General features: G+C 34.9%; 5 protein-coding genes across 5 annotated transcripts; 3 read left to right on the forward strand and 2 right to left on the reverse strand.

Moving 5' to 3' along the window:
- Nucleotides 1–3,323: 3,323 nt before the first annotated feature.
- On the reverse strand, nucleotides 3,324–51,362 carry LOC132550788 (cAMP-dependent protein kinase catalytic subunit 3-like). Its single transcript, XM_060214877.1, has 8 exons — nucleotides 51,068–51,362; nucleotides 27,966–28,134; nucleotides 26,023–26,286; nucleotides 5,445–5,564; nucleotides 4,984–5,079; nucleotides 4,628–4,685; nucleotides 4,148–4,225; nucleotides 3,324–3,869 (listed from the first exon to the last, which is right to left on the reverse strand). The coding sequence occupies exons 1-8, from the start codon at nucleotides 51,174–51,176 to the stop codon at nucleotides 3,744–3,746; spliced, it is 1,020 nt and encodes a 339-aa protein (XP_060070860.1). The 5' UTR covers nucleotides 51,177–51,362; the 3' UTR covers nucleotides 3,324–3,743.
- A 3,268-nt stretch (nucleotides 51,363–54,630) lies between these two features.
- On the forward strand, nucleotides 54,631–82,176 carry LOC132550795 (importin-5-like). The gene is made up of 27 exons (XM_060214883.1): nucleotides 54,631–54,708; nucleotides 58,450–58,530; nucleotides 58,726–58,918; nucleotides 59,594–59,696; nucleotides 60,111–60,312; nucleotides 61,420–61,545; nucleotides 61,770–61,890; nucleotides 63,059–63,146; nucleotides 63,317–63,423; nucleotides 63,760–63,884; nucleotides 64,316–64,405; nucleotides 64,872–65,045; nucleotides 65,255–65,355; nucleotides 68,627–68,744; nucleotides 69,193–69,276; nucleotides 69,958–70,090; nucleotides 70,445–70,506; nucleotides 70,677–70,833; nucleotides 72,241–72,413; nucleotides 73,417–73,528; nucleotides 73,877–73,932; nucleotides 74,384–74,506; nucleotides 74,842–74,916; nucleotides 75,934–76,078; nucleotides 76,342–76,570; nucleotides 76,970–77,111; nucleotides 78,389–82,176. Exons 1-27 carry the CDS (start codon nucleotides 54,631–54,633, stop codon nucleotides 78,479–78,481), a joined length of 3,291 nt encoding a protein of 1,096 aa, XP_060070866.1. The 3' UTR covers nucleotides 78,482–82,176.
- Nucleotides 82,177–87,143: 4,967 nt separating this feature from the next.
- LOC132550789 (monocarboxylate transporter 13-like) lies at nucleotides 87,144–101,157 on the forward strand. The gene is made up of 5 exons (XM_060214878.1): nucleotides 87,144–87,226; nucleotides 91,884–92,110; nucleotides 93,087–93,230; nucleotides 96,718–97,515; nucleotides 97,978–101,157. The coding sequence occupies exons 2-5, from the start codon at nucleotides 91,924–91,926 to the stop codon at nucleotides 98,274–98,276; spliced, it is 1,428 nt and encodes a 475-aa protein (XP_060070861.1). The 5' UTR covers nucleotides 87,144–87,226; nucleotides 91,884–91,923; the 3' UTR covers nucleotides 98,277–101,157.
- Nucleotides 101,158–104,923: 3,766 nt separating this feature from the next.
- Nucleotides 104,924–110,084, reverse strand: LOC132550783 (organic cation/carnitine transporter 2-like). Its single transcript, XM_060214871.1, has 7 exons — nucleotides 109,891–110,084; nucleotides 109,230–109,526; nucleotides 108,556–108,690; nucleotides 107,950–108,035; nucleotides 107,408–107,525; nucleotides 106,459–106,531; nucleotides 104,924–105,100 (listed from the first exon to the last, which is right to left on the reverse strand). Exons 1-7 carry the CDS (start codon nucleotides 110,082–110,084, stop codon nucleotides 104,924–104,926), a joined length of 1,080 nt encoding a protein of 359 aa, XP_060070854.1.
- A 23,964-nt stretch (nucleotides 110,085–134,048) lies between these two features.
- Nucleotides 134,049–139,846, forward strand: LOC132550794 (monocarboxylate transporter 13-like). The gene is made up of 4 exons (XM_060214882.1): nucleotides 134,049–134,235; nucleotides 135,664–135,807; nucleotides 136,215–137,000; nucleotides 139,542–139,846. Exons 1-4 carry the CDS (start codon nucleotides 134,049–134,051, stop codon nucleotides 139,844–139,846), a joined length of 1,422 nt encoding a protein of 473 aa, XP_060070865.1.
- Nucleotides 139,847–144,179: the final 4,333 nt, after the last annotated feature.

Raw genomic sequence — 144,179 nt, forward strand, 5'->3', positions numbered from 1 at the left:
GTGGCAAATGATGGTTAACATAAAGGTATATGATGACTTTTTAAAATTGATTGTTTTTAAACTTCTTTACAAATAATAATCTTGGTAAAATGTTCCTTGTAAAACACAAACTCACACATACATTTTCAGTAAAAACTTCAGTTTTAGTTTGATTAATAAATATTTCTTCCTTAAGCTGCTGATCAAGTAAACATATTTTAAAATTGTAAAAATATCTTTCTGCTTAAATCAGAATAAATATGCAATAGTTTACAGGAGATCCCAGAATGATCTAATAACCCATATCATTTTATTTATGGTCTATCAGAGTTGGATCTGTAACCTTCTTTTCTTTTATTTCTTTGATTAATCATACGAGTAATATCAATTCACATGGGAAACAGACATCAAATTTTGAGAATGACCTCTCAGACACTTTTTGAGAAATAATGACTTTGTTAAAATCAAAGAAGGCCAGTTGGATATAATTATGAAATATGAGAATTATCCATTTAGTACTTTCAAAGAAATAGTGGTAATTATTGTACTTTATAAATGGATGATATTAGAAGGTTGAATGACAGGTCACATACAGGCTAAATGAGTAAGACAACATTTTAAATGCTATATAGTATCAACTTAAAGAATTATATTAGATGTTATAAGATAATACAAGAACTAGAGAAAGACTGGAAACATACAGAAAGTGGATTGAAAATCATTATAAATATCAAACGTAAACACCAAGGTCCAATAGTTACTCTTTGTGCATTTAAATATAAATGTAAAGATATAGAAATATAGAACAGATTATATTTCATTTAATGATTCAATATAGAAAACTGATATCTGGAATTGGTCTTGAATGATTTGCCGTCAACTGTATGTAGATTTTCAAACATCTTGAAATGATTAAAGTCATTTACAGAGATGAATAGCAGAGAGCACAATACATTCCAATGGTTAAATGTAATTTGCCTATTTTTTTACTTCCCCTGTAAAACAGATATTTTGGAAAAAAATGTCTATCAATGGCTATCTCCATATTGTAATGAAAAAAAAACTGTCTAAATCCAGGACTTCTCAAAATGGCTGAAAATATAACTTATTTGTTTTATATATGAACTAGTAGAATGACAACATTTGCAAATAACAGAGTGCCAGAAAAATATTAGCGACCTGGCTTATGAAAATGCAAGCTGTACAAAACAGGAATGACTATGATTTTAGATTTTATTTGCACGTCCAGACCAACAGAATCACAATAATTTGTTGTAACAATTGAGGACAAAGAGCAGTGATCAGCTCCCCTAGTTACAGTTCATGTCATGGTTTTACAATCTATACTGGAATACAGCAGGTGATTTTTACTTCAAAACTGATGATACTTGTACTTAAGTGTACATTCAAAATATCTCTAGCCCCCTGGTCCTATCATTTAGGTCCTCTTTCTTTCATGAATTGTACAAACTATCAAGAAAGGTAATTTACTAAAAATAACATCTTACTCTTCACAGTTATTACTGAGAAGTTCCAACAGACAATGAAGGAAACATTGTATTATTCCATGTTTACAAAATGGAAACTATTGAAATGAAGCTAATTTCACACCACAAAAGAATACACTTGTTACCATGGAAACCAGGTTGTACTTTGCATACCGGTGGGTACCATGGAAACCAGGTTGTACTTTGCGTACCGGTGGGTACCATGGAAACCAGGTTGTACTTTGCGTACCGGTGGGTACCATGGAAACCAGGTTGTACTTTGCGTACCGGTGGGTACCATGGAAACCAAGATGTACACATTGGTACTATGGAAACCATAATGTAACATTTGGTACCATGGAAACAATAATGTATCTCTAAGTACCAAGGAAACCAATGTGCCCACGAGTACATAAAACCAAAGTACATGTATGCCTATGAGTAAATGGAAAACCAAAATGTGCCTATGGATACCAAGAAAATTCTAAAGTGTGAATCGATGGATGCTTGAAAAGTGATAAGCTCATGTTAAATATGGTGGTCAGACATGAACTTTGTTAGGCCTTGATATGCATTGAAATCTTAAAAACCAGGTTAAAAATGTTTTCTTAATAAATAAAAGCAATGATCATCTTCAAGAACAAAAGTCTGGGGAGGAAAATGGTGATATATACATAAAAACCATATAAAAGATTTAAAAAACAACCACATTTTAAGCTTCCGATAGAATCAACAGACATAACCTTTGTGGATTTCACTGATTCAGTACGTGCTATGGTATATAGAGGAAACGGGTATCTATACACAAAACTACACAGTTCAATTAAATAAATTAAATCTTCATTCATAAAAAATATTTTTCTGTTTGTAAAAATCTGTATTTACACTGAACATGATAATAATATAGGCATCTATTTACAACAATGTTTTTTTATGACATGTGATGATGACTGCACCAATTGTTAACGATAAGTGCATGTCATATGAGGATTGTTACAGAAACAGAATTAATATCTGTAAGGTTTGAAAGCCCCATGGTTAGAGGAATTCAACAGATTGAAAAATCTCCCTTTTTGAAGGAGTCAATTATCTGGAACATGCCCTAGCTTGGTTCAGCTATGAAAGAATTACATGACATTTTACCCATGAAACTGTTAGTAGGCATCAAAGGTGGTTAGAGTTATCTCCCATATAATCAATCTGTGCAGATTGCCTGCCAACAGAGGCTATTTGTCTAGGTCTATCTCTAATACATATATACATGTATATCTTACTTATCTATGCAAAACTAGTTTCCTTTTGTGACAGGTTTCTACCAAGAAGTTTTTATTTTCTGTGACAAGAACAACCAATCCACACTTCAACTTTTGGTTGTACCAGAATATATATATATGTATCACCATTTGATAAGTGAAGGTTATGTTTTATCCAATATTTGTTCAACTATGACAGAAAACTGCCCATTAGATCAAATATTCACCATGAATAAATCAATGTAGAGATAATTTGATAGGTAATCATTAATATGGTCTCATTATTTCAGTAATTCCTTATCTTTATTAATCTGAATTAATTAATAGATTCTATAGACAATTTTTTTACATCTTGAATTTTCTTGAAGCTCCATACAATATTGCCTTTTTCTTAAAATTTCTTTCTGATTTTTTTAATGAAGTGATATTAACAGCTTTTGATAATCAAAAATGCCAACAGGTAATTTCTTTTCTTCACTGAATAACAAAATATTTAATTTCAACACAGCTATTTATACCTCTAACTTGTGCATAAAATTTCATTGTAATACACAATCTTAAGCCTTTAAATATCTAACAATTTACTCACTCACACTGGTAATGTAAATATTTCAATGAAAATTTATCAAAGAAAATAATCAACAACTATGGACATACAGTAAAAGTTATTTTCAAAGATTCAATTTTTTATGGTTTTATGAAAAGGTTGAAGAAGAATGGATGAAATTTTCATGGAAGTTTAGGAACAAAACACAGTCTTATTTAATAATCTTATCTCCAAGGTATCTTTTTGCATCCTCGCAAATAACACTACTACAGTCTACCATCCAATAATGCATATCAAGTGGCTGCAACAGCTAGTGCTAGGCTTCAAATTCAGAAGCAGGTTGTTTTAATTATACGGCACAGATCTGAATCCTTAACTGTGTCACACTTCCAGACACGAACATCACATTCCATGTCATGTTAATTGATCCTTTGAAAAAAATGGATGATTTTCCAATTGTTTTGGACGCTGTTGTGATCAGAAGTCCTGGAAATATTTGAGTTCTCGGTCACTGACAACAGCTGCCTTCCGCCAATCATCTTCTGAGTATTCATCAAAGTTTTTTGTGTCTCCTGCATGTGACAGTTTGGGTACAATAGGAGGCTAGAAAAAAAGGAAAGGAAGGTTGATCAAAAGCTATATATTACATGTTCTAAAGCCGTCCAAATTTATTTTTTATCAGATCCAAATTTATGACAGAAAGTTACATCAGAAATAAAGACTTTTAGGAAACAGATATATAAAAGTAGGGCGTGGAGAATTAGTGAGGAGGAAAACTGAAAAATCTTTTGAAGCTTTGAATTGTGTAAATATATTTAATTTCTTCCTTAAAACGATTAGTTTGATCAACATTTCATTAAAAAAAAACCCCACAAACCTACCGTTAGTTTTCTTGCTACCACATCCTCCCATAGGATACCTTTGAACCACTTATGTCTTTTCACATCATCTGCACCATTCTGTAATAATCAACGTATGTCAGGCTAGAATCAAGTAAGAGTTATTTCCCTTACACCAATAAAAATATCCACATAGTATGTACTTTTCTGATACAGACTATATTCAAATAGCAGTTTACCAATTGCACGCCTGTCAATTATTTCTACTACATGTACTTATATAATGATATATTTTCTGTCTCTTTTGTATTTATTCTAATTGATTATGTGACCATTAATCTTCAATACATTAATCACATGTGATAGTTTTTAACAAATATATCATATAGACAAATATCCTTGAAACAGGAGCTGAAATTAATATGACAAAAATCACTCCAGCTCCGCAGTATCTGTACTCTACTGATCCACAGTGCCTGTACTCTACTGATCCATACAATCTGCTTGTAATCAGTAGATTACCTTCATATTTCCCAGCCGTTTTGTCCTGTCCTGGACAAGCAGTTTCTTAACCAGGTCCCTGAATGAATAAAAAAATATCTTTAAATTTACACCAGATTTTGTTCACACCTGTGATACTAATACCATTACCTACAGCAATGTAATCAGAAAAAAATTGGGAGAAAATTCTGTTTACAGTATGGCAATAGATTCATTTTCATCATTACGATACCAGGATTTATTCAATATGAGAGAATCTATATCCATAAGACATCATCATCGTCCATATGTTATTTATATGTATGTGTGTATCTCTATGAATATCACTGTAAAACATGAAAACAGCAGGTTTGACGTCTTTTGCATAAAAATCTTACTTTGCCACAGGATCCAGATGTCTAGGCCATTCTATCTTGCCTTCCAGAATCTTCTCATAAATGGAAAATGGGTTGTCATCAAAAAATGGTGGGAATCTGAAAAACAGTTCATATTGATCTGATGCTGAATTGTATCATTCAACTGTTCAAGGAGCCAGTCCACACTTAATCTGGACCAATCTTGGGATTTTACCAATTTCAGTGTGTGACACAGATCTAACTTGAAAGGAATATTTACTCAAATTCTTAAATACAGGAGAAAGAATATTAACTTTACGTCACCTCCCCTACCCATAATAAGATATCAACTCTGAACAATGAATTATATTGATGTACAAGGCACAGAAGAGTCAATGTCAGAGATATAGAAAAGTGCAAAATAACAAACTGTACAGAATTTATAAATATAGATAACACTGTAATCAAAAAAAAAAAAGAATCAGAGGGCCAAGCTCACTTACCCGACCAACATTTCATAAATGAGGATGCCTAGTGACCACCAATCCACAGCCTTGTTGTGACCTTTGCTCTGGATAATTTCGGGTGCAAGATATTCGGGGGTACCACACAGGGTCCACGTCCTGAAAGTACACAAACCAACAAGTGTTTAAGCAAAGTGATAAGAAAATGACTGACAAGATACTGCCTGATATGAATGAAGACATTTTCTGGTCACCAATCCATGTCAGATTTAACTAAGTCTAAATAGTATTTTATATGAGTTTACTCTAAATCTTCAGAACAGGTATTCATTGATACTATATTGTGTAATTTTCTTTACTTTCTAAACTGATTTTGGGCGAATAATCACGAAGATAAAAATCAAATCAGTTTATAAAACAATGAAAATTTAACAATAAAATCTTGTTTTTGAGATTGGATATTAGATCCTTTTCAACAACAATATCACTAGTGTCAAACATCAATGTGACCAAGATAAGTGGATGATAGCTACTGTGACTGTAAAGAAAAGAACACCATGTAGTACAAGCACCTGTTGAAGATAAAGACCCACGTTGCAAACTTATCACTTCAGTATCTACAAGCTATACAAAAAACAGAAAAGACCTTGATTGTCTGATCACTTCAATATGTCTAAACTATTTCATCAACAACACAAAAAAGACCCTGATACTGATTCTTCAATGTCTTCAAGGACACAGGAAAGACCCTGATAAGTGATGTTGACCATCAGGCATCAGGTACAAGGTGTTCTATATTCTAACTGGATTGGTCTATAATTATGGCACCATTTCCTACTGTGTTAATCTCTAAAACTGATGTCCGAATCGTTATAAAAAGGGAGACTAGTGCTAATCTTATACTAATTAAAATGTCTCAATAGGAATAAGCATCACCTTAGTACAACATCAGATTATAAATAGGTTGTAAACAAGCTCTGCTAATACATAACCATGAATGAAATCCCCAAAACAAACACTATATTTACATAGGTCTTTACATCATATCATTGATGTTTGTTAAATACAAGTTTATATTTACAGTCATCATAAAACTCGCATTAAAAATCAATGGGAATGATTTGTAGATAAACTAGTCTATACACACTATGTTGTTAAAGCTTTGATAAGTAATTTTATCCTTTTGATATGAAGCAATGTCTGATTTTGTAAAAATTTCACACTTCATTACAAGTGATATCTGTATAAGGTGAAGATATAAATGATGATTACAAAACCTCTCTATAATCTCACATTTAGTGTACACCAGAATATCCCCGAAGGAATTCAAAATAAAATATGAAAAGGCATTTACTTTCCTTGTTCTCCAATCAATACATTTCGCCATTGAAATAACTTACAAAGACTTTACAGAAAAAGTCCAGCTAGCCTTGCAGGAAATCCCACTATGTTGAAAAATGTATTGATTTACTTCATGATCAATACATACGACTGTCTTTATCCACACTGACTTAACACATACACATTGTCATGTATATCCCTTAGGTCACTAGAGAAAATGTCACACAAAAGACATTCAGACCATTAACCTGGTATCAGGATGTTATACGTGGGTCATCAAGATGATACCTTATATGAAAGTCTCTGAAGCTTTGGTTCTTCTCATAAGTACTATTGTAAGTCATCAAACCTAGAGCCTTGTCTTTGGAGCAAATCAATGGAGCTATAGATCATTTGATAGAAAGGACATCAGTGTCATGATTGTTCTTATAGCTAAGTCATTGGAGTTACAAAGCTTTTTCTATCTGTAATTCATTAGGGTCCCTAGTCCTTGCCATGTGAAAGTCATTAGAACCATGAATCGTTCCATATGCAGGAGATCGGACTAAACCCTTCGCTGTTTTTTCTCTTTGGGGGCAATGAACCAGAAAATATTAGTCATTCAGTCAAAAAACCTTTCTATGTGCAAGTTATTAAGGTCATGACCTTAATTCTTGTAAGTAAGTCTTTCAGGCCATGGACCTTCTTTAAGTCCATGACGGCTTTGTTTTTCTTAAATATTTCAGATAATTCACCCATGAAACAACAGTATCGTTAGGCAGAACAGACATGGAAAATTAATAACAGAATCATTAAAATGCCACAAAACAGTTTCATTCTGTCATCATTACATCTACCAAGCTATAAGGAGATAAGTTGGATTTGTGGGATAAAGTATACAGACAAAAAAGAAAATTGTTTAATCAAAAGGCATAAAAGACAAAAAAGTTTATAAGAAATCAGTTGAAAACTGAGGGAAATAAAAAGCTGAAAAGAACCAAAGGGCAATAACTCTTCCAATGTTTTTTCATTAAAATGTGTTTAGCAAAAAAAAAACATTTTTTGTTCTAGCTGTAAAATCCTATCTAATTTAAAGATCGAAATTGATTAAAAACTGAGAGATGAGTTTTCCAGTCAAGATTTTAATGTTATGTTATGAAACAACCAGGGGCAGTAACCTATATAAATACAGTCCAATCTGTTGTAAAACGTAACTTAATGTCAAGATTATTCTGTCTACAAAGTTTGAAATAAATCAGTTGAAATCTGGGAGCCGAGATTATATGCATATGTTTATAAAGGAAGGCTGTATGTCCACAAAACTCAATACTATGACATGTCCTGTCAAAATTTTAGACCAATGTTTAGAAATACTTAATATTTGGGATGAATCCGGAAGTATCTGAAAGACCTAAGAGTTCCAATACAATATCAGTAATACTACAAACCAGTGCTTCCTAAAACAAGTGGAGGAAACCTAGCCTACTAGCTAGAAAGCAACCCTGTTATATACAAATTGCCAATAGCAGCAAAGCTTTAAGCTAATTGACTGCTTCAATGGACTAATCAATATCCTAATTCTCCACCTTCTTCAAGGTCAGACACATTTGTCAGTCTGGGATTTCAATCAGGATTTCAGTCATGGATGTTAGAACAAGCAAAATGCAGTATTACTGCCTCGCATAATTCACAATTAATATCACAGAATACATTCAATTATATTTCACAAATTCAGTAATTAAGAACTTGTTACATTTTTCTGTGATCCATTTAAACATGCCACATTTCATTCTCATGTGATGCAGGTCGACTACAGTACAGCTGGTATTGTCACAGAAATTCCTGGATACAGTTATATCTCTATTTTCATCAACTGCTTTCTATACAGAGAACACTGCTACAAGCCAATGGCACTTATTCAGCAGCCCACACATTCTATTAGCAGCCAACAAATCTCAGATGACTTGCCTCAGAGCCTGCCTCTGAGCATAAAGCTTCTAAAATAATCTGGAAAGTCATATTTCATCATCCGAAAGCACTCTGCTTTAAAAGGAAACTTCAACCTAACCCATGAATATGACAAAGCAGGTTTGAAAATTGCCTCTTCAAGAATGAAATACATATCTTAATTATGTAACATATATCAAATATTTATATATACATGTATATTCAAACAGAAATAGCTGGTCATGTCATACAACTACTTGCCAATCACCTAGGCAACCAGGGTTTGATTCTCCAATCAAAGGTAAAATTTGGAGTCCTCCTGGCTGAGACATGATGGTTAACTAAAGTACTCCAGTTTGAATAACAACACCACTGAAGGGACTCTGGGGCAAATGTTAGTCCCCACCACCACTGAAGGGAACTTTGGGACATATGTCAGTCCCCTACCACCACTGAAGGGAACTTTGGGACATATGTCAATCCCTTACCACCACTGAAGGGAACTTTGGGACAAACGCCAGTCCCCACCACCACTGAAGGGAACTTTGGGACATATGTCAGTCCCCTACCACCACTGAAGGGAACTTTGGGACATATGTCAATCCCTTACCACCACTGAAGGGAACTTTGGGACAAATGCCAGTCCCCTACCACCACTGAAGGGAACTTTGGGACATATGTCAATCCCTTACCACCACTGAAGGGAACTTTGGGACAAACGCCAGTCCCCTACCACCACTGAAGGGAACTTTGGGACATATGTCAATCCCTTACCACCATTGAAGGGAACTTTGGGACATATGTCAATCCCTTACCACCACTGAAGGGAACTTTGGGACAAACGCCAGTCCCCTACCACCACTGAAGGGAACTTTGGGACATATGTCAATCCCTTACCACCACTGAAGGGAACTTTGGGACATATGTCAATCCCCTACCACCACTGAAGGGAACTTTGGGACATATGTTAGTACCACCACCCTACCACCACTGAAGGGAACTTTGGGACATATGTCAATCCCTTACCACCACTGAAGGGAACTTTGGGACATATGTCAATCCCCTACCACCACTGAAGGGAACTTTGGGACATAAGTCCCCTACCACCACTGAAGGGAACTTTGGGACATATGTCAATCCCTTACCACCACTGAAGGGAACTTTGGGACAAATGCCAGTCCCCTACCACCACTGAAGGGAACTTTGGGACATATGTCAATCCCTTACCACCACTGAAGGGAACTTTGGGACAAACGCCAGTCCCCTACCACCACTGAAGGGAACTTTGGGACATATGTCAATCCCTTACCACCATTGAAGGGAACTTTGGGACATATGTCAATCCCTTACCACCACTGAAGGGAACTTTGGGACAAACGCCAGTCCCCTACCACCACTGAAGGGAACTTTGGGACATATGTCAATCCCTTACCACCACTGAAGGGAACTTTGGGACATATGTCAATCCCCTACCACCACTGAAGGGAACTTTGGAACATATGTTAGTCCCCTACCACCACTGAAAGGAACTTTGGGACATATGTCAATCCCTTACCACCATTGAAGGGAACTTTGGGACATATGTCAATCCCTTACCACCACTGAAGGGAACTTTGGGACATATGTCAATCCCCTACCACCACTGAAGGGAACTTTGGGACATATGTTAGTCCCCTACCACCACTGAAGGGAACTTTGGGACATATGTCAATCCCTTACCACCACTGAAGGGAACTTTGGGACATATGTCAATCCCCTACCACCACTGAAGGGAACTTTGGGACATATGTTAGTCCCCTACCACCACTGAAGGGAACTTTGGGACAAACGTCAGTCCCCTACCAACACTGAAGGGAACTTTGGGACATATGTCAGTCCTCTACCACCACTGAAGGGAACTTTAGGACAAATGTTAGTCCCTTACCACCACTGAAGGGAACTTTGGGACATATGTCAATATCCTACCACCACTGAAGGGAACTTTGGAACAAATGTCAGTCCCCTACCACCACTGAAGGGAACTTTGGGACAAACGCCAGTCCCCTACCACCACTGAAGGGAACTTTGGGACATATGTCAATCCCTTACCACCACTGAAGGGAACTTTGGGACATATGTCAATCCCCTACCACCACTGAAGGGAACTTTGGGACATATGTTAGTCCCCTACCACCACTGAAGGGAACTTTGGGACATATGTCAATCCCTTACCACCACTGAAGGGAACTTTGGGACATATGTCAATCCCCTACCACCACTGAAGGGAACTTTGGGACATATGTTAGTCCCCTACCACCACTGAAGGGAACTTTGGGACAAACGTCAGTTTGAAGGGAACTTTGGGACATATGTCATCCTCTACCACCACTGAAGGGAACTTTAGGACAAATGTTAGTCCCTTACCACCACTGAAGGGAACTTTGGGACATATGTCAATATCCTACCACCACTGAAGGGAACTTTGGAACAAATGTCAGTCCCCTACCACCACTGAAGGGAACTTTGGGACAAACGTCAGTCCCCTACCACCACTGAAGGGAACTTTGGGGCAAACGTCAGTCCCCTACCACCACTGAAGGAACTTTGGGACATATGTCAGTTCCCTACAACCACTGAAGGGAACTTTAGGACAAATGTTAGTCCCCTACCACCACTGAAGGGAACTTTGGGACATATGTCAGTCCCCTACCACCACTGAAGGGAACTTTAGGACAAATGTTAGTCCCCTACCACCACTGAAGGGAACTTTGGGACATATGTTAGCCCCCTACCTCCACTGAAGGGAACTTTGGGACATATGTTAGCCCCCTACCTCCACTGAAGCACTGGGGTATCCAGAGGTCTATGGCACTTCCTGACATTATATGTTAGTATTCTACGCCCCAAATCAAACTCTAATGATTTCTTACTCGTATTTAAGTATGTAACAATGTACCTGAATAGAGAGATATTTGGAATGGCAACAGCAAGTTCCAATCAGTCTCAAAACTAAACATGGATAAGAAACCATTAACGAAAAAATGAAATTTTAAAAGATTATTTGTTGAAATACATTCCTTTGTAGACCCTTTTTTGATTGCTTCCAAAACTGAACATTGGGAAACTGACACATACATGTTTATGAAAAGGATTCTTCTATTTCTTTCATAAAATAGCAGCAACTTTTTCAATCAAAATCCAAGAAGCAATTTTCATCTTATTTAGGTCACAGTCATAAAATTGCATTTGCAAGGCTAGGAACGGGGAAATCTGTATATGAAGAGAATGATTTCTAGAGCTTCTTGCAGGAAACAGCAATAAGAGATTTTGAAGGAATCAGGCAAACAATGGGCCTTCAGGCATGTAACTGCCTTTATGCAAATATGTTGTTGCATACACATCATTTCCATAAAACAAATTATTCACCACACCATCTTGATTTCTTTGCAGCTTTTGCAGGTGTTCATCATGTTATTTTTCAATAGAACAATGCAGTAGAGGGAATTTTGAGACAACAACCTGTCCATTCTATCTACATTTCATCCTCAGGACTTGTCAGTGAATCTTTGCTTTCCAGGAAAATAAAATGTACACTGAAATATAGTGCGATGGTACAAGACGATGACTTTTTCTTAAACACAAGCAGAAAAGTTAAAAGGAGGTAGAATAAACAAGAATAACCAGCATGCAATTAGCACAAGTACAAGTCACAGTTTCTTTTTTACTTAATTTATTTATATACTATTCAATATACAGGAAAATAGATTGTGCACAGTACCTGTAAGCTACATAAAATAGTCTGATAGAGGGTTTAAGTCTAGTCTAAGGGTACAGAATCATTGATTCTCTCACACAAGACTTCACACACAATACAGCTTTTCTTTTTAATAGCCAATAAATAAAAAGCTGATCAGATCCATCAATATTGTGCTGTGGCTTCCAACACCAAATTAAAGGGGTAATGAGTTTATGGTTGATTTTTTATAAAAGCATTGTTAGCTTCTTTGATCCTAACTTTAACAATATGGTGTTTTTACTGCCTTATATCTGAGTTTATGGTTGATTTTTTATAAAAGCATTGTTAGCTTCTTTGATCCTAACTTTAACAATATGGTGTTTTTACCACCTTATATCTGACTTTATGATTGATTTTTTATAAAAGCATTGTTAGCTTCTTTGATCCTAACTTTAACAATATGGTGTTTTTACCACCTTATATCTGACAACATAAATTGGAAAATGTCATCAACAGCTACTATAAAATCAATAAATATCGCGGAGAATTCATTTTCGTTCGATTTGTGGGTAATCTCATTAATTATGAAACTCACTTCTTACCTTGAAGAAACAGACTGTTTTTCACTAAGTGTGATGAAAGCAAACTGCACTATATATTTTGATACTGTGTTACAAGCTGCAACAATAATACAACATCCATTACACAATGAATCAAAACAAACATTACCTGGATCCTGAACAAAATTATATAGTAATCACCAGCTGTTTGAAGATTCTTACTGGGAGGTCAAATTAGTACCAAAAATACAATCACATAATAGACAGGTCACTGCCACCTAATATTCTGTTGCTCCAAGGCCAAAGAGGTTGGTGCCACCCTAACCCATCATGTCTACAGGTGATTACTGACTCAAGTATCTATCTACAAAGACCGCCATGGTCTAAAGGCAAGGTCAACAATCTGGAACTTCCCCATAAATATCATTTTCAAACCTTTCAAAATGAATTATGATGATTTATCACAATATACTGACAGAAAGGACAGATTTTTCTCATGCCTGTCAAAAGCCATCAAATTACTTCAAAGCTTGTGTAAATGTGTAACAATAATAATTTTAACAACAAATATCTGCCAGTCTCCTTACAGCCCTATTAATCACCCTCCACAGTCATCCCTGCCTGAGCAATGGGTGCACAACATTTTGATTAATACTTCTCCCTTTCTCTTCCTCTCTTTGTAACCGCCTTTCTTACATTGGTTATATGATAAAGTTCTTGATTTTGTATCAAAGCTGTTGCACATGTGTAATATCACCCATTAAAAAATTAAAACTAACAATATAATATGCATGTACACCACAAAATTAATAAGAAATACAACTAGCCTACATGGGCCCAGCATCTGTCTCCAGGAGCATTAACAGCCCTTTTTTTTTAAAGCCCTCAGCCTCAGTTTTCTGGCTCCTGCAGTGTAACATTTGTTTATTTGTTTGCCAGCTGTAAACAACCAGGGTCATCTTGAAATGGGGTTTCCTTGATGACACTAATGGCTACCTCTCTGAATAACATGTGGAGGGCCAATCGCCTGCCATCTAGCACAATTGAAGTAAAGTATATCTTGGCCAAGGACACAACACCATCAGCTTCTGAGAAACACAAACTGCCAATAGTGAGTGATCTGCATCTAATCACATATCTTAGATCATATCTTACGGTTGCTAAGTTAACACTCAACCCTCTGAGCCATCAGATGTAACAAGACACACAGGAGCTTGTGTCCTAAATAATATTAAGTACTTTTAATATGTACAAATAATATATAATTGCAATACATCCCTTTATATCAAATACATGGTGAAATGACTGAAAATTAATGCAAGCAATCGCAATAAATAAACTAATTAGGTATAAAAAAATAATGGGCCATTCAATACTTTTGTATATGTTTGGTGTGAAACTTGTCAATCCTCTACTCTAAATAATGTCAAATAGTGACCACAAGCTGAAAAATGTTTTGTCTACAGATGCTATCTCTTAAACAAAGTGATGAACAAAGAGCGATAATTCTGTATCAGTAGCGGAGACCATATCAGCTGCTATTTCAGGGTGACTGGAGACCATATCAGCTGCTATTTCAGGGTGACTGGAGACCATATCAGCTGCTATTTCAGGGTGACCGGAGACCATATCAGCTGCTATTTCAGGGTGGCAGGAGACCATATCAGCTGCTATTTCAGGGTGGCAGGAGACCATATCAGCTAATATTTCAGGATGACCAGAGACCATATCAGCTGCTATTTCAGGATGACCGCAGACCATATCAGCTGCTATTTCAGGGTGACCGGAGACCATATCAGCTGCTATTTCAGGGTGACCGGAGACCATATCAGCTGCTATTTCAGGGTGACCGCAGACCATATCAGTTGCTATTTCCGGGTGACCGCAGACCATATCAGTTGCTATTTCAGGGTGACTGGAGACCATATCAGCTGCTATTTCCGGGTGACCGCAGACCATATCAGTTGCTATTTCAGGGTGACTGGAGACCATATCAGCTGCTATTTCATGGTGACCGCAGACCATATCAGCTGCTATTTCAGGGTGACCGGAGACCATATCAGCTGCTATTTCAGGGTGACCGCAGACCATATCAGCTGCTATTTCAGGGTGACCGGAGACCATATCAGCTGCTATTTCAGGGTGACCGGAGACCACATCAGCTGCTATTTCAGGGTGACCGCAGACCACATCATCTGCTATTTCAGGGTGACCGCAGACCACATCATCTGCTATTTCAGGGTGACCGGAGACCATATCAGCTGCTATTTCAGGGTGACCGGAGACCATATCAGCTGCTATTTCAGGGTGACCGGAGACCATATCAGCTGCTATTTCAGGGTGACTGGAGACCATATCAGCTGCTATTTCAGGGTGACCGGAGACCATATCAGCTGCTATTTCAGGGTGACCGGAGACCATATCAGCTGCTATTTCAGGGTGACCGCAGACCATATCAGCTGCTATTTCAGGGTGACCGGAGACCATATCAGCTGCTATTTCAGGGTGACTGGAGACCATATCAGCTGCTATTTCAGGGTGGCAGGAGACCATATCAGCTGCTATTTCAGGATGGCAGGAGACCATATCAGCTGCTATTTCAGGGTGACCGCAGACCATATCAGTTGCTATTTCAGGGTGACCGGAGACCATATCAGCTGCTATTTCAGGGTGACCGGAGACCATATCAGCTGCTATTTCAGGGTGACCGGAGACCATATCAGCTGCTATTTCATGGTGGCAGGAGACCATATCAGCTGCTATTTCAGGGTGACCGGAGACCATATCAGCTGCTATTTCAGGGTGACCGCAGACCATATCAGCTGCTATTTCAGGGTGACCGCAGACCATATCAGCTGCTATTTCAGGGTGGCAGGAGACCATATCAGCTGCTATTTCAGGGTGACCGCAGACCATATCATCTGCTATTTCAGGGTGACCGGAGACCATATCAGCTGCTATTTCAGGGTGACCGGAGACCATATCAGCTGCTATTTCAGGGTGACCGGAGACCATATCAGCTGCTATTTCAGGGTGACCGCAGACCATATCAGCTGCTATTTCAGGGTGACCGGAGACCATATCAGCTGCTATTTCAGGATGACCGCAGACCATATCAGCTGCTATTTCAGGGTGACCAGAGACCATATCAGCTGCTATTTCAGGATGACCGGAGACCATATCAGCTGCTATTTCAGGGTGACCGCAGACCATATCAGCTGCTATTTCAGGATGGCAGGAGACCATATCAGCTGCTATTTCAGGGTGGCAGGAGACCATATCAGCTGCTATTTCAGGGTGACTGGAGACCATATCAGCTGCTATTTCAGGGTGACTGGAGACCACATCATCTGCTATTTCAGGGTGACCAGAGACCATATCAGCTGCTATTTCAGGGTGGCAGGAGACCATATCAGCTGCTATTTCAGGGTGGCAGGAGACCATATCAGCTGCTATTTCAGGGTGGCAGGAGACCATATCAGCTGCTATTTCAGGGTGGCAGGAGACCATATCAGCTGCTATTTCAGGGTGACCGACAAAGAGTCATGCCAAATAATAACCTTTATCATGAAATTTGATATTTACTATAGAATAGAAGCCAAACCTTTAATTCTCCTGAAGTGAACTATCTCTACAGGAAACTATGAAATAATGCTATTTTGAGAGTCTTTTAATTTCAATATGAGCATGGAATTGTACAATGTTCATCAACTATGTGTGCTACTTAAACATAGTCACAAAGTGGACAAAGAAATCAGTCAAATTTCTTAGGTTGCACAACCCTTTAACAAAACATCAATACACTAATACAAACACATGTACATAGGACACTGGAGGACTGTATATTTACTTAAGATATCAAAGGTAAAACAATGTTCACAAACCCCTCGTTTCATGTGCATTATCATGATCTTCCAAATATTGAATTATTTTTATGACAACACTGTTGTAAGTTCATCAATGGCAGTATCATATCAATGTTTCTAAATCCTAATACTCCTGAAAAACAAAGACACCGTCAGATTTTAATTCTCAGAATTAATATGTAAATACTATCAATGTACACAGAAGAATTTCAGCCAGAAAAGACCGAAAACAGAGACAAATGCTTTTGGGCTATTATGTGAAAAGTCTACTAATTAACAATCCCTAGCTGACATCTGATTACAAAAAAAAACAGAAATGTTAATTGACACTTAAGAAAAAAGCAACTAAATTTAGTTTAAAATGTGAATTATTTCAATTTGCTGATTTGGAAAAAACTCACTGTATGTATGTTTTACAAAGCTAAGATAAAACCTGTTATCAGCTAGAGCAGTATTATACTGTTCATTCATGTACACTTGTAGTTTAGTTTGTCAGTTCTGGCTCAACACATTTTATAATAAAGTGAATTATATGTATGATGTTCATGTATATTTAATGTTTGAAACACGATTAAGTATTTGAACTTGAATTTTGTATATATATAAATATATATATATATATATTTTTCATATATTTATCATCAATAAAGTATGTAAAAACTTTAGCACATTTAGATAAAACTAGGCAGCCTAGTATAAGCAACAGAGTAAACCATTTCAGTTGGATTATAAATTGACACTTTAAAAGTGATTTTAAATTTATTTTTAAACAGATATTATAATATCACAATTTTAAGTTATAAATTAGAACACAGGTCAACATTAAATCATGACCTGTGTGTCAATACTCGAACTTTTACTTCATAATTAAATGATTATAATACGTTAAATATTTTTCCTAAGCAGTTGTATAGTGTTTGTATTGCAGCATATTAATGATTGTAACCATTAACACTTTTTTCATTTGTTTACAACCATACACAGGTATTGTGATTTAATCTTAATAATATTCAAGGATAATGTGAACATCAGGTCTAGTGTTAGAATTACTAACGATCACGACCTTTTAAGCTGGCAATGCGATAATCCACTGCTAATCTATCAGCCAGAGAGACTGCCAGCTACAATACTAATCCCCGTCACAGTTTATCAAAGGTTAGCCTTACATCTGTATTAATACAGGAAGTGGTAATTGCAATATATTTTATGTACACTTCCTGATATCAGTTCAATCAAATGCTGCATTGAAAAGGAGCTATGATATTCCCCTTTTGATCATTAATGCATAAATTCTAGATATGTTATTTCTTTTCATAGAAAGACAACTTGTGTGTTGTTGGAGGGTGGCAGTACCACCACATCAAATGATCGGGGTTTCTATCATATCAGAGATGTAAAGATGGAAGTCTGCCTGTAATCTGTAGAGAGTCGTTGATCTCTATCATATATTCTAGAGACTTGATATGGATTGATGTAAATTAAATTACCATTACTGCCTCACAACTACCGCAAAACAGGTTCTATTTAAATGTCTTAAATGAAGTAAAGATATCCAGTAATAACATATTTATAGATGTTAAATGAGAATTGTAACTCAGATAATTTGAGATTTGGTTTCTTAATTAATTAATTAACGAAGTAAATGTAGCAGAGCTTTAATTCTCCTTTATGTGTATATGATCAATGAAGTAATAAAGACAGTATGCCCGAGTTAATTGTCAAATTTATGAGGCAATCTGTCTGTTTATCAAGACACAAATATTGCATAAATTACACCACATACATGGAACACAAAACAAACACAAAAAAGAGTTACATCGAGAGCGTTGGTGTAAATTTAGGTGTCTAGATAATCCCTTTGGCAGATGGATACCGAATGCCCTTTCTAAGTGACAAAAAAACCATCCTAAGTTTTTGTATGGTTTTGTGTTTCTTTTCTTGCAATCATATATATGATCAGTGTCTACAGTGCAAAACATACCGAAATTGATATAAAACATTTTTGACATTTTAATCGTCTTCAAGGATTTATTGAGATTTATATTTGAGTGTATAAATATATTATTCATGTATATACAAACATGTGTTTAAGCATATATATATTTATGTGTGACCATGGTGCATAATATTTAATTAAATAATTACCTTTCTAAAAAGATGTCTTACACATGTGTATATGAGTTTATTACTCAAGGAAACAAGTTCTCATAACCTGGGATACTCATTAAGTGATTTTAATGAGCATCAATGAAATCACATCACTTAAGTATCAACTCGAATGAGACATTACTGAGGTCATGAAGGAATCATCTCATATATCTGCTTAAGTATGCCAAAAATGTTTCTAATCAGTTTTAGAAAATTCCTTAGGAACATTTAATGGGACTTAGGATTACAAAATGTATTTTTCTGAACTCACTGCTGCAGTCTTTCATCACTTTCATTCTGATTTTCTTTATTTAAACCACGACACGTAAAACTTCTCACTGTAAATAAATTCTTGAAGCCAGACAGTTTTGCATCCCATAGACTCCCTGGTAAAGATGTACCAAACCCACCTTCACAATTTAGTCCTCATGTTTATACACTAAAGCCCCTTACATAAATCATATCCAATGTAGACTTTTTGATTAGGGACAATATTTGTATACAACAAGAAAACAAACAGTGGGCATATACATTTTCTTACTCCCACCTGTTGTCTGTAATAGCCATCTCCAACAACCCACTGACCTACTTTCTCAAAAAACATATGTTAAGCTGCTTCCCATCATACTTCAAGGTTAATAGGGCTAATAAGCTGACGTCAGGCAACTCAACTAGAAAAAATAAAGCGAAAATCAGACCTGAACATCTCAATTTGTCTTCTTAAAACTCAAGCACAAGATGTCACTCTGAGTAAGCATCAAGTGTATCCTGGAGTGTCATTAAAGTTTTGAGTCTGCTATTATGTTCTGTTTTGTGTACAACATCAATCTACATCATGAAGTTTCTGGTAGATAAAATCCAATTGTTTATTGGTAAAACTTATTACATACAATGATATGATAGTGATACGAGAAACAATTGTTTCTCTTAAGCATCTCAGTGTAAATAGTATACAGCTGATGATATACAAGTCAATTACAATACAACAACAGAAACAGGACAGAGGGCTGACTTCTTAGTTACACTAGGGATGGGTTGTGAATCCGACCAAAAACAGGACAGAAAACTGCCATCTTAGTTACACTAGGGATGGGTTGTGAATCCGACCAGAAACAGGACAGAGGGCTGCTATCTTAGTTACACTGGGGATGTTTGTGAATCAGACCAGAAACAGGACAGAGGGCTGACTTCTTAGTTACACTAGGGATGGGTTGTAAATCGGACCAGAAACAGGACAGAGGACTGACTTCTTAGTTGCACTAGGGATGGGTTGTGAATCGGACCAGAAACAGGACAGAGGACTGACTTCTTAGTTACACTAGGGATGGGTTGTGAATCGGACCAGAAACAGGACAGAGGACTGACTTCTTAGTTACACTAGGGATGGGTTGTGAATCGGACCAGAAACAGGACAGAGGGCTGCCTTCTTAGTTACACTAGGGATGGGTTGTGAATCGGACCAGAAACAGGACAGAGGGATGCTATCTTAGTTACACTGGGGATGGGTTGTGAATCAGACCAGTAACAGGACAGAGGGCTGACTTCATAGTTACACTAGGGATGTTTGTGCATCGACCAGAAACAGGACAGAGGGCTGACTTCTTAGTTAAACTAGGGATGGGTTGTGAATTGGACAAGAAACAGGACAATGGGCTTCTATCTTAGTTTCACTAGGGATGGGTTGTGAATCGGACCAGAAACAGGACAGAGGACTGACTTCTTAGTTACACTAGGGATGGGTTGTGAATCCGACCAAAAACAGGACAGAGGACTGACTTCTTAGTTACACTAGGGATGGGTTGTGAATCCGACCAAAAACAGGACAGAAAACTGCCATCTTAGTTACACTAGGGATGGGTTGTGAATCCGACCAGAAACAGGACAGAGGGCTGCTATCTTAGTTACATGAGGGATGGGTTGTGAATCGGACAAGAAACAGGACAGAGGGCTGACTTTTTAGTTACACGAGGGACAGGTTGTGAATTGGACCAGAAACAGGACAGAGGATTGACTTCTTAGTTACACGAGGGATGGGTTGTGAAATGGACCAGAAACAGGACAGAGGGCTGCCTTCTTAGTTATACTAGGGATGGGTCGTGAATTGCACCAGAAACAGGACAGAGGGCTGCCTTCTTAGTTACACGAAGGATGGGTTGTGAATCAGACCAGAAACTGGACAGAGGGCTGCTATCTTAGTTACATGAGGGATGGGTTGTGAATCGGACCAGAAACAGGACAGAGGACTGACTTCTTAGTTACACTAGGGATGGGTTGTGAATCCGACCAGAAACAGGACAGAAAACTGCCATCTTAGTTACACTAGGGATGGGTTGTGAATCGGACCAGAAACAGGACAGAGTGCTGACTTCTTAGTTATACGAGGGATGGGTTGTGAATTGGACCAGAAACAGGACAGAGGGCCGATTTCTTAGTTATACGAGGGATGGGTTGTGAAATGGACCAGAAACAGGACAGAGGGCTGCCTTCTTAGTTATACTAGGGATGGGTTGTGAATTGGACCAGAAACAGGACAGAGGGCTGACTTCTTAGTTATACGAGGGATGGGTTGTGAATTGGACCAGAAACAGGACAGAGGGCTGCCTTCTTAGTTATACTAGGGATGGGTTGTGAATTGGACCAGAAACAGGACAGAGGGCTGCCTTCTTAGTTACACGAGGGATGGGGTTGTGAATCAGACCAGAAACAGGACAGAAAACTGCCTTATAGATATCCTTATATACTGATGGTGTTTTTAACCTGAATAATGCATAGGGACCTTAAATATACAAATAGGAATTGGGATGTGAATTTGACAAGAAACAGCATATTGTGTATAAAACATCCTATTATAGTACTTTATAAGGGACATATACTCAACATTCCATCATTACCCCACGTTAGTGTAAACATAGACAGAACACAATTAAAACTTTGTTACATGTATATTAACGTCACACATCAAAGAGTAGGAAAATCCTATTCTTACTCATTGTGTGAAATAAACCCTAATTTAGTGCTAAAAGGATGAATTTGGCCGATGTTTTCACCGAGTAATATAGTCATATTAATGAATTTCTTTACTGGCACACCAAATATACTACATGCATCAACGACCTAGTGGGGTGCATCTAGAGCAGAACGGTCAACTTGGTGTAAAAAAAAAACTGATGGAGATAAAAAAATTACTACCTAGCTCATGGATATGATTATGGTCTTGGATCTTTTTATAGTCCTCAATTGACCAGAAAAGTCAGCCACCTAAGGGAACAATGACCCCTGTCTCTGCATACAGTTTTCAGCCAATGAGGTTAATATCAACTACATGTTGGAATTTTTTTACAAGGAAGCGCCTGACAGCAGGAGTGTAAGAGGTGTTGTCAGATTATATGAGAATGTTGGAAGGATTATTGATTTATGGTATAAATAGTCATAGAGAGCAATATCTATCACATTACTACTGGATACTTGTACAGATATATCTCATTAATAACTGTTTGTCATGAGAGAATAATGACAATTATTTTCCCAAACGCAGGAGCTCAAACTCTAGGCAATGACTTCTAAGTTACATCTGTCCTTACTATCCTCAACTTTTACAAATATCAAGTGTGATTATTACCATTGAAGCCCCAATATACCAAACTTTTATCAAGTGATCAAAAAAGAAATTTTTTTTATCACTTAAAATTATGTCATTTCTTGAAAAAATGAAAACCACTATATTATGGTGTTATTAAAATGTCAGCATTAATTTGTCACTCAATTTCACCCTCTTCTTAACACATGCCCTCCTTTAAATGATGAAACCAAATTGACTTTTCAAATTCTCCATAAAAACATGAGACTTTCTTGTGAAAGATCAGAAAGCTTACAAAATAGCAATAAAAATAAACTGCTTGCTTGTTTTCTAGGGTATGTAGAAAAGTCATTTGATATTTACAGCAAATATTTGATAATTAAGATGTTAGGAAAACTGTTTATATTTTTGAAATTTTAACTTTAACACTTTCATATTAATTACATTCTTTTCCTGAGCTTGAAAGGTTAAGGGACACACAAACATCAACAACATACAAACAGTTTTATTTATCTGTACTGAATCAGTACCTTGACCAAAAGGGGATCATTGAGTTTGCATTGAATAGTAGTGTTAAGTCTTACCAAGAGACCTGTAACTATGATTTCATAGCTGTAGCCTGTGATGTAACCATGCATGACCCACAGGTGACCGGATCAGTGATACAATATTATATCATTATTAACAATGGTAACTTATAAATAATGCTACTTGACATTGAGGTGACCAGTTCATTATCAACCATATTGTACCATATATTAATCAGGATATAACTACAAGACCTTCCATAAGGAGAAATGGTATTAGCATGTACATGTACTAAGGTTGCGTTCACCTAAGGGGTTGAAAAAGCATGTACATGTACTAAGGTTGCGTTCACCTAAGGGGTTGAAAAAGCATGTACATGTACTAAGGTTGCTTTCACCTAAGTGGTTGAAAAGGTTGAATTGGTTGAATCTCAGCACCTGCAGACTGAGGTGTCCTGGTGTACCTGTCCAAATCTAATTCGCTGAATATCATTAGTTTTCAGAATTTCATAATTTCAGCATAAAGCTAGGTCGGTGAAAGCACATATTTCTGGAGGCATTATGCTAAAAGTATGTGTTAAATCTATGGCATCTTATATCAAGTTAATTGGTTTGTTTGACAAGAAATTTTGAGACTGTTCATTTTGAGCTTTACATACATTACTTCAAACATCCAGCACATGTGCATTCGTGTGTATCGTTGAATAATTCCAGACCACCTGAACTGTTTTAACCGGATTACATGAAAGCAGCCCAAGTCTTTGCGTATATAATATATTAACAGAAGATATTGACTGTTATTTAAAAAACCATCATTAGTAGATATCATAGACTGCTGACATTGTCAACCTCCGATAAATTTGAACTTGATTTTATTTAGAAGTTTATCAAGGACATGATTGCGATGACCAGATCTAGAGTGCAAAGGAGACGTTTGATTACAGGGTAGGATATTGTTAATTCTTACTGTATATATTTTGTGTAATCTTGTCACTATTTTGTCAAAATAGCTAAAGTGTACTATACTTCATGATTGTAAAATGAAAAAACTTTGATTCATATCGATCTTGTATGCTGTGTAGTAATCAACAAAGTGCAAATATGCTTCACACAGGTTATATCAACTCAGATGAAGATGACAGTGTGGTCATCTAAAAAGCACACATAAGTATCTTACTGGTTGTGATATACAGGTAAGCACATCTTTTCTATACATACATGTAATCATTTACTTCAGTATCAAAGGAAGATCCATAAGGGCCCACAATTTTTAGCCTCACACTTCTGGATTCAAATCTTTGTAAATCATTTACATTCAGTTGAAGTGTTTATGGTAAACACTGGCTTAGAATGAACAAAATCAGAGAAATATTGCTGAACCTTGAAATCATGCTTGTGAAAATAAATTTTTTAATTAAGTTTGAACTATCGACATTGCCTAAAATTACGACAAAGTGTTTATGAACATTCTAGTAAGGCAGGAAACTAAATGGGAAAGACAATAGACTGCTTGGAATAGATGGAAAAAATGTATCACTTATGATTATCTTTTGAAACACTTATGTGTTATCACAGGTTTCATTTTGATCTTCATCAAGTTGGATATTGCAAAAAAAAAAGAATGCTAGCAATGACATATCAACATTTGGAGAGTGGATCAAGACGTGCAGCTAGGGATCAATAATGTTATTGAAAAAAATCATATGTTCAAACTTCCTGTCTTTACAACTCGAGGCTTACAGCAGTAGCATGTTCTGATATATATTAACGAGTAACTTCTACAAGACATGTTTGCTGATGCAGAGGAAAGTGGAAAAATATCATTGGAAGTAATTATAAGTACCAGGTAGTACATGGAGGAGAGCATGGTATACACTGATGAATGTTTCTACCTTGCTACATCAGGGACGTATTCATAAATAAGATGGAGAGATTGGCTCAGGAGTCAGATGTAAGGAAAACATAGGATATATACCGTATTTATCCACAAATATGACCCCATCCACAAAATTTGCCTCCTTCATTTATTGCAATTTCATCGATTTTCATATAAGCTAAAAGTAGATCATGTGTAAGCTCTCCCCAAATTTTAATACTAAGCATCTACAATGACGGAGGGAGCTTATTTGAGGATAAATAAGGTAAGCCCCCGGGGGTGGCAAAGAGATTATTCTTACTTAAACTCATGGGGAGAACTTATTATAGAACAATGAAATAACATTATAGAGTTACTGAACAGTAATATAAATGGTGGGAATATTACCATGTTAATGGCTTCATTGCTGCACAGATTTAGAAACCACAGTGAGGAGATTTTGATAGAGACCATACAATATCTGATGTAGACAATTGTGGTATAATTGTGCTTAAGTTAGCTGACACTTGGAATAGCTTGATAATCTTCATGCTGAAGAGGTTGAAACATATAATGTCAAGTGCACTTTTATCTTACACACCTGGAGAGTATTGTAATGAATTTCCCTACAAGCTTAATATACAAAAACAATGTATATATATATACCGTAAATTGACAAACATAAGTTACACAGCATGAGAATGATTATTTTTGGCATTTATCTACAGCTTAAAGCATTCCAGCCTCATTACAACCATGTTAATTATACTCATAATCTGTTTCTAATTGTGTGAAGTCTATCAGAATTCCTGAACAAGAGATGTACAGACTCCATTCTCTCTTCCTTTGAGTTTCAATTAGAGTTCTCACAAAACAATACATTTACATGTGACAGGCTGATCATCTATATGTCCTCTTTGTCTCAAAATACATTGACCTTCACATTGACTTTAGAATGTCTTAGTCATCAAACTGTTGGACTTAGTTGCTAATGATAATTAGAGTTATCAAGGAATTCAAAACTGGCTTCATCCAAACCTTCCTATTAAATCTTAATTTAGGTAACTTACAGTGAACCAATTAAATGAACCCATCAACTTACCTATCTTCCAGCTTCTTTGCGAAACCAAAATCTGTGATTTTTAAATGTCCATCCTTATCAAGAAGTAAATTTTCTGGTTTCAAGTCTCTATATACAATTAATTTGGAGTGTAAGTAGTCTAATGCTGACACAATTTCACATGTATAGAAATTGGACTTGTCATTGTTGAAGCGGCCATGATTGCGAAGATATGAGAAGAGTTCACCTCCTGGAACGTACTCCAACAACATATAAAGGAATCGGTCATCATGATAGGCCCATGTCCTGTAAATCAGAAAAATCAGGTTTTATCATGTGTTAAGCACCTGTCAAGGTTGTTAAAACTTTCTCCTACTTAATGTACCAATGAAGATGTGATCAATTTTATGCATTTTTTGCAGTATTGTTTCCATTTCATCGAAATTTTTATAAACATGTTATTTTTATTTGGCAATAAGCCAACGCCTGGTAATAAGCTAGTGCCATGTAATAAGTGTAGGACAACACCTGTATTAGTAGTTTGTAAGGGTGGAGCATTTTAGCTGTAACAAAGGCGATGAAGCAGTAAATCCACCAAGGATTAGGTGGGTGTGGATGAACATGATAGTTTAGGTCATATGGACAAGTCATTGTAGAGATATTTTTAGCCAAAACCACACGCTTACTCATAATTATTATCTAGGAATTATCAGTAGAGTTTTGTGTGTTAATACATTAAGACTCAGCAGCCCTGCCAAATTAATTCACCATGTTGTATCCCTGTACTATCCTTCAGCAACAGATTAGCCCAGCAACTAATAATCTCTATGTTTGAATATTGTGGTAGCCTCTATAGGGTTCATTAACCACATGAGGTTTTTTATATTCACTTCAAATATATGCTGTTTGAATGGAAAAGGCATAAAAGACAAGGGTGGTCGGGTGGCGCAGTGGTAATTTTGCACTCGCCTTTCACCTAGGTATGTGGGATTTGCTGGCTGAAATAGACGTGAAAACATAACTGGTCACCAGCCAAACTAGGAAATTTACCGAGGAGTTTTGTTTCCTCCTATAGCGTAATTCTTCATGTGTTGACCATCCAGAGTCAACAAGAATGTTTAATATATTGAAATAACCTGTTTCACAATTGTTGTAAAATAAATAAAGTTTTATAAAGGAGAAGAAAGCTTTTTGATATGAATTAGTCTTTGATACAGTGTCTATGTTAAACAATAACACAACAATGCAACCTACAGTCATTACACTAGGACTCCTTATTGAACGACACTTCGATACTCCAGTGGTTACAATCACTTTCGCTCTTTGCACCCCTAGAACATGTCATAGCAAAACCAGGTGGACAAGACATAAAGACTAGTTTGATCCTTTGATGTACATCAACTGAATCTCGACTTCACTAAAAAGTTTACTGTAATGACTATGAAGTTGGTCTTACTACCTTTATAATCTTCAAAAGGAGTGTATCAGCCTGTGATTGGTCAGGTTTTTTCTCCTGGAACCTATCAAATCATTCGCTTGTGCCTTCAATTTTGCCATGATATGTTCCTGGGGTGCAAAGAGATCATAACCCCTGGTGTATCGAGGATGATTGAAAGACAGCTAAGTACAAAGAGTGAAGAATTCTAGAAGAGAGTTTGGGACATCAAAACACACCTACACTAATGTGAAATGGTAGAAAGTGAGATTCTCTGCCTTCAATTCAATCACTTTGGTAAATTTGAGATATCCTATCATTTCAATAAAGATTCAACTAATCACTTGTATTCTTTAATCGATGGTTTAACTATTTATGAAAAACTCAAAAACTATAATTTTTTACAAAACTTAATACCTTGAAGTTTATCCACATTCTACATTTCATTCAATTACTTTTATTAGTATAATACGCCAGCAAATAGATAACATGTGATGGTGTTTCGTACTTAACACGTTTTCTATCAGAAGGTTTGCTCATTCATACTTACATGTTTACGATAAATGGATGTGAGACACTGGCTAGAATTTCTTTTTCATTTTTCACGTGTTCTATTTGTTTGAGTCGTATAACCTCCGTGATCTTCATTACTTTGAGTGCATAATACTCCTTATTTTCTTTGTGTCTGCATAATACCACTCGTCCAAATGTTCCGGTCCCTGAAATATAGAAATGTTTTGATTATTGATTTTACAAATCAATGCTTCCTTGAAAATGACATTGATGTTTTAAATCATACAGCATTCCAGTAGTCACCAGTATGAGGGGGTTCATTTTTCAAATAGAAACAGTTTTACACTAAAACTGAAAAGTTGGAGAAGATTATCATCTGCAATGAAGATCGTATATTTTGTCTATCTTCAATTGAGGTGATGCACATCATCTCACAAAGAAAATGGTAAGTGACAAGGTTGTGAACTATTCTGTAAAACCATTAAATTTACGGGAGGGTTATTTTTGTTGATTATGTGAGTAAAATTTTAAAAAATCCGGTAAAATTAGAAAACATACATTTTTTATGCTATAACCATCCACAAAGTTAAGTATATATGAGAAATCGACATTTTGCAAAAACCACGAAAATATATTGTTTCAATGCAAAGGCATTTTACATATACAATGAACTTTGTCATTGTCTGATAATAGAAGCAAGAAAAATATTTTAAATAATATGTGATATAATTCTCTTTTAAGTAAAAACAATGTAACTATGACAAAAAAACAACAAAGGGCAATAAATCCTTATAATGAAAACAATGTAAAGTTCTGTGACAGGAATCAACAAAGGGCTATAACTCTAAATAAAGTAAAAACAATATAAAATTCTTTAACAAAAATCCGCAAAGGGCTATAACTCTATACAAAGTAGGCATATGACCTTATTTCAGTACACAACATATTAGACCACCCCAAAACAGGTTCAGTCACAGTCAGAGAACAAAGAAGGACCTGAAACCTGATCTTACATGACGTGCATTACTTCACATCCCAGTGGTATGATGTAGTTTTTGGCAATTGGAAGAAAAACTTAGTTGAGATAATGCATTTGTCCTAGATGGGGTACATGGTGAGCAAAGGCCCGTAACTCTGAAGACAATGACCTACAGCTTGATACATTGCCATACATTATAATGGCTCTTGGCAACTGCAGGTTAAGAATATATCATTATATGCCACTAGTGAGAGGACATAAGTGCAGGTAAAAGAATATACATCATATAGGCCAGGCTGATGGGCATGCATAAAGAAACATACAAATCACCAAAGCTACAATCCTGTCCAGTATCTGCATGGAAAGTGGATGGAACTGTTTCTCAACATGACAGAATGGGTATAAACACTAAGTTGATTATAAAGCTAAGGGCTATAGACAATCTATGGTGAAGCAGCCAGGGAGTAACCTTTTACTTGACTGTAAGAGAGCTGATAACATTGGTGTCTGACCTTCAAATGTGTAATCATGGGATACCAAACAAATTATCAGACATTATCTCCATTGACTGGGGGGATCTGTTAATTAAATCCACTACAATGGGGCCTGTTATATCAAGGAAGTGCAATAACAAAAATGACTCAAAAGACATTAAGTACAGTTTTACGCTGAAGGAATCATTATCAAACTCCTTTTTTTACATTTCCTTGCCATAATCTTATCAACACAAGTAAATTCAAACAAGACAAAAACATAGACATGAACGGCAATTTAGTTTATCTAACCTGACAAATCTTAATAATCATATCTTATTACTGATTTCAGTAAAGATTTCAGTAAGTTACAAAATAAATACAACTGCATCAAAAATCTACTAATTGCTAATTTTTACCAATAATAGTTTAAGAACGTATAAAATAACATTAAACACCTTTGTCAAAATGTCCATCTGATCTCTTTTACAATCATTGATAAATTTCATAATGAAAAAAAAACACATTTTGAATGACTTGAATGTATTATTCATGTATTCAAAGTTAAAGGGGAGAGAATTCCAGAAATTAATCAAGGCTAATATCAAACTCTAAATGGAATGGTCTGTTTACTAATTCAGCTACCTAGTCATCATTATGGTTGCCAAGATTTATCACTGCACAGTGATAATGGTCGAGGATCTCTCCCCTCCTAGTATCCCTACACTTCAATAAATCAACACGTAGAGATATCCCCTGCCAGGTATACACCTGGAACAAATAGAATTTGTAATAAGCACCATTGTAGTGGAAGAATATGCAACAATCAACAGGATCAGGTTTTGGAAGCAAGGACTTCTGAAATCTAACCAGATTCCCTAATGCACAAGAATTGATTCCTCGAAAAATGTCCTATATCCATGTTATTGTCTATAAATCTGACATTCAAAACAAAAAAAAAAAGATGATTATAAGTAGAAAAATGTTAAAACTGTCCTTTTTGTACTTATGTCTTAACTTATGTACAATATGCATGTCGAATATTCACACCTACTTAACGATATTACAGGTGAGTAATCAGATTGAGATTTAGAAGACAAAAAGAAAAAGACCTGAATGCCAGTTACTGGTGGGAGGTTCAAGGGTGATTATAAACCCTAGGGGTGAAACATAAGAAGAAATAATAGTTTCTATAAATATCCTTTACTCATAAACCTTAAATAACAAAGCTGCTAATTAGTCGTCAAAATGACAGAATTTTCTGATCTGGAATCAACAATATCTGTTAGCATCAAGTGCTGCCACAGTAAATCAGTTTGTTGAGTGTTTTAAACCCTTTATCTCTCCAATAAAATGAAGAAAAGTTCTTCATCAGCTTCAAAGATAGAATTAATGTCTCATTCATAAAAAGAACAAACTTTATGTGAGAAAATATCAACATGCTGCATATTTGTTCTGTTAGCTCGGAACCTTGTTAAGGGTCAAGTTCTTGCTGGCTATGGCACTATTAGATACACCTAATTAGCCACTGTAATACAAACTCCTGGGGGTTGTATAGAGGTATGTAATGTGATACTGGACATTGTCAAGCTGGGGACAGTCTAATGAAATACACTGACATAAATACATCTACCTTATATAGATACAGAATTGTAAAGAATTTTAAATCTAGCACACATAGTAGTTAGAATTATAATGCCTAACGAACATAAAGATTAGGCTGAGAGCTTCTAAAGAGATTTTTTTTAGGCACATTTTCAGGTGCGTTCTATACATATACATATGAAATTATATTTGTATTATAATAAGATATTTCATGAATCAGAGAGAAGACCAGTTTGGGGATCCAATGATTTACCATTGTCTCACAGCTCTACAAGGCTTTGTCAGCTTGTGTTCTCCTTTTAGTACTGCCTCACCATTACAGAATGGTAATTAAGAGATCTCTCTGGTGGCGCTCTGACAAACAACAAGATTTTGACACACACATGATGCCAAGAACTATGACAGTGCTCTTTGTGGTAGTGTTGGCTCCTTTGATCTATTTATATTGTCAGAACCGTCCCAGAATAAACATGGTGTGAAGGCATCAGTCCTAAATGTGTAGAATTATTTATGTAAACATCAACATTGTGATTCATCGCCTTCCCATTGTCCAAATATAACCCTGTCCTTCACTATTACCTCCTTCTTTCCGTATGGTAAGACAAGCTTTCTTTTTTTTCTGTGTTTCCCAAATAACCTGACCATCCCTTTCTTACTACTATAGTATCTTCTCCCAATTGATTAGGGTGCCAAGATCACTAGTTGAGGGGTGGACAAGATTTATGTTCCACAGCAAACATGGAACACATGTTCACCACATTGAGTACCAGATTAATAAGATGGAACAGAAATACACCAGTCCCCAGCTGTTGAAAGTATGATTAGCTTAAAAATCCAAAAAGTCATATTTTCAAAAACCAATTTTTTTTTACAAAATATGAAAATTTATCAGTAATCACTATTCCATATCTTTTTAAGACATTTTTCAATCCTTATGTAATATTTTCAAATTTGAATTTCAGTATCTATTGAAAATATATCCAATGAAAAATGTGTTTTAATTTGAAGTAATGCTACACTATACACTGAACAACTGAAACAAGCTATTGTTTTTAGATACCGCACACTATCTAATAAAATCAGCTCAGAAGTACCTGCATCAGATCATAGAGCCATTGTTTAAGACAGACTACAACCAGTTAAAATACTTCTATACCGGTTCTAGAAAATAAATAACGATGGTTGCAGACAATAAGAAATCAGGAGCTAACTGCTGGATCAATGACTTAAGGAACTCCACAAGATGTAATACAAAGTTGAATGATTAAAGGGAAATCCTGAATTTCTGAAAGCTTTTCTCTGATTCAAACAGAAGCAATCTTGTTTTGTGGGTTTTATAGATACTCTGGTAAGTAGATACATAATGAAATCAGGAAGAGTTTATCACAAAATTGTGCTACCAATATATAAAACCTCTGGACAATATCTATGTGATCACTACAACATCAGAATTTTTATTACAAGTTATAACAAATATTAAAAAAAAAAAGACAAAATAAAGACTGAAACATTAAAAACATACAAAAAGCATAAATATCTTTTAAAAAATCACCAAAAACTAATTGTATATGTCAGAATTCCTGCTTTAATGACATCCCAAATACTAAAAGAATCTGTGATATTGATCTATTCATTTAACTAGCAATAAAACACCTGATGAATTTTCATGACTCCGAAGAATCATAACTGGCTTCCTTGACTGGAAATATAGGTTTCCTAATACTAGGCCTGACTGTAAAAACTTATTACTGTTGATATACACTGTACATCAAATTACTATTAAAATTTACACCAATTTTATTTTAAAATAAACACCACAATCAAAAGTACATCCTGTTTCTCATAAAACAGTTCCTTAGCTTAAATGCATGGAATGTATGTATTTACAGAAGCTTAAGGCCATCCACAATTGACTTTTAAAGTGTCATCATGCTGAAATACATGCAGTCAGAACTTTGACACAGTATAAGACGTTTCAACCTACTGCATATCAATACTTTGACAGAACTTGACATTTAAACAACCACCTTGTCACATGACCTTGTCATCAGTATCCATATTGGTTTTGTTTAAAATCTCATGTCAACAGCATAAAGAATCTTGATCGGTCTCAGTTTGGGGACAGTTATATACAGTAACATCAGACATTACTGATATGACAATCAAGTCAAATCTGGGGTGATGAAATTCTTAGTAAGAAACAAAAGGAAGATTTAAGGAAAAAATGCGAGAAAAATATGAAAAAATGGTCACAATAGGTATCGTAAACTTAAATGTTCCCAAAAGAAGGCACATTTAAAAGAAATCATGTTATTTACTTCAAACTTTAACAGTTTTCCTTGTGTTAATACATTGAGCAAGTTTACAACACATAACAATCTGACACATGTTTTAAAAACAATTATTTCCTTCACTTTACAAAGACAAAATTTCAGACCTACTGTCTCAAAATACACCATCAGGATTCCTCTTTCTGAATAAATGTGATGATCAAGTATACTATAGACAATGTCTTTGTAAGCTCATGTTTTTCAAGAATAATAATTTTCAAGGAACATGATATCTTCAGAAACATTTGACTTTACTTTTCAAATATATTAATGTATTGAAACAACAGGATTACATCTACCTGTTTTTTAAACTTGCAAATATAGTATTTTATTGTAATAAATACGGTACACAGATGTTAGTAGTGGTTAAACTGAGATGACTGAGTATTGATATTCTGTTGGCAAAAGTTTCAAACAGGTGTGCTACATTTAGACATAAGTAATTAAAGACAAAGCAAAATAAATTTGAAAATAAAATTCCAGCAATTATTATTGACATCCTGTTCCAATCTCCTGTCAGAATCAGGAAACACCTTGAAATTTTAATGGTGTGTTTCACATGTGATGTTCAGAAATCATTTGGAATTGTTATGTGCAGGTTTTTGTTAATTATAGTTATATGGATCCAATTATGGGGTTTTAAAATCTTAAAATATAAACAGAATTTAATCAAAGTGAGTTTTAAAATTGTATTCTAAAATGCCATACAAAACCAGTTAGTGCAATTAAAATTTTCTAAGTTCAATGCTACACTGTTACTATCTTACATGATTACAGATATAATGCAGTTAATATCTAAATGAAATACCTGTGGATTTAAGTTACAAAAGTCCCAAAAGTTTGTAATTAATACAGAAGTGTAAGAACTTGTTTCCAACAACTGCTTTCAAGTGCTGTTACAAACCATCATCAAACTGCACAACAGTTGATGGGATTCTCCCCAGAACTGATAGAACATTTTGAATTGTGTTGCTGATCAGATCAGCCTGATTATATGAACCCACAACCTGACATTTAGACATCAAGGTAACATCCATGGTCATATCATAGTGAGCAACGGTATTGAGAGTTTTGAGAATTATTATAGTTTGAGGAAAAAATCGAACAATGTCACCTGCAACCATCACTTGGCTAACATTGGATACAAACAAATGTTGTTGAGCATTCACATTCAGTGATCAATCTAAGAGCCCCAAGCCAATAAAATTTCTGGAAATACTTAAATCTTATATTGCTGGACCTATTCATTTTAGCAATAAAGTTGAAAAGCACTCAAGAAAATAAATTGTACATTAAACACTGTCATTAAGAATCATGCTTATAACATGGTGATTTGGCATTACCTTGGAAGTAATATACCAGCCAACTTTTATTAAAATCTTATTTGAAAAGCAAACTGTGTGTTAACCAATGACGTAATATGACAAATCCTAAAATTAGTTGCCCTCCACGTTGTTGTCTGTTCAGTTGTACTGGTACACAACAATAATGTTTTATGACGATTAACATACACTGACAGAAGTACAAACAAGTGACGGACTTCTGAACCACGAATAACATCGGTTCGTATTTTAAGTGGGACCCACTTTGATTACTTTTTATTTGTTTTGATATTCCAACAAAGTGTTTCTTAATATATACTTCTTAGCTTAAGTGTGTTTTAATCTTTTCTTTGCACAACTGTCAACTGGAAATTTTCTCAGAAATTTTCTGCATCTCGTAAATTTGCCAAATGATGAGTATATTGGGGCTTTATCCTGCTATGTCTAGATAAGACTGGGAAACATATGGGTAAAAGAACACTGGGTCTTTATAAACAAGATGCTACTTATGTGAAGCTTATACTAGATAGATAGCTGAGGACAATATTTGGACAAAATCTCAAATAATGCTGTGTAATAAGTAAATGCTGAACCAAATAATGCTGTGTAACACTTTTGTGTCAGAAGGAATTTATCTAGGCTGTTTCTCTTCATTTTCTGCCTAAATGATTATAAATCAACATTCCTTACTGCATTAGAGATCCCCGTAACAATGCTTACAGTACCCAGCCACTTCAGTTAGTCGGGTATTACTCCAGGTTATTTAGCCTCTGAAAACATTCTTATACTACCATTCTGAACAAAGACCCTGGCATCAACCCAACAACTTCAGGGTACAGGACAATTTGGCGACACTGCAGGCATGAAGTCTTATAATTGTATATCTAGGCAAGACATATTAGCTGTTATAAAGCTGATCTTAGTGTTGTATTGATAAGCCCATAATACTGTACCTCCTTATTTATAATGATACAAATCAACATACTCTTCTGGAAAAGAAAAATTTTGCAGTAAGTTACTGGTGTATTTAAAGGTTCCAAATTACTAATTTCTTCATGATGAATTTCATAGATTATGCAATATCTACATCTATTTTCCAAATAGCTGTTCAGGTATTACATAAGTTAAATATTCCTGGCAGGAAGTCCCTATGATTTTTTCCCCCAGAAAAAAAAGATTTCAAATACATATTTATAGTACTTATTCTAATATGTAACAGTCAGAATAGACATATCAGGCAGATTAAGTATCAGTCTAAATATTACTTAATCATTATGTTCTTTTTATTTTGACAATAAATGAATAGCTTAAATTTCTTTTTATGTTTCAAAATTATTACATTGAAATATAAAGATAATTTATGATATAAAAGAATCTACTTGAATCATTGAGTTTGGAATCACTAAAGATAGAGCTGTTTATCATTTTCTTTTCTACTGCAATATGTACCATATTTCCCAGGCTTTAAATTGCACCTGAGTATAAGCCTAAGGGCTGGTTTTTAGCAATTTTTTTTTCAATTTGATCCACATGTAAGACACACCGGGATATAAGCCTCACCCTTTCTTATGATATGGTAACCATTATGTTGACCAAAGTTCATTGATATAAGAGACAATGGAAGGCAATTTATCAAGATTGTCAGTGAAACATTTAAGATGAGTTTGGAGATGAATGATACACTGATAATCCTTTATTTTATTGATGTGTTTCAAAAATATAAAAAAGCAATTACCACACTCATATGGCTTGGGAGCCTTTAAAGATTGTCTATGCACAGATATATGGCCTGATACTACATATACAGTATACTTAACAATATCTCTATCAAAATTCTTATAGTGCTATATTATTTCCTGTACATTACACAAAGCCATTTTTATCATAAACAAGCATTGACAGGATAACATATCCGTCCCAGGATGCAACAGGCTATTGTAAACTTCCACTATAGCTTCTGAAGCAAACACAAAAGTTAAGCAGATATCGTTGTGATTCATATTAAAATGTATGATTAATTAAATCCAGGAGCATGCTATTTTCATTTCAGTCTTAAAATCATCCTGTATAAGATTGAAAATGGTGGTTACAGACGATCTGTTTGAGTCAAAGACATATGATGTACAGGTACTTGTAAAAGACTTGGTACCAACATCTCGTATTGGTGTACTGGTAAATCACTATTTCTCATTCTTTGCGCATGTATGACATATTACAGCAACCAAAATTATCAGGGTGCAAGGTCACGCAGGTCAATAGTGCATGTAAATGGCAATTACAAAATACATAAGAGTTAGGAACCGATGTCCAGATGATACATTTTTTTTTTCATTCTGCCGATTTTTTTTTGTCCACACATAAGCTTAATGGTATATAAGCCAGTCGCCCAACCATCGAGGTAAAAAGCCACGGCTCATAACCCTGAAAATATTCTATTGAGTTCAACAATTTTATATTACAAATTTTTACTAATGAGAAAATAAGCCAAGTTCATTACACTATCAACAAAAATGGCATTGCAACAATGTTTTACAGTAGCTCAGAATGTCATGTAGATGAAATATTCAGAGATCTATATAGCTAGTTCAAGTCTCAGAGTGAGACAGCTTTATTGGCCTTTCCTATTACAACTAAGTACATATATATGATTGTTAATCTATTCTGGTGTTAATAAACTTAATAACTTAGAATGATGAATATAAAATAATGTTTTTCAGCATGAATCAATATATGCCATATTATATTCTATAGTACCGAAGAGTTAAGGACAAATATATGATCATGCACACTTATTTACTTATTTAATTGCTAAAAATAAATAACTGTATGTAGATATTTGTAAACATAGAGTACAGATCCAATACTCTGGCATTATAAATCATAAAACAATGCATTCACTCAAGTACAAATGATTCTATTGTTATACACTAAAGACCTAGTGGTGATCAGTATTATACAATATACTAAACATTTAATCGCCAGGTCGACATACCCCACTGGTTTACTTTACAAGTTTTATTGAGGTTCATGTGTACCAGAATTTATGCTATTGTGGGCGTATTTTTATCAAAACAGTATATTTTACCCAGTGCCGAACTTTAAACAGACAACTATCAGAAACCCTTATTTACAACTGACAAAACAGCTGGTATAGAATAAATAGCAAAGGGCAACAACACTAGAATTTTTTTAATTACCAAACAATACATCCTAATGATCTCCTCTGTCAAGCAGAGGTATCCTTCATTAAATTACCTGTACAGTTGAACATCAGTACTTATTGTATACATAGTATAGTGTAAAATTACCTGTACAGTTGAACATCAGTACTTATTGTATACATAGTATAGTGTAAAATTACCTGTACAGTTGAACATCAGTACTTATTGTATACATAGTATAGTGTAAAATTACCTGTACAGTTGAACATCAGTACTTATTGTATACATAGTATAGTGTAAAATTACCTGTACAGTTGAACATCAGTACTTATTGTATACATAGTATAGTGTAAAATTACCTGTACAGTTGAACATCAGTACTTATTGTATACATAGTATAGTGTAAAATTACCTGTACAATTGAACATCAGTACTTATTGTATACATAGTATAGTGTAAAATTACCTGTACAGTTGAACATCAGTACTTATTGTATACATAGTATAGTGTAAAATTACCTGTACAGTTGAACATCAGTACTTATTGTATACATAGTATAGTGTAAAATTACCTGTACAATTGAACATCAGTACTTATTGTATACATAGTATAGTGTAAAATTACCTGTACAGTTGAACATCAGTACTTATTGTATACATAGTATAGTGTAAAATTACCTGTACAATTGAACATCAGTACTTATTGTATACATAGTATAGTGTAAAATTACCTGTACAGTTGAACATCAGTACTTATTGTATACATAGTATAGTGTAAAATTACCTGTACAATTGAACATCAGTACTTATTGTATACATAGTATAGTGTAAAATTACCTGTACAGTTGAACATCAGTACTTATTGTATACATAGTATAGTGTAAAATTACCTGTACAATTGAACATCAGTACTTATTGTATACATAGTATAGTGTAAAATTACCTGTACAGTTGAACATCAGTACTTATTGTATACATAGTATAGTGTAAAATTACCTGTACAGTTGAACATCAGTACTTATTGTATACATAGTATAGTGTAAAATTACCTGTACAATTGAACATCAGTACTTATTGTATACATAGTATAGTGTAAAATTACCTGTACAGTTGAACATCAGTACTTATTGTATACATAGTATAGTGTAAAATTACCTGTACAATTGAACATCAGTACTTATTGTATACATAGTATAGTGTAAAATTACCTGTACAATTGAACATCAGTACTTATTGTATACATAGTATAGTGTAAAATTACCTGTACAATTGAACATCAGTACTTATTGTATACATAGTATAGTGTAAAATTACCTGTACAGTTGAACATCAGTACTTATTGTATACATAGTATAGTGTAAAATTACCTGTACAATTGAACATCAGTACTTATTGTATACATAGTATAGTGTAAAATTACCTGTACAGTTGAACATCAGTACTTATTGTATACATAGTATAGTGTAAAATTACCTGTACAATTGAACATCAGTACTTATTGTATACATAGTATAGTGTAAAATTACCTGTACAATTGAACATCAGTACTTATTGTATACATAGTATAGTGTAAAATTACCTGTACAATTGAACATCAGTACTTATTGTATACATAGTATAGTGTAAAATTACCTGTACAGTTGAACATCAGTACTTATTGTATACATAGTATAGTGTAATCTTGTTCTAGTGCTTTTCAACCTTAAGATATTGCACTAAATTTATAGCAATCATAGGGGATGAGTTAATTCGCTGTAGTGCTAATTTGCCAAACATTAACACACTAAAATTTGCACCACATTTAGTATAGTTTGAAACATATTTTATTGAAATGAAGGGATAGGCACAACTTATATTTATAAAGCCCTCTCCCATGAAATTTAGTATGTTTACTGTATACAATCAACAGCAACAGCGGGACCTTTTTCCATTCGTTTTTGAAAGGACAACTTTTTAATTCATTTTGGGAAGAAAACTTATCAGTCCAAAAGGAAACTGATTTATGAAATAAACTATAAATTTTAAGGAATTTGGCAACATTATGAAATAAATCCAATTGGGAATAGGGTATATGTACGGCATAGGCAGCGATAAGTTGATAGGGATAGTGGATGATTAATATTTTACACATGATCTATGACCAAAGGTTAAGGTGGGTGCTTAATATTACAGATAAAAAAATAAGCAAGGTTCAATAGGCCAACGAATAATCTCTAACTTAGAGTAGATAGGGATTATATTGTGGACAGATGTGTAGTATTATACATATATATCCGGCTTATACAACTGGATTAACATTAAGGTTTGATCTTAATGCTACCAAACTTGTCTAAAGTGTTGTGAAATATCAGAGACATGTTATATACGTCTCTGGAAATATCAAGGAAATGATACTCCTATAGACAACTCTGACAGGAATCAATCCTGGTCTGTGGCATGATAATTCACAGCTCACAAGCATGCTCCATCAGCTGTCAGTGACATTTCATATCAACACTTGAATATAATATACAGCCACAATACTGACCTGTTCCTTAAAATAACTTAATTTCCTAGACTTACACCACAGCCCATGGGATCAGTTTATGAAAGTGAACACAGTCGCAACAGGTATCAATCCTGTGTCTCCAGTAAAACCACAGCTTGACCATATTAACTGAGCCAAAGAAGCACGCTCTGTTAACTGAGTGACAGACAAGTGAATATTTACACTTCAGCCTAATGTTCCTGTTATGTACAATGTTTTCATATTATATATTAAGAGCTATTTCAGTTGAAACGCTGGTCCACAATAACATGCATGTACAAATATAAACCTGAAAGGAAAAATCTGTTTTATTAGCTGTCAGATCAAAGCACAACCGTATCACTGAAAAGAAGTGGAAAAGCTATGTGATAAAAGTGATAAAACAATACACAAAAATTTCCTCCTCCAACCCCCTCCCGACCCCCCAACCCAACCCCCCCAACCCCCTTCCCAGACACACCAACTCTTTTTATTGAAGCAGGTGAAATATTTTTTCTACATGACACCAAGCCTTACCCAAGGTGAACCCATACCCATACATCACACCGAGCCTCACCCAAGGTGAATCCATACCCCATTTTTAAAAAATGCTCCAGTGACAAGTAGTGACAAGTTTTTTCTCTGAAATAGGTCAAAGATAAAAAATAAGGTAAGAGTGACCTACTTTTCATACCTTACATGACACACTGCCTCACCAAGGTGAACCAATACCCAAGACAAGAATTTCCGGGGACAAGTTAAGTAGGAGATGGAGTCCTGATAAACTTTCCTGTTTGGCTTTGATGTATGTCAACGTCATTGGTCAAAACGTATGTCAGGGTGACGTACCTTAGATACATCATATATCGCCTCACAAAGATGACCCATACCCAAAGTATAAAATTTCCCACATGTGACTAATAAGCATGCAATACAAAGTTAAATATTCAAGAAGAACTGTTTCACAAGCACATCCTGTGTAAAGAAGTCTATCGATTTCTGCCAGTTTCGCAAAAACTGAGTATCAAAAGTTCTTTAAAGAAGACTGATAGATTCTACTATCTACGTGGAGGTGAGATTCTAAAGGGAAAGATCAATTGACTATTCAATCTTGATCTCCTTATTTTCTTACACCATTGTATTTGATTTGTATTCAATCAATATAGATATAGAACCCCTGCATCATAACAGGAACCTTTTTAGAGTTCACTAGAGGCCCCAATTCAGTATATTGAGTTTCTCTTACTATTATCATACCCTAACAGTGAATTTAAGATATGCATATCTATAATGTCTTCACAGAGTTATCTATCTTGAATTAACTATTTACATGTACAACATCACAATTTCACTATGAAAAACAATGAACATTACATAGTATTTTAGTACTTTAGGTGAAAATTTTGTTAAGCTTGGCCTGATGAAGCCCACTGTTCAGACAACACCAGAAGACCCCATCAATAAACACAAGAAAAACCAGTCCCTAGTTTGTTGTGGTTGATGCACCCCCTATTTAATTTTCCTTCTCCAATGTCAACTTTAAGTACTGGTGAACTTTATAAGTCTTATCTTGTATATATAAATAAAATGACCTATTATCTGTTTACCCAAAACATGTTTTGAAGAACGCTCTTTCATCTTATCAAGAATCCTAAACATCAATGCTAATAGATCCCTTACAATTTTGTATTGAATTCCTGACCTTGTCATACCAATGCACATACTGCATATGTATTCAAAACAAAACCAAAAAAAGACATAAAGAATTGAGAAAAATCACCTTTAACTATAGAACCAAAAACGGAATGATCTGCCGCCAAAGGATTCAAGTAAATACTAGTACATTTACATGTCAAAGCACAGAAGTAATTTGTTACCAAAAAAAAATATGTTTGTCCTTGAAGATTTTCTGTGATTAATTTGAATGGAGACTGCTCAGTACAACATTAAATTGTTAATCAATAAATCTAATCACCTATCAGAATACATGAGATATTCATGTGAACCTTGTATCCATGATTTCTACCTGTTGATGTGACATGACTCCGAACTGTTGATCAACACATATCACATCAGTGTTTATTACCAAAACATTAAAGTTATTACAGATGACAAATCAATATACAAGAATGCCTCCAAAATGATTTTGGGTGTAAAATGACTTCTGTTAAAACATACCTTTCACACTATATTTTTACATTTGGTGAAAATCTCACTGATTTTTGAGAGATGTATCATATATATCACGGATAAAAACATTACAAGCTCTGTACCTTGGTCCCTTATTTCCTTACAGCACCTGATTACTGGATTTCTTTGAAAGTGTGTGTCACAAAAAGGCAACTATAAATTTGGCACTGGGTGCTGCAACTTTAGACTACCTATATTGCAGCTATGTCAGAGATTGACAATTTGAACAACACAAATCGACGTTCCGAAATACAAGTTAATATCCATATAACATAATACAGGAAATTACACAGTATGGGTCAGTACCACTTAGCCTGACATTGAACTTTAACCAGAAACCAGGAATTTTCTCATCTGTTAACAGAAATATATAAATAGTAACATTGGTAACACACTCCTTTCAACAAAATTAAAAATTACTGACAGACATCTTCTTAAAACTAAATTATCGCAGCACATTGAATTGAGCAATCCTATTACTGCCCCTTAACCTTAAACAATTTGAGTGATCGAAGCCACTCTGACTGGAACTACTGCTGAACATTATATAAGTCTAACGAGTTTGATATCAAAGTGAAATGATGACTTAGTTCTGAACAACAAAACTAAAAACTGCACCAATTCAAAATATGTATCATTTTGAACGTGACAGTTAGGAGTGTGACAAATACAAATCATTGTTATTGTATTTTAGAACCACAACTAATATTAGTCTACCAAAGAAAATTCCAATGTCTGTTTATTTTTGTATTTATGAGATGGCACATATGATATACCTGCTTGGCAACTATACACAAGGGTAGAAATTAGCTGTAAATAGCAGACTGAGTTGAGCAAATCTGATGGTGAATGGTCTAGAGAAACATGTAGACTGTCCTACCCTACTTCATCCTCTTTTGAGTGTTGTTCTCTTGATAATTTCAACTGGATGTAAGAAAGGTTTCTCAGAATGGTACATTACAATAGGAAATCATGAAAACTGATAAAAAACTAAAATTAAACAAAATCATTTGATCTGACCATGTCACTCGTCTGTCATATACACCTATGAGTGGGTTAAGCATGTTAGAAAATATCCAAACAGAACACTCCAACCAGAAGTGGTCTTATTACACTGCATTGCCACATTGTATGTGTTATACATATCAACCAAACATGACTCAGTATCTTACAGTTCTTAAGAGGAAGTTATTTGAAAAATAATACTGTGTGAGTTTTCATTTTCCCTTTAATTTTCAATCCATGATATTAACCAACGATTTTTACCAAACTGCATAAAAAACGCAATCCTATCGCACAGTTGTGGGCTAGATATTGTATCATTTATGTGTAAAGGGACTGTGTGGACAATGTATACAAGAAGATTCTGGTGCATGAAAAAACACTACGCCAACTGATGAACCTCACACCAGATCCTGTGCAGGAAAGCACTTTCTGCCATCAGTAAAATTACCAGACCAATGACTGCGAACAGCACACTTATATAAACTTTATTGAAATCTGTATAGGATATGTCCACAAAAAGTAGTATACAGAACCAAGACATTTATAACAAATATGACTTCAACCTTCACAATCTAATTTCATTGAATTTTCTATGTTAAGTTTTCTCCAGTTCTAATGAAGTTTAAATGTTTTCAATGTTGAACAAAAAAGCAGATCAATGGAAAATACTATGGTCTGTTTTTAATGTGAAATAGATATGTCCCAAAGATACAAAAGAATAAATTTCCATACATGTAGTGCTTAATACGTCAGTACAGTAAGGCAAGTACAAGAATTCAGAACAATAGCCTCTCATTAAAGTATACACAGCCCAAATCCTTTAAACAAATCAAGAAATGCAATCTTTGTATAAATATAGCTTCAGATCTAGACAGCTTTACAATCTGTGCAATTGGTTCTGCACAATTATGATTAATCATTACTTTCTGTGGTTTAAGGAGCCTGATGTAATAAAACATGCACATTCTCATGTATTTTTCTTTTATTCATGAGGTTATTTTGAAACAGTTGCAAAACAAGCTTGTTAAAAGAACCTGTATTTAGGTCTAAAACCCTTATTCTCCATATCTTTGTGTGCAAAAACCTGATCAAAAACAATATTGATACATATGACATCACAATGATTCTCTATCCTTATTAATTATTATAACAATCTATTTGAATGCTGGAATTAACATAACCCACTCCCCTATCTCTTCCTTGTCAAGCCACTCATCCCACTCCCCTATCTCTTCCCTGTCAGGCCCCTCATCCCAATCCCCTATCTCCTCCTTGTCAGGCCCCTCATCCCACTTCCCTATCTCCTCCCTGTCAGGCCCCTCATCCCACACCCCTATCTCCTTCCTGTCAAGCCCCTCATCAAACTCCCCTATCTCATCCCTGTCAAGCCCCTCATCCTACTCCCCTATCTCCTCCCTGTCAAGCCCCTTAATATACTCCCCTATCTCCTCCCTGTCAAGCCCCTTAACCCACTCCCCTATCTCCTTCCTGTCAAGCCCCTCATCAAACTCCCGTATCTCATCCCTGTCAAGCCCCTCATCCTACTCCCCTATCTCCTCCCTGTCAAGCCCCTCAATATACTCCCCTATCTCCTCCCTGTCAAGCCCCTCAATCCACTCCTCTATCTCTTCCCTGTCAAGCCCCTTAACCCACTCCCCTATCTCCTCCCTGTCAAGACCCTCATCACTCTCCCCTATCTCCTCCCTGTCAGGCCCTTCATCCAACTCCCTTATTTCCTCCCTGTCAAGCCCCTCTATCTACTCCCCTATCTCCTTCCTGTCAAGCCCCTCAATCCACTCCTCTATCTCTTCCCTGTCAAGCCCCTTAACCCACTCCCCTATCTCCTCCCTGTCAGGCCCCTCATCCCACTCCTCTATCTCTTCCCTGTCAGGCCCTTCAACCCACTCCGCTATCACTTCCCTGTCAAGCCACTCATCCAACTCCCCTATTTCCTCCCTGTCAAGCCCCTCATCAAACTCCCCTATCACTTCCCTGTCAAGCCCCTCAATCCACTTTATCTCCTCCCTGTCAAGCCCCTTAACCCACTCCTCTATCTCTTCCCTGTCAAGCCCCTTAACCCACTCCTCTATCTCTTCCTTGTCAAGCCCCTAAATCCACTCCTCTATCACTTCCCTGTCAAGCCCCTCAATCCACTCTCCTATCTCCTCCCTGTCGGGCCCCTCAACCCACTCCTCTATCTCTTCCCTGTCAAGCCCCTTAACCCACTCCTCTATCTCTTCCCTGTCAAGCCCTTAAATCCACTCCTCTATCACTTCCCTGCCAAGCCCCTCAATCCACTCTCCTATCTCCTCCCTGTCGGGCCCCTCAACCCACTCCTCTATCTCTTCCCTGTCAAGCCCCTTAACCCACTCCTCTATCTCTTCCCTGTCAAGCCCCTAAATCCACTCCTCTATCTCTTCCCTGTCAAGCCCCTTAACCCACTCCTCTATCTCTTCCCTGTCAAGCCCCTTAACCCACTCCTCTATCTCTTCCCTGTCAAGCCCCTAAATCCACTCCTCTATCACTTCCCTGTCAAGCCCCTCAATCCACTCTCCTATCTCCTCCCTGTCAGGCCCCTCAATTCACTCCTCTATCTCTTCCCTGTCAAGCCCCTCAATCCACTCCCCTATCTCCTCCCTGTCAAGACCCTCATCCCACTGAAGAAAAGGCAACACGAATGATTTAAAAAGAAACAAAGGAGCTAATCTGAATTTTGTGTAGATAAAATCATGGATAAAACTGGAATGTTATCATCATTAATTTAAAAAAACTGTTTTCATTCCTGTTTTTCATACTGTGATTGTGATACAAAGAATCCTAGATCAGTATTGTATTACATATAATTGTAATTTCAATGTTCAAGAACGTTTCCCACATAAATAAATTCAATTTAAAACCTGAACCATAACAATATATTTATTTCAAACTGCTGAAATTTCTCATACAGCACAATATAGAGCTATAGACCTATACAATTGTATTAGGACACATGAAAAGTCATGTAAATATTTATAGTTAAAAGCCTGGGAAATTCTGTTAAATTTCCAAACACTATGTATACAAAAATTTACTATCTAAACAGATAACAAATAAGCTCCTTTTTACAGGGTCACTGTACATGATACACAATTACAATTTGTCAATGTTGATTTTCTTGGGTGTTACACAAGTGCTACATAAACAGGTTTGTGATAAGGATCTATGTGAAGTTACATGCTAAACAAAATTTCTTATTGATCTCCATAACAAAGGGTACTATATAAACAGTTGTTTGGTACCGTTTTATAACAATCAAAATTTGAGCCCTACATATTGAAATTGATCACTTCAATTTCTATAGCTGAATCCCTGAGCACAAAGTCATTCATTTAAAACCATTCCCCTTACCACTACAAATTTAATGTATTTATCTTATTGTAACTTTTCTTTAACAGTAAATATATGTTGTACATACACAACAACAAATCTAATGTTACTGGATACCTTATAATATTCTTCCATGCTAATTAGAAAATAAAGGTAATTTATGTTAATTACTTTTAAAATAATATTCAATGCAACTATTAACGCATGCATTAAGTAAAACCAAAACAGAGATCACTAACAATATGGCATTGTGAAAATGTATTATAGTGCAACCTAGACTTAAATAAGCATTTAGAGTCAGATTAGCATGTAGAGGTAAAACAGGTAGGAATTAATATCAGGGATTATCTGCTGATCTGAGGTGTATTTCATAGTGTACTACCTCTTTCTTTCCACCTAACCCATGTTACATGGCTATGAACACTTAAAACACACTGCATGGAAAAAGTGGTTGGATTCCTTCTTCTGAAGGAACTTTTATGTGCTTACATGTGCTAGTACAGAATAATGAGAGTATAATTCTTTGTAAAGATGAGAAGTATCTAATCCCACAATGGAAATGTATCCAGTTTCATATCCTACTTCAAGCAATACGAACCCACAACAGCAATACTGGTCTAGTAATATATTTCTTTGAAATAGTCTATGCATTGTTTTAGAACTTCAGGCAAGTTGGAATAGATGCATAAGTGAATGTATAATCTACAAAGTTAAAAAGTATAATCAAAATGGAGCTTCAAAGTCTGAGATTTATATTCACCACTATCAAAAAAGTAAAAGCCTCATTTTGTGAATTCAAACAAGCCTCAGTTATGAAAAATATTATTACTATGACAGATGAGGAAATCAATAATATTCACAAAATAATACATGACATTGTGCATTAAAATCATTTTGGTCCATAGACTTAGACAGTTTGCAAACATCCAAAATTCTGAACCTGATTTTTTAAATCCAAATAATTCAACAAATTAGGTTTTAAATTTTTTTGAAATTTTAAATTCAACAATAAAAAAAATATTTATTCCGTGTTCATTCTGATAGTCAATATATCAAATGTCAACATTTTATCTTTATTGTTCCGGTAATAACAAATACCTTATTAAAATACCCCTCTAATTCTTGGACGACCTAAACTAATTTTTGATCATGAGTGGAAATGCTGCATGCAGTTTTATTTTGTATTGTTTTTAGTGTATTTTCAGTAAAATTTCTGACAAAAAATCTTAAGATTTTCTGCTTTGTATCTAGAATAAAATCATAAAATGTTAAAAGAGTGTACTTACATCTAAATGAAGATTTGGAATATGAACTTAGAAATGATGCACTTTACATGTTGATATCTGGATCAAAGTATAAACCAGTTTACAGAAAGTTACAGTACTCTTTGTATGGACACTTCTAAACCCGTGATCCATATAATGCAAAGAATCACCAGTGATTAATATAATGTAGAGAATCAGTCAGACTGAAAAACATAGTCCTATGATATCAATATGTATTTGTGAAAGTTCTGGTAATGCTAAATTTCATTTTCATTTCAGTAATAATTACCATAACTTTGGTTAACAAGTAACAAAAAGAAACCCAATTCCCAAAAAACAGTGTTTATATTGTATACAAATGAATGGGAATTAGTGGGAGATATGCATACTAAAGTTATGGTAAGTATTACATCATGAAAATTGGTTTTACAAGAAAAACCTCAATTTCATTATTTTTATCATTATTCATATACATAATGAAAAACATATCTTTCTCAAAATTATTTTAATATTTCCAATGTCAGTGAATTGTAAATCAGATACTAAAGCCCATGTTTTACCTGTTGATGGTCTCTGTTTGCAGACAGGTATACCTGTTACTTGATAATTATATTGAAGGCATTGTCTGAGGTGGGGCACCTTTAATTAGTCCAGTCTCTGCATGGGGTCGTTGTTGATTGTAACACCTTGTGTTAAATACCAGTCTGTATTTCCCAGTCTATGATAAACATTTTGCTGTGTCCTAATCTAATAAGTTTTTATTTTGTACCCAACATTGGTCAAAAACCTTGCACAAAAAAAATCCATTATCTTTTATTAGTAACACAAGTTGAAACCTATAGCTGTAACAACCTGACATACAGGTAAATAAAATGCTTGAATATCAAGCAACAAAGTAAATAACTGAAAATATATAGCATTCATTTATGAATTCATACTTATATAGAAATCTATGGGATTTATTTTTAAAGATCTAATCGTGTCTGTATTTTCAGTGTCTGATTAAGAACCCTGATTAGTAACTTTATCAGATAAGGAGGAGGATTTTTTTTATTAGAAACTCAAATTTATCTGTATGTGAATATTATCACAGCTTTTCAACTAGAAAGAAACTGAGTTTTTTTCTTGGTGATGAAAAGATGGTATCATTTTCAAGTTTTGGAGTAAATGACTGACAATTCTTTCATCAGAGAGAAAAATACAACTTACTCACTACGACATTATACTAATCACTAGCATATCTATATACTCTATGCATATTACTCCTTGCAAAACATTGTATGAAAGGTGTATGGATGTGATAACACGGTCCTGTGAGTACACAATATGTGTATAGCGTCATCTGGATCAATCTGATATTATAACTGAGTCTGGTTCCGTAATTATATATATTTTGTTGATTGTTTCCTGTGTATCATAATTCATTTTGCATTTTCGTTGACTATTTTGCATTTTTAATTTTGTTTGCCTTTATCGTTGATCATTTTGCATTTTTATGATCGTTTGTCCAATCGTTTTTGCCTTTTGTTTGTGTTAGAGTGGAAACATTAAATGGTTCGGGGTCTGTATATTGTATCTCATTCACTTCATTGTGGTGTACAAGATGTTAATTTTCAGTATATGAAGTGGAACTATTAAACTTGAAGACAGAGTTATAACAAGCATAAATTACAGATATGTATCTTAATTTATACTAATATCTTTTACCACAGTTCTTAAAATTTTCCAAAAGTAGCTTCATGGTCTTAGCTGTGACAATAAAGCTGAACACTTCTGAGAGAATACCAAACCCTAATTTTCAATTAACTCAATACAAGCAGGTTTCCATGGTGATAGATGTGTAGGTACTCATTGACCCTTGACCTGTACCAGCTGCCTGTGGTACAGATGCTGGTAAGCCCTAGAGCCTCCACTCCCAGTTTCCCACAATGGACTATATGTAATCAAAGCTGGAGGCCATGTAGGTTACACATCTTCATGTTTACACCAACTACTGATTAACACCTATTAGACTTACTCCTCCCTAACCACAGGGAATATGTACAGTAGTACTACTGGGTATTAGTATCCCTATGCTGTCCAGCTTAAACTCTTGGCATCTTTTCATCTGATATTACCACAAATCTGAGGTTTAACAAGTCAAGAAACATTTTTCAAATTACTTTACCGTGACGTGTTTATTGAGTACCACAAACTTTACAAAAATACATAAAGATCTGTATAATTATCTGAGACAGGAGACCTCTCCATTACTTGTTTGGTACATGTACATCATAGTACAAATGTACATCTATTAAAAAGTCAATGTGCTAGAAAAAAAAACTCCCATCCCATCTATGCTTCATAGAGTTTGGTAACTCCTAAACATATCTGATTAAGACCAAAATGTAACCAAGTCATGCAATATAATGAAGGTAATGATATGAAGGCAAAAATATGCAGTGATGACTGTCTCAGTGACTCTTACGTGTATCTAGAATGTCAGAATGCATGTCGAAGAACTATGCTGAAACTTCCTATTTGCTCAAGTTTTCTCCAGTTTCTAAGTCATGAAAGCATATTTACCACTTAATTGACAATCCATAATCCCCAAAACAGCGACATACAAAAATGTATACAATCTGTCATGGCTCTATCTGATTATCTATAGTTTGAAGACAATAAAGATTGCTTCCAACCAATTAACTTCTATTTTTATGACAGTGTTTGTGAAACACTAAAGGAGGGGAGGGGAAATTGATAGTAATTCATTTTAGATATGAAGTATCCAATATGACATTTGTACATGGTATTCATTAAGAAATACACTGATACATTAATTAGCAATGTATACCATGATCAATGTATGTACAACTTGTACCTACATCAGTATACTTAACGTAAAACTTATCAGATTATTTTCCTTCAAAGAAACCATGAACACAAAAGAAATACTCACCTATCGTCGTAAGAATATCATAGCTGTTAATTTTGGGTGGTCCCTTTTCTTTTTCTTCATCTCTTACTGAACTCTGACGTTTTATTTTAGCGACTCTAGCAGACGCCATTTTTAGCACTAAGTTACCCTTCAAGCAAGAGTATACTACTGTAGTATCCACCGGCACTGTAACTGCACTCAACCTGATTCCGACATGTCCTTGTATAAACAAACTAAAGTTATATGTGAAGACATATTCTTCATCGAGAACAGAAAACCGTTGACATTTTGGTACCTGTTCACAACCAATTATGACCTCAGTCACACAGAACCACCCTATGCTTCTCACGCCAACTGTCAAACTGGCGTACAAGCACCTGCTGAGTTCCAGTTTAGAGTTATCTCCCATCGCACCAGTGAAACTTATAGTCTATATCAAAAAAGGCTTCGTAAAGAAAGACCTTTATATTGACTGACAATATTACATTCTAAATCTATTTTCGCTAAAAAGAAGCATGATTATATATCAAGGAACATAAAAACAGCTGATGGTTTAAGAACATAACATCACGTTCACATGTAATCTAGTACGCAATAGTCCGATATTGGTAACATTAACTGAAAGACATATTATCAATGAAGTAATGGCGACAGTACGGATTAGTGAATTGTCACATTTTCAAGTCATTCTGCCCCTTTATCAAGACACAAAATTTTACATTAGTTACATCACATATATGGAACATAAAACAAATACAACGTTTTAATAAAAAATCGAGTCTATATTCAAATATAAAGGTTTGAATTCACAGTGTCCTGTGACATATATTTAAGTAACTTCAAACAACACGTCGAATTAAACATGTGCTCATTCATCCATAAATATTCAGGATGCTAAATAAATAATCACGAATATTCAGAAATGAAAGAGCTGATACTTAATTCGACGTTTTGTTTAAAGTTGTTTCCACACACACACACACACACACACACACACACACACACACACACACACATATATATATATATATATATAGTTAAAATGTGATGAATTCTCCATGCCCAGCAAAAATATAAAAAAAAAATAAAAAGACTGGAAAACACGATGAGCTCATCGTGTTTTCCAGTCTTTTTATTATATATATATGTGTGTGTATGTATATTATCAAGGAAGTGATTATGACAGTACGAACAAGTGAATTGTCAAATTTTCGAGTCTATCTGCCCCTTTATCAAGACACAGATATAAATGACATCACATACATAGATCAGATACAAAGTTATAAACTAAGATCGAGATCAGTAGTGTAAATTTAGGTGTCCCGATATCTGTATATATATATATATAGAGGATAGTTTGCCAGTTGGTTCCTTTGTTGTATACGTTGTCTTTTCTACTTGGATAAACCAAGATCTATTAGTCGATGAAACAGAACGCGCTTACTCTTCTGGAACGCTTGGCCTTATTCTCCCTGTACATTTTTAGGAGTCTCCGTGTAACTATTTCTTTTGTTCGTATTTTGTCCTAGTTTCATTGAATTTGAATTTGGATTATGATTATTTTGACATGTTGGTATTTTTTTCTTTTTTTTTTTTTTTTTAGTTTTTTGTTTTTGTTGTTGTTTGTTTTGTTTTGTTTTGTTTTTATGTACTATGGCTGTTGCTATCATAGTATTGGTTGCTATAGCTATCATATCCTAAGACTATGCTTTCTTCTGTCGCTAAGACAAACCGTAGTTTCTGTCGCTAAGACTTTCATTTTCCATTATTGCTAAATTCATCATTTTTCTAACCGTTCGGCTGTCCTTTCTTTTGTCACTGAAACTAGCTTCCGTATTTTTTGTCGCTAAAGATATCCTTTTCACGCTAAGTCTATTCTTCCTTCTGTCGCTAAGGCTACGGTTTTTGTACATTTATATTATTTCTTGTTACACTGGTCTTAATTTCTCCAATCATTAGGCCTGTTCTTACTTGTGCCTAGTCACCCTTACATCATTTTGCGGGACGTAATATTCCATTCCCATGTATAGATCGATTTTTTTTCAAAATTATTTAAGCGTATTTTTATTTGCATTATTGATGTCACGGAATATCTAAATCCGTGTTGATATACAAAAGGGTTTGGGAACAATTTAACCAAATTATTCAACCTTTGCCAGTAACATAATGCAATATAATTATACATAACCATGGATTTATAGGCTACATCTAACATGGCGAAGTTAAGATGTTTTAGTTTGTTTTTGTTTTTTGTTAAACGAAGCATAGCCGAACTGACTACTGTACATTGTTACTATCTTGTTTATGTTTTGGTATCTACCATCTCGTCACGCTATTTTCGACATTAGTGTAAATAGGATTATAGTACAGCCGAAAAAGTTGGTCGATTCCGTACCATCTCGTACACTACGTACATCAGTGCTAATAAGCTCCGCAGTCGCAGTGTAATTTAGCTGATGGCGATGATCGCAGTCATCGAAACGTCGCTCTCTTATCTTGCCATTGATTGTGTATTGTGTGTTCTTGAGAGAGAGAGAGAGAGAGAGAGAGAGAGAGGGGGGGGGGGGGGGAGAGAGATGGGGGGGGGGGGGGGGGAGCAGGACCAGCGTTATAAAAACCAAAAACAAATATTTGAAATTTGAAAATGTGTTTGGAATACTTGTTCAGCATCTCAAAAATCATATTGTCAAATTATCAAAATCAACTTTTTCTTGATACAATATGTGCCATTAGTGGTTCGTTCTTTCTAAATAACTATCTAACCGAACCCAATCACCAACTGCTGGTTATCATTTGTGGAAATTGGCTTGTATTATTACGACTCAACTAAATGGGTTTTCTAAATCATGTGCATTCAAAGGTCGCGTGTACATTATTAGTACCATATGCTCTTGTGTTCTTGATCAGATAGATTTCTATATCAATATATACCGTACATGCAAGGGGCGTTTGTTTGGTCTAATTTATAATCACGACTGAAATCGCCAGGCAGTGTGCATTTTGTGTATGATCTATATTGAGGAGGGTTATGAGGCGTATAAAGTGTCTTTGTGTGACGCTATACACCTGTCACAGAAGTCGTTATCGGCCATCATAACGATTAGTCGTACAATACTGTTAACTCAAACCATTGACATTAAACTGAATTACTCGTCCTACTGTGTTGATGATTTATAAAAATTGTATAATAAGTTATGTATAGGTTTCTATGAGTCAGAAACCTATCGTAAATCTAACATTTTTTGGTATATATATTTTTTTATTAAATAACATGGCTTTGTATTTTTGATGGACTTAGGTTATGTTCAATATTATTATGATTATTGACTATTGAAGTGTCTAGTTCTTTACAACGCGTACTGTAGTTTTATGAAGATCTATAAAACTGTAAAACCGTAAGTAAATGAGCTTGGCAACTGCGCCAAGAACAAAACGAAATGTCTTTATTATTTAATAATAGCCAAAGGTAGACATTACTTGAACGAAGGGACATAACTGCACATTATATTTTACGAAATGAAGTAAGGCGGGAATATGTAAGGTGAAAGGTCAATGAGCTTTTCACGACGGCATGACGAGGAAAAATGGCTGACCAGGCACAGTTCGAAGCTCTCTTAGAGAGTTTGATGAGCACGGATAATGATGTCAGGACACAATCAGAGGTAAAAACAATCATTTGGTAATTTCTCCTGTTGTCATTTAACCAAGGATTTTATGGACTTGAAACCACGAAAAATTGTCGGCGGAACACGTGTTTCAGAACTTCCGCCATGTTCCATTCATTCTATGTCTAAATTTGACTTTGCTGCGTTCCGCTCCTTATTTTAGAGTGAAGAACATTGTTATTAGATTACTGTGGTATGTAAATGCTTAATAAGGATATTTACTTTTTAATAAATCGAATATTTCGTACGACTCTGACAGCAACTGCCTTTGACAGGATCACCACATTTCGGGCAAATTTTGGTTGTTTCCCACCCACAGATAAATACTGAGAGCGGTTATCTGTAAAAACGTGGGATATGATGTAATGTCTTCCATAGCATATTGACATCGTTATTCAATATCATCCGTCTGTCTGAAAATAATCGGATATCGATGAAATGAACACCACGTGGGCAATATTTCTCCCATGCCGTCCCTCCCCATCCCTCAATTCTCAAGGCACGCCATATGCATGCTTAAGCGTTAGATCCAGTTGGATACCTATTTTACTTAAGACCAGACATCGCCAATATATACCAATATACTCTGTATAAAGCACCTGTGGCCTTACTATTTGAATGATTATAAAAATATAGGAGTATTTCTCCCTTCTAATAAAAGGCCTCTTTGAGTTTGACATAACTGAGAAGACCAGTAGGCCCATAAAAATGTTTCAGCTAAGAGTAATTCTATTTACTTTAACTTACCCTTGTAGTTGCAGACGGTAAAAATATGAACTTGAATACAGGTTTTAATTTCTTATGTCACAATCTTAAGTAACATTTCAATTGATGTCTCAAAAATTACATTTTCACCTGGATACTTTGCTTGGTAAGTTTTATAGATAGGTCCTAGGTATTTGTCCCATCTGTCGGAGCACTGATGTATTCAGGATTACTAACTTAAACGTAATGAAGGCAGGTCTGAATGGACAAATAAATTATTATTTCTTTAGTATATGATTCACTATGTATCAAGATACTCCAGGGTTTTCCATAATTTTGTTAGTAGTAGGCTGTGTAGTGAAAGTAGGAGGCTGGCCTGCCGTATGATTCACTATGTATCAAGATACTCCAGGGTTTTCCATAATTTTGTTAGTAGGCTGTGTAGTGAAAGTAGGAGGCTGGCCTGCCGTGTACATGTACTCGTGTACGGAACATTATTATGGAACTGGATTGGTGTAGGTGGCCAAATGATCAAAGTAGACGGTCAAATTGGCCGGCAACCGGCTCTTATGGAAAACCCAGTACTCCCTGGACAGATGACTGTCTGACTTTCAGTTAGTTTGGCAGTCTTTCTCAGGACGTTTAGACATTTAATCACAATGTATGTTATGGGCAGAATGCATTTTATGGGTCCACAAAATCCTAATTGAAAACTTAAATTCTCTTTCCTTTAAGAATCTTTTTCTGCTATTTTATATAACATGTGAAAAAACTAAGGTGGTCAAAGATAGGTACATTGAATTCCAATTTATACCTGTTTAATCTCATGTCAAGACACATTGTTCTATGGCGGTCCTTTTAATTTCACTTCAAGCTTCTGTTTCCAACCAAAACATATTTGATGTAAATTGTGTATGTAACATTATTAGATAAATACCTAGTTTTATCTAGATTCTTCATAATCATCAAAGAAAACAATCAATAAATTCTCTTTCCATTCTTTGTAGCTTCTGGTTCTATATTTTCTTTAAGGCAAACTCAGCATGTTTTGACCTTTTCAACATGACACGAAAACTGAACCTGCAAAATGGTCAGTGATGTTTACTGATGCACCTTTGCAGGGTTTTCTATAATAGCCGGTCGCTGGCCAATTTGACCGGCTACTTTGATCATTTGGCCGCCTACACCAATCCAGTTCCGTAATAATGTTCCGTACACGACTACACGTACAAGACAGGCCAGCCTCCTACTTTCACTACACAGCCTACTACTAACAAAATTATGGAAAACCCTGCCTTTGTGTCGGGTGATTAAACTCATCTGTTCAGCAAGAATGAGAAAAAATTGCAGAATTGATCATATGTTATCATTTGTTCCACATAGAATTAATGATTTTAAAATACTCACTACATACGACAGAACTGTAATGTAGTGAACAACCAAAGTAGGCTTGACTAGAACTCTACGGCCACTTAAACCTTCTTTTACACTTTTACAATTCGTGGTATTTAGAACTTTCTGGTGTCAATTTGCTTTCTTCATGAAAATTGAACATTCAGTCTTCCTTCATAACACCCTAGAAAATCATGATGCTTCCATTGTGAAAACATCTTGACAACAGTAAACAAACAAAAACAATAGTGCAAGTACTAAATATTAACCAAAAAACTGTAATTACTTATCGACTATGTATTTACAACACCATGAGCACAGAACTACATGTATCAACTGTCCATAGAATAAAAAAAAAATAGATGATTACAAACGCAAGGTCAAGATGAAAATATCTAAGAAACAATTCAAACATTTATTAACATAATCATTAGTTTCTCAACTCTGTCATTTCTCTTGGCTGATGAATTTAGGAACCTAGGCTTGAGTGTATTGAAAGTCAAGAGTGAGTACCTGTGGTTAGGTTAAGGTTTTATGTCCTTAAGATGGACCGAGTTAGGAACCAAGACAATACACCTAGACAATACACTTGAGTGTATTGAAAGTCAGAATAAGTACCTGTGGTTAGGTATAGGTTTTTTTTTTTTTTTTTTTTTATTTATTTTATTTTTTGCATTTTTTCATTGTATGTACACAAAGAAGTTCACACACACACGCCCTTACATACCTACATACATACATACATATAAGAAAAAAGGAGAGAAGAGACAGATTATGATAGAAAATGGTTAGATAGAGGAGAGAAAGAAGGCAGATGGCTAGAGAGAGGAAGAGAGAAAGAAAGCAGATAGGGAAGGAAACAGGAAGGAATTCAAGACTTAAATAAAACTATATAAAGCAGATGGTGATTTTAAATAATTTACCAAACTGAAAATTTGTTGGTACAGATGATGGCCATTGTCAGGGACTGGTAACCATATCAGGTTTATTGATTCAGGTATAGGTTTTATGTCCTTAGATCCTTAAGATGTCCACATGATGATGTGGTCACTATCGCTAAAGTACACATTTTTAGTGGCATATATATTTAGTGGTGTATATCTTACAGTGAAAATGGACTGAACAGTCCTTAATAATCACATATTCATTTTGAACTGAACACAGATCATCACTTCTGGACACAGAGCCCGTAACATTCCTCACTTGATCATATGCTTAATAGTGAGGCAAAAAGTTAATTTTTTCCAAGTGAAGTACTTGGAGAAAAAATACACAGGAAGAAAGATGATGGGCTCTTATTCCATTGCCAAGTTAGGATTGTAGTGGGCACTGGAGACAGCAGACACAATTCCAGGGGTTGCACCCTATACCTGCAGTGCAAAAAAGAGCTTGAATAATCAATTAATTATTGATAAGTTGGATGTAATGGTAAATATCTTTTAGCATGAAGTTTACCCTGCTATAACATTTGTATGACATGAAATCTCTGAAATGAGTCAAAATTTTTCATCCAAATAATAGTCTGGAACTTGTAAGTTCATAGTTTGAAACTCAGTTATAGAGTAAGTCAGACTGACTCATTTGTATCTGTTAAGATATTGAATTATAATAATTGTATACTTGTTGTTAACTATATTGCAGGAAAATTATGACAAGATTCCAGCAGCAACAAAGATACCTTTCTTGGTACAGTCTATGAAGAACAGTAATGGCTCTATTGAGGTATGTCAGCCTAAAAATTAGATATTAAGATAGTGATGTTTTAAAAATATAGCAAGAGGATATAAAAATGAAACACTGAATTGGTTTACTGAAATAATTGTTTACTTGTGGTTTTTTTTTAACGACTTTGATAAAAGTAACTGCTTGGTCACACATTTGCCACAGTATTTAATTAAAATTCAACTTGTTTTGTAGACCAGAACAATGTCTGCAGTACTGCTGCGGCGACTGTTTTCATGCAGTTTTGAAGAATGCTGGCCCAGCTTATCAGATGAAATGAAGGCAACAATTAAAGAACAGATGATGATTGCCATTAGAGAAGAGTTAACTCCCCCTGTCAGGCGGAAAGTCTGTGATGCTACTGCAGAGCTCGCTAGAAATATGATCGGTATTTATTCACTTTCCATAGTTATGATGGCAGTTGTTTGGTTTAAATATTTAGAAATTTTACTTGTCCATGTTTATTTTTTTAGAGCAGATTGGTGATTTTGCTTATAACCATTATTTTGACATTGGAAAAGTCAAGATATGTATTAAACTGATCCTCTGTTTACCGGTTCATCAAATTGTATGAAAAAAATGTTGAAAATCTTCCATAGAATTAGAAATCAAAGTGCTTTTCTGTTTAGTATTTTTTTAAACATTAAAAACGTATTTTAGTTAGAATGTGTTATATCAGGATTTTTTGTATTATAGATTTCTGTTTGTTCTTTTGGATTTATGATGTTTTAGAATTTACTGTCTGCCAGTGTAAGATGGAATTATATATATCAAAGTAAAGTTTGCATACACATCAGTTAGTGTAAAATTTTATAATCGGTCATCAATAGTTTTGAGTCATTTAAAAACACTTTTACAGTGAGACCAAAATGGGTTTAGGAGTCCCCAAAGATGTTGTTTGAATTCAATTATTATGAAATTTAGACTTTAAAGTGTATTTTTTTTTCAATACCACTCAGGTCTGCTACATTTCTCAGTAACTCATGAAAGTTTTCAAATTGTAATGAACTGGATTTCTTGGATCAACACTTACATTGTGATAGCTTTGATTTTGTGTTTACAGATGATGATGAAAATGTGACATGGCCAGAAATATTGAAGTTTCTTTTTGAATGTGCAAGTCATGAAGATTCTGGACTCCGAGAGAGTGCCTTGCATATTTTTACGTAAGCTGATTGAGTCTTGATGACAAATATTTTTATGTAAATTTGAATTACAAAATTTTATTGCAGTGTTGCATGATATGTAATTATACTTTATAAGTAATGCATGCAATATATCGGACATTAATATAAAGAGAGGATGCAATGAGAGGTATATTTGTAAACATATGACTTGTTAAAATTTATCCATGATACCAATTAACAGATAACTTTATTTTCAACCTGAACACTTCTATTTTATGGATTTAATAGCAATGGAAATTGATCATTTCAAAGTATTTATGAAAGATTGAAAGACTAACTTATCTGCGAAGGAAGTTTTGAGTTGTAAAATGTAGAAATTGAGTACAGAATTTTCAAAGTAACATTAGATATTGGTAATGAGTATTTTAAATGGATATGTGTGTCTGATTTTAGGAATGTGCCTGGTATATTTGGTAATCAACAGAACCACTACCTGGATGTGATCAAACAGATGTTGAACGCTAATTTAAATGACACGGACCATCCACAAGTTAGATTTGAGGCAGTCAAGGCCACTACAGCATTTCTTGTAGCCAATGATAAACAACAGTCGATTTTGGCACACTTTAGAGACTTGCTGCCTGCCATTTTACAGGTGATTGATGGAATGCTGCCCCATTACATAATGATCGAGTCTTGGGAAAATTTATTACAAATTGTACTTTATTCTATAAAAAACCCAGGTAGCTAACTCTTAACCTGACTTTTTACAATGGGCTTAAGAAAGGACAATGAAATAATATTTGTAAGTTGTAGATAATTCTAAGAAATAACATAGTAACAGAGTTGATTCTCAATACATGCAGTGTTAACTTGATAACCTCTCAATGTGAATCAGCTGACATTCCATTAGTGTAACTGGTGAAAACAAAAGATTTGCTTGGTGCTGGTTTGCATTTAATATAAGAGTTGGTAGATGTTACACAAGTCAACTGCTTTAAGTGGCCTTGATAGCTCGGTCAATAGGGGGTTGACCAGCAAAGTCTCTGGTGGTGGTCAAGGTTCTTGGCTAGGCGCCCTTCCTTTAGTGATTTGTGTTTCTCAGAAAGATGAGAAATCGATTGAATTGTACTGGTGTGTTTTTGTCCTTGGGAAAATCACTTTACTTTTATTGTTCTGGATAACATGCCTCCCATGTCTTGTTCTAAGAGGCACCCACCAGTTACTGCAAGGAGGTCTTAGCTCAAAATGGCCCTGGCTATTCATAGGGCAATGAATCTAGCAGACAAACAAACTGCTTTAAATGTAAATGTAGCATTTCCAGTTTTGAATTTTTAAAAATTTTTGTGTTGATCTGCAAGATTACTATTTAAGTTGTTTTGGTGAAAAATTCAAGAAAGTTATATAAACTCCAGCCACCTTTGTAGCAAAGTTTTATTACATTCTGCATATATCTTAAATATACAGTTCAATCCAGTTATCTCGAACTCTTGTAACTCAAAGACCCTGTTTGATTTGAAGCATTTTGTTAATTCTTGCCTAACTTTACACAAAATATTCAAACTAAATTAAATATTTGTTTATCTCAAGTTTTCCAATGATACTGCTGAGTTCAAGATAATAAGTTTGGACTGTATACATGATAACTATACTAACAATCTCGCAGATCTGATCAGATGGTGTGTCATAAATTATGATACAATCAGTTGTATAACAATTTTAACATGAAAAGATATGTTCAATATTCTATTTGTTCATTCAGGCAATGGTTGACAGTGTCAATGCACAAGAAGATGACAGCTTGCTGAAGTGTTTGATTGAATTAGCAGAAACTATCCCCAAGTACCTACGCAGTCAGCTGGATAACATTATTCCATTCTGTCTTAAGGTAAGTAACTAATCTGGTGGATAAAATAAAAAGAAATTGGAATTGTAAAATAAAAGCTGACAAAAGCCACAAATTAAGATCAAGTGTTAAAGATGACAAAGGTCAGTTGAGGTCCAATTTCAGACGGTTCATTCAATTTTGTCTAAACTTCTTTAGTAGCTTGTACAAGGTAGTGATATCTTGATGGTACAATATCACATACTATATTTCATGTATGTTTCCAGATTGTGTCTGATGCTAACCTGGATGATTCTTGGAGACAACTCGGAATGGAAGCTATAGTTACCTTATCGGAAACTGCCCCAGCTATGGTTCGCAAGTTCAGCAAGTTTATGTCCTTGCTTGGTATGTTTTACTAACTTTAAAGAGACCAGACACTCTTAGAACAAACAAACATCACCTCATTAGTTAAAATTCCTTATATCGCTTGCATAATTGCAGCCCTCCTGTTATGAATTCCACGGAACAGGGTGTTAGATAGCAGTGAATCAGTAAGAGCTTTCTTCTCCAGTCCTGTCAATGGCATTTAAACATTTTGTTTATCTCGGTGAATATAGGTCCTATAGCCATCAAAGGTCGCTTTAAAAAATCCCCTTCAGGTGAAATCCACTCCGGGTTAAGAAACAGGCTGCTGTGACCTCCATTTTCTGCTTAATGTTTCCAGATGGTATTTTTATACTTCAAAAAGTTTCTTTGGTTGACTTCATCAGGAGTTTTTTCTGGCTCATCTGATGAACACATCATTCTTGTTTTAAAAACACACACACACACATGTACAAAAAAAAATTATAAGAAATGAATGTGTCTGCTGATTTGAGATATTATGTCATCAAGTTGTATCAAGAGATTGTGTGTGATTTATGTTGCAAACTCCATTAAAAATGTGTTAGTGCTAGAAAGTGTCTAATCTCATATTTATTTCACAACCACATTTTTATAAGTTGCAAATTTTTGTTTAGCTATGTCACTGTTGTAGTATTTTACTGTGTATTTCAATTAAGATTTATGTACTGGATGCATTTTACATTTCAGTTTTAATTTACCTACTTGATGTAAAAGTTTCCTTTTTCAATGGGAAACATATTGTAGGATATCATTGAAAATACTTGTGATATTGCCATCAAAATTTTTATACCACAACGTCATTCATGTTCAACACAGTAAAGTTTCTGCACCTTTAAAAAAACTTAATTTTACAATTGAAAAAAAAAATGATTTTGTTGAGTATAAGAAATATTTACATTTTGTAGGAGAGCTTTATTGTTATCGGACTATGACCAGGAGTAAAAGTTACTAAAATGAAAATAATCTCCTTTTCTATTCAACCATGATTTTACTGAAAGTAAATTTTTAGATTTTTCATAACTTTTCTGCGAAATGACATGTGCTTACACAGAATGATCCATTGCTGTGGGTTGTGTTTGTGTGACTGGAGCTATAAGTTTTCTTTGGCAACCCACCTGGACTAATGTTTAACTAAGTGTGTTAAAGAAAGTTTTGTTTGATATTGCAGTGCCCCAGATTCTGGCTTTGATGGTCGATTTGGAGGAAGAAGCTGACTGGGCTTTACAAGATGAACCCGAAGAAGAAGATACTGAAAGGTAAATTATTGTCATAATTTCTTTTGTATACATAATGATGATTAATGCAGCTGTATCATATTGCAGTTCCACCCTTTCCAGCACTTTGCAACAGTGCTAGAGGTATCAGATGTTGAAATCTCAAAGTCTATGAAATTGAAATCAGAAGCAAATGTTTGTTTTCCCCACAGCAATGCCATCTCTGCAGAGAGTGCATTAGACCGTCTTGCCTGTGCTCTTGGAGGGAAGACAACTCTGCCCCACATTCTTGCGAATATTCCACAGATGTTGCAGAACAGTATGTTTTCTCAATACATTTGTCAAACTGTCCTTTCAAGCCAAAAACATAGAAGTAATACATTTTAAGAATTAGAAGGTCACTTTAGTCGACCCAGTGCTGTCCATTGTCCATAAACATCTAATGATTTGAATTGAAAATGTTCATTATGAGCTTATTACTGATATTTTCTTGATTCTTGTTGGTCTTGTGTCTTTTGTGGCTACAATCATTAAAAACATATTTCCAAACAGTTATATTCAAAAATACTTTTTAAAGTGATTTTTAACTGAGAATTTGGTATCTAAATTGTAGTAGATTGAATGAAATTAAATTGATTTAATTTTGAATTTGTAGATGACTGGCGGTACCGACATGCTGCTTTAATGGCTATATCTGCCTGTGGGGAGGGATGTCACCAACAGATGGAGATTATGTTAGGCAATGTTGTAGAGGCCATCTTACCATTTCTCAAGGATCCGGTAAGTACACAGATCTGCCACCAGAAATTGTCCTACAAGAAACCAGCTCTCATATCCTGTGGTCAAATTGACCTGAAAACACATTTTTGCATGGAGTTTGGACTTAAAATATAAATACTAAATTTTAAGTAAACTTCTTGAAGTTGCCATTTGTGCTGATTCAAATTTGAAACAGAGTGTGATTTCATCTGTAAATATTGATAATTTATTTCATTTTAGCATGGAGTCTTTTTGGGAAATAGCCCAAAAGTGTCTCATGGAACTTTGATTAAGGAAGTTTTCTAATTCATAACAAAGTTATAATTGAAGGATTAATTACTTATGATTAAATTAAAAGATCACTTTTTATGACAACGGAATTACCTGTTTAGTGTCAGTTCTGGTTTGATCAAAAGCTTTATTCCCTTGATATTCTTGTTTGTTTTTCCTAGCATCCACGAGTCCGGTATGCTGCATGTAATGCCATAGGACAAATCTCAACAGATTTTGGTCCGATTTTACAGAAAAAGTTTCATGAAAAGGTAAGCCTTTGAACCATACTATGTATATTATGAATGGCATATGAATCGGAACTTTCTGCTTTATTATGAGAGAACATGATTGTTTAAGAAAAATATGTTTTTTTATCTTAAAATTTTGTAGAAAGGCATCACACATCATTAAGTTGAATAGTATGCATTCTACAACTTGTCAGAAATAGGTTACTATGAATGGTTATTTTTAAGCATGTGTAAATTCGGACATTTGTGCCAAAAGCAGAACATCAAGTTTTAGCAGAAGTGTCATGAAACAAGTCTGGGAGATGATTATTCATTTGTTTGTTCAGTTCTAGCTATTTCAGTTCAGTTGGTCAATTTTTATTTCCAGAGTATGTTTATTATAAAAACCTCCTCAGGCAATGATTGGTTTTACTGTTGACTTGATACATTGGACTATGGAAATCACTTATTCTCAATCAGAATTGGTAATTTTATTGAAAATTTTTAGGTTGTACCCTCCCTTCTGATGGTTATGGATGATGACGCCCACCCTCGAGTACAGGCACATGGCGCTGCAGCCTTGGTAAATTTCAGCGAAGATTGCCCTAAAACTATCCTTGTTCAGTACCTGGATGTGATCATACTCAAGTTGGAACAAGTTCTGGTCAGCAAATTCAAAGAGGTGGGTATGTTGAGTGAAGGAGGGAAAAATTTCAATTTCTTAGTGTTTCTTACGTGGAATGTGACATTTGCCATTAATTTGGATAACAAGGTCCACAGATTATTTTGGAATATGTAAGATAATTGATCCCTGGGTTTTTATAGGTCATCAGTACTTTAATCAATAAGAACAATAAATGACTGGTTATTTGTTCATGTTTCCCATTACAGTTAATGGAGAAAGGAACAAAAATGGTTTTAGAACAAGTTGTCACGACGCTGGCGTCTGTGGCTGACACTGCTGAAGAAAAGTTTGAACAGTATTATGACAGGTAAGAAAATATTCTATACAGCTCAGCTTCATGAAAATGAGCTGTTTGATAATTCTTTTTGTAATGTTGCACAATAAGGGGTTTGTACATACAGACTTGTTTGATGAAAATATCTCGAGATTCAAAGAGAGAGAAAGTGGGAAAATTTTGAGGTCTGGTAATCTGCAGGGAAGTTTTACACATATTGTTATAAAGATATTCTGAAGCAGAAAAGGGACCATAACCATTTTGTTATTAAGTCTGGTGGCATACGAATTGAAGGGCATTATAAATAATCATAAATAAGGGTATTCATTGATTTTGCTGAAAGCTGATTAATAAATTTTCAGTCAAATATGATATTGATTTAAATACATTATGAAACAGCTCACCAGATAATGTATGCTTGCAGGGGAATGATGTTTACTGCAAATATGAAGGTGTACCTTTATGATGATACCTTATTGCTAGATAGTATCTGACCCCAATTAAAAATCCGTTAGTTTGCAATGATAAAATATTTGTATTACTATATTCTGCTATCATATGGAAACATCATGAATCTCAGTCCCATGAATAATGAGCTGCCTGTTAATTCTTTAAAGGGCCACAAATGATATTGTGGCAAAATATAAATGATTTCATACATCTAGGCTAAAGGTAAGCTTACAGTGGATGTCAAAATGATCTCATTTTTCTATATGTTCATGAGTGTGTAAAGTATTTACTATGATAAACTGTACTGCAATGAATATACTGAAATATAAACAGTTACAGCAGATGTTTTGTAATGTTGCACAGTACACAGTATAAGGGGTTTGTACATACAGACTTTTCTGATGAAAACATCTTGAAATTCAAACAGAGAGAGAGTGGGAAAATTTTGAGGTCTGGTAATATACAGGGAACTTTACACATACTGTTATTGAGACATTCTGACGCAGAAAAGGGACCATGACCATTTTGTTATTAAGTCTGGTGGCATATGAATTGAAGGGCATTATAAATAATCATAAAAAAGGGTGTTCATTGATTTTGCTGAAAGTTGAATAATCAATTTTCAATCAAATATGATATCAATCTATATACATTACATAACAACTCACTTGCAGGGGAATGATGTTTACTGCAAATATGAAGGTGTACCTTTATGATGACACCTTATTGCTAGATAGTATCTGACCCCAATTAGAAATGATGAAATATTTGTATTACTATATTCTGCTATCATATGGAAACATCATCAATCTTCCTCCCTTTACAGTTTAAACGAAAGGTACTTTATAATTTGAGAAAAGTTAAATATTTGGGTATAGTACAACTATATATGTCATCTAGGTCCTTATTTCCATTCTGAATATATCTTGTTGTTTAGCCACATAGTTTCTCGGGAGAATTTGGATAAAAATGTAATTCCCAAAGGTCAAGAATTTGTGTTTCAAGATTTCAAGGTCACTGGTCATAGAAACATATTTACTCATTCAGTGATATCACACTGTTGACTATCTTTTCAAGGATTTTTATCAAACTAAATTAGACTTTAATGAGTCAGTCTCTCTGGATTACAAAAATTCACAGCCAATGTAACATTGCATTGTCCATGTGTTGTAGTCTGAAGGTATGTACTCTTTCAATATTCTGCTATCATACACTAAATATACCTGTACTAAATGGTACTAGAGATATGGTTTAAATGCATAACTGAAAAATAGTGCATGTAATATTACATCATTTAGGTGAAGAAGCTCAAAATTTCAATAAACTGATGTATATCTTTGAATTAAAGGTACATATCATCTTTTAAGTTGGGGAATGATGTAACTTGCAAATATGAAGGTGCATCTTGGTGATGACATTTCATTGCTAGATAGTATCTGACCCCATTTCTATTTTAAAAACATCAGATTTAAAGTGTTATGCTGTACAATAATAAACACTGAGGCGAATTCCTTTCATAGCTATTAATTTTGCAGCCGCATGATTTTGTTTCCTACGAACGGTATTATGGTTTATAAAATTCAGTTACATACTGAAAATTTTGAGTCCCTGCTGCACAGATTGCAAAACGCTGATTATTATTGCTTTTTGTTGGGCAACAGGAGTTTTAAGTTGACAAAGGCTTGTCCCACACATATTTAAGATGTTTTAACCTTTGTAATGAAATTGGTAATCAGATTGTAACATCATTACATCTTCCAGTATGAACCTGGTAAATCCAGTTCTGAAGTTTTTGAAGTACTGATTTTGGGGAGTGATGTAATTTGCAAATATGAAGATGTGAAATCTTATGATTACACTTCATTGCTAGATAGTATCTGACCCCAAAATGAGGAATTAAAAATTTAGCAATATATAACTATGTGTTCATCACAAACTTGTTATTAGTCCTTTGACAAAATAGTTCTTAGAAAGGATGAGGGATCTAGAGTCAATATATATGAAAGCTAACAAATAGAAATAAATTCTGTCACAACTTGATAATGAAGTTAACATCAAGGGTAATAAAATATAAACTTTATTTATTTTACAACAATTGCAAAACAAGCTGTCGGCTGATATAAATCACTCTTGTTGGCCCGGATATAAGCATGCAAAAGATCTTACTGTGGACGGAAAATCGAGTATCTTGAGGGAAACCCACATGACCGGGCAGGTGGCCCCATACATTTTCACGTCCATTGCGGGAAATTAAGAACTTTCTATAAATATTCTCAAACGAGAAAAACTCTTTAAAGCTATGCCACTATTGTTTTGTATTTGACTGGATCTGTCATAAGCAAATGTCATTAAACTGGATGAGGCACAGAAACTCTTTTTTCACATGTGGTTTATTCAATTTTATTTTAGATAAAAAAAATGTATTCAGCTATTTTATATTGCCATTGTGAGATGGTGGCAGTTCATACTGCTATTCCTGACTAATACTTCATCTGTCCTTACACAATTTTGTGTTTGATATTTCTGAAGAAGTACTGGATTTACCCCACTGAACTTTAAAAATCTAGGGCATCTATGTACATGTATAAATGATTTTTAAGGAAAAAAAATTTATATCTCTGTAGCATTTTAAACATTTTTCCTATCTAAATTTCTGTTGAGACATTTAGTTTAAACAAAATATGTTGGTGTGTTACTCAGAGGACATAAGCTGATAAAAGCCAGAAGATTTGTTTGCTGTATTTGAAGGAAACAAAAAACTCTTATCCATTTAAGGAAGTAAAATTAAGTAAATATTCATGCATTGTTTTGAAATGTGGCTCTATTGATAACTTGCCATTTGTTTTCCCAACAGATTTATGCCATCGTTGAAGTACATAGTACAGCAAGCCAACCAGACAGAGCTGCGACTTCTCCGAGGGAAGACAATTGAGTGTATAAGTTTGATAGGCCTTGCTGTCGGCAAAGAAAAGGTAAGAATTACAAGTCTTCCTTTCTCATGTGTGGATGACACACAATTTTCATTTCCCTTATATTATAATTCTTGATAAGTCGGGCACCTGCATAAATTTTTTTACATAAGATAATTAAATGTGTGAGGGTCACACTCATTGTGCTTTCCACCGCAGTAATCAATAATTATTTTGAATATATACACTATTTTTTTTTTTTTAATCTGACCCAAAAACCTACTTGCGCAATATACCCGCAAATTTACGGTATGTGAATTGTAACCACTAAAGTGTTATCACTGAAATATGTTCCATCCCCACCCAAGCAAAACAAACCTGATACAAAGGCCTGGTTTGATATTATTCTGTATTTGTATTTCTTGGGGTCAAGGTCACTCACAAAATGAAAACCAGATATTTAAATGTATAGAACAGGTACATGTGTTGATAACATTATATCTTGTTGTAGTTCCTTCAAGACTGCAGTGAGGTGATGCAGTTGTTGCTGAAGTCACAGACAGAACAAGAAGATCTGGCTGACGATGACCCACAGGTAATGATTTCTATATTTTACTTCATGTATCTCTGAGTATACTCCAGTTGTGCACTCTAATATATCTCCCAGTTGATTAGTAAAACAAGAGGTTTTCTATACAATTTTAAAGTCAAATTTGCTATTGATTTACAATATTTAAAGACCGTCTCACAAAGTAAGTCTCTATGTGGAACAGTTTTACTGTATAACAAATTTTGGTGATGTCATGTATATGTTAATAATTTGAAAATCATCAGTGGTAATTATGAGATTAAAAAATTGATGTAGAAGGGAAATATTAAAGATATGTAGTTGATGAATAGATTTCTGTCATATTCGAATAGCCTGTGATCTTACGTATCAGAAAGGTAGCAGAGTCATTGGGTTTATATTTTGTGTTATGTTATTCAGGCCATCAATGTTGTTAAAGTGAACTTTGCAAAAAGTATCAGAGCACTGTCTTTATGTAATAAATATGGAATTCATAAATTTTACTGATACATTTAAGTTGCTGCTAAGTAAATCTCATTGATCGTGTCCCAAAGTATCAACTCACCAAGTCCTGTTAAAATTAGTATAAACTGAATGAATCCTCGCTTCACATGTGTGATTTTTGATGTCCAGATACTTTGCTGTAATAAGTGATTACTTTTTTGTTCATACTGTATATTTTAGAATTAAATACTTTTTCAATTCCAGATTTCTTACATGATTTCTGCATGGGCAAGGATGTGTAAAATTTTGGGAAAAGAATTCCAGCAGTATCTGCCTCTAGTCATTGGTCCAGTTCTCAAAGCAGCATCCTTGAAGCCAGAAGTTGCACTCCTAGAAAGTAAGTTTGGTGATATCATCCATATGGAATTGCTTTAATTGAATGCACTGCCTTTCCTTCTTTCAAAGCTTGTATTTATACCACTTTTTTGAATGAGGTCCTTGAGAGTTCACTGTTGTGTCACATCTGGGTTTCAAAAGAAAATATGGACTTGTGTTATGTGCATTTCATGGACATCTACTATTTGATGCATTAACAATATAGATGATTATGTCCATGCTAAAATTTATTATTGGAGATTTTTGTATCACTTTGATTTAACCTTGAGTATGGAAATTTTGTGTTGATTTTTCTTTAAAATTTTATGTGTATTTATATGTACAGATATGGATATAAGTTGTTTTTTTCCTTCAGGTGAAGAGATGAAAGAAATGTACAATGATCAGGACTGGCAATTTGTCACTGTCGGTGACCAGGTAAGAAGAAACTTCTATACTTAATATGTTTTTATATTTGAAGATATTGCACTGTTTTAATCATTATAAAACAGAAAAAAAGTAGATGATATTTCTTACATTGAAGATATTGCAATGTTTTAGTAGTCATATAACAGGAATAAGTAGATACGCATCTGTATTTTTTTCAGCAAAGTTTTGGTATACGTACAGCAGGACTAGAGGAAAAAGCCACTGCTTGCCAGATGTTAGTATGTTATGCAAGAGAGCTCAAAGAAGCCTTCGCCGAGTATGCAGAACAAGTTGTCAAAATTATGGTGCCTCTACTTAAATTTTATTTTCATGATGGTAAGTTTGATTCATTAAGTGGAGGATGTGCTTGTCAGAATTGTTACTGATTGTTTTACCAGTTTCTGTGCAGTTATCCTAATTTGTTTGTGATAAATCCAGTGACCCATCACATAACCTCATCTCAAAGTATGGGATTGTCTTATTGTAGAAAAAATGAAAAAGTACATATAATTGTTTGAATTTTGATAAAACTGTTAAAAAAGGAAAAAAATGTGGGTAACTTTGGTACCAGGCATGGTATAATCATGGTATTATGACACTTTACGTCAGTTTTCATCTATTATTGTAAAGTGAAATCAATAGGTTAATCAATCTTGTTATTGATTAGCTAAGGATTACTACAAAAACCAACATAATGTATGCAGGTGCTTTTTGATGCCGAAAATGGTACAAAAAATTTCCGAAGTCCAAAACTTGAAATTATTTATTATTTGGTATATGGAGCATGGAATAGAATCTCATGAAATGTATGGTAGACATGCATATGTGTATTTTCATCAGATGAACAGCATTTCATTACACACTTTGGTATGATAATTGTGCAAAGACTCATCCCTCTTTATCATTAGACGATGTATGATAATATTAATAAATAATTAAATGAATCCATAGTCAAATGATCAGTCCCAATCCACACACAGCATACTAATGTGTCAATGCTTATTTCGATTTTTCCTTGGGGGGAAAAAAACCCTTGAAAATCCCAAAGCTACGTAATGTGTGCACCCCACAACTTTGATTATTTACTTTCTCCAAAAAAAAACTACTGACATTACGTGGGTTTTTATGGTAGAAAGATGATGGCAGGACATATTTTTCAGATATCAAAATTTGTTGGCAAATGTTTTCACCCTATATTCTGAGAAAGTAGGTGTTTTTTTGTTCCTCCATTTGTCTTGTTACTGTTATTATCTGTATACACAAATTGTTTCCAATCTTAAGTTATGGTTGCAGGGTTTTCCATAATTTTTTTAGTAGTAGGCTGTGTAGTGTAAGTAAGAGGCTGGCCTGCTGTGTATGTGTAGTCATGTACGGAACATTATTACGGAACTGGATTGGTGTAGGCGGCCAAATGATCAAAGTAGCCGGTCAAATTGGCCGGCGACCGGCTCTTATGGAAAACCTTGGGTTGATTGCAAGTGTAATTCAAAAATCTTTTTTAATTATTGATGATCTTTCATAATTGACAGATGTTTTCACTAAGTATGGTATACAGATATATATTGGACAGTCTAAAACTCTCCCAGTCTGCTTCTGATCTCGGTATATGTCAACAGTTTTGGCATTGTCATGGCCGTTGAAATATTATGTTTAATTAAATGACAGTTACTTTTTCCTGCATAGTAGCAATATGTTTTTATGTGTTTGCATCTTTTTAAATAATCTTAAATATTTGTTATACAGATATACGAATAGCAGCATCAGAAAGCCTACCATTTCTAATAGACTGTGCCAAGATTCGTGGTGAACAGTATGTAGCAGAGATGTGGCAATACATTTGTCCACACTTGCTGAAGGCCATTGAGATTGAACCAGAACAGTCTGTGCTGCCTGAACACATGAACTCGCTGGCAAAGGTATCAGGAATATATTTAAACATACATATGACTTGTGTATGCAACCAAAAACATAGTTACACAGGAGTGACATGGTCAGAGCAGAGAAACATAATATTTTCATGATTTTGTCAAATGATCTGCAGTGTTTTTTGGTTAGATATTCAGTAGGGTAATGTTTCTGCTCATTAGCTCACCTGGCCCATCCCACTTCAACATTTCTCTTTAAGCGAAAAAACTTTCTGAAAAGAAAATGCATTAACCCATATTCAGGTAACAAGGATTGAAAAGATTGAAATCTTCAAGCAACCTTTTCTCATTAATCAATACCTTTAACTTCAGGTATGTGAAATGTCAGTGTATTTGTAAAAAAGTATTGAAAACTAAACAAACTTTGGTCAACATAATGGTTACCTAATCATAAGAAAGGGTACAACTTATATTCCAGTCCGGCTGATATGTGGATCGAATAAAAAAAAATCTTTAAAAATTTGCGCTGGCAATGATACTGTACTAAATACCATCTCTTATCTCCAGATAATCGTTGGTTGAGTTAGACATATTTAAACAAGAGTAGAAGTTAAGATAAATAACGGAGGCAAATTGCACATTTTTATGCAATTCAACACTAATTATAGTGTACTGTATGTTAAATATGATGTTAATAGTATATTAAGTCAGTAAAGGTATAGTAAATATCATAAAAGTAAATAGTATGTTTAGCGGCTAATCATGTAGTAAATATTATAAAGTTAATAGTACATTAAGTCACCAAAGGTATGGGAAATATGATTGAAATGGGGTTTTTTTTATCACTAATTGTATAGTAAATATTATAAAGTTAATAGTACATTAAGTCACTAAAGGTATGGTAATATATAAACATTTTAATGGTATATTTAACCATTAATTGTATAGTAAGTATTATGAAAGTTAATAGTACATTTAGTCTCTAATTTTATGGTAAATGTTTTTGTAAATATTAAAAAAAAAAGGTTCATAAGCACTCTTTTTGTTATTTCAGTGCATCGAAAAACTTGGAAAAGGATGTTTAACAATGGAAAACCTTAATTTATTGACACAGCTTGTAGATAAACAATTACAGGAACACTTCAAGAAACAAGATGAGCGACAAGGTAAGATTGACCAAAACACAATCTTTCGTAAAGCATCCTACATTAAGTTATGGTTTGCAGATTCTAGACTGACTCAAAAGTTGTGGTGACATCTTGTTTTTTTCCTCTACTTTGTCAACATTTTGTGTCCAAATGTAATCTAAGAAAAAACTATACCAATATATCTGTCACTATTTCACATGTAACATCTGGTTCACATCTGTTATGATGAATTTTACTTGTATTTCTATCATTCTCAGGTTTGTTAAAAGTCTCGAATATTTTTGAATAGTGATGATGAGAATTAGATTTACATCATTACAGATAATTTGGAACTGATATTAAACATTTTACATTGAATGATTGTAGCTAAAAGAGGTGATGAAGATTATGATGAAGATGTGGAAGATGAACTTATGGATGAGGTTTGTTTTTGAAAAAATGATAATTAGATTTAATTCCACTGACCATGTTTAAAGCATCTAAAGCTACCAGAAGTGTTTTGCTCTCAATGAATGGTAAATTGTACATATTTGGCAGGCTATCTTGGGGTTTTTGTACTAAACACATCATGCTTTTTGCAGTTTCTGTATGTTGTTAATTTACTGAAGCAAGTACACAAATTCATCTTTGTGCTTATGTGTTCAGAATTGATATCCTGCTAAAATTTGATAGCACTAACAAAATCTATAAAGAGAAGATTGTTATAATTGGATGACAGTGAGACTTGTAAGATTGATTCTTTTTGTCAATGTTTTTTACTGAAACTGCATTACAAGACCACCTGTCATACGTGATCTTAGTTATTGCCTCCCTTCAGAGGTCACATACGACATATTTGACTATAATCATTTGATGATTTTTTTGCCTGTATAGGATGACGAAGATGTGTACATCCTAAGTAAGATTGCTGATATCATTCATGCCCTATTTGGCACACACAAAGAGGAATTCCTTCCCATCTTTGAACAGCTGATGGGCTACTTTGTCCGACTACTGGTAAGTTATTTATTTCATTTATTTAAGAGCTTTCCTGAAAACAATGAGTTGTTTTCCCATTGTTTTAGGGAAGACTGTCATTAGCAGAAAAATTTTGTGACGAATGTGTATTAGAGGATACTTACAAAACATTAAAATACCTGCAGAAGTTTACTTACCCTTATACTGCTTTTGCTCAGGTCATTACTCATTATGGTAAAAGTTATATTTGTCAGTTTAATACTGGTTCAGTCCACTGTAGACAGGGAAAAAAATATTGTTTAACTAATTAATCTTTGAGAAATCCAACTGTTTATTTCTGACTTAAAAGATCACCGCCATGTATTTTATTACAGGGGGCAGAGCGACCATGGCCGGACAAACAGTGGGGCTTGTGTATCTGGGATGATGTCATTGAACATTGCGGGGCGGTAAGAACACAAAACTGTATACTATAGATGTTTATATGTATATTTAGCAATAACATTGTAGTGTTTTCTAGCCCACCAACATCATCAGATGGTGGGCTATTCAAGTTGCCCTATATCTGTGGTCTGTTGTCCGTCTGTCCTTCTGTCCTTCCGTCCGTAAACAATTTTTGTTATCGCTATTTCTTGAGAAGTACTGGATGGATCTTTCTCAAATTTCATATATAGGTTCCCCTTGGTCCTTAGTTGTGTCCATAAGATTTTGAGACTGATCAGAAAAACAAACTTGCCTATAGACGGCCGTCTCAGGTTTCGACTTTAATAGTTTGTTATCGCTATTTCTTGAAAAATACAGAATGAATCTCTCTTACATTTCCATTGTAAGTTCTGTTTGGTCTCTACTTGTGCCTGTTGGATTTTGGGACTGATCAGAAGAAGCAAAATGGCTTCCAGGCAAGCATTTTGGATTTGGCAAGTAAAGATTATCATTGCTGTTTCTGCAAAGGAATGTCCAAATTTCTAATCATTATGAGCAAAACAGAGAAGAGAAAAGAAGGGAATAGTTGAGCTTTCAAAGAGCAATCAAGTGTGGGCACCAAGATCCCTCTGAGATCTCATTTTTATTATTCTCTTTGTCAAAAGTATTGTGCTAAAATATGGTTATGCTAGTTGCAGTTAATGCATGTTGTTACATAGCAATATTTTAGGTGCACAGAAAATTCATCATTGCAATAATTTGCTAAAAAGTAATAATTTACCAAGATTTTATAGCACCTAAACTAAGTACATGAAGATATCACTCGGTATATTTGAATTTGAAAGTTTAGATATATAATGGTTCAGTTTTAATGACATATGTTTCTTGTTTAAAAAAAAGAGATATATAGACTTCAGTTCCCTTTAACTCAGAGGTAAATTACTAAATTAAAATTAAAAGTTTTGGCAAGATAGAAATCATATTTTGATTTGATATGCATGGTAGGCTTTTTGGTTTTAAGTTTAAAGTTGTTTCTTTCACAGCATTCGGTGAAATATCAGGAATATTTCCTACAAAATATGATGACATATCTGACTGAAAAGAGTGCTGAGGTTCGTCAGGCTGCAGCGTACGGCGTTGGAGTCATGGCACAGTTTGGGGGGAATGTGTATGCACAAGCCTGTGCAGGTCAGTTGAAGTATTAAGTACTTTTTCAATTTACTTATATTGGTGGAAGGATTATCACAAACTGAACTGAAAAGAAATGAATCTTTCTGCAATTATTAGATTCATATAAATGGAAATGCACGGACTACATCATAGCTATGAACTAATTTTTATGAATTATTCTCTTTTCACCACAGAATTTCAACGAAAGAAAATTATATTCCTGAACAAAGAAAATTATATTCCTGATCGTTACCAATCACAACATTTACTTTTAATTGTAGAGGCCTTACCTTTACTACTGAAGATGATACAAGATCCTGATTCACGAGCTGTAGAAAACGTGAACCCAACAGAAAATGCCATCTCTGCTGTCACCAAGATCTGCAAATACAATTCATCCAGAATCAACATTAACGAGGTTTTAGGATTTTGGCTGACATGGTTACCTGTTTGGGAAGATGAAGACGAGGCTGTCCATATATATGGCTACCTCTGTGATCTGATAGAAATGTAAGATTACTGTCTAATGTTTTAAATTATGTCATGAAATTGACTGGTCATGCAATCTTGAAATGGAAACAGAAGACATGCATGTGATACAGTAGAGCCAAACAATAATTTGAACTACACCATACAACTGTTTTGTCCTTCTAGGACTCCTCAATAATGTTTGTTATGTATATAATCTAATGAAACCATATGGTTCGATGCTCCCTACCCAGGAATACCAAGAAGCTTCAGAGTTGCTTATCCACGTTCCTGGCACTGTAGACAAGTGTTTTGTATAACAGAATTTTGATGAGAAATTCATGTTTTATATAAGAAAATGGATCTTTACAACATTTACAACTCAGGACTATTTGTAAGTTTTGTAACTTTAGAAGTAAGACTGTGTATTCTTTTCAACAGAAACCATCCTGTTATACTGGGGGAGAACAACAAAAATCTACCACAGATTATTTGTATTATTGGTGAAGCACTACACAAAGAGGCTGTGTCTTCAGATGATGAGGTCTTCCAGAGACTTCTTAACATTGTCCGACAAGTACAGGTATGTTTGCTGTGTGAGAGACAAGTACAGGTATGTTTGCTGTGTGAGAGACAACTACAGGTATGTTTGCTGTGTGAGAGACAAGTACAGGTACGTTTGCTGTGTGAGAGACAAGTACAGGTACGTTTGCTGTGTGAGAGACAAGTACAGGTATGTTTGCTGTGTGAGAGACAAGTACAGGTACGCTTGCTGTGTGAGAGACAAGTACAGGTATGTTTGCTGTGTGAGAGACAAGTACAGGTACGTTTGCTGTGTGAGAGACAAGTACAGGTATGTTTGCTGTGTGGGAGACAAGTACAGGTATGTTTGCTGTGTGAGAGACAAGTACAGGTACGTTTGCTGTGTGAGAGACAAGTACAGGTACGCTTGCTGTGTGAGAGACAAGTACAGGTATGTTTGCTGTGTGAGAGACAAGTACAGGTATGTTTGCTGTGTGAGAGACAAGTACAGGTATGTTTGCTGCGTGAGAGATAAGTACAGGTATGTTTGCTGTGTGAGAGACAAGTACAGGTATGTTTGCTGCGTGAGAGACAAGTACAGGTATGTTTGCTGCGTGAGAGACAAGTACAGGTATGTTTGCTGTGTGAGAGACCAGTACGGGTACGTTTGCTGTGTGAAAGACAAGTACAGGTATGTTTGCTATGTGAGAGAAAAGTACAGGTATGTTTGCTGTGTGAGAGACAAGTACAGGTATGTTTGCTGTGTGAGAGACAAGTACAGGTATGTTTGCTGTGTGAGAGACAAGTACAGGTATGTTTGCTGTGTGAGAGACAAGTACAGGTATGTTTGCTGTGCGAGAGACCAGGACAGGTACGTTGGCTGTGTGAGAGACAAGTACAGGTACGTTTGCTGTGTGAGAGACCAGTACAGGTACGTTCATGTGCGAGAGACCAGTACAGGTACGTTTGCTGTGCGAGAGACAAGTACAGGTACGTTTGCTGTGTGAGAGACAAGTACAGGAATGTTTGCTGTGTGAGAGACAAGTACAGGTGTATGATCTGTGTAGTCAACAAGTACAGGTATGTGTTCCATTTGAGAGACAATTATAGGTATGTGTCTTGTGTAGTAGACAAGCACAGGTGTTGTGTGTTAGTAATGTGATGCTAAAAGTCACCGAGTGCACCCATGTAATATAGTTATCTTACAAATTTGTTTCAACAATATATACAGATTACTGTATATAATGTTTTTTGATATCTGGAGATCATTTTTAATCAGTCTTAGTCTGTCCTAGTCTTTTTGAACTTGTAGGATAACAATTGTATGTTATGTTTCAGAGTAACCAGGAGTTGTTCCAGGTGTGTGTGCCACTCCTGACACAGGACCAGCAACAAGCTCTATCAGATGCTCTCAACGCTGCCCAGAGCTGAGGACAATCCCTGCCTTTATGGACATATATACACAGTAGTGGAGATATCATTAAAGCTAATGCCAAATCTGCAATTCTGCTGTCAGCTATTTTGGACTTGCCCCCAACTTGTTCATATTTTGGCAGATATCAAGCATTTTTGGAGGTGCTTCCTGGAAGCTGTTACAAGCATCTTTAAATACTGCACAACTGAAGTTGATCTCCATTCGTGTTTTTTCAGCAAACATTTGACTCACAAATTTCTATTAGAAGTTTGTGTTCTGTGTTCAGAGATCATGAGTGCCCAAGACCAAGGATAAAACACCTGCGTGATTGGTGACAAAGTTACTATCCCTACTGTGCATACTGTTTTCTAGTACATGTTTGGAAAGGATTGAATCCAGCGATGCTTTCCACATTTTGCTTGAAGATTTCGTGTGAGAACTGCTAGAAACAGAAATTGAATGCAATATGATATTTATGTGTTGTGAATGAGTTTCTTAAGCCAGGCCAAGTTTTCCTACCTGTTGAAAGATTTAGCTATAAAGCAAAGGACATAAATATTCTAATGAAATGTTTGTAATAGATAAAGGTATCAATGCTATTGAACAGGCATTCTTTTTTGAGAATTAGATGTGATCAATTTCAGAATTGTACTGAAAGTTATATAGCTTATATGTATCATAACTTGCAAGGACACCTGAGTATCAACAGAACTGAAGGTTTTATTAGTTTAAACTGTAAAATTATGAAACATCCAACCACATCTTATGTGGTTTAAGGAAATTGTACTAGATTTGGAAATATAGAACTCAGGAAATCAAAATGAAAGCCAGATTATCCCAAAGGGAGTTCTTCACTTTGTGTAGGAGATAATCATGAGATTAGAAGCAGATAGAAGTCTAGAGAAGCCAGCATTGTTATGTTAATGAAAGTTTAATTATAAAGTATAGATAAATGTTGCATCATATGGAATATATAAGGAACTTTCAGGTCTTTTATTCATAATTATTCTATAAATTCTTATTTTGCAATTAGTGGTTCACTTTTAATAGTTACTTTTTGAATTTGTAAATTGTATATTAAGTGAACAACAATTTGTAATTCAACCCAGTCCAGTATCTTCAGTTTCGAGAATGTATGAAGTGATGTAAAAGTTTAGAGAACATTACTTCACATGTACTAAATTTGGTTGCTGATGCTTCCTATTATAAATCTACGTAAATTTTCTCCCTTGTGTTGTGCTTAAAGACTAATTGAGATTTTGTGTCCTAAAGGAAGAATGTTCTGTACATGGAGGATGATACCATTTTTGTTACGTGTTGCAGGATTGTTTTGTTATTGGATTTGTAGATTGTTTCTATGTTGTTAAATATTATGTTACTGTCTGTATACTGTCTACCAAGTGGTGTTGGTAATCTCTTGATTATTGTAATCTGGCTAATAGCAAAGCTTTGAAAACTTCTGATCACGAAAAATACCATTGTTTCAGTTGTGTGATATTTACTGTCATTCCAGACTGCCAAGGCTTAGGAGTGTACATTTTTTTTGCAACAGTTTTTCTTAAAATATTGGAAAAAAGGTTTGCATTATTGGATATGGGAAAACATAGCAAATCATTTAACAATTTGAATTACTGTAAATTTGTTTTATACTGAAATATTGAACTTGTGTATCCTACTGTCTTTTCAAATTGGTTACACATCAGACATTTTTGGCCATAAATAGTTTGAATGCTAGCTTTTAATATTTTAGCAGTCACTGTAGTCCTGTTTTGAATATTAATGAGTGCAGAATACCACAAATTTATGATCCCAGTGTTTGCATAAAAAATGCATACAAATCAAATGGCGGCATAATATTTGTAGAAGTCTACAAACATTTTAGAACCTTGTCCTGTTGCTGCCAAGTAAGTTCCAACATTCATTCTTGTATTGTTAAAACTGACATCTTTATAACTTTAAGATGGAAATCACTTTGTATTGATATATTTTGAGAGAATATCTGCAAGAACAATCTCTTGAAAATGTGATACTGATAAATACAAATAAATGTAAAGGAACAATGCCAAATATTACAGAATTTTTTCTGTACTTAATTTTAAGTCAACTCTGGTGAATGGGAAATTATTTTCAATCATTGCTTTTCAGTAGGTTTGTGTATATAACAGTACACCTGGTTTAGAATATTTAAATCTACTTTGTACCCAACTCATCTCCCAAATGAATTATTTGAAGAGTTTTTTTATATACAAGATAGTCAACCTCATTCATATATCTTGTTCATTCATAATCAGTCTTGGTTGTCTCCCCCTTAATTACTCGACAGTACAATTTTGGTAGTCTTGCAATTGGTTCTGGATGTTTCAAAGAATTCATGATAAGCCCAACAAGATTAATTGTTTAGTTTGTGCACCGAGATAAATGTTGGATGGCTAACAGTAGGTATATTAGGTATATTATACCTAAGAAATTCATACAGGAAATTACGGTAACCGATTTATTTGTTTTGCAGTTGATGTGTGGTACATTCCTGCTAGCTTTAGTATTTATGAATCTCTATGTATTGAATTATGTTAAAATTGAATGGAAGCTCATGCAAGTTTCCATTCTGAGGAGTTGTCTAGAAATACTTCTCTGTGAAGATGTTTTACGTTTGATATTTCTTTCCTTTGCTTCTTCCCTTGCTTCTTGATGTATTGTATTTGGTGTTGTGTCGTGCCATACTTGGTATTTCTTCAATATTTTCTTTTCTTATTTGGCAACAGCAAATCAGCAATAAGTTTAATGAATATCTTAATCTTTATCTCAATGAAAATAATATTATGAATATTGATTGTGAAATTCCTTGTCACAGTAATCAGTTTTTTAGAAGTAATATTGAAAATATTTATCCTTGACATTGATAATGGCAGAAAGGGCAGTGTTTGTATTGAAACAAGTTCATATAATTCACAATATCAATATTCATATCTGGAAAATAAAAAAAGCTCATTTTTTTGTTTATTTATTGAATTTCATGGCTTAAGTAGTGACATTTTTCTGTGGAACAATTTTGACATTTTAACTTAAAATCCAGAACACAAAGCTAATTAAAGGCTTAATAAAGCAGATAATTTATTAGGGGTGAAAACAATTTCCCTTCAGCAAAAAGAGCTGTGATATGGGATCTGTTTGATAGATGTAAGCTGATCACACAAGTGCTGAAATTGCTGTCTTAATTTTGTATCTACAAAATGTAAGTTTTATTTACATTATTTTCGAAAGAAATGATTAGCCTTGGTACAAGAAGGCATTTCAGGACATTTCATGTATAGACCATAAATTCTGTGCATTGTTGTCCTGTTAAATTTAATACACATGGCATTTAGGCCAGTATATGAAACAATTTAGAAAACCCTGACAAATATTGCATTATTTGTCGCAATTGTTAGAAATTTCACTTTGTATCAGATTTTGTGCAAACTGTGATAATAGATTAATGTAGAGAATTCAGTCGCCTGTGAAAAATATAACTATACAGTACCAAGCGGTTTTGTTTTCACTTACAATCAGTCCCGTTTTGTCTATAACAGACTGTCCGGTTGTTCGAAAAGAGTAGCTAAGGATTAATGGGACAGGATTGTTGTCATGCAAGATGCTGATAATCACATTCTGAATAGTATTGTCATATGGCATATTATATATAGCATCAATAAAATTGTCATTCAATGCTTTTTATGTTTTGTCTGTTTTCACTGCACCTTAAACAAGATGTGTAGAAATGGCTAGCATTTAAGAGGACTAAAAGCTGTTTAAATGGTTGTTTGGATATGCGTTAGATCAATGTAGTAAAAGGTGGTTTTCATAAAACTGATATGATAAAAGACGTTTGTTATACTCAAGTCTAGAAGGATTAAATATAGTGGTTACTAAACACTCAAGTTACTGTTGATGTTTGGCACCTTTTGAATGTACCATAGCAAAACAAGAGAAACTGCTTGGTTCCTGGATATAAAAGGTAAACAAACACTTGGTTGATGTTGAACACTCCATTCTGTGCATGATTTTATTTATTTAAAAAAACCCCAGTCACTTGGTGTTTTCAGTCCTGTAATCATTCTTCCTGGTCAGTTATTCAAAATAATTCTATCGTTGGTAGCCTAATCCCATGGTGAAACTGCTTCAGCAGTTGTTAACGTGTCACGTGCGCACAGTATCTTCCGATATTTTCCGTTTTCCTTAGTCAGTCATGCATTTATGTTTGGTAATGCAGATCAGATATAGTGAGCAAAACTCTTGGGCTTTGTTGAGGCATAATCTCAAGACGTAGAATCATTTTAGTCGTTTTTTTTCTCCTGGAACCAATAAAGTTACTTGCTTGTGCCTTCAATTTTGACATGCCATGTTCCAGTTGTGCACAGAGCGAAAGTGATGTAATCCCTGGAGTATCGAGGATGCCGATTTGGAGACGTCTATACCTACACTTAAATATTACGTAGACTGGATTCTAGCACTTTCTGGTATATTCTTAGGGTGACTTTATAATATCACGTTCTGGTTTATTTATAGACCTGTTTATGTGTCGGATGTTTAGCTCTGGAAACATGCGGTACTTATTATTCAAAGCCATGTTTCCTAGACGAGAAAATTAGCACGTTTTTGTCCTAGTAAACTTTAATGTGGTGGAGATCAGATGAGGAAGTGTTAGGTCCAAAAATCTAGTCTTTTGGCCGGGTCCTGCGTCCTCTGTCGTAAGCAAGTTATATTTTCAACTTTTTCTGGAAAACAACAGGACCGGTTTCAATGAAAGTTTGTATAGCCCAGTCATGACTTAAGATGAACCAAAATTGTGATTTATATGGTCTCAACACCCATTGACCTAGCGGCGAGACAAATGGGGTAGACTTGACACGGGAGAATCAGACACTTTTCATGGACGGAATGTAAAATTATTAAAGTCCTGAGTGAAGGTCCTCGCTCCCCTTTTGGATTAGGAAACTTTTCCCATAGTTTGTCATTTATTTTAATTCAGATTCTGTTAGAATCCTTAACGTAGGATGGCAGTTAATATTATGCACACGTTACATTTGCATTGCTTGTACAAAATAGTTAGATTAGTTAAATGAATTGAACAATATGTTACAAACAACGACAACATTAAAAAAGGTGGTGGGAGACCATGAACATGGTGAAGGCCATTTGGTCTGATTTTAACCATATTCTCCTAGCATAACTGAAGAGTCTTATAAGGCCAATATTGTTACATTATCCTGGATGTTATCCATTTGGTCATATTTTACTTGCTTCTATAACTGTATTAAAAGTGATATTAAACCTTTGTCTTGTACAATGTTGTACTTAATGCTATTATTGTTCACCTGTGTCTGGTACAAAGTTGTACTTAATGCTATTATTGTTCACCTGTGTCTGGTACAATGTTGTACTTAATGCTATTATTGTTCACCTGTGTCTCGTACAATGCTGTACTTAATGCTATTATTGTTCACCTGTGTCTGGTACAATGTTGTACTTAATGCTATTATTGTTCACCTGTGTCTCGTACAATGTAATTAATGCTATAATTGTTTATCTTTGTCCTGTTCAATGTTATACTTACTTCTATAAGTGTTCTTTACTTCTATAATTGTATTGAAAGTGATATTCACCTGTGTCTTGTACAATTGTGCAATTTTGAAAACGGGTTGAAGAAAGATTCACACTAAGACGATTGAAATAGAATACCAGGCGTTGGAGAAGAGTAAGCGCCTTTTGTTTTATCAACGGCACTTCCAATGTAAATATTGATCAAATGGTTAAAGCATCTCAAAAACACAACCGTCATGGAGTACGTCTTACTGCATCCTCCATACTCCAGGGATTACGAACACATGGGAATACCAGGCAACGAAAAAGTTGATCGTGTCGCTTAGGCAGCTTTCTAGCACGTCTTGTTTTTAAACTTCATTTTACTGATTTTAAACCATGTATCAAACATTTTTAATAGCTCAGTGGCAGGACGAATGGAATCAATATACCGATGATAATTGCATTCTGTAAAACCTATCATCCATGCCATAGAGACAACCACCGCGACGAAGTTGTCCTTGTCTGTCTTCGGATAGGCCATACTTACCTTACACATTCATATATGTTGAAAGGTGAAAATAATTCTCGGTGCATATTATGTGATGAGCCATTCACCGTTAAACATTTTTTATGGGACGGCGTTGACCTGTCCACTCGAGATTTTTTTATCGCAACGTTACAAGTCTGAAGATCCTTAGTTTGAAACTGTTCGGATTTATAAAATTCTAGGTTATCTGAAAGATTTTGGTCTTTATTATAGAATATTTCCTTTTTGGATGGCTGTGTCTTTTCACCGGTTGATGACCCTTATGACCTTTTATGTGTTGACGGGCCGTTAAGATTGTAATAATAATAACTTTCGTTCTCTGCACCTCTGGAATAATACATTATGGCAAAATTGAAGGTTACGTGAGCGACACCTTGTAGACAAAACGAAACGACTTGTTTGATCCTTTGATGTACATCAAACGAATCACGAGGTCGCATAACAGTATATTGTAATGGTTTTGAAGTTGGGTTTAGCTCCATTGTAATCATGAAAAGGAGCGTATCGGCCTTGATTGGTCTGGGTTTTTCTCCTGGATCCATTCAAATTACTTCACCTGTGTCTTCAGATTTGCAGTGACATGTTACAGGATTCAGAGAGCGAAACTGATCGTAACCCCTGGATTATCAAGGATGCTTACATCGCCAGAATACTGACATTTGTCGGTGGGAATCAATCAGTCAATCCATCAATCAATCAATAACATTAGAATCACGATATTTAGTAGATGAGAGTTGACAAAGTATGTTTTTTATCGTTTCAGATTAATAACATAGTCAAGGAGGAGTCAAATGTTGAACTGATAGCACATGGGCTATATCAAGAAAACTTATTCCACGATTCAATTTCACATTCTATGTGCACTTGCTAGTTGTGTTGATGCTAATTCTATTTACATTAACCGAGAGAACATTCTCGTCCTAGTTTGATTATAAATAACTTGCCACATTACAATGAAATGCAAAATACATCAGAATATGTTATGAATGAATTCAAGCTATTTGGGAAACATATCATCAGTGTCGAAATACACAATATGCTAAACCACACGCATTCATTCTGCAATGTCTAATACGCATAATAATTGATAATTTGTTTTTAGGGACTAACCAGTATGCTTTGTTATAAAACATAAAAACACCAACAAGCGAACACAATATTGATTTAAGTAGCTTCTGCATATCTAGTTGTGGTTTAGTTATGATGTCAGCATGAGTTTGCAAAAGTAACACTTTATATCCTTGTAGCTAAAATGCTATCCATGACACGACAATGTCACGTACGCAATTTAGTATAGTATAGTATTTAGTATTAGTTTTTAGTGTTCAAAACCGATGTCGTACATATTTTCAGGAATCTTCGTGTAAATCTTTCTTTTGTTCATACTTTGCTCTAGGTTTATGGAATTTGCGTTTTGAATTATGGTTTTGTTTCCATGTTGGTATTTGTTATGTTTGTTTTTATCTTACTTTTTTAAATGTTCTCCGTGAAATTTTATGAATGTTTTGGTATTATGATTTTCATTACAGATCTTCATTAAAAAAAAACCCTTGCTTACCCCTCTAAAATCGGTATGTCACGGGGTCAAATCTTGATATTTAGGCTCATAAATTGCCTATTACATCTCACACTTGGTATCATTACTTGGTAGATAGAAAACATTTAAGACAGAGAGACAGATTGGGTGTTAAAATGAATTGGCTGATCAGAGAGATCAGCAAGGTCAGCTGATATAAGGTGGATGATTATTGCTTTAAATTAGTAGGGTGACTATTAAGAAAGTAATGTGACTTGATTCGATTGAGGTTGGCAGTTAAATAATTGCATATGAGAGATTATTGAAATTAAACAATGTTATGGGAACAGGGTGTGATGTGTGATTAAGGTGAACGATGAAATGTAAAGGATGAGTGTATACTGAGGTGGAGTTGTTGTTGGACACTCGAGAGTGAAGATGTCATTACGATCTGAGAGTGGCGGACGAAGAGATGACTGTTTTGTACATATGAGAAGTAAATAACTGTATATTTTGATCAGTAAGTAAACTTTAAATAGTACAGGACCTTAAGTCATCATTCTACAATACTTGGCTACGTCACTAAATTGTTACAAATTATGTCTCATTTTTAAACACTTAAACGTATTTAGTATTCTACATAATCATTTTGATAATGACGAAAAGAATAGCAAAGTAATCGAAATTCGTTTGGATGTACCTGGTGGCAGCCGCCATATCGTATTGGTTTCAATAGTTGTGTTGGTTGGAAAGTATACACACACACATATATATATATATATGCTTTTTCATACACAAAGTGTAATACTATTTATAAATATGGATAATTCTGTCTACTACATTTGATCACGGAAATCAATAACAAACAAATCTAAAACCTGGTGATATTATCACGATATTGCTATCTGGTTAAAACATGTCTCTATCAATATTATCGTTGTTGTAATTTTCCACACATATCGTTAATGAACAAATATCCATTAATAATAGATATTTTTTGTTGCTCCGCGCATGCCTGGGTAGGACGCACGTGATTTACTTCGGATGGTAGACGACAATAGATGGCGGAAGAGGATTACCTCCACTCGAAGGCCGATTACATCAGCTGACTGAGGGGAATAGAGTCGAGAATATAAGGTAGGTCTCCTAATTTGTAAGATAGTTGTGCCACATGTGTCTAAGCATAGGATCGGCAGTGTTTGTGGATTTATTATTCTCTGTTGTAAATGAGTAGGGAAACCTCCACCAGCTGATCGCTAGCCAGGCGTGTGGACTATACACAGAAGCACACGTACAACAGTCGTGTATGTAGAGTAGGGTATGGATTTCTTCAGCAATGACTGTATACTGGCTTTATATTTCTGCTATTGATTTCGAGATATGTCGTTCGACATGGATTTATCCTTGTACTTTTAGATATGTATCAAAACAAATGTAGATAAGATTTTTCCAGTGTAATATCTGATCACATAACAAAGAAGTGAACAAAATACCCTTCACCATACCCTACGTTATCAGGATACTCCATTTTAATTCCTGAACTGACGCTTTCATCGATAAATATATATAGAATATTGTTCACAGCTGTGCCTTTGTGTCAATTCCGTCAGCAAAATATCTATTTTTAACATTGTTTATTGTATTTGTATAATAGCTAATGAAAATACCCACCAGTCAAACATAAAAGACAACAAAATATCGTCTGCTAGTTGGCATGGTTGTATAGTATGTGGAACCTACGTGAAATTAGTGCAGCTTCGGGAAAATGTATGATTCTCTACATTGCATACTATTTATATCCTTTGCTATATTTCTCAACTAAAATTGTTTGAAAGCATATTGTTTACATTTGTTAGCTATCTATACATGTTTAAACATGTTTGCCTGTTGTAACTTACATTAAGTGAACACAGATACTTTATAAAATGGTTGGACTTTTCATTTATGTCTATTTTCAAATGATTATGTAGACTTGCTTGTTGTACCTTAAACTTATCTGTTAGGTCATTTCTATGAACTGATGTAGTCCTCTTAAATAAATGTTATTTTACAGTGTTTGTATTTGAGAGTTACCTTCCATATTCGTCATAACACACTACGCTTAAAATCGCCCACACACATATACGTCATCTGGTATTGAAAATAAACAAATGTTACTATACAGAGGACCATATAACATTGTGAAGCATGGTATAATTGACAGATTATCATAACGTTTTATTTATTATGTTATGTTAACGAGAAGGTATGTATTACTGAAAACAAAACATGAAACTACAAACATATGAACAGAATCATTATCGAAACTCAGATTCAAAACAAGTACGGCAAACTATGATTTAAAGAACGATTTAAAGGAAGACTACTGAAAAAGGTTCAAGGTGAATAAAATTAGGTGTTTGGGAAGAGTAAACGTCTTCTGCTTCATTAACGATACTTATCATACAAATCTTGGTCAATTCTAAAATAGGTAATTCCCCGTTACTAAATGACAAAAAAGTATTCCACAATTGTACCAACAATAAACTAACGGGAATCAAACACGACCAGCTTCATATTGAAAATAGTTCTCAATGAAATCACTATGACAACCGTAAAACTTCCCCATGTGTTGTGAGTAATGCGTTCTGATAAAGCAAGTTGTGTAACAATTTTTATTCCCATATAAATTCCAGTTTTACCTTGTAGACGTCAAAGTAATGTTAGATATTTCAAATGTAATATTGTTATCTTTGAACATATATATTTTATGCATCAATCTGCTATGGAAAGCAATGCGATTTTTAAACACGTGTTCTCTTATAAAGCTTATTTGACAAGGTTATATGACATTTAAAAGGAAAAACATTTGATTTCCTCTCTCTTAGTAACTCTACATAGTTGATACACAGATGATAGGAACTGGAGACCCAGTAGTGTAAGCGTCTTCTGCTTGACACATTGCATGTAAATTGTGGTCAATCTAAGTAACTTCGTATGGCACGCCTGAAAATATCCCAATAAGATATGTCTAGTGATAATGTAGGCAAGATTCCAGCCAGGACAAGTTTTACAAAGTTTTTTTCATGTCCTGTGACAGATATATTCTGATCATCACACGTTGTAACAAACTGTTGCTCAGTGCTGGTCACCATACTCGTGCTCTGTTCTTATATAAATCTTAATATGCGGTGTAATGTAATGTGTAGTAGTATAGATTGAACAGGTTTTATCTATAACTCTAACTAAGACTCATAATAACCTACAAATACATATTGTATTGATGGTATATATACTTGTTGTAATGTGAAATATATAATGTGCAATCAATCGCTTAGATATAGAAGAAAACTTGGAACAGGATATCTCCTGAAATATACAACTGATTTTTCTTTATATTAAAAGTCAAGTACGTCCACAGGAAATATATTTTTCATATTTATAAATACTACCGGCATCAACAACAAAACCATAACTGAATAAATTTATACCTTAAAAAAATCTTCCATTAAATATGTTTCTAATGTTATTTTACATTTAACATCAGTAAACACGCTGATACTAAGAAGATTAACAGTATTGAAACTTTATTAAAGAATCTGGATTCAAATCTAATTTTAAAGATTTGAGTTTTGTTATGTTAATGAGGCGTCGTAGTTCAGTTTTCGCTTTTAATCCTCTCACGTTTCCTTCGCCTTACAATTCAATAGCATTTTGCAGACTGGTGGGAGCTATGTACATATATTAAAATATCACGAGTTCGATAGAGAAATATATGTCAGAGCTTTGACAAAGTCGGACCAAACTTCGAACACAAATCTGAACTCATAAAAACGTTTAAGTGTTATTTAATAATTAGGTGGAGTGGTATAAATTGTTAAATGTGGAAGGCACCACCTTCATCAATTTCTGTGATGTAGACGTGATGACATTTACAACAAGACTAGGCTTTAGATCACTGGTAATGGTCTTTACTCCACTATTGATGTTTGTAGTGTGCACATCACATCAGGTGAGGTTACTCGTATTTCTGAATAGTCTGTATTTTAGAATTGTTTCAATATTGATTAGATTGTACTTAAGTGGACGGAAATAAGATATACATCTTTGTGGTTACAGAACATGTGCCCTTTGGCCTTTATCTCTTTCTGTCAGGGTTTCCGTTCTGTATGTGGGTTTTGTTTTTACGTGGTACACAGACGTTTCCCAGACTTTTAGTTTAATTTAGATATCAAAATCTTAACTTAATGTAGACAGTTATCAATATGACGCATTACACTTCTTCATCACTTGCTTACCTTTGATAGCCTTCCGCTAAATTGTGTGATATTGTAGTTTTCAATCTTTATATAGTAACCAACTTATCTGATCTATTTGAAAGTAATGAAATATGCCAACAGCTGACAAACAGGCGAAGGTTGATGACGTCTGTTGGTCTGTAGGAACCTGTTATGGTCGCCTTCGTTGTTTTATTTTTAAAATATCATATATTTCCTTGTCCTACATACTTATATGCAAATTCGATGATTGTTGCTATGTCTTTTGGTTGTGTTCCTATGAACCTAATTTCTACTGGATTTGTTTCTTGTATTACTGTGTGAATCTTTGTTTTAGTAAAGTTACTGTAAACCTCATTTTCATAGAACGTTTACCGTGGGTATCGATGTAAATGTTTGTTTTAGTTAAGTTACTGTAAAACTAATTTTCATTGAACTGTAACCGTTGGTATCGATGTAAATATTTGTTTTAGTTAAGTTGCTGTAAACCTTTTTTTTTCATAGAACTTTTACCGTGGGTATTTGTATTACTTTCTTCACTTTCTTTTCATCGAGTTTAAGTTTTAATTGATAACTTAGTATTGTGCTATAATATTTGTTATAAGAATGCGTTATTAATCATACGTTTTTGTTCCTCACGATATAATATTACAACATAAACAGGCTAAAATTTAGAAAAAATTGAAATTATTATTTTAGTTGGTGAGGTGATATTGGGCACGACTGACCATATCTAAAATGTTCATGTATATAGGCTCCTATTATATATGACTATACACCAAAATGTATGGCACCTTTCCATAGAAATTGAAAGTGGGATACAATTCATTAAACTGCATTGTACAGTTACTTCGTTTTGTTACTTACTGGTGCTTAGGGCATAAATGTTGAAATCCAGGAGGCAATTGAAAAAAAATAACCTATATTTATAAATTTTCAAGAAAACGCCCAGCACGTGTATGTTCTTAACCAGACACTGCTTTAATGATTCATGGTTAATTTCCACTTATCTTTTTAACAGTGTACATCACATTTCTAGAGCTGGTGATGACTAACATCCTTTTTATCTGGTACAAACGTCCACATAGTAATAGCACAAGATCTATATATGTACATGAATAACTTTTTGTTTAACTCATTGTTATACATCGTGTAAATACGCGATGTCCCTATTCTTGTAAGTGCGATTAATGAGCTTGGGGAAATTGATTCTTCAGTACCCTAAGGACAGTGTCATGCGTGTTACTTATTTTTAGCACAAGTAAAGAAATAGGCTAAGGCCGACATCTCAATTTTTGGGCATATTATGCAAGGTCGTTGCCCTCAGGAGAACAGAACAGAAAACGTTTGTAACATCAGAGTAATACTTTTACTTAAGATTCAACGTTATTTACATCTACTGGCGTGTTCGGACTTATAGTAAAACATAAAACATTAAGTATGATACGTGACTATGTACAATGGAAAAGCGATAAAATATAGATATGTGTTAAACCAGTGTAATACAATATATCAGTAATACACTTTTACTTTTGCAGATGATGATACGTTAAGGAAGTACGCCGCAAAAGTTCGGAAATGGAGAAACCGGATAGCACTTGGGCTTGGGTCGTTGTCATAGCTGCAGCATGTATACGGATCATTGTGTATGGCAACTCGTACACTTCCGGTATTGTGTATTACGTCATACTTGATGTGTTCGGAAAGAGTAGGGCTGAAACGTCATGGGTTGCGTCTGTGATAACAGCAGCTACGTTTGCAACATGTGAGTATTGATGTTAATTGCATCAGCTGTACATTTAAGGAACTGTGATGGTGAAATGCATACAATGCATTTTTCCTTCTATAATCTATATAAAAGACAGAATATTTATAGCTATACTTCTCAACATCATCACATCATTGGAAAGATATAATTTACGTTAAGTCCAACACTGACCTATTCCAGTTAATGCCATGCCATATACAACGTATAAACACAACAAAACGTAGACTAAATACACAGTAGTTATGTTACTCAGAGGTCAGACATGACATGTTCACATTAGTGGCATGTTTAATTTTATCTACCTGATGATAGATCCGATACAAAGGAAACACGCGCAATGTACAGGCATTTTTACATTATCCAAATTTAAATATCACAGTCCCATTTAATTACATTTGCACTTTGTATTGTTCGAACATTTATATAAGCAATATGAAGGCACAAACTTGCTTTAAATAACCATGAAATGATATGACCTGCTAAATGCCAATTCATTTTAATAAAAACTCATAGAACGACATCTTCAGTAACGAAAAAAAAGATAAAAAAAATCGCACGGACATATGCCATTCTTTAGCATTTATGGACATAATTCGGGGTTTTTATCATTGTTGTTGTATCGGACGTCTGTATTCAGTTATATTTTAAATTGCATAGCATTATTGCGATGGATTCTTACCATAGATATTTCTTAATTTCCAGTTAATGAACTGCCGACATCGTAGTATTCTACTTCCAAAGTGGGTCCAAAATACCCGTGCACCACCAGATTGTTTTTGTAAATACAAATTAGCTACTGGAAGAATTAGAACAACAAAACAAAAAGTCTTAAAGTTTGATGTTTTGTATTACCCTTCACTAAATTACTGCGGGTATATTGGGTATTTTGCAATTAACACATTTTGCAAACAAGAACGTGCCGTCGTAAGATAATACACACTATTTTACGTGTCCAATTTTATCTGTCCCTTAGGTCCTGTATCAGGAATATTGGTGAATCGCTTTGGTATGAGGAAAGTGGCACTTGCCGGTGGCATCGTGGCATCCTCTGGTCTCATGGCGAGTTCCTTTGCCACAAGTCTGCCTGTCTTGACTTTGTGTTACGGCGTCGTTACAGGTAATGCCCACATGACGATAAAGGTAAACCTGTTGTGAACAATGGTTGCAGGCGAATACATGTGATGTGTATTCCACTTAGTGATTCTATTTTCAGAACTGAATTGTAAACTCTCTTTATTAACAAAAATATACCTGATTTCCTTTACAGCAGAATATAGGCAACACCAAGAATCGTCCTGGATTTGATGCCATTCTTGGGTATGTAATCAGCCCAGTCAACACTGATACCAGGGGATTAACTAGATGAGTGGTAAGGTATCATTAAAACACTAGGACGCCTATCTTAATCCACCCGGTGCAAGCAAACCTGGACAGTTAATGAAATGTAATTCAACACAATATGTACGATATAACCCCAACGAACTGCACATATTAAACGTTTATAACCATTGCCCAATTACCATAATTATTGCGCTTTCCTGATAGACACGCGAAGACAAACTTCGGAAAAGTATATTTGCACAGACTGTATTTCTGCAGAATTTGCTGTTTATAATATATTGAACGAGTGTTCTAGCGAACAAGCTGCAACGAATGGAGAGGATAGCCGCAAAATTGCTGCACATGATTACTGACCTAACACTCTGTAAATATATATTACAAACATATTTCATTAACAAACCCACTTAGATGCAAATAACAACCGCAACAAGGGGTTGGGAGTTATCTGTTTACATATCACCAAATTCTATCTTATGATATCATTTATTTAATAGACTGGCTTAGGAGGAAATCTATTCACATATTCTCTCTTTCAATATCCTTAACTTTAAAGCCCGGGATAGAGGGTTACCTATTCACATATTATATCATTCTCTCTTTAGGTATCCTATATTTTAGAGCCTGAGCTAAGGGGATATCTATTCACATATTCTCTCTTTCAATATCCGTTATGTTAGAGCCTGGGGGAGAGGGATATCTATTCATATATCATGCCATTCTCTCTTTAGGTATCCTATATTTTAGAGCCTGAGCTAAGGGGATATCTATTCACATATTCTCTCTTTCAATATCCGTTATGTTAGAGCCTGGGGGAGAGGGATATCTATTCATATATCATGCCATTCTCTCTTTAGGTATCCTATATTTTAGAGCCTGAGCTAAGGGGATATCTATTCACATATTCTCTCTTTCAATATCCGTTATGTTAGAGCCTGGGGGAGAGGGATATCTATTCATATATCATGTCATTCTCTCTTTAGGTATCCTATATTTTAGAGCCTGAGCGAAGGGGATATCTATTCACATATTCTCTCTTTCAATATCCGTTATGTTAGAGCCTGGGGGAGAGGGATATCTATTCATATATCATGTCATTCTCTCTCTAGGTATCCTATATTTTAGAGCCTGAGCTAAGGGGATATCTATTCACATATTCTCTCTCTCAATATTCGTTATGTTAGAGCCTGAGGAAGAGGGATATCTCTTCATATATCATGTCATTCTCTCTCTAGGTATCCTATATTTTAGATATTGGAGTAAGTGATATCTATTCACTTCACATGTTTTTTTTTTCTCTTTTTAGATATCCTATATGATAGAGACGAGACATCTGTACGTGTATTTTTTTTAAGCGGCTACTGGTGTTTATAGTCTTATTCTGACAAGAAGCAACAGATCATGATTTGTGACTTAAACCTGAAAGTAAAGATCATCATGACATTACATATTATGGACTAATAAACATTTTAGGGTGAAGTGTTGAAACCATACATTTTTGCTTCGTGACTCAGAAATTCATATATGTACATGTTATTAGTTACAGCAGAGCAGAGGAATGAACTCAAATGTATCAGACAGCGGTTTTATCCTTCTTGTCAGTGAAAGAAAGGACTTAGAGAAATCAAAACTGATCGAAAGAAACGTCAAAGTCTAGATGGGCATTTAAACTACACTCATAATTCAATCATTTTCTTTTATCTGATAATTTCAGAAGATTGTCAAGTTCATGTATATTTTGAACCGTGTCGGTTTTCGAATGAAATAAAAACGTGGCATAAAGGTTACTGAAATTTCTGATGACCAGATTTGCCCCGGCAGTGGCTAAAAGACAAAATAGACACTTTGAGATTTTTTTTCCGAATATTAACTTCATAATATTGAAAAATTTGGCCCATCGAAAAGAGTAAACTTCACAGCATATTTACGAAATATGGGGTTGTAATATTTAAAGCTGTTATTTCTCAACAGGGTATAGGATGTCACTATATTATATATATTTTTATATATATTATATATAAAAAATTGTATATATATAAAAAATTGTATATTATACTTTTTTATCTATATATATATATTAATGCAGACATGTTTCGTTCAATATGCACTTTTGACCAGAACACTTCTTATAACTGACATTTATAATTTTCCAACTGCAAACAACACTAGTCAGTTGATACATTTGTGTTTTGTGACTGTTCTTATCTCTCCTTGCCATATAATACATATAACATAAAATGACCCGATTCTTGTTAGGAAGTCCATTTAAATACCTCCCAATGCAGTCCTTTATCGAAAGCAGTTTCTAGATTAAGAAAAGTCGGTAGCAGGCAGGTAAACTAATATGTCTGAATTATAGCTAAAAGGAAGATGGGATATATAGGAAAATATCAGTAAAAGTAAGTAAGTTCTTTGTATGCTATATTCACATATGTTGATTTATGGTTATGTTTTGGTTAGAGTCGGATAGTTCTGCTTCTTAAATTTTATATTTGACGGTAACAACATAAAACCAACAGTGAATGGAGCCACATGTTGACGGATCATCAATCGGATATAATAGCTGTTTACGAATCTAGCAGTTATAGGTAGACCAATCAAGCATAACTTATTGAAAGGTGTAAAAAATGTAATAACCATCAGCAAATGTGAATAATCCATTTGTATGATGATTATGCAAATTGTTAATGTACTTGATGACATATTGGATGAAGACGGCCTCACAAAGAAAACACTTTTGCTCAACTATGTTTACGTTCCGCATCACAGGAAACCAACAACAGAAAACATATATCAGGATGTCAACATGACAAAGTCATTCAACAACAAACATGATGTCATAATTGCCAATGTTAATGATATCGACGGTCCTATGAATTTTATTTTGTGATTAATATGATAAAGTAGAAATGAATAACGGTTGACGATATCAAGAAGTGTCTTTGCGTAATTTCTATAATATTCAGGTAGTTTGCATACGAATTAAAAAGTAAAAAGTCATTCAAGGCTGAAAGTTTTCTTGATTTCCTTCTTTTAAGTTTATTCATGTAAATTCGTGTGTGATATTTTATGGTGCTTTGTGTCATCGGTCGGAACCATGATTTAGTCTATCATTTTGTTTCATTAAACTCCTATCTGAAACAGTTCAACCCTTTTTATTAATTTAAACACGAATGGTTTGATTTCAGATGCAGACTTGGAGATTATCAAGCCACATACAAGTGTCTTGTTCCCGTCAGATATTATTTAAATCCCTATCTTTACAGGAGTTGGATGCGGACTTACATTTATACCAGGTAGTGTTGCAGTCGCCAGATACTTCACCAAACGGAGGAATATCGCCATGGGTTTTGCATCAGCAGGAGGTGGAATTGGATCATTTGCATTTCCACCAATCATCAACTACCTTAATGAGAAATATTTATGGAGGGGCATGTTTATGATTTTATCTGGGATCTCATTAAATATGTGTGTATTTGCCTTACTGTATCGACCTGTGACGTCACCTAACAACAACGACGATGAGGTATCAGACCATGAGCAGCCAATCACAGAAAAGAAGGAAACGCAAAGAAAGAAAAATGACTGGGCATTTTTGAAATTAATCGATTTCTATATTCTTGGTCTGAATAATATATTGTATCAATTGGGTGCAACAATTGTATATGGACATTTAGGGGCGTGTGTTATACGTCAGTTCAAGTTTGATAAAGTATTTGCCTCAATGCTGTATTCTGTTATCGGAATAACAATTATGATTTTTAAAGTTTGCCAAGGATTCGTCATCCAATATCCAAGATGGAAAATATTCCGGCCATATCAGCAGTATATACTGTGGTACACAATTGGCGGCTTGTCGGTCTTCATATTTCTCATTAAAGACTTAACCCATGCAGGACTTGTTGTATTTTCCCTGCTATTCGGAGCAAGCTATGCCTCCTGTGGGGGTTCGCTTATACCAGCCATTCTGATAGACTTGTCAGGCGTAGACCAATTCACATTGGCGTATGGAATTATCCTCTTCGGACAAGCTCTTGGGATGCTTTTCGGCCCGTTTTTAGCAGGTACGTAACCGTAAGATATGACATAACGAAATTCAAGATTTCAAATAAGTAACTTGTATTTTACTATAGTCAGTTTAATGAATTAAACACAATTGGTTGCCGAGTTGTTTCATATATTACAGGTAAGATAAGTATTTTATGCTCTGCCTTGAAAACGGGGACACATAGCGTTATCCATGTCCGTCCCGTTCCGTCCCATCCTGATTCAATGCAAACACCTAGCATCCTCATTCATTGGTCAACTTTTACAGAAAGGTCAATTATGTATATACTTCAGATATTCGAAGGTCCAAGGTTAACGTCAAGGTCAGTCTTGCTACATTTTGTCACACTTTTTCAAGATTATGTGCAATTACAATTTGGGCATTATTGTGTTTTAGGGGTCCAAAATCAAGGCCTCAGTGGCTATAGCATTTATGTTTTACAGATATTTTCTAGTTTCCAAAAACTTCTTTGTTTCAGGTTTACTGTTTGATTCATTGAGAGCATATGATGCTGCGTTTGTTTTGGCGGGAGTGTTGATGATAATCAGCGCCGGTATCATGATCTTCCCCTGTCGGAGCTATAAAGTGGCAGAAACAAAGTCAGACGTTACCTATGTTGTCACATATGATCGGGAGCCAGCTGATGTGGAGGCTGCCGGAAATGATGGACAAACTGAAACTATTGGAAAAGACAACGGGCAAATCAGTACTCCAACAGGTGTGGTAACCGACAGAGAAGTGGTAGAGGCAGCAAACCTTATCGAGTCTGCAGCGTAACATTTAAATCAATGTTGAAAGAATAAGCTCAATCATTATTATAGGTTGAACCTGCTGTAATTGTTATTCCGTTCTGTTCAAATTTCACAGTAACTAACATGTATAATTCATTATGAGCACTCTGCACTTTAGCTTTTCTCGCAAAAAGGAAAATAACGAAATCAATTTGTAGAGTACCACAAGGAAACTGAAGTATTATAGTAATACTATATTGTTTTTATTCTAAACCCAATTTTACATATGTTTTTTCCATTAATTTTTGAAAGTAGTTTTGCTTGAAATACTATTTTGCTTCTCGCAAGGTCATAAAACTAAAACTTGATATTTAGGAAGTTAAACACGTATCAAAACATTTAGAATTTACTTTGTTTTACGAATGTCATTACAATTTATTGATGATTTCTGTTACATGGTACCTTATTTGTACCTAGATACGATATCAATCATGAATACAAATGATTCTTACGTTTGCATTGGTTACAAGTATATCTGTTGAAAAATATTTTGGCCTCAATATTGAAAATTTTTTAACGTTGATATATATATATAGCGTTTATGTGTCCGTTTCCTGTTTTGCTGCAATAGAACATACATTGGATCTAATTTTAGTGTTTTAATTAGAAATTTACATATAATCTGAACTCAGCAGGCAATTCTTACGAAGAATCATGTTGTATATTACTTCATACATAGAGGAAATTCTCAGTTCTTGAGGAGAAAGTGATTTATACCATCAATTTCTTAGTGTTATCAAAATTGTTATATTTCAAATACGATTGTTTAATGTTATGTAAATCACTGGTGCTATTTTTCATATCATATCAAATCATTTTCATTCTATGTTTCTATTTGTGTCATGTTTTGTTTCGTGCAACCATTCCACTTTTTAAATCTGAAGAAGCATGCAGTTTTATGACACATTTGTACTTTCTCGAAAGCTATGAACAGTTATGAGGGAGCAATTTCTTTGTTGGAGTCTTCATTATATATAGATAATCTTTTTTTTGTTTTTTCAAAAATCTCATTAATTATTATCCATTATGGATAATATATCTTTATTTCATGATTTCTGGTTTCAGGGATTCTGTAAAGACGATGCAAAGAGGCGAGGAGTTAGTATCATAGATGCATATATTAATGCCATTCATTAGGAAAATAGTACGTATCATACGTACGTGAAATAAGTATTTTGTCCACGTTTGAAATGTATTTCACAATATAATTGCACCTGCAAATTGAATCAAGTTGTGAAAAGTCCGTTAGAATAACTTCCATAATTATCACACATGTGAAGAGCATCTGATCTCCTGCTACTCTAATATATTGATATCAGCTAGTATTCCTTAACGTGACGTCATTTCAAATATGAAGCATGACCCCTACTTTCCACTCCTGAATATGATAGGCAGTTGATTCTCTGCCAATAAACTATTAAGAAACAAACTTTCTTTGAAGCTGCTATGTATTGCTTTAATTCCATAGTTTGTCTTTCGGTGATCAAATATTTTGCTACTCTTTCCCAAAATAGGTTCCTTGTTATTGTTAACGAAGAACGAATCGTTTCTGACCCAGTTGCTACCATGCGTAAAAAATGAGAAAATTAAAATATGAAAGGCATGACTATCATTTGTTTTAATGTTGAAGCGTATATGTTATGTGAAGCATATCAATGTTTTTCTCCTCAATCAGTTCTTCTGTTTTGACTGTGCTTTTAATGGGACGGGGTTCAACTCGTACGGCGTTAGGTCGGACCTGTAAGCAGGGTCCCAAAGCAACTGTTTTGTTTTAATTTAATTTGTATGTATATTTGTTTATAGAAACAAACCTTCCATTTCTTACTTAATTGTCGTGATAGTCTTTACCTGTATTCCTGTAATTTGACCTATTGCTTTGTGTCGTAAAACCTTTCATCTTAAAAAAGTGATATTATAGACTTATATCATCTTCAGGTTGACATTAAAAACATGTTTTTTATTAATTGTGAACGAAAATATCACATGATAAAATGTATTTTTCTTTTCTAACTAGATTTCTGAATCTCGTACGAAATGGAAAACCATAAATAAGTGGTAATTGTGAAAAAAAGGTTTTTACTTAAGAAAGTAACCATTTTCGGTTCGCTATAAGGGCCACTCTTGCTCAATATGTTTTATATTTTCTACTTTATCACACATTTGACTGTATTTAATTCTGAAATTGCATGTTTCCGTGGCAGTATAAATATACGTCGTTAACGGTGTTTTACATCTGATAAAATACAACATCATGCATTTAATTAATAATTGTTGTATTGTTATGACCACCAGTACTCAAACTGTACCGCTGCCAAACAGACCAAACGCTGAACAATCTCAATCTCCGATTTTGGGGTATTAACGGGTAATTTTATCAAGTCCACACCTAAAGGATATATTTAATAATGAACAGATAAGTTGGAGTATTCCGGAAGTGCGATGGGTCAACTATAAATAGAAATACTGGGGATATTTTCGTTTCCAAAACATTTAATTAAGAGGACGTGATAACAAAACATTTACTTAAAAGGGCAGGATGATAAATAATTCAGGTGATCTGCTGATTGTTTAACTAATTCATTGTTATTTCAACGATGGTTATAAGTAAATGTATTAACTCACATTGAGTTATTTTTACATCAAACGTACTCGATATGCTGTCTTTTACAAAGAAGTTTAATATACATTTGTTTATTTATAGATTATATATATGTTTAGGATGTTTACACTAGCATAGCAAGTGTTTGAACGACATGACGGTGTACTTCTTTTTTACAGAAGCAGCAAATTTTAACTTCTTGTATTCATTGTAAATTACAGACACTGTTTTGTAAATGTGAACCGAAAAACTTATAATAAACCTTCGTTGAAACAATAAAATTAAAGTTGTTATGTTTTAGGGGGTGAATGGTATAGATTTCTGGTTGTGTGTCTATGATTTAAAAAAAAAAGCCCTCCTGGGCTTGAAAATCGGAGATGCCATAGAAATCATCTAGAAAATCAATGAAATTCAATAATCATTAAAAAGTTTAACTTCATGCTTTAAACAATTTCCATTTCAATATCTTATAGTGTAAGGATTTACAACGTATCATTTCATTGACTGATACCGAGTGCTTCACCAAATGTCAAAGAGTTCTGTGGAATGTACATTGGTTAACCGGACAGAATATATGAATGCTCAAAGTTGTTTTTTTTTTTTTTTTTTTTCCCTGTTTGATGGGTTAGCTACGATAATGATTACATTTGAAGAGTTATTATAAGGCAAGGTACTATGACCTGACGGAAAACAGTGTTACTTACCTTATGTTATGGAGCATTTGTTAAGAAGAGATAACGTTACATTTTTGTTTGTGGATCTTCAGTATCAGGTGTTAAAGAAGTACAGTAAACATGGTACTGAATTGTTCATCCATCCTATCATTCATTCATCGTTGAGTTTGGTGATAAGATCTTCCAACACGCTATTGACATACCTATTGGAACTAACTGTGTCCCTCTGTCAGATGACCTTGTTTTGGTTTTCACACGAGGCTGAATTTATCGAAGAGCTTCTTAAAGAAGTCACAAGATCATTGAAAAGTTGTTTAAATTCACGTTTAAATATATTAATGACGCATTGTCGTTAAACAATAATAACTTCAGTGAATGCGACCATCGTATATGTCCACCAAAATTGGAAATTAAAGGCACGACAGATTCCTCTACATCAGCCATTTATCTCGATTTTTTCCTTCAATGAAACAAACACGCAGGGTCCTCCACCAAACTGTATGATAAGCGTGATGACTTCCCTACTGTGAATTTTCCATTTCTAGATAGCAAAATCGTTGCAACTTCTCCCTATGTTTATGGGGATGCCCATTATCACGATCTTCGTACAAGAAGGCGTCAACCGTCAGACAATGTTGGAACACAGGGTTTCAAAAACTGCAGGTTGAAGAAAATAATAGGGAAGTTTTATGGTCGTTATAGTGGTCGCAATGAGATTTTTTCTATTTCTTTGTGTGATTTGAAGCTGGGCATAAGCTAGTTTCTTTTGTTCATACTTTGCCCGTTTTATGGAATTTAAATTATGATTATGTTGCCATGTTGGTATTTTCTTGATATTTTTTGCCTGTTGGTTATGTTGTTGTATACCTTGTTCTCCTTTTAAAGCGTGATATTTCTTACTTGGATTAGTTGAAAAACCCGGTTTTATCACATTTATCTTAAGGAGATAAAGCAGAAAATTTTGATAATAAATTTGACAAAATGAAATTTGAATTTTGAAATAAGTTTTCTGACATTTTTAACATCATAAAACTTGCAATGTTAAAGTTACATTGCACTTTCTAAAAGGTATAAATTGATGTCAGGGTATGACTTATCAAGCTGACTACGCTTTATACGTCACGTCTGTGACCCAGGTTTATAGCGTCAATAAACAAAACGAAGCGTCACAAGGTTTTGTTATATTTAAATTACATTCACCGCTCTAAAATGCAGTAGCATTTTTATATTATATTCAGGGAGATCATCTGCATATGTGTAAAACGTATTTATCTTAAACATAAGATGACGATAATAGATATATCCTACGTGAGAGAAATTTGTACAGGCTAATAAAAGTCAGTGTGCGTTGAAATCAAGGTATGTTATCGTATTGTCGGTTTTAAAACTTAAATTATAATCTATTTAAAACATTGGAATTATTTCAGGTCATTAAGGACGATGTTCTCTGTTCTTTGTAAATTTCCGCCTATTTCGCAATACAAAGAACAGGATGTGAAGATTGAGCTCTACAGTAAATACTTTCTCACTGTACCCACTACGAGTTCTAATCGTTATATAGTGATATCCGCACTTGAAATATGTTTAAATACAAAGTGTTTAAAACTACCTAAAATGTGATCAGATTTGATTATTTGTGGTACTGCACTTTTAACCTAGAATGGACTGCAAACTACACATAGAAACAAACATGCTTGTTTAGTATAGTAAAATAACTTCTCAGGTACATCAATGGTTTTAAAGGGTTATTGCAAAAACGTTAAGAATTGTTTTTGTTTACAATTGACTACAATTCACATGAATAACCTCAAGACTTTATAATATTAGTATTTCTGAAATCAACGTGACTGCAAGTGCTGTACGCACATTTCCGTCTCCTGTGTCTGGCATTACCCAGCACCATATTAGGAAAGCTATTGAATTATTTTCCTTCCGAGTCTGTGCTGAAGATATTGTTTCAAAAGTATTTATCAACAACAGAACGAGGAATCACATATTACAGGTATCAGCTTAATATGGTCTCATTGTTCTCATCAGTTCTATTCTTTGCAAGGAATTTGCTTCGAGTCATTCAATGTAGTGTACATTTTTTGTCAACACGGCGTCGAATATCACATGCAACATGCATTTTATGTCTCAGAAATATTTGCTTATTTAAATAGAAACTATTGCTATTGAGTAATCTTTTGATATCCTCGACATATGCTTGTAGAATATGACTCTAAATTTCTAATGAATCAAAAAATAAAAATAGAAAGGCTATGATTTTACAAAGCTTAAGTGGTGAGAAATATCAAACACAATAATTGACTATCTAACCAGCTGTTATCTCATCTCACACAAAGATTTTAAAAAATCTTTGTGTGTATATTTTGTTCCACTTACACTAACTAACAAACATTTTGTGCGGTTTGGTGAAAATGGTTGACTAATAATACTACGGATTGAAAATGAAACAGAATCCGTGCAGTTGTTATTAAATAGCAATCACAAGAACAAAAAAAAAAAAAAAAAAGATGATCGGTGATTATGAAGGTACTTTTTAATTCGACAGTTTTCGCAATAACACTAGACCTGCATTAACAAGTCTAATTGTATATAGTTTCACACCTAGTGGCGAGTAGTGGTGCCTCTGTAAACAACAATTTATCTGTTTACGGGTATGTCCGTGACAGGTCCGGATCGGTACCGGCTGGGTCGCTCGAGTAACAAGCACAACAGTTCAGATTTAACTGAGCATACATTTTTGTTGAAATGAATAACACAAAAGTAATGAAAATAAAATTTCTTTTCTGACGGTATGAGATTTTAGATGATTCATTACTGTGACATGAAGAGACGCCCATTTAATGTTTACAAAAACGTATCTATAATGTGTGTCCGTACACTAAGGCTGGTCATGTGCGACACTTTCTTAAGAAAGTTACGAGTGTATCTAACTATTCAGTATGTATCTGATATATCTACAAGTGTCAAACCTATATATCAATGGCTTTATTAGAAAATATACTTATTTGTCTTCTTATATATTTAGAAAATAATAAACCTCATCCCACATTCATTTATAAGTCATTTCTAAATCTATACAAACTATAATAGAATCGCTCATTTGTGCGATAGAACCACACAACGTACACAGAAATATGCGATAGCTTATTTCGTTCAATTTTCCGATCGTGTGCACATCGTGTATACATCGTGCGCACATCGTACACCGTGTAATGTTGTGCCATTCCACAACTGTAATACGAAATTAACAAAGACATAAACCTATATATTCGAGACTTATAGGAAATAAACAGACATAAACCTATATATTCGAGACTAATAGAAAATAAACAAAGACAATGGTATTATGAACTATACACTCTGTTGTCTCCGGTTAGTACCGCTGTGAGTTTTATACCATTCTTCCAATTCTTCAACCAATGTCGGAAGTTCGTGTCCTCTTGTCTCCGGCAGAAAGGGAAGAACCAACGTTAGAATGACGCACAAGCAACCAAATATGGCGCCAGGGGCCCATCTAACATGTGTAGACTGGAAATGAGTATACACTATACTATTACAAGTTCCTCTGTACTGTAAATGCATTAATACTTGGAAAGCGTTTTCAGGTAAGGGGCATCACGGTCAAAAGTAATGTTTTTAATGACTTGACATTTTGTGAACATTCTCTGTTATGCTGATTCGCATTTTTCATTCCGATTGTCCCGTTTGAACATTCATACTGTTCGGAAAAAAATTCTTCTAAATATAACGCCAATAATCTATACATAAATCTCATATATTTCAAAACTTGACAGTTATATTTGCATTCAACAGCAAACAATCAACAGTTATGACAGTAATCTGTTTGAAAAAGAAACATGACACATGGTTTACATTAGTATCAGCCATTTATCATAAGCATTTTAAATATCTGCCATTTCGTCATAACAATTTTTCTTCCCTTTACTATACACATTTATTTGTCAACTTATATTTCCCTGAACAAAGGTAGTTTCCTCCGCAAAACAGCCTTCGTCTCACTGTTTGAATAAAAGTCCTTTTTATGTGCAAACTTCACTTCACTAGCCTTTGTGAACACTACCAGTGAGATCTGTATTTAATGTAACCATCATCGTTACCCTTTGTGAACACTACCAGTGAGATCTGTGTTTAATGTAACCATCATCGTTACCCTTTGTGAACACTACCAGTGAGATCTGTATTTAATGTAACCATCATCGTTACCCTTTGTGAACACTACCGGTGAGATCTGTGTTTAATGTAACAATCATCACTAGCCTTTATGAACACTACCAGTGAGATCTGTATTTAATGTAACAATCATCACTAGCCGTTGTGAACACTACCAGTGAGATCTGTATTTAATGTAACAACCATCACTAGCCATTGTGAACACTACTTAAGAGATCTGCATTTAATGTAACCACCATCACTATAGTGTGTAAACACTAATAGTAACATCTGCATTTAATGTGACAATAAATCGATAACTATTTAACTATCAATAGTACGACTATCACCAGAATTTATTATACGTCTGTGCTCAAGGACCAACAGCAGCTAAATTTATATTTCATAGTATTGAACACATTGCCCTCTTGCAAAGTGTTTGTTTAAAAATAATTGATCATTATTTATCATTATCAATAGGATTATACCTATACATATGTGTGTGTGTGTATGTATGTATTATTTGACATAGCTAAACAGTTATTAAATCATGGTGTCTGATGGCTTTTCAGATATTCTCACAATTCGTACCATTCTGACATTACCTAACTAAATATTGATAATGATAAAGTATAATGTCGTAATGTTCATGGTCATGTGTGTTAAACTTGTAGTTATTAAGTCTTTTATTTTTGGAAAAAAGGTCTTTAACGTACCAGGGGACCAGCAAACGGCGCAAGCATACCTCCTACTCGTCCTGCAGCAGAGGCCAGTCCAATACCAATCGTCCTAGGAAAACATATATTCTAATCAATTTTAAATTCCATATGGCGTTTGACAATTGTTATTAACATTACACCTTTCCACTCGTAAAAAATCTAACGCCAAGAATATATTGAATACAAAAGACCCTCCACAGAGCGATAATTGAATTGATTTTATAATTGATTTACTTGTCATATTCTTGTATTTGTTTATATATCAAAAAAAAAATTCTCCAAAAAAAAAAGAAAAAAGTTTACTATGCGATTACCTGTACTGGTGTTACATTTACATTTTTACAATATGCGAATAAAATAAATCAGTTTCATAAATATTTATAATTAAACAAGATGTGTAGCTCAATACACACGAAAAAGTATCAAATAGTATCGTAAAGATATATGCAATAAAAGTTGTTCGGTCGTCATAATGATCTCCGAGAAATAATCTGTTTCTTTGTGCGATATGGAGGTGGACGTGTTTGATGACCGTTAGTTTGCCTGCCGGTTCTGTTGTTGTTAACTAAGTTATAATTTGAGAACGCGACATCACTTTCTTGGATTGACCAATATTTACATGGCGTGTGTCGTCTTTATAGCAGAAAACGCTTACTCGTCCAGAACATCTGGTCTTATTCTCTTTTTCAATAATTAATATGAAAGTCTTTACTTTGTTAATAATATGCTATAGTTTGGCATCCTTTGAGTATGGGATATGATATATTTTGATACGTCGAGATTTTTAAAAATTACATTTGAATAATACAAAAAATCTTATTATGGTTGAAATCCGGAAAATATTATATTTTTTTCCATCATAATGAATTGTTCCCGAATACTCTTGCAGCGTACATCGATATTTACCATTTACAAATAGGGGTGATTAGCAGATCAAATAATTTACCGCAGGTTTGTCGGGTACATTTCCGGGGTGTAAAGAAATAAACAACTGAACGATCCCGTTATTCCGAGCTTGCCGAGGAAAAAGAATGCCATGATTGCGATATTAGCACCGGGAAAATCTGTAAAAATGTGAAAATAATCACCATCAATATAGCATATTTCTGTTCAGGGAGAAAATAAATATTTCTTTTATAGTATTCTTTAACGCTTTGTTTTATCGTAGACATGCAAGGCGAATGAGTCACTAATTGCTTGTGATTTCGGAATGCCTGGTTCACTTTAAATCAGTGTGGTTTTTTTTATTATTATTGTTGTTTTTTGTTTTCTTTTTGTTTTTGTTTCTGTCTTTGTCTCAGATTTCATTTAAATTCACTTACCCTTTAATGATTTAATGACATACAGATAGTAAGCGTCTTTACTTCGGAATCAATTCGAGTTTTCGATCACCACTCAAGATTTCCTAATACAGCTTTAAATGTACATATAACCATGATCGTAACCGTCCCTATAGCTGTAGATACATAGGTATAAACATGACCTTACCTGATAAATAGTTTGCTGCTGTTCCCGCTAACAGTGAAACAGCTGCAACAGCATGGAATAGGATACAGAACCGCTTCCGTCCTATTCTGTAAAACCATATCAATGTACATAGGACACACTCTCCAAGTTTTTCTTTTTCACGTTCGAATTCAAGATATGAAATTGGAATGATATATCGCCTACATTATCTTAGTATTTCGTCCCTGGTTTACAGTATTCCATCTTTATCATGCCTACGTGGACACCAGATATAAGATTTTCTACCACGATGGGTAAGTGTCAAGCAACTCCCATGGTATCATTTAAATATCAACCTAATCGGTTGTTAAACAAAAGAGTTAAATCCATAGAAACTTAAACTATAAATGGCTTTCGATTTGACAAGGTAACTTTGACCAGGACTACTTTGTGCGTCATTATGCCTATAAAATAAAATAAACTAACGATAAAATAAAATATGAACTGTTTTAATATTAAAATCACAAAATTATTCTAATGTGTGAATTTAACTTAAACTTAGGAATACCATATACATCGACTTTGTCTTCTATGGATACAGCAACAACAAAGTATCTACAGACTTTGGTAGTGTTTAATTTGGCATACCTATTCATTAGCGTATATTCAAAGATTGCAACAGGGTACTCAGCGACCGCCAGCAGAAAGAAACTCAGATATCGATCAACAGGTAAAGAGGCTGAGGAGAGGATCAAACCATAGTATGTCAAGCTGTCAACAGTCCTAGTGGATAACAAACATTGACATACGTTGAAAAACATATTACTCAATATTTATTCTAAACGTAGATGGAGAAATGACAACTAATGTAACTAGTCAATAACCAAAAATAATATCGAGTTACTAAAGTTCTGGAGTTTTAGAATATTTCCAAAATTTTCAAAATCTCGTTTTACAGCAGGGAACACAAACATTTTTGGATGTAAAAACGGTTCAAAGACTCAAATGATAATAACTATATCCTTGCAATGTTGTTTTGTAATGTTACGCCAGCGAGTCAAAAAACATGTATTTCCACTTTAACACCGTAAATAAGCCTTATTCCTTCGTAATACCTTATTTAGATAATTCGCCGAGAGAATTTGCGGAATAGAAAGTCAGATATTAACACGAAATTTTGAAAAAGGACCTGAACGAGTCTTTATGAAACCAAATTACCTAAATAACTATTCTACATTGCGAGACAAAGAAATACAAACCCTACCTCAACTTAAGATGAATTTGTTTCGATGGTATAAAAATGCATGCACAAAAAAACCTACCAAGCAATTATCATTATTACGGTTATCGTTGAAATTCGACGTTTTTTAAACAAAGTTAAGATGTTGTATTTTGGTAGGTTGTTCTTGTTGATTTCCTTTACGTCATTTCCGGTCGGTATCATAGTAGTTGTATCAAGATCTTCTGTACGTGTGAAGTATTCAGCTTTAACCTTCTCAACTATGAACAAAACCTCGTCTTTGTTCACTTTATTAATTTTTGCAGCTTTTCTTAAAATATTCTTCGCTTCTGAGGTTTTGCCATTTGCAAGCAGCCATCGAACTGATTCATCACATATCCTAAAACAGATATATCAAGATGATTTCATCATGGCCATATTTAGTTCGGTTTGGCTGTTTCAACCTTAATATTTCAGATAACATCTATAAATGGTTATTATTGAAAAGGAATGCAGAGTGTTGTTTTTACTCGCATATTTTAGTTGGGAAATATGTTTTGATTACATTCATACACGTACTGTTGTTTAAGATATTAACATACTGTAAATCAGCTGTTTTGTACCACAAAGAAACGTGTTAGCCTCTAGGATTTTTAAGCAAATGTTAATTAGATAATGCCACATCAATTAAACTTGTATAGTTAAGAGATTATGGTTTTATTCTACTTTGTTAATACTGAGTCCGAAAATTGACTAGTACATACCAATAACCAAAGACACTATATGCAGATGTGAGCGTGAAAATGAGGTAGAGATATCGCCACGAGATGTCCTGGAGTAAGTAAACTACAGGCGTGATGAGGACGGTAGAGGATGTCCAAATGGCCAATGCAGCTACCTCTGTCAAATACCTAACTTCCACCGGAAACAGTTCTAGCATCATCGTAGGACGTGCCATAGCGACTCCCTAACAAAATGAATATCGATGTAGAATTCACCCTGGTATTTAACCTCTTGAAATGTTTATTATACTCTTTGGAATTTGGCGAAAAAATATTAACGGTAATTAATTCTTCAAACATCGTTATATCAATTACAATCAATTAATGCAGATGACGTCCAAATTTCATAACACTATATCAACGTTTGATTCTTATCACCGTTCGTGTCCCAAAAATGGGTTAAGAAATTACGTAAGAAATATGTTTTTTATATATACCTACTTGTTGAAATACTCCTATTAGAAATCTCATTGTTGTGAATCCAGTAAACGTTGGCAGGAAACATCCTCCAAGCCCTGCTATCAGCAAGCCAATATTGGAGAAAACAAGGATTGTTTTCCTCCCGAACCTGTCAGAACACTGTGGTAAGATGGTAGCTCCCACTGTCTGACCGACTATGAGTAAAGTTTGTGAGAATTCCGCTCTTTCTGCTCCGTTACACACCAAGTCATACTGCCGAAGAATATCAGTTATATTAATTTTCATGAACATTCCAGATAGTCTAAGGCACAAACATATTAAAATAAGATAAAAATCCATTTAGCACTTGGCCATTAATGACGAGCCTTTAGAAGGATAAACAGCTACCTGGTACCATTTACTTTATTTATTCATCGGTTCTACTGTTTGTAATTCTAAGTTACGTTGAAAAGTTCTATTAACTTGTGTGTTATTGTACAATTCTTTGTGTTACCCTGTCATGAGTGTTCGAACCTAGTTTAGTATATACCTATAAGTTATACCTCTGTCACAAATGTTCGGTCCTTCTCTAGTCCGTAGGTATATCCGGCTGGACATGGTGAGAGGGATAGAAGTGTCGTGTTGGTGCCATTAACTATCAAGTCAATATGACACTCGTGGTATGACAAGTCTAAAGTCGAGTTACTGTATCGACCAGTGTATGATAGGATCTGTTCCGAGGACACATTCGCACATTGGTAAGGTGGACGAAATCCTATGGAGACAAGGTTTACAATTTTTTAAGACCATCGCCCAGTAAGAAACAAGTGCTATTTTAAGTTCTCATTGTAATAGTTAGTGACTACCTGACCTGTGGCATGCCATCAAGAACCAGGGAGGTAAAGTCTCTTGACCATAAACATTACAACGACAGAAGGGACCAGTTTGTACCAGAGATACAAAAACCGCCACGGATAAAGCACCTGAGGTCGCGAAGGACAATACTCCACCAACTGAACTTTTGCCCCCTCCACCGTTCACAATATTTTTCCATATACATTTCACTAAATCGTAATTATGATATATACAGTATAAATGTGTGGCAGAATTATTTCTCTACAATTACAACAGCTGTTTTTGTTTCTCTGTCACCTTTATTAAATCACATAAGAATCAAATGAGACAACCCTGTGTTTGGCACAGAGCAGTTAATAAGTCTTAAAATATTAATCATTATTCTTATAACGCATTTACAAGGTACTTCTTGTCACTGTGAGTCCACAAAGGACGTTGACAAAAACCGCCCAAGCCACAAAGAAACACGCGCGCAACTGATCAAAAGAACGAACCAACCAACCAAAGCACATAGACATAGAAAAAATCAGCATGTCATCATAATCATAATCCAAACCAAACTCAATGCCAATGACACTGGGGCAAAATATGAACAAAAGAATAATTTCACGGAGACCAATGCAAACATGTAAACTCTGGTCCATCCAAACAATACGAGTAAGTAATGTCACGTTTTCAAATGAGAACAAGGTATAATACAAGGTAACCAACAGGCAAACTCAAGAACATCAAAGACTTCATATCGCAAAAAGAAAGAGAATATTTCTCAACGAGATCGCTATGAGGACCGTAAACCCCATAATTTGCGTTAACTTGCAGCATTTGAAACCCTGTGTTCACAAGATGACGACTTCTTGCACGAAAGACATGGTAATGGTAACAAGCCTTTGAATATCGAATAAATACAAGTTTACACTATAAGTTGAGAATGCATTTTCTTGTCCAGAAATGGAAAATTCATAATAGAGAAAATGAAACCATGTTTATCATACAGCTTCAGGAAAAACTGTCCATGTAAGATATAGAAGAGTTTATTGTGTCTTTGACTTTCGAGTCTGGTGAGTATATACGATTGACGTGGTCAATAAATGTCTTGTTATTTAAATACAAGACGTCATCAGCATATCTGAAAGGGAGATTGAACGATTTTACAAAGTCTTTATGACCTGTTTTTTTAAGTTCTTCAAGAATTCAGCTTCATATGAAAACAAAAGCAAGTCAGCCGGTAAAGGGCACAGTCTGTTGGAACTTCTTACCATCAAGCTCGACAACGATATTGTCAAACAGAAACTAGATCATTTTTATGATTTCGTCCATATATCTCTTCTTTGATTTGGACGTATGTATACGAAATACTGAAAAAAGAGTATTTTTGATATTGTAATGTTTGATATGATGTAACCTAGATTTTATAGTACTAAGAATGGTGGTAAGTTGTATAGACAAAGGCTTGATGAGCTGGCAGTAAAATATTATTTGTATGGATTCTAGTGAAATTTAGGGGTCCCGTATAAACGGGGGAGATCCGTATCCTTATCAGTAGCAGGTATTCCAAGTTATTGTTATACCGAAACATGATTTGCCATTATTTCGTCTTTTGAAATATTACATAATGTATATGTGGTGTTTCCTTTGTTATCAAGCAAGCCCATTTCTTTTTTGTACACAGGAAATGTAATAATATTTCCAGACGAGGATCCAAATTTTAGACGCCTAATCTGTTGACACAATCAGAAAACTTTCATGTAATATTTGAAATGTGGATTTAAAATCAGGATCGAGGAAAGCTAAACTGTATTTTGTCTTCATCTTAGGTTTCAAGCTGCAAATTCGTTTAAGAATGTTGCACCGAATAGATTTAACCCACTCAGAAAGTAAATCGAATACAACATGTTCTTGTCTCATCCAATCTCTGGCAGTTGTAAACTGAATCCAAAACTATTTTGAAGTTCATATTACAATTATGAAACTCATTAACATGAAAATGATGAATAGTTCCCTTTACTTTTCCATGAGTCTTCATATTAATCTGCCTTTGGTTCACAGTTTGTCATAGTTTCATCAAATTGATGTATGAGTAATTATTTCTTTTCACAACGATATTTGTAGTTTATGCATAGTATCCAATAATTACCGATAAAGACAACAACCAGTAGTTGAATCGCTTCTGGGAGAATGGTTGACATTAGGAAGGCTGCTTGTAGAAGCTGATATTTACCAAAGGTACCTATTTTCCGCCAAACATCATCCAGGTCCATATGTCCTGCAATGAAAAACAACGTTAGAAAGTAAAAACAAGCAAATGTAAGATAGATGCATCACTGTTTCAAACAGACATAAGTAAAGCTGTACAAAACTCTATTGTTTCATCGATGAAACCCTCTATATAAATCTTTGTCGATCCAATTAAGTAAGACCACCTTCTCAAATGAGGACAAGATATACAACAACGGAACCAACAGGCAAACTAACGAGCATCAAACACGTCCAGCTTTATATCGCACAAAGTAATAGACTATGAATGAAATCGCAATGAGGACCGTAAAACTTCCCCATAATTTGCACCAATCGGCATCATTTGATATTGTTACGAGTTTGTCCGTCACGATAATGGTGATAATGGGAACAGGTCCTTGAATATCGAATCAACTGCGACATGTGAACACTATACTTGGGGGCGCTAGGGAAATTGAAATCTTCATATTTATCATACAGCTTGGTGGAAAGCTGTCTATGTTGGTTTCGCATTGAAAAGATCGCGATCAGCGGCGGATGCAAAAGAGTTTGTCCTGTCTTTGATTTTCAATTCCGGTCAGTATATATGATGGCCGTGGCCAATAAAAATCTGGATATTTAAAGACACGACGTCATCAATATATCTCAAAGTGAAATTAAACGACTTTGTAAGGTCTTTGTAATATGTTCATAAGCTCTACAATACATCTAGCTTCGTATGAAAAAGTAAGCCCTCAGAGGGGCACAGTTAATTCCCATAGGTATGTAGAGGATTATGTATTTACTTGTTAGTCTATTACTTATGTCTTACCAACAGATAGTTGATTTTATTTACAATGTTACTTTTTGTATGTTTCAGACCTCCATCATTTTGGATAATAAAGTTATCTGAAAATAGTATCGGCCTACTTATCTATGATGGAGGATTCAATCCACTGAGAGACCACTAACAACACATAACAGCAACAACTACACAAACAAGATGCCTTCAGTGAAGTGTCCAATCCCAGACTGTGACTTTGAAACAGATGACTTAGATGCTGCAATCGTTGCTGCACTTTTGACTACCCATGCGCTAGTACACACAGCAGCCTCGACTTCTGCAAGCTGTAATAAAGTGGAAAAAGTCAAACAGCCCACCATTACATCCGCTGGCACGAGTGAAGATTGGTCATACTTCCTCTCACGATGGAAAGACTACGTAGAAGCCACTAAAATAAAGGAAAAGGAACTTGTTATACAGCTTCTTGAGTGTTGCGATGAGAATCTACGGAGAGACCTCACAAGATCAGCTGGTGGCTCGCTGACGGATAAGTCTCAAGAAGATGTATTAACAGCCATCAGGATCCTAGCTGTGCGTGAAGAGAATACCATGGTAGCTCGGGTAGCACTGAACAACATGACACAAGACCATGAAGAAACTGTGCGCTCATTTGGGGCTCGACTACGCGGACAAGCAGGTGTGTGCAAGTTTTTAATACCATGCCCCAGCTGCGACAACGAAGTCAACTATACTGACGCAATCTTACGTGATGTGCTTATTCGTGGACTCAACGACTCTGAGATTCAACTTGATCTCCTTGGGGAAAGAAATCAAAACATGACACTTGAACAAACATTTCAATTCGTTGAAGCCAAAGAATCGGGTAAACGTTCTGCATCTAAACTACTTGTTTCTCAAGGAGCAGAAGCAGCTAGCAGTTCATATCGCCGCAATAAGAGTGCCGCTCGTATAGTGACTAAGAAAACTGAAAAACAAGAGACACTGTGCACCTATTGTGGAAATAAAGGTCATGGTGCCAAAGCAACGCCACAAACTCGCAAAAAAGAGTGCCCTGCATATGGTCATGCATGCAACAATTGCAAGCGAATGAACCACTTTGAGTCTGTATGCAGAGGCAAACAAAATGTGACAAACACTAAGACTGAACAGGAAAGTGCTGTGTTTGATTCACTTTGCGCCGCAACCAGTCATGACAATAACTATGGTAGAAATGTTGTTCAACTTGATCATCATCTTTACAATCAGCTATCAGACACTTGGATTCGCCAGCCGTCACAGCCTCAGCCTTTTATGCATGTGACTGCTCGTGTTGACCCTAAAGACTATGACCACTTCGGCATTGACCCAAAGATCATACCGAAACCAAAGACAGCTACCATCACCGCCATGGCTGACACAGGTTGCCAAAGCTGCCTAGCCGGCATTAAGGTGCTACATCGGCTTGGCATCTCAGAGAAACATTTGATCCCAGTGACTATGAAGATGCATGCTGCTAACAACGTCAGCATAAGAATCCTTGGGGCAGTCATCCTCCGCATATCTGGCAAAGGAACGAGAGGTGAAACTTATGAAGCTCCCCAAATTGTGTACGTTACCAATAACTCTGACAAAGTGTTTCTTAGTAGAGAAGCGTGTGCATCACTTGGCATGATAACACCGAACTTTCCAACTATTGGTGAAGCACGTAACATCAACAACGAAAGTATAGAGACCATCAGCGAATCTGTGTCCTCCCCAGGTACACAAGATGATTATGCACACCACGGTTCACAATCGACATCTTCTGTGGATTCTACAACCACATTACGTATAGACAGTGACGACTGCAAGTGTCCTAAACGCGAAACACCACTGCCTGCACCATCGGTTCTGCCGTTCCCAGCAACCGAAGCGAACCGGGAGAAACTGCAACAGTACTTACTAGACTGGTACAAATCCAGCACCTTCAATACATGTCAGCACCAACCACTTCCGCACATGTCAGGCCCACCGATGCGGCTCATGGTGGACCCTGACGCCACACCTGTTGCTCATCATACACCAGTCCCAGTACAATTACACTGGCAGGATGAAGTGAAGGCAGGCTTAGATCAAGATGTTCGACTCGGCGTTATTGAGCCTGTTCCGGTCGGGGAACCAGTTACATGGTGTCATCGTATGGTCGTCTGTGCAAAGAAGAATGGCAAACCGCGACGGACAGTAGACTTTCAGGCACTAAATGTTCATGCAGTGAGGGAAACTCACTACACACAATCCCCATTTCATCAAACTCGCTCTGTTCCACGTCACACTAAAAAGACTGTCTTCGATGCCTGGAATGGGTACCATAGTGTGCCTATCCGTGAAGAGGACAAGCACTTGACCACCTTCATCACACCATGGGGCAGATACAGATATAAGACAGCGCCTCAAGGATACATAGCCTCCGGAGATGGATATACACGCCGCTTTGACGAAATTGTATCTGACATTCCTGACAAAACAAAGTGTATAGATGATGCTCTTCTTTGGTCGGACAGTATCCAGCAAAGTTTCTTTCAATCGTGCAATTGGCTAGAAACCTGTGGAAAAAATGGTATCATTCTGAACCCTGACAAATTTGTGTTTGCAAAAGATACTGTTCAGTTTGCTGGCTTTGAAATTACTCGTGACAGTGTGCGACCATGCAGCCGTTATCTTGAAGCAATTCTGGACTTCCCTTCACCTAAGAACATAACTGATATGAGATCTTGGTTCGGCCTTGTAAATCAAGTGTCATATGCATTCAGCATGACTGACAGGATGCAAGCATTCAGACAACTGCTCAAACCTTGAACTCCATTTTGCTGGGATGACACTCTAGAGCGTCTTTTTCAAGAATCAAAAGCAGTTATTATCAGTGAAATAGAACACGGCGTCCAGATATTTGACAAGAATAAACCAACTTGTCTTGCCACAGATTGGTCAAAGAATGGCATCGGATATTGGCTTTTCCAATATTGCAATTGCTCCAAAACCGTGCCATTCTGTTGCCGAGACGGATGGAAAATAACTCTTGTTGGGAGCAGGTTCACTAGCGCCACCGAATCCAGATATGCCCCCGTAGAAGGCGAAGCACTTGCGGTTGCTGATGCTTTAGAAAAAGCGAGATACTTTGTTCTCGGATGTGACAAGCTAATCATCGCTGTGGATCACAAGCCCTTAATCAAACTTTTTGGTGACAGATCACTAGAAGATATTCCTAATTCAAGACTTCGTAACCTAAAAGAGAAAACTCTACGTTACAAATTCACAATGTTACACGTGCCCGGCGCCAAACATCGAGCTGCTGATACCGTTTCTCGTCACCCAGTTGGGAAATCTGATAGCATGGTTTTAATCGATGATATTGCTTCTGTTCATATCTGCAACAAGAATGAGGCGCAACATACCATCCAAACACATAATCACAAAATCGCAGATGACACACTGGAAATCCCATTGAAAAGTAGCGAAGCTATCTTCTACTCGACAGCATTGTCATCAGTCACCTCACTTCAGTGTATAACCTGGGATAGAATAAGGACTGCCACAACAAGCGACGAGTACATGTTCCAGCTCGTACAGATGATTGAAAGTGGCATCCCAGAAACACGAAACGATCTTCCAGTTCCCCTGAGAGAATATCATCAGTTCCGTAACAACCTCTCCACTATCGATGGAGTCATCATATATAAGGACAGAATAGTGATACCACCTTCATTGAGAACAGACGTGCTGACAGCGCTACACTTAGCCCACCAAGGCACTTCATCTATGATGTCAAGAGCAGAAACATCTGTGTTTTGGCCCGGCATATGCAACGACGTCACCAAGCTTAGAAACTCATGCAACCATTGCAACAGAAATGCCCCATCCCAACCCAGCGCCCCGCCAACTCCATCTGTCTACCCCTTATATCCATTTCAGTGTGTTTGTGCCGACTTTTTCCACTACAAAGGCGGCAATTACCTGGTGATTGTAGACAGATACTCAAATTGGCCAATTGTTGAAAGGGCACAAGATGGCGCATCTGGCCTTGTTGATTGCTTACGCCGCACATTCGTCACATTTGGAATACCAGATGAACTGTCTTCTGATGGCAACCCGGAATTTACAGCTTCAACAACCAGAGATTTCCTAAAAACATGGGGTGTGCACCACAGGCTTTCTTCTGTAGCCTTTCCTCATAGCAATTGTAGAGCAGAAGTTGGCGTGAAGACTGTGAAGCGCATGATCACAAACAACACTGGTCCAAATGGTGAATTGGACACAGACTCCTTCCAGCGTGCAGTGCTGCAATACCGTAACACTCCAGACAGGGATACGAAATTATCGCCAGCAATGTGTGTTTTTGGGCGGGCCGTTCGAGACTTCATCCCAGTCTTACCAGGCCGCTATAAGCCACACGAGACATGGAGTGATACGCTTACCCTGAGAGAAGAGGCTTTACGTATCAGACACATGAAGACCGCCGAACGCTTAGCTGAACATACGAAGCGTCTGCTGCCACTAAAAGTTGGAGACCTCGTCAGGATTCAAAACCAAACTGGACCATATCCGAGAAAATGGGATAAAACCGGAAATGTTATAGAGGTTCACCAATATGACCAATACGTCGTACGTATCGACGGGTCGGGCAGAATCACGCTTCGCAATCGAAAGTTTCTACGCAAGTATACACCTGTGTATTCTCCCCCTGAAAAGCAATCCATAGAGTAGGACTTGAAACATTACTTCAAAAGGGACATTCCAAACTTTACACCACCGACGAGCGGAACACCAGTGGTCCCGGCAAATCCTTTGAAGCCCAGTCTGGACATCAATCCACAAGGGATCAGTAAGCGTGCACCAGCTTCACAAGATCTGAGTAACAGTCCACCTCCTGTGCAGGATAGGACGTCTCATACAGTCCAATCTAAACCGCAAACACCCTTGGCATTGGACGGATCCCCACAAATGGTTAATTCGTCTCCCTCTCCAGCATCGCCCAGGCTACCCCCGTCACCACATCCTCCAACTACCTCACCTGCAACACCAGTCACACCCAGGAGGATCGTGACAAACAGACCAGAGCAACTATCCGTTGACCTTACCCCAAGACGTCCTAATCGACAACGACAAGAGCCAAAATGGCTTAGTGATTATGAGCATTAAATGGGGCAGAATAATCCCCGAACTGGAGGGTAGTCTGCCCAATGACAGTTCTACTTTTCTACTTTTTAATTAATGTACAAATAGTACCTTATCATTTTAATTTCATTTTCTTTGTATGTTACATTTACTGTTAATTGATACATAATTTGATCTCACAATGTAATAACAGTGTTAAGGCATATAACATTTTCAGTGACAATGAACAGTAATAGACTTATTCCATCCATATTTCCCACAAGGACAAAAACATTAAATCAGTCATTTAAAATACTTATAAATGACTCGGGGAGGGATAGAGGATTATGTATTTACTTGTTAGTCTATTACTTATGTCTTACCAACAGATAGTTGATTTTATTTACAATGTTACTTTTTGTATGTTTCAGACCTCCATCATTTTGGATAATAAAGTTATCTGAAAATAGTATCGGCCTACTTATCTAGTATGTCATTAGTCTGTTGGAAGATCTTGCCACCAAGCTCGACGAAGATGTTGTCAACCAGAAAGTCGACCATTTTTATTATTTCGTTCTTCATATATTCCTTCTACATATTCATATCGCCGTTCACCTTTCTTGGAGAAGAAAACAATCAAACGAAGGCTTTCTTTCAGTTCAGAACGGAGCTTGGTGATGTTCAGGGTGGAAAAAAGACAAATGGTCTTGTAGAAGAGGGTCGATACTTCGTTGCGACACATATTAGCCACCATACAAACAAACTTTTGTTACATAGTAGTGCTGCCCAAACAAAGAGATAATTCAATTGAATCTGGACTATTCCTTTGTTGAGCCTTTGAAATTGCCCCTTTTCCATGGTTCGTAGTCAGAGACTGCCGTTCATCTCTCTCGAAGTCTTACGGAATGATTGACAGATGATACTTATTTTTTGTATTTTTCAGTTGCTGATTTATTTGGGTTGATATTTTATAACAATGTTATTCATACCTTCGTTATCATTACTCAAATTGGCGTCGGAAGGACATCTAACATCCTGATAAAAAGCTTGGTGATTGTATGTAATCATCTTAACATCCCATTGTTCGCTACTGCACAGGTTCATGGACAACCTTTTCTGATATAAAATCAGCATAGAGCATTTGTCCAAAGGAGCATGTTATTTATTTGTTATTTTTTAAAGCCGGACTTGACAAGGTCCTTTTGTTTATCTCTGAAAATAACAGAATCGCCATTGAAGAAACGAAATAATTTATGTCTACGAGAATGGACCGCATACATATTCATATCGAAGGTATTGTGATTTCGTGTCCTCGTGATCCATAGTCAGATGTTGAATAAATTATGTATAATTTTGAGTTGCTCACTATGTGCCTCCATATCATCATATACACCTGAGCAGAGATTAAGCAAACATTTCACAGGTATCTTGTGTTACAGGGTCTCTAAACACTTCTAAGTCTGATAGTTATCTGTAATTCTCTCCCAATACAAAGTCTTATCCAGTTTTGTCTAGGATACAACTTTGTAAACTAATATTTTTTTTCCAAAATAAGAAACGCTCCCTAACTTTTATCTTTCAATATGTGTATGCGTTAGCAGCTTATTTTGAAAAAAAAAAACTTTTCTAGGACTGTAGAAAAGACACGATGAAATAACACCTTTTATTATAACTTCAGTTAAATATAGTAGAGCCATGTAAAGAATTAAATTGCACCATAAATCTTTTTTCGACCTTCTAGGTTTTGTCTGTGATACTAAAGGGCCGATATTGAAAATGATTTTACTAGGTGAAGAGCTATTCACCAATGCTTCTTTTGTACAGTCATTTAAGACAGATTCGCTCACTACATAACAGAATATCAACAATACTGGAAATAATCAACCATCCTTGAATACCTGGTTGTATCAACACGTATTCCAAGTATACTAAAAAAAACGATGTGTATTTTCCATTTTCCTCAAAACACAAATAAACCTCTGAACCGGAGACTGAGGTTTTAATTTAAATTCTTACCGGGGTCATAATTTGACGACAGTTAATGATACAGTAAAAAAAATTCCCTTTAACATGGCCCACACTTACAGGGACAAAGCTTTTATAAATAGTGCTCATTTTAACACACAAGTCTAGTGTACTTTACATTACATGAATGGTAATTGTTCTTTTGATACACAGAAGTATGCATTAAATATGATAAAAATACAGCATATACATCTACACTTATACAGTTAGAACCTCAGTCAGCCATCTTTTTAAAGATGAAAGGCTTCGAAAATAATTTCAATATTGTGATCCACACCATTTTTGTTTATTTTACAAGCTGCAAATAAATTTTCATGAACAGTAATCTTTCTTACATATCAGTAAAACAAAATGTTTACATATTTGTTCGAAACATTAACATTAAATGAAGTATTTTTGTACCGCGTTACCCTGCATTCTCTCGTCAAGTGTTCAGAAATATATACAAATTAATGATAAGTAAAGAAGATTATGTTTTTCATAGTTAATGTTATCTTCACGGTCATAATAAGCAATGTAAAGCATAAAGGTAAACCTACAGCAGTAACTGAGAAGGAAAAGCGCTTACAGATATAAATAGTATCTTAATTAGACATAATTACCTTGCATTTCGTTTCCCACGAATCTTAAGCCGACCAGTAACGACTTACCTTTTGTGGTTATCTCCCCTTTTTATTGTACTTATTATTTGCTTCTGTCTGCGATTGGCCGAATAGGTGAATATATTAAAGCAAATAAATATGTCAGCTATTTCAGCAATTTTTTAATATTACATGATGAATGTGTAAATGAATATGAAAGACTTTCACCGAAGAAACCTTTTGGTCTTTTTTAATGATTTATACAAGCGTCAGACCTGACGTAGGTCTTATCTTTTTACCAAAGTAACACAGAATTAAAACATAATAAGACTTCTGGTTTTTACGACAGTTTTGTAGATCAAAACAGGCACCTCGTGACCGATACATAGGACAGACATTTTCATTCAGATGTTAATGCTCTAATAAACAATAGGCAAATGGAAAACATCACCACACACTGTGTCATATCACTAAAACCACTTTTGCAAATGATTTCTGGGTAATAGAAGCTTGTATGTAAGTCAAGGATATGGTTAACTCTACACCGACACTAACCACGAAGTATAGCTGTTATGTAAGAAAGCCGATCCCCAAAATTGACTATGATTTTATATCGCTCAAATAAGTGATTTGATATCTCGTCAAAAGAATGCTGTGTTCGTGTCTCGGAAAAGCTTTAATATATCTTCTATAGAATGTTGTGTTTGTTTCTCGGAAAAGCTTTAATATATCTTCTGTAGAATGTTGTGTTCGTGTCTCGGAAATGCTTTAATATATATTCAAAAGAATGTTGTGTTTGTTTCTCGGAAAAGCTTTGATATATCTTCTATAGAATGTTGTGTTTGTTTCTCGGAAAAGCTTTTGATATATCTTCTATAGAATGTTGTGTTCGTGTCTCGGAAAAGCTTTAATATATCTTCTATAGAATGTTGTGTTTGTTTCTCGGAAAAGCTTTAATATATCTTCTATAGAATGTTGTGTTTGTTTCTCGGAAAAGCTTTGATATATCTTCTATAGAATGTTGTGTTCGTGTCTCGGAAATGCTTTAATATATCTTCTATAGAATGTTGTGTTTGTTTCTCGGAAATGCTTTAATATATCTTCTATAGAATGTTGTGTTTGTTTCTCGGAAAAGCTTTAATATATCTTCTATAGAATGTTGTGTTTGTTTCTCGGAAAAGCTTTGATATATCTTCTATAGAATGTTGTGTTCGTGTCTCGGAAAAGCTTTGATATATCTTCTATAGAATGTTGTGTTTGTTTCTCGGAAATGCTTTAATATATCTTCTGTAGAATGTTGTGTTTGTTTCTCGGAAAAGCTTTTGATATATCTTCTATAGAATGTTGTGTTCGTGTCTCGGAAATGCTTTAATATATCTTCTATAGAATGTTGTGTTCGTGTCTCGGAAAAGCTTCGATATATCTTCTATAGAATGTTGTGTTTGTTTCTCGGAAATGCTTTAATATATCTTCTGTAGAATGTTGTGTTTGTTTCTCGGAAAAGCTTTTAATATATCTTCTGTAGAATGTTGTGTTTGTTTCTCGGAAATGCTTTAATATATCTTCTATAGAATGTTGTGTTTGTTTCTCGGAAAAGCTTCGGTATATCTTCTATAGAATGCTGTGTTTGTTTCTCGGAAATGCTTTAATATATCTTCTGTAGAATGTTGTGTTTGTTTCTCGGAAAAGCTTTTAATATATCTTCTGTAGAATGTTGTGTTTGTTTCTCGGAAAAGCTTTGATATATCTTCTATAGAATGCTGTGTTCGTGTCTCGGAAAAGCTTTTAATATATCTTCTGTAGAATGTTGTGTTTGTTTCTCGGAAAAGCTTTGATATATCTTCTATAGAATGTTGTGTTTGTTTCTCGGAAAAGCTTTTAATATATCTTCTGTAGAATGTTGTGTTTGTTTCTCGGAAAAGCTTTTAATATATCTTCTGTAGAATGTTGTGTTTGTTTCTCGGAAAAGCTTTAATATATCTTCTATAGAATGCTGTGTTCGTGTCTCGGAAAAGCTTTGATATATCTTCTATAGAATGTTGTGTTCGTGTCTCGGAAAAGCTTTTAATATATCTTCTATAGAATGTTGTGTTTGTTTCTCGGAAAAGCTTTAATATATCTTCTATAGAATGTTGTGTTCGTGTCTCGGAAAAGCTTCGATATATCTTCTATAGAATGTTGTGTTCGTGTCTCGGAAAAGCTTTAATATATCTTCTATAGAATGTTGTGTTCGTGTCTCGGAAAAGCTTCGATATATCTTCTATAGAATGTTGTGTTCGTGTCTCGGAAAAGCTTCTCGGAAAAGCTTTAATATATCTTCTATAGAATGTTGTGTTCGTGTCTCGGAAATGCTTTAATATATCTTCTATAGAATGTTGTGTTTGTTTCTCGGAAAAGCTTTAATATATATTCAAAAGAATGTTGCTTTCGTGTCTCGGAAAAGCTTTGATATATATTCTATAGAATGTTGTGTTTGTTTCTCGGAAAAGCTTTGATATATATTCAAAAGAATGTTGTGTTCGTGTCTCAGTGAAGAGATGATTTATATATTCATATGGGTGATTGTTAGAATTTAATTGTCCTGTTTTAATTGAAAGTCATCAGAAAGTAAGTTTCTATGGTAAAATTAAAGAGATCTAACAGTTCCGGATCCAGTCAACTCTATACTAAAATGTATAAAGGCGACTTGAACAGCTAGGAAACTCTCTTGCTCCCCCTCAATTAGGGTCTTTTACCATTGGTTGCCATAAAGGATTACATATTTTCGATTTGTAGTATGTCAGACCTTAATGACCTCCTCATCAAAGTGATTGAATGTAGACTAATGTATTGGCTTGATAATATAAATGATTTAGCAAACGATCCTAGCGTTCTAGTCGAATTTACAGTATTTTTTTAATTGTATTTTGAAACGACTGTAAAATCTGATTCTCCAAATGAGATTAAATGTCATTTGCAGGTTTGCAGTCTTTGGTACATAGGTATGATCTTTAGAAAACATTATCTTACCTTCCTGTGAACCCATTTCCCTTGTTTTCGTAGTTCAAACTATTTTCGTGTAGAAGAAAGTCTCATCACAGAGCGTGCTATTCCATCCATAATAATGTTTCACACAAATAAATGTTGCATGTCTATGAATAATACAACATGTAACGTGGGACGGGCCTCTGTGCAGTATATCAGGAAATCAACACAAGAATACAACAAATGAACATATACACAAATTTATTAACATAGAGAACATGAAAACTACAGACACCCAGTCACACTCACAATCACTCTCCATTCATACACTTTAACAGTAAAGATGGCTACAGTCTCTTCACAGACAAGGTACAAGGTGGTCTCACAATCAACATCTCCAATGTGTCGAATAGTGCACACGGAGGGTGCACGCAAAACAGCTTCCGTGGACTGACAAAGTCCGAGTTGTAAAGGAACGACTCGCTCAGTTCCCAACACAAAGACGAATTGCTGACAAAGCAACCGTATCATGAAAACTCCCTCACTGATAGGGCGGTGATTAGCTTACATAGTACAGCCGAGTCGCTACATGACAGCCTGTCCCTGGAGACAATCCTTCTTTGCAGTTGACCTAGACCCAGAGTAACTGAGATGTAACGTTGGTCGGTCCCGTTACTGCACGGCGAAGACCTGGCGCTCCAGCGGTGCTGACCTTCTATAGGCTCTATGGTGATTTACCCATCATGTGAAGCTTTAAACAAAAACAAAAGACCACTAAACGTTCATCCTTCCACCCATGACTACAATTACATATAACTCATAAAGTTTCTTACAACTAACCAGTAAATTAACATTATTCATAATCAATAATCTATTACTTGTTTGTGTAATACAAGGGGAATACACGACTACATTTTACAATTCTACGGTGCGTGATAAAATACACAATATCAAAATTCAACAAAACAACCATATCTTTACGCGAAACATACACGACGCTAACGGCCGTCTATAGAATTTATACCGTGACGCTCTCACACCGGTTCATGCGCACACGACTTCCACTCACGGCTTCCATACTTTTTTTAACACGAACGTAACCACATTTCTACGTGTACTTTACGGTTTTACAACGACTATATAACTGACAAAATAGCCACTCTAGATGTACAATAACAATTTTCAAATGTATCCAGCCTAATTCAACGTTAAATCCTAGAAAATAAACATGCATCGTAAACACTGAAAGCTACGCATGAACGAACACGCACGTGACCAACTCAATAACAATGCACAGGTAAACATACAGGTGTGCGTGACACAACATATATATATTTCAAACTTATATAGATTGGTCGATAAAATGGTTTGAGTCACGTATAACGGCCTAAACTGTGTTGGTTGTCTGCAGCTGATCGCCGTAGTGAATATAATTTTATATTGGTCAAATAAATGATATTATGTGTCGTCAGAAGAGTGTTGTGATCGTGACTCGGAGAGACATAGATTTATCGTCAAATGAATGTTGTGGTCGTGTCTCGTAAAGACGTAGATATGTCGTCAAATGAGTGTTGTGATCGTGTCTCGTAAAGACGTAGATATATCGTCAAATGAATGTTGTGGTCGTGTCTCGTAAAGACGTAGATATGTCGTCAAATGAGTGTTGTGATCGTGTCTCGTAAAGACGTAGATATATCGTCTAAAGAGTGTTGTGATCGTGTCTGGTAAAGACGTAGATATATCGTCAAATGAGTGTTGTGGTCATTTCTGGTAAAGACGTAAATATATCGTCAAATGAGTGTTGTGGTCATTTCTGATAAAGACGTAGATATATCGTCAAAATTCTCTGTAATATATCGGCAAGGAATGTTATGTACCTTACGAAAGCTTTGATTTGTAGTGAAATGAATGCTATATTTGTACCCCAGAAACTCTTTGGTAATATGACTTTGACACCGATTATTTTTTAGAGATGATATTTTCGTTAATTTGCGGCGGTCTTGAACGTGATAACTAAACATCAATCCGTTATAGTATAAGAGACGTCCATATTTCGTCCACGATATGGAATGTTTCTTAAGTAGTTGGCGCAGCGACCTCGAGATCACCTAGTTGACTTTTACAATTAGAATTGCTTAAAGTGTACCCCTTGTGAAAATGGAAATGAATAGAGTGTTATTTCCTATGATCTTATGATCCAAAATTAAAAATGTTGAAAAGGACTAATGGTAGCGCGCATGGAAAGGTTGAGGCGCTATATCATATAATTTATTATATCTGTTTCATGCATTTATCTTTACAGATTACAATAAAAACGTTTAATCTCATTATGAATATAGTTCCGGTATATTTGTTCCAATAGTGTATCTGAATTTGTAAAAAGGGTGGCGGCTGCGATGTCGTTAATTTGACTAACTTTTTCGTAGCTTACCATTTTGAAACAAAGTCTGACATCACCAGTATCAATGTGCCGGTTTAACCAAGAATTAGAGCAAGCTGGCTGAGGGGTAGTTCTTAGATCATCTTCATTCATTTGCTGCAGCGTTTAATTGTAGTTGAAAAGTTTGGATACAATGGAGTAATTACAGGAAATTACAGCTTTGAAAGTATGCTGATATGTTAGCTTTAATAGACTTCTGGTGTAAAATATTGCTGATGTTTATAGCATCCACACCCTTTTTACAAACTCACCTTTCATCGGGAAGAAGTAAGAGGATCGCGGCTATCTGTACCAGAAGTTTTTAAAAGCCTCATATGTGCTATATCATCAATAACTTTGTGAATTTCGAAGCTAGTTTCCACAAGTCACAAGAAGAAGTATAGCGTAGAACGTAAAGATATAACGTAGTTCAAACACGATGCGCATAGTCTCAATACTCTAGCAACTTGGCAGGATATGAAAATCGAGAGGGAATGTGTGATATTAACATTATTATTATTTTACAGCTGAAGTATGTCAAAGCTAACATAACACCAAACTTCTCAGACTGAATTTTGTAACCTAATGAATACTTTTGGAGTTCTTTTTCTATTTCTCCATTCGGTATATCATCCTTAAAAGACAAAGCAGTTTAAAACTTAAACGAACAACAAAACACCCTTGTTTTCCCTGATCTTGATGTCACGACCACACTTAAAAATGTACCGATTAGAGTAACAAGTTTTTGATTACAGATAGGGCATCCAATGACTGGATCCTTGTCAACAAATGTTACTACGGTTTGTGTCTATAACATAAATAAGGCACCTTCGACAACGGAGGAAACCCTACCTACATATACCCTATTTCTAAAAGAATAAATACTACCTTGTCATCTATAAATATTGCAATCGTTTAGGTTGTCAACCAATGATATAGACATCTCGTTTATGATAGTTTACCGGGGTTTAAAACTCTTTGTAAATAGCACTCCCGATAATACAGGGGTTATGATCACTAGCTCTGTGCGAAACATGACCAATATCTAAGCAACATTGACCAATTAATTTCATGACTTTGCTTGTGCCTTCAGTTGTGCCATGAAAAGTTGCGGGCGTTTGTGGGGAAGCGATAATAAGCGTAACTCCTAAAGTTATTACTATTACTATTATCACAATTTTAAGTGCCCGTCAACACATAAAACGTCATTAGGGCCATCAAACCCCTGAAGTGTCAAAAATGTATAAACAACTTTTATTTGTTATCACTCTTTGTTTCCCAAATCTTTATTAAAATCTCTTACGACCATTTTACGTATTATCAAATTAAGGTTACCACCTTTATCGTTATAATATTTACCCGTTACAAAATCAAGCAACGCCTTCATTCTCTGGGTATGATAGCTTGAACGGTGAATGGAGGTACAAGTAAATGGTTACGAAGTATACTCTAGCGTTACTCATGAAAAAGTTCGTCTTAAGCGAAAAGAAAGGTAAAGAAACAATTCTGGTGAATGGTCGAGTTTGGTGACGATATCTTACAGCATATACAGACGACTTTTGGCATGTATACGGAAATAAAACGTGTCCCTCTCTTAACTGATGTACTTGGTTTTGGTTTCGTTCCATGATGAATTGGAGGAAGAACTCATTAAAACATGACAAAGAGATTAGGTATAGTCTTTCAATTCCACGTATATATCAAAGATGAAGAAATGATGTCGTCACAGAAAACGAAATTTATCAAACATGTTCATCGTATGTAACAATAGAATTGAAATCATCGACTCTTCTGCATCAGCCGATAACCTCTTCCTGCTACAAAATCATAATCGACGGGTTTTCATCAAGCTACAAATATGGTAAGCGCGATGATACCGATGGCTCTATTGTGAAGTTTCATGTTTATATTGTAATAACCTTCCACTCCAATCTATAATGTTAACATCTCGCTGTAGATTCGATACTCAAGGACAGGTTCCCAAACTCACGACTTTCATTGAAGATGTCGATAACTGACAAACTCACAATACAATACAGATTTATGTTAACTAAGGCTCACGCATGCGATCCAAAAAAACAAAATCTGGTAAAGCGTCTTGAACGAGGCCACAACCATTGAGCTATTAGAGCTAAAGGACGATAATATATTTCAATAACGCATTCATGATATACAAAAATCTAACCTTCCGTCCCTCTAAGATTGAGTCGATACAACACCGTATCGTAGAGAAGGGGATATCACAAGCTGTATAGATCAAGTTATGTTCTAGCATTAAGTTTAGATAAAATCAAAATGTAAGCCTCGGTTTGAATATGTTTGGAATGTATGATCTTATTATAGATTCGTTTTGTTTTCCTTACTCGTTTAACTTCACTTTAGTATTCCTAATTGGTATGTAAACTGATATTAATTCAAAGTGCCACCATTTGTAGACTTATAACTATAGATATCCAAGCATTGTTCCTGGACTGAAGAGATGAGCAAATGACAAAGAAAGATCTGATATCTGTGGATGTTCGCGTCATCCATTAAATAAATTTTAACTTAAAATACTACAGTCGATTAAACTATACTTACCTTAATTGCATGTGAAATGAGGGGATATACAATGTTTCCCTAAGTGTCAATATAAAAGATAGTTTCCATACTTATATCATATAATCCTAACTAATAAACTGAATATAAGCTTTAGGTAAGTATTTTTTTAACATTTTAGGTATTGTTTCTTGTATCCCCTTAATTCTGACTGGTACAAACAATGGGTGCAATATATAACTTATATGTGAACCACATTAATTAAATAAGTTCATGCATTGCAAAAGATATATCATTTTATGTTCTTCTTTTCATAATTTCAACTGTTAAAGCTGTCTATTGTTAAAATGTTCATGGGTCTACATGGAGTATTAAAATGAGTTACGTAACGAATTTTCAAAACATCTATTTTAATTAATATCAATTTCATTCCATCTTCACAAATAGTTAAAAATATAATTCTTCGGAAAATAGAAATGTTTAAAGGATGCAATCTAAAAGTATGTATGTATATTTCACGACCTGTTAACTACGGTATGTCCACACGTTAAGTCTTCGTTACCGGAGCGTGCAAGTTAATGGCGTAGATGATATTTTTAAACATATGTTTAATACTTGTCGCTTGTCTAGACCCCGCATGTTATTACAAAATGAATTATAAGACATCACTGGAGGACATGGAGAACACAGACCAAACCGAGTCTTATGGAAATATGAGCAAGTGACTCGAATATAAGGTATGTCCTAGTTTACCATGCGTATTTGTAGTGTGAACTATCCGGATTGTAGGCACATATCGCATAGACACAAACATGAACAGAGGTTACGCTTATGTTGAGTGAGGTGTAAACTGAGAGAATATATTATTGCCATTTGGATACAGAAATCTCAACACGTGGTAAGGTTTTCCAGTTCTGCGTGGCGCTCTGATTCACTTCCAGTTCTGCGTGGCGCTCTGATTCACTTCCAGTTCCTAAATATCGATGGATTTTGATTTTGTTTCTATTTCTAAACCTTTAAACCGAATCCAAGTATTATTTCACAGACATTTACGTTACCAACGTACACACAAATTGATGACGCGATTCTCTATACGTGGATACTAGCACTTATATATAGTTATTTTTATAGAGTACGAAGAAAAATCATAAAAGGGTTATGATTTGTGTAGTACGTAGATATAAACTGATTATGAAGTTTAACCACATAAGGTGTCCAATGTTTCTAATGAATCAATGCTCTCTTCATTCCTTTGTGCGATATGAAGCTAGATGTGTTTGACGATCGTTAGTTTGTCTGTTGGTTCCGTTGCTGTATATCTTGTTCTCAACTGAAAACGTGACAATACTTTTCACCGTAATAAATTACAATCGCATTTCACTTTATTGACAATCACATTACTCTCGATCACTTATGAATTTTCAATCGATTACAATCGACTAAGATTACACGATTACAATATGAAAGTGACAATACTTACTAGGATTGACCAAGATTTAAATGACGGGTGTCTTCGATTAAGCAGAAGACATTCTTCCGGAACATCTAGTCTTCTTCTTGTATTTTTCAGGAGTGGCAGTGAAAATCTTTCTTTTATTTATATTTTGATTTGGTTTTATTGAATTTAGAATATATACACCTGCTGGTATTTTCTTGTTTTTTTGTTTTTGTTTTTGTTTTCTCAAAAACAATTACGTTAATATTGATTGTTTTCTGTTTTTGACAAATTATTCCTGAATATCACGTATGACTGTAAATGATACCTATCTTATGGAATAAAATAATGTTATGGCGTATTATAACACTTAGCTTAATTTCAAAATATGGAAATGGTTAATAACATGGAAAATTTTGCTTTTTTTTTGAAAAAAAAAAAAAAAAACAACACGGAGACTCTCGGGAAACAACAATGAAACCATACGTATCCATGAACACTAACGAGCATTAAACACAAGTAATTTCCTATCGCAAAGTGAAACAGGAGTACTTCCCATTGAGATCATGATCATAAAAAATCCTAGGCTATTACAATGTAAACATGAAGTCGAAAAGTATTACGAAATGATAATCACTGCCTGATGTGGATTTCAAAAGAGACTATTGATTCGAGAATATTAGAATATAGAAAATAGACAATTTGAAATAATGATATGGTATCTTGCCAATAATTTATCTAAATTGAACGTGCTTCAAAACTACAAAAGTAGGTGTTGTTTTGAAATCACGAGTCTTAAACTATGTTATCTGTATATGAGTATCTCCTGTGCTCAGTGGTTATACGTTAAAGCTGCCAAACATGGTCCGTCTTTTCACTTTACACCTGAGGTATAATATATATACCGAGAACGTAATTAGATTCATTCCATTTAAGCCTGCCGTAATCGTATTTTACTTCTGAAAATTGTAACGTGTCACCTTTCGTTTAAAATTGACAAATACCAAGATTTTTTGTATGCCAACTAAAAGGTAGTAACATTTTGTAAAGAAAATATGTAAATGGTATCAGCTAAACGCAGAACATCTTTTGACTTTCAATATAATTGAAAGAAAATTAAATGCGTCATTTTTTAAAAATATATCCTTTTACACAGATATTATTCCCATGTTTGAATATTTCCGCATCACGTAGCTTTCATAAAGGAAAATTTTGTACCGTATGGTGTGTACTTATGCCATGTTAAGCGTCATTTAGATATATGTGTATATATATATACTACAGGTATACATGAAAGGTTTAACAATCTGGCTTGTGTAGCATCGCATTATCTCAATTTAACATTACAATATCAAATTATTCACACATTCACTGTGTGTAAAGGAAACATGTGAATAGCACTGAAAAATATAATCTTTGATAATATTTCAGTCAGACATGAGCACAATATCTCTAAAAGGTAGTTGATTATTGATTATGTATTACAATCATTTACTTTCCCAACAAACAATAATTGTGATAACTATCAATCATTTCTCAATTACACATTTGATCTTGTAACATAGGTACTAACTTTAAACAGAAAATTATCACATTAAAAACATTTTATTGATTCTCAAAATTGAAGACAATGGTCAGATTAACTCACTGGCATAGAAAAGGGATAAGTGGTAATTATAATACAAACAATAACCTGATAATAACATAATAATTTTGATAAATTACATAAATAAATTGCAATGCTTGCATTTCAATTTTGTTTTGACAGTTCATGAAGATTGAAATTCTTCAGGAATATCAAAATTCTCCCTCCTGACATATTATATGTACATGTTTTATCCCAACAGGTATAAACTTCACACTGTGAATGCCTTAAACTCAATTCATCTCATTTTGCATGTAGAAAAAACAGGTCTTTGTTATATCAGTATATGGATCACTTGGTTTACATTATCACATTATTTATGTGTGCTTTGGTGCATACAAATTGACACTTAATAGTTACACGCATGTATATCCTAATAAACATAAACACTGCTCCTTTATAGTACTGACTACTGAATTTATCACAGAGTAAATTGGTACCCATCATTTCGTCAAACCATTTTCATTCAGGAAAACAAATATCATGTATTTGAAATGTATATGAATTTTTCACCGTAATAAATTACAATCGCATTTCCCGTTATCGACAAATTTTCAATCACATTACTCTCGATCACTTATGAATTTTCAATCGATTACAATCGAATAAGATTTCAAGATCACAATATCCCAATTTCCGATTTCAGAACCTGAATAATTTCACATCAACGAGATGCCTTAAGTACTTCTGTGTCGTGATGATCTCTTCACGTTTGCCCTCAGCCTATATGTACTAGCTTGGTTAGGTCCTTAATTGAATTAAGAAATAAAATGCTATCAGTCACATTGGTGATGCATATATAGCTGGTAAGAATATAACGATTGATGTTGCTCACTGCGTTCTGACAGCTTTACACTGACACACGTGGTTTGTTAAGGTTAGTGTCCTATCAAAAGCTTTGAAAAAAGGAATTCCCTTCCTTTACAGGCTCCGATTTGGTCATACAATGTTGTCGCTGAGCATCATACATTTCACATATTCTAAAACAAACACTAAAACAATGTTCTATTAAAAGAATTGTCTTTAAGTTGACTTTGTGACATTTTCTGCATTTATATCAATATGAACAAATTCTGTACTGCAGATAGAATAACTATATTTGTCTTCATGATTTGTAGATGGAACAAAAATAAACAGAAGAGTTTTTTAAGATGGAGAAACCGGACGGTGCCTGGGCTTGGGTCGTGGTTATTGCTGCGTCTTGTATCCGGATCATAGTGTATGGTAACACTTACACTTCCGGTGTTGTGTATTACGTCATTCTTGATGTGTTTGGAAAGAGTAGGGCTGAAACGTCTTGGATTGCGTCCGTGATTACAGCAGCGACGTTCGCAACATGTGAGTGTTATCTGTATCAAAGTAAAATCTAAGTAATGATATGTAAACAATTGGCTAAATGAACGTTTTGTTTATCAATGATTAACAATACTTACACATTGAGCTGCGTTCCTTTCATTTAACATTTATAGATCACGATGGCGTTTGGCATGGAATTTGTCTTATCCACTCAACATTCATAAAGAATACCAGTCAAAATATATCTATGTGAATACATATATATTATTTTCACCAGTCAACTAGTTACTCATTATCAGAATTATAATAAGAGTTAACCCGCAGTAGTTTGCAATGTTCCTACGCTGATATCTATTTTCAAAACACCATTAAAAACCAACACACTGATATCATATTTAATTCCTTCGAATGATATTTGTTTCTATGTCCTTCACTTTTGGTCATGGCTTATCTTCTGTAAAGTGTTTATCAAATATAGAAAATTCATCTTTACGTTGTACATTGTTATAAGATCATCCATTCCTTATCACGTCAAAAGCAGAATGAACCCACTGAGCTATCTCGAAGCCATCTTAACAGACTGTACAATGTGAATATAATATAATTAAATCCTTCAAGAATACAAACATTTTCATTGGCAGTCTTTTATTTATCATCACATCTTAACGAGTCGTTGTCATTTTGTAACGTCAGGAGAAAAGAGTCCAAAACATTGCAATATGTGATCAAATGATAAGGATTAACGTCAATTAAACTTTTAAAATCAGCGGCCCTATTAGAGTACCTTTAAGTTTTGAGGGAGGGAGCTTACCCGCAGAAACTTTTATCCCTTTACCATTAAAGAACTGATAGGCAATTTCAAATGATGATGATGATGTCATGTCGTGTGGATATTTTAAAGTGTGTCTGGTTCCATCAGTATCTTATTGATCGTCAGAACATTGAGAGAGTGAATAAACGGTACACCTTCGTTTGGTAAACAATTGAGCATCAACGTTTTCAAGGGTTTATATCTTTTAACAATGAACTTTTTGTCTCATGCTGTAAGTAACTTATGAAAAATATCGACGTATTTACTTTGCGTTGGGCTATCATGTTTTATGCATTTTTATATTTCTTCTTTATCTACAGCAAAATGTCGATATTTCGTTTTCTTCTTCATAAAACCTTAACATGTAACATGTTAACGGTTATCCGACCAAAACATTTATATTTTTACATATACAAAAATAATACCTCGATGTGTTATCGTTTTTTGGTTATAATCAGTAAAGCATCTATCGCTGTCTTCGTTGATATACATGTACATGAAGTAATGTTGTTTCTATTCTCTTTGAGGTATCACAACCGTATAATAAATAAACAGAAAACAAACCGATTAGACAAAAAGTTCAACCTTGTCTACAATTTATGATAATATTTCTTTATTCACATTTCTCATTATCCGCCAACCATTTTCTCTCTCCCAAGGTCCTGTATCAGGGGTATTGGTAAATCGGTTTGGTATGAGGAAGGTAGCATTCGTCGGCGGTATTGTGGCATCCTCTGGTCTCATGGCGAGTTCTTTTGCTACAAATCTGCCTATCCTGACATTGTGTTATGGTGTCGTCACAGGTAACTATATTACACTGGATGTTTGTTTTTTTACGTCTAATGTATGGTAGGATATGTGATACATTTCCAGGCCTGGCTTATGAAGTCCCTTTTTATTTATCATTCAAGGTTATCCAATTTGATTTACAGTACAATACACTTGACAGGTATGCACAACAAAATTTCTTGACCACTAATTATCAGGATTTTCAATATGGCAATGCATCATTTAAGAGATTTGTGAGGCCGTTTAATGATAATTAATTAAGGTTATGGGATAAACCCATCCATTTAGAAAAAAAACAATGGTAGAGACCTAATTTTCTTTAGCAGTATGCAGAATGTTCCGTCATAGGTGTGATTGATTTTGTTTCCTTTGATAAAAATGTACATCACAATATTTATCTTGATGGAATTGAACATTTCAGGAGTTGGATGTGGGCTAACATTTATACCAGGTAGTGTTGCAGTCGCTAGATATTTCACTAAACGGAGGAATATTGCAATGGGTTTTGCAGGAGCAGGAAGTGGGATAGGATCATTTGCATTTCCACCACTCATCAACTACTTGACTGATAGGTATTCTTGGCAAGGCATGTTTATGATTTTGTCTGGGATCTCCTTGAACATGTGTATGTTTGCATCTCTCTACCGACCCGTGAAGTCATCTAACGAAAAGAATGACGACTCACCACAACTAATAGACAAGAAATCCTCGAAAAGACAGAAAAATGTATGGAAGTTCTTAAGATTGGGCGACTTTTATGTTCTTGCTCTAAATAATATGTTGTATCAGTTGGGTTCGACAATAATATATGGACATTTAGGTACATATGTTATTCACCAGCTCCATTTTGAAAAAGTATATGCATCCATGTTATATTCTGTGATTGGAATTACAGTGATGATATCGAAAATTGTCCAAGGATTTATCATCCAAAACCCCAGATGGAAAATTTTCGAACCGTACCAGCAGTATATGCTTTGGTACACTATCGGAGGTGTGTCTGCCATCGTCTTTCTCCTTGTAGACATGGGGTATGCTGGACTCGTGATATTTTCTCTTTTATTTGGAGGCAGTTACGGAGCTTCTGGAGGTTCAATTATTCCCGCCATTCTGATAGACTTGGCAGGAGTTGATCAGTTCACCTTGACATACGGAATTATTCTATTTACTCAGTCCATTGGAATCCTGTTTGGCCCGTTTGTAGCAGGTAAATACTATTTTATGTCATCTATGTAAATGAAAAAAATCATGAAAATACCAATTTGGCAACAGAATCAAAATCAAGGCTCAAAATCCTTAAAACTATTGTCAAATATGAACAAACAAAAGAAAGATTTACATGGAGTCTCCTGAAAAAGTAAAAGTAGAAGACCAGGTCACAGTTGCTCAAAGGTTAGTTAGAGTTAACTCTCTGGATCAAAACGCATTTTCTATCGCCTTTTTCCCCTTTGGTTTGGGAGTGGTTAATATATATATATCTGTAACTGAAGGAAGATCACGAGTTATTTTGTTTTATGCGATAACCGTTAGAATATGAAGCAAATATAATCATTGATTGATAGAGATGTAAAATATAATGTTAAGATAGATGGTCTCAGATTTCTCCTACGCATGCGAAATTCTTTTTCTCGTCAACTACAAAGATGTGGAATGACAAAGATATTAACAATATTCAATTCCTTTTACTCAATTATCAGTTAGACAAAAATAATATTTAACTAATGTTTACAGGTATGGGGTTTACGTAAATTAAACATAGTTATTTTCCAAATGAGAAACCGTGCCAACTCTCTTGATAATAACCTCTTTAGAGTAAATCTAAGTAATACAGCCCGTTGGGCTTACATATCTACGGCGATCCGAAATTAAGAAAAATGGTAATATATTAGACGCAAAATCAGATCAAAATTGTATAAGATGAAACAAGCGGTTTGACTGAATGCGTCTCTCTCTCTCTCTCTCTCTCTCTCTCTCTCTCTCTCTCTCTCTCTCTCTCTCTCTCTCTCTCTCTCAACATAAGATATAATTAACTATAAGTTGCCTAAATGTGCCTTATCGGTTTATTGCTTGTATTAATGTATTTTGAAGAAAAGTACTGTGATCAGTGTTGTGAATAATTTTGTCCAATTATTTTGTAAATATCTATTTCAATGAAATATGTTTAAATCCAACGAATGTTTTCGAAGCGTTAGAACGTTTGATCTATAAAGACTTTCTTCCATCGTTGGAGAAATCTACGTTGTTAGCCGACAAAAATACAGTCATGATCACGATCTCGAGGTTACATTATGTCTAGATAAACGAATATGCCGATATAACCCAATATTAATGAAATAACCCTGACCTTCGTAATAAGTGTCCCTAGATCATACCACATGTCGACAATTTACGCTAACATAAAACATTCAATAAACGGATTAAATAACCCTCTTGGAATCACGCATATAGATTAACATTATGCACAAGACTAAAGACAAGGTTAACGTGCTGAGATGAGAAATCGCAAGAGTGTTTCGAAACTCAGCACACCGTAACACAGACTTAACACATTCGGGAGCTTTCTTTATGTGACAATACCGGCTTTCCAGGAAGTCACACTTTGCTTTGTTTTAAAGACGCGTTGAAAACCTGTTTTTGTATATCAATCTGACCTGTATCAACATACCTATAGCTGTGTAATATCAAAGGATATTCTCATTTTTGAACGATTCATATTTAGAATTTTGCAATAACCACTGATTATCTCTAACCTAGCTTTGAGCAACTTGAGCCAGGTGTTCCGTCCGAGTAAGCGTCTTATGTTTCATCGACGGCACCTGTTATGTTAGCTTTGGTCAATCCAAGTACGTTATGTCTCAAATGGAAACAAGGTATACAACAAGGAAACCAACATGCAAACTAACGAGCATCAAACACATCCAGCTTCATCTTAAGTAAATAAATAGAATGTATCACTATGGCGACTTACCAATCCCTTACACCAAGCTGCATCTTTTGAAACCTCGTGTTAGGACCTTTTTCCGTCAGTCGACGACTTCTTGTTCGAACATCGTGTTAATCGGAACAGGTCCTTGAATATCACATCAACTGTGACATGTAAATCCCATTTGTTGTGGATTCAGGAAAATTGCTATCCAGAAATGGAAAATTCACAATACGGATATTGAAATCATCATGTTTATCATACAGCTGGGTAGAACCCTGTCCGTGTTGGTTTCATTGCTGGAAAAGATCGAGATAAGCAGCTAATGTAAACGAGTTTGTCGTGTCTTGCGGGTATATAAGATGGACGTGGTTAATACATTTCTTGTTATTTACAGACAGGAAATCATGAATATATCTGAAAATGAAATTAAACGTCTTTGCAAGGTCTTTGTGACCTGTTTTAATTAACTCTTCCATAAATTCCGCATTGCATGAAAACAAAACACGATTTCATCCTCCGTATATTTCTTCTACAACTTGGACGTATTTTTGCATTTAAGTATAGTTCATAACCATATATTTATACCGAAGTTCACATTTCTTGGAGGAGAAAGCTCTCACAACAGAAAAACGAAGGTGTTCCTTCAATTCAAGATGGAGTCTGGTGATGTCTTGAATTTAAATAGTAGCTTTCGTGATTCACAATATGACAAGAATATCATAATCTTTAATAGTAATGTGAGGAGTATTAACATATCGCTTAGTGTATTATGTTCTTAATTGTTTGGCTAGATCATTATTTACAATGTTTATACTGTTTCAGGTTTGCTCTTTGATACATTGAGAGCATATGATGCTGCATTTGTTTTGGCGGGAGTGTTGATGATACTCAGTGCCGGTATCATGATCTTCCCCTGTCGGAACTATAAAGCGGCAGACAAGACGGCTGACGGCGCGACTGTTGTCATAGATCAGCATGCAGATGACATCGAGGCTGCCAGAAAGGATGCTATCGAAACAGATGAATTGATTGGTGCTACCAACGATACTATCAAATCTACTCTGAAAAAACGTACACATGTCGTATCGGAAAACGAAGAAGAGGAGGCAGAAAGTTTGGTCGAATGAACATGGAAAATACAGGGCTAGTATTAGTGTCTAAACCATTTCAAAAATAATTTTCTGGAAATACGCAAGAAAAGTTATTTGTATCAGATTAAAATCATATTTGTTTATTTTTTTCACATTCTTGAAGAATAATTGAAAAACCACCTTTCTTTATTACAGGATTCAATAATGAATATATAACTTAGATTAGATCAATGGCTAAGATATATTCAAACCAATAATATCACACATGTACCAATCTGAACAATTAAACTCCGACTACTTAACCATCATTTACAGGTTTACTCAGAATCATAGAAGCTTAAGTGACATCCTTGTAATGAAGGCACTTTTGATTATTATCTATAAAATGTATATATTGAAACATTGGGCCAGTATGACAGACCGAGGTCTCATAACTAGGCCAATATGAAATTAACCGATTCAGTTTTGGGCCAAAAAGACAGACCGAGGCCCAATAACTAGGCCAATATGAATTTAACCGACTTAACTTTGGGCCAGTATGACAGACCGAGGCCTCATAACTAAGCCAATATGAAATTAACCGATTCAGTTTTGGGCCAAAAAGACAGACCGAGGCCCAATAACTAGGCCAATATGAATTTAACCGACTTAACTTTGGGCCAGTATAACAGACCGAGGCCTCATACTTAGGCCAATAAGAAATTAACCGATTCAGTTTTGAGCAAATATAACAGACCGAGGCCTCATAAGTATAGGTCAACATGAAATTAACTGATTCAGCTTTGGGCCAAAAAGACAGACCGATACCTCATAACTAGGCCAATATGAAATAAACGCCTCAACTTTGGGCCAGTATAACAGACCGAGGCCTCATAACTAGGCCTATATGAAATTAACCGATTCAACTTTGGGCCAGTATAACAGACCGAGGCCTCATAACTAGGCCAATATGAAATAAACGACTCAACTTTGGGCCAGTATAACAGACCGAGGCCTCATAACTAGGCCAATATGAAATTGACCGACTCAACTTTGGGCCAGTATAACAGACCGAGGCCTCATAACTAGGCCAATATGAAACAAGTGATTAATGACACCGTAATAATTTATGCATATCTGTAATCATCAGACGCTCTTCACAAAACCCTTTTTATGTAACTAAATGAAACATTTGTATGTAAATAATTATTTTGTTTATGATATTATATTGACTCATAATGAGTACATCTGTTACTTGCATCAAGTTCATACTTATATTTGTATATAGCATTATATTTCTGTTTTTTTTTTTGTGGTAATTGTGTTTTAAGTCCTCTTAACATCGGACGACGTTTGGGGCAGTTTCTAGTAGAATTGGTATTCATTGTTGCCGAGCTCAATTATACAGTAAAAGGATTTTGTCCTACATCAGTCGTATTGCACCATAACAATCAAGGGTTCCGTTCTCGACCTACATTTCGTCATTTCACTGGCTTGAACGATTTGTTGTAGCAAAATCACAATAGTCAAAGTTTCTTTACATATCAACATGTAGATAACAGAATTATGTTGCCCTTTGATATAATTCCTACTTCCTGCGAATGAAGAGTTTTCTAAACACAAGATATATTGTGAGCTAGTTCTTTCTTTGTTTTTGTTGAGGAGAAGGGAGAGGGATCAACATATAAATGTATGTCTATAATTAATATCTGTATCGTAATATCTGTATCGTAATATCTGTATCCAGCATATATATGTATGTGAGCACGATGATTATGTATACTTTCAGTTCCCAGGAGATGCATTACATAAAGATGTACTTATGGTAAACGAAATCCTTAAAAATGTTTTCCCTAGCCTGGTTAACCGTGTCGATAGCTTGGCGGTCATGGCTAGCGTTGTTTTGACCAACATGCTGTCTAGGCTCGCGGTACGATTGATCAGGCTGGTTCCTATCACATAAATGTATCTGTAATATCTGGTTTGTGTTAATGATACAGGTGTCGACTTGGTGTCATTTTACTAGCATCGTGTTCTACATAGTGCATTTCACTAGACTTATTCAAATATGTTGTTCTCAATATTTGTAGTCCTTTCTATGACAAGTTTTGTATCTTGTCCGATCGTAAGAGTTATATCCCCTAGTAACACGACAATGTATCATAAAACTTTGTATTTTTTACTATATCAGAGCAATTGTTATTTTTTTCTTTATATATATAAATGTGTTGTGCAGTACACTGTCTTAAACGAGGATATGTGGGTAATATTTGTGCTTTGTAATCGTCGTTCTTTAATTCTTAATTAGACGCACCCTAGAGTAAGTGCGACTATGATCTCCGCTTCTTGTCTGTGTATCACGATGCAAGTGACAAAGTCTGGTATGACGTGATGCCTGACCTATACTTGCGATGGTAGTCAAATTCATTAACTTATTAGCTAATATCATCGGTTTTATTCCAACTTGATATTGCTGCCACTTACTGATCAACATGTAAAGTTTTATGTATAAATTTATATTCTCATCATCCATAACCTTACTTGGCGACGGGTATGTATTGGAATTATGAAAAACATTTGTCAATACTATTTTCTTCAATTTGGGTTTTATCCTCATTGATATAACTGATAAAATTCGGTAAGCTTCAGTTGGCTGCGACATATAACATGTATAACAGCCGATATTGCTTCATGAGCTACCCCCCTTGGCAATGCAAAAGTTGTTCATTTCATATATGAGTGTACAACTCACATACATACTATACGTTACATAATACTATTGTAGCGACGCAGGTCGAGGTGACTGCAGAGTAATTTTCTTACATTTTGGTTGTTGCGCTCATATAATCTCAATTTGCTGTGTACATACATATATACGGTAAAAAAATTAATGCTATGGTTACATAAGACGGAATCCATTTGTCAATTGTGTTGTTGTCTCTTATGAAAATGTTATGTACAACTAATCGTGTTATGACTTCTCAAATCAACATCAATGTGAGAGCAAATTATTACTCATAATCGTTCTGATTATCTGAACTTAATGTCACTTTTGATGTACATTATTGTATATAAGTAATCCCATAGAATTAAGTGTTAGACTGTGCTCCTTTGTCCTGTTATTTCATCGTTTACTTTACTTACTGAACTGCATAGAACTTTTTGTTATTAATATTATTTTTATTATAGCTGCGAAAGCTAGTGTTCATTCACAAAGTTTAATTATTGAGCGATTTTTTTTCTTAGAAACGATTATTCTCTTTTTAGCAACTGATGTGTTTTTCCTTAGTTTAACTTCTTTGCCCTTAAAATTCCAAATATTTGTTATAGTAATTACGTAGTTAACTTACTTATTCCTTCTTTTTGTAATATGTAATTTATTTTGTACCTCCTATGGCTGACACTATATGTACGATGTTTGGTTATGTTAACAGTGATCTCATGAATGCACTATTAAGTCCTTTTGATTTTTTTTCTTCTTTCATCATACCAGTGATGACTATTATCTTCTCTCTCATCCTCACTCTTATTACTTTTCTATTTTCTTCACCTATTACCACTTATGATCAAATATTCATTTTAAACATGTCGCCCCTTTTTAAACATCCCCGGTTGGCTTTGTTTCATCATTACGCTACGGTTCACTCCAGGATCATTCACTTTTGTTCTATATTATAATTTGTGTTGTTCTAGTCTTTTTTCCACTGTAACTATGAAACGTCAGCGACAACCTTATTCTATGTATTGTTTTGTTTTTGATATAATACTATACATCACAACAAATCGTTTTCATTAATCCAGCTTTGCGAAGAGTCTTACTTTTATTGTTCTTGTACTTAAGTGGTTCTGAACCCACAATAATTTGTCAGTTTTTTGTCTCTTTTTGTTCATTTGAATGTCCAAAGTCTACGACCAAAACTTGACCATCTCTTTACTGAATTGTATAACTATGATATCTTGTCGTTTACTGAAACATGGTTGAGCGATAATCAAAGTAACAACGATTTAGAATTAACCGGTTTTCAGAAACCTTTTTGTCGCTATAGGCCAAATAGAATAGGTGGGGGAGTTGCTGTTTATATAAAGAATGACTTATTCGCTAAAAGGCGTAATGATATCGAAGTAGGTAATCTTGAGTGTATTTGGATTGAAATTCTCTATAGAGGGCAGAAGCTACTATTTGGAATTTTTTATAGGCCCCCTAACTCCGATATTAACGACTGGGACTTGATTGAGCATTCTATTGACTTAGCGTTTAACACTGGTATTGATGATATTGTTATTACTGGCGACTTTAATTCTAATATGCTACGTCCTAACCCTCACCGTACTAGACTAGCGAATATTATACAGCTCTATAACATGTCACAGATAATAACTTAACCTACTT

This window comes from Ylistrum balloti, unplaced genomic scaffold (genome assembly GCF_031769215.1).
Source record: "Ylistrum balloti isolate Yb309-2 unplaced genomic scaffold, AGI_CSIRO_Ybal_v1 Utg370150, whole genome shotgun sequence".
Lineage (NCBI taxonomy): Eukaryota > Metazoa > Mollusca > Bivalvia > Pectinida > Pectinidae > Ylistrum > Ylistrum balloti.

Excerpts from the sequence above, each read along its gene's own strand:
- LOC132550783 (XM_060214871.1), bottom strand. The coding sequence starts at position 110,084 with ATGGCACGTCCTACGATGATGCTAGAACTGTTTCCGGTGGAAGTTAGG. Across the intron at positions 109,527-109,890 it reads TATAGTGTCTTTGGTTATTG|GATATGTGATGAATCAGTTC; the intron begins GTATGTACTAGT and ends TATCTGTTTTAG. Across the intron at positions 108,691-109,229 it reads GTAATAATGATAATTGCTTG|GACTGTTGACAGCTTGACAT; the intron begins GTAGGTTTTTTT and ends GTTATCCACTAG.
- LOC132550794 (XM_060214882.1), top strand. The coding sequence starts at position 134,049 with ATGGAGAAACCGGACGGTGCCTGGGCTTGGGTCGTGGTTATTGCTGCG. Across the intron at positions 135,808-136,214 it reads GTGTTATGGTGTCGTCACAG|GAGTTGGATGTGGGCTAACA; the intron begins GTAACTATATTA and ends TGAACATTTCAG. Across the intron at positions 137,001-139,541 it reads GTTTGGCCCGTTTGTAGCAG|GTTTGCTCTTTGATACATTG; the intron begins GTAAATACTATT and ends ATACTGTTTCAG.
- LOC132550788 (XM_060214877.1), bottom strand. The coding sequence starts at position 51,176 with ATGGCGTCTGCTAGAGTCGCTAAAATAAAACGTCAGAGTTCAGTAAGA. Across the intron at positions 28,135-51,067 it reads TGATATTCTTACGACGATAG|GGACCGGAACATTTGGACGA; the intron begins GTGAGTATTTCT and ends TCTATATTTCAG. Across the intron at positions 5,565-26,022 it reads GCAAAGAAGCTGGAAGATAG|GACGTGGACCCTGTGTGGTA; the intron begins GTAAGTTGATGG and ends GTGTACTTTCAG.
- LOC132550795 (XM_060214883.1), top strand. The coding sequence starts at position 54,631 with ATGGCTGACCAGGCACAGTTCGAAGCTCTCTTAGAGAGTTTGATGAGC. Across the intron at positions 68,745-69,192 it reads TTGCTGTCGGCAAAGAAAAG|TTCCTTCAAGACTGCAGTGA; the intron begins GTAAGAATTACA and ends ATCTTGTTGTAG. Across the intron at positions 77,112-78,388 it reads ACATTGTCCGACAAGTACAG|AGTAACCAGGAGTTGTTCCA; the intron begins GTATGTTTGCTG and ends GTTATGTTTCAG.
- LOC132550789 (XM_060214878.1), top strand. The coding sequence starts at position 91,924 with ATGGAGAAACCGGATAGCACTTGGGCTTGGGTCGTTGTCATAGCTGCA. Across the intron at positions 92,111-93,086 it reads AGCAGCTACGTTTGCAACAT|GTCCTGTATCAGGAATATTG; the intron begins GTGAGTATTGAT and ends TCTGTCCCTTAG. Across the intron at positions 97,516-97,977 it reads TTTCGGCCCGTTTTTAGCAG|GTTTACTGTTTGATTCATTG; the intron begins GTACGTAACCGT and ends TCTTTGTTTCAG.